The sequence below is a fragment of the Hippoglossus hippoglossus genome, chromosome 4 (genome assembly GCF_009819705.1).
Source record: "Hippoglossus hippoglossus isolate fHipHip1 chromosome 4, fHipHip1.pri, whole genome shotgun sequence".
NCBI classification, from domain to species: Eukaryota; Metazoa; Chordata; class Actinopteri; order Pleuronectiformes; family Pleuronectidae; genus Hippoglossus; species Hippoglossus hippoglossus.
This window is the reverse complement of record NC_047154.1, coordinates 22,848,968-22,973,107: the sequence shown is the minus strand read 5'-3', so window position 1 is coordinate 22,973,107 and position 124,140 is coordinate 22,848,968. Positions and strand designations below refer to the sequence as shown.

Genomic DNA, 124,140 nt, shown 5'->3' with positions numbered 1-124,140 from the left:
TACATGACTCACTTAATAAAATCATTAAAGTCATAAAAAAAAATAGCAACAAGGAAACTATATCATATTATTCTATATTTTTAAATAAAATACCTAGAAACCCTGTCTCCTGGAAACAAATTTTATTTAGTTATTTTTAGGGCTATTTAATTTATAGAGCAAATACGTAAAGAAACTTACTATGTTTTCTAAGAACAGGATTTTTGAGAAGTCGTGGATAAATCAACACAATGTTCACTTTCAACGTATTTTGTTAACAAAGAATAAAAAAAACTTAACACAACAACACATTGCATTTAAACTACAACCATAAGTTTATATCACGTCCCCAATATAGTGCAACCTAGCTGGTGAATCTAAAACCATGATAGCCAGTGGTGTCATGTAGCAGAGATAAAAATATTCTCATTAACATTCACTCGTTTTCCCAGAGGGCAAATACGAATGATTGTTTGTTGCCAGAGACCAAACCAATAAGTGTTCCTGACAAACACGTCGGCAGCATGGCACCGTAACACTGAGAGAAATTAATTAATTCCAAGTGTCAACCTGCGGTAAACAGACAGCTGCAGTCAGGCGTTAAAATAAATTGCTGTATCGACAAAGTGCTGGTTTAGATTAAATCTGGGTGTTGCCATAATCAGAATACTTTGGCTTGGCTTCGTGACCGTTTGGCTCGATGGGATTTTATTTTGAGTCTCGTTGTGTTTCAGTCGCTGAGCTTGGTTTTTGGATTGCAGATGCACCAACAGGCAGGAAAGCAGAGATATGCAGAAGAAGAGGCAGCTGGTGGCGTGTTGAGGATTTTATTTCCTTAGTACTTCTCTGTAGTGTTGCATTGATAGCTAGCATAGCACATTAGCACGGAAGCTGGCTAATGTGCGTGTCCTGAGCATGAATCTGTTTATTGATTGTTGTTGTTGTGACGATCGTGGCAGCACCATGTGTCGGGCCCGCCCACTGAAAAGGCCTGACAACCAAATACGTCTGGAGCATAATTCTTCACATACTTTGTACTATTCATGTACTACGTATGTTACTGGAGTATTCCACCAGAGGGCGCACCACAGATCTTAGACAGTATTTAGATAAATCTAAAATATGGCGTAGCGGTCTTCGACTTTTGCAGGTTTCCGTGTCCAGTGTCTTTCCCGCTGTTGTGACAAGTGTATCATTGCGAACAGAGCTCTCCTCCATGTTTATTGCTGATGCCTTCCTTACTGACACAAACTGCCCCTACACTGCCACCTGTCGGTCATGTGTGTATTGCATCAGGCATTAATATCTGACGACACACCAAGCAGTTGCAGGATACGCAAAGGCAGCCGTGAGGCGTACGTGTCGTCCGAAGCAAGTGTACCTCCGGCCTAACTCCACATTTTCCTCGCAGTGGCTTTGATTCAGCTCTTTGATGCCAGGCCCGACGGCTTCTCGTCAGCCCACGGTGCGGTGCAGGCTACCTGTTTGGCTGCTTGGCACGCGTGCTGAGGTTTTCCCACTTGTCAAGACGGGCTCAGGTATGCTGGGCCTGCCGCGAGGAATGCAGGGAGAGAAAAAAGAAGAAGAAGGATCCCATCTGATGAGAGGGAGGGAGGGTGCGACCGAGAGAAGAAAGTGCGAGCCAGATGCTTTTGATAGGAAAAAGGAAATTAATGGCCAAGCAGTGTCGTCTTGATGTGGTCTCCATGGCGACCAGTTTAAGCTGTTGCACATCTGCAGGCGAAAACCAAAAACAAGTTTCAAAGTAAGTGGATGCACTTATGATTAAGTGCAGGATGCCCCGCGGCAGAACGCGGCACTGCACTCTGCCTGATGTGGCACTGAGCTGCGGGGGGGGGGGCTGTGGGAACATGCGAAATATCCACCATTTAATTAATTTATCGATACTGAGGAATTCACTTCATCAGGATTCAGTCTAATGAAGAGAATAAACTCTGTCCGGGTTTTACCTCGGCCACATCCTCGACTGATTTACAGAAACCACACTGAGGTTGTTGGTTTGAATCCGTGAGGGTGTATTTGAGCTCTGAAGGTGGATGATGATGATTATTGTATATTGTGTAGCAGGATTTTAGTGGTAAAGAACCCAGGAGACTTTTCCTGCTCACGTTAACGACTGATTCTGTTCTTTATGTTGTTTTTTCCCCATCAACACTCATGTCAGCCAGGGTCCGATCTCCTGTAGGCCCCGATAAAAGGTTTCAAATCTTTACACCTTGGCTGCAGATGTTCAGTCACCACTGAGCTCTTTATATTCAGGAGGAGATATTTCATTTTCTGCATCTACAGGACGACTCACGATCCTCTGAGCTGCTCATCGCCGTGACAGGCTGAAGCAGCTCCAGTCTAAAGAGCCGTCAGGTTTTCACAAAGCTGTTTTCCTTTTCCCGCTCTTCACAACTGTAAATGAAAGTCACACTTGAAACAACACCTCAGACATCACGGACATTGTGGGGAAACACAGTCAGAGTCTGTTCTGTCGAGGTGTGAACATGTTTTGCTGCTGCATCAGTCAGGGAGACGTTCCAAACCTCAGCCGAGGTCGGAAGTTTCGCTGTCAGGTGTTAAAGTTAAGTAGGATGGACACGGAGCTGCCGGAGACGGGAAACTGAGCCAAATCGTGCAGGTCTTTGGCTTTAATGGAAAAGAAAATGTCGTGATATGTTGAAGGGAATTACATCAAATCAATGTCCTTTTGTTAAAAGTTCCCCTCATGGGTTCTGTGTCCTCTTCCATATTTTCATAGTTTGAATCCCATGCTTGGACTCTGAGAGCAGAAATATCACATATGTTTTATTTTTATTGGACAGCTTTCATTTATGATTCTGCTCTTTAAAGTTCTTGCTTTTATCTTTTTATACTCACAGCAAGTTTTAATTTGCTTTATCTTTCCCCTCACTTTCTACTTACTATGTTCATCGTTATGCACCGGAACACCAAAGCAAATTCCTTTTGTACGTGAAAACCCTCTTTTCAATTAACTCGATCCTGATTCTCATAAAAGTATTTTCCAAACTTTTACATTATAAACGATTTCCTCTGCGTTTGGGCGTCTCGTCCACATGCAAACAGCATTAAGTCATTGACAATATAATATCTGCAGTAATGTACAGGGTTTGCAATTTTCCAAAAACAACTATATGTCAGACAAGTAGATTTTTTAAATGATGAAACATGTTGACAAAACTTCACCTCCCGTCTTTCGTGGGAACAACCAAGTGCAGCATCGTGAACGACGTCCAGATGTCCACGTTTCAGTGATGCACCACATCTCTTCCTGTAGATGAAACCACTTCTTCACTGAGGGTTGTAATTAAGAGCAGCAATAAACACTTTTCCCTTTACACAGGGTTGGAAAACACTTTGTATAAACTAGTTCATCTCAAGATTAACCCTGATGGCTGATATATATGTATTTAAGTGTAAAGAAAATATTATAAACAATGAGAGATTTCCAGCTCCCTTTCTCTGGCAGTCCCGATTCCTCTCTGTCTCTCTCTCTTCCTCTCTGTCTCTCACTCTCCCTTTGAAATGCTCAGTATCTTGGTTTTTCTTGCATCAACGGGGCCTCAGGCGTTAAGGAAACAATCAATGAGGGTCCCTGCAAGTGTAGTTCAAACCTGTGTGTGTGTGTTTGCCCTGCAGGATGTGGACTTCTCTAAATATATGCTGAAGCTCGAGGGCAAAACCAGCGTGAGCAGCCAAAACAGGCTACAGAGACTGACCCACATCCTTTTCTCTCCTCTCCTTGAGCAAGGCACCTCCCTGACAAAAGCCCGTTCAATCTGCCTGCATGTTTGCAAGCTTGCTCTTTGCACATGTGTCAGTTAGTGCGTCGCCACTGTGCTTATTTCTGTTATTCCAAGCAAATTAAGGTTTTATAGCAGGATGCCAACTGCTCCCTTTACCCAGCAACCCAGGAATGCAGTAAAGCATATGTGTCTGTGGTAAACGCCCTGTGTCGTCCGGGTCGGTGAGCAAACCGACAACGAGATGCTAACATTAGCTGCAGCACATGTTCACCCCCCCGAAAGACGATGTCCTCTTGGTGCAGTTTTAAACGCCAGCAGAGGAATCGCTCCGACGTGGACGTGACTCTGAAGCTGACTGACAACGAACCGGAGCCTCGGACCAACCTGTCATTAAAGTTGTAGAGTTTCTTTCCAATATATGAATATAAAATCATAGTTTTTTTAGTCTTCCGTGGGGTAACTAAATATTTTGTGATTAAAAACACACATAATTTAGCTTCCTGTATATATACTTGTAAGTAATGGTCACCATTGGGTTCGTCTTGTCGTGCAGGGAAAGACTCTGTCCCCTCAGAGCCTCCACATTCGACTGCATTGCAAAATAAATGCATAGGAATGAAAATGAAACCTGTTCATGCCTCCAGCTTTCTGTTTTATTAGGCGGCTTGAGATTTGGGCGAACACCAAACCACAAATCCTATATTTAAAAATCATCTCAATCTCCTCCATTAAATGAGAAAAAAAAATGTTTGCTGATATAAACAGAGAGAAATGTTTTATTAGGCTTTTATCTCAGGGCGGTGACTCAGTCCTCCGTGTGGAGCAGTCCCGCCTCAGCAGCTCAGCGTGCTGTCACTGTCTTTATCGTCAACCTCTTCTCCGAGACGCAGCAGCAGCACCGGCCTCGTCAATCTCTGATGTAGTTTAATATGTTGTCAGGTGGATAAAACACCACAATTATCACCAACGACGCAAAAAACATTTTAGATTTGACCAATCAAATAAAAACTATAAGGGGTGGAAGGCGCCTCCTGTCTGGGGGCGCTAATCCAACCATATCAGCTCTGAGGATTGAAAAACTTGGTGGTAACACACACACACACACACACACACACACACACACACACACACACACACACACACACACACACACACACACACACACACACACACACACGTACCACCGGCAAGTGCAAGTGCCAATGAAAGATTCATAGAGCAGTGATGATGAAGGCGTCTACTCTTCTGCTCCACTTACCACAGTCGACAAATTCTGCCCCCAAATCCACACCCACACCCACACACACCCACACACCCACACACACACACACACACACACACACACACACACACACACACACACACACACACACACACACACACACACACACACACACCAACGCAGGGCCTGTTAAAGAGGGAAGAGATACAGCTGTGGGGTACTTACTCACCCTTAACCTTCCCAGATGTGGACACGCATACACACACATACACACACAATCCTGAGGCATCTAGCATCAAGAGACTAATGCCTCAGACTGTTTTCTCGTGTGTGAACACATATATTTGTGTGAAAGAACATCGTTACATGAACCTGCGTTTCCCCTAAAGGTCAGAATACATGTTGAAGTCGAGCGCTGTTCTCTCCTGTTCTGTACGTTTCTATATTCTTATGGTAACGATCAGTTCTTCCAGCACCAGGTCCCAGGTTGAGGTTTGTGTGAGTCACGCTGTCATGGTCATTGGCTGGAGTTGAACCTGTTCTGTTGTTCTCAGCATAAAATGAAAACTTCTAATTATTGCTGACTTTCTTCATAGTTGGATCTATTGATATTTTCCATATTGCATCTGCGGCAGAACTTTTAATACTACATCTGTCTGATTAAATCCAGAATTAGTTGGATTCATTCTCAGAGGAACAGAAATGTATTCAAAAGCATTTCCTTACACTTCATCTAATAATTGTTGATATAATTCCCTGACTGCCAGCGACATCCTTATGCGGTTCGGGAGGTAGAGAGGGTCGTCCACCAGCCAGAAGGTTGGTGGTTCGATCCCGGCACCTTCAGTCTGCATTGCAAAGTGCCCACATAGAAAAGGCAGCGTGGACAGGAGTGCTGTATAAATGTGATCGTGAGTGAATGGGTGAATGCAACTTGTACTGTAAAATGTTTTGATGGGTCGATTAGACTGGAAACTGATTCACTTCCATTTCAGGCTGGTGTTGAGACTGATTCGATTGGATGGTGAATGACATGCTCAGCCGATTCATTAATTAAATTACAATCAAATGAATAATTAATACTTTGTCTTTTCCCCGCTGTGCCAGGTGAACATCTGAGGATGTGTCCTCAGGGTCCGACCTGCTGCACCAGCACCATGGAGGAGAACCTGTCCGGTCTGACAGCCCGAGAGACCGAGGGGCTGATCAGAGACGCTGGCAGGTCGCTGCAGGCGGCTTTCAACGCCCTCCACAGGAGCTTCGACAGTAAGTAGAGTGTGTGTGTGTGTGTGTGTGTGTGTGTGTGTGTGTGTGTGTGTGTGTGTGTGTGTGTGCGCGTGTGAAACACTCATTACAGGCTGAGCTCAATAGCAAAGCTTGAACTCAGGGGAGTGCGACATTTGTATGTTGTGTATTTGTGAGTTTGTGTTTGGTACAAGCTCAGGCTGTGCTCACACACAGTTCTGCAGCTCCAGTAGTGTGTGTGTGTGTGTGTGTGTGTGTGTGTGTGTGTGTGTGTGTGTGTGTGTGTGTGTGAGTGCTGTGTGTGTCCTGTGCATCAAGGAGACCCCTGACTGGGTGTTATAATGAGAGCAGAGTCAGCCAGACACAATGAAATGTGATAAGCCGATCCCCTGATCTCTAAGGGGTACACACACACACTAGCGTACACACACACACTTGCGTACATTCACACACACACACACACACACATACTCACTCACTCTCTCTCTCACACACACACACACACACACACACACACACACACACACACACACACACACACACACACACACACACACACACACACAAACAGAGGGGTGTCCCCCTCGGGCAGTGGCTGGTTCAGCTAATGAGCAGTTGACCCACTGAGGAGCCGAGCCTGCAGATCACTGCACATCAGAGAAAGAGAGGGATGGAGGGAGGAAGAAAAGAAGTACAAAACCCAGAAGTGCCACTGATAACCACAGGGACACCGACAAATACAGCGAGTGAGAAATGTGTGATTAGAACTGAGAATAACCTGAGAATCCAGATGAATTAGGGAGGGAAAGAAAGAGGAGAAAGAGGAGAAAGAGGAGAAAGAGAGCAGCAGCAGCAGCAGCAGCAGCAGCAGCAGCAGCAGGAGGAGGAGGAGGTGTAGTCAGAGGAGGACAGTATTATTAGTCTGAAGGCAGCAGGCCACCTCAGTAGCAATAATGTGGCCGTCCATCTGCTTGTGGTTAGAACAGGCTGGCACTGGTCCACAGCCTTTGAAGAAAGAGGGAAAAGCCCGACTCCATCGCTGACTCCCTTATTCTCTGGGTTTGACCTCAGCATCACTTTGAATCCATCTGGCAGCCGAGGCCAGAAGCCTGAGAAAGACGTTCGACCAGATCCATGTTGGATTGTAAATAAAGTTAATTAGAGTCATGGCTGAAATAAATATATTGATCTTTCAAGAACAGTAACATTTTAAAAAAACTTACAATTCTTGGTCATTTTGTCAACAAATAAATTCAAACAACCTCACAGGGATTAGTTTGAATCATAGACTGAACTTAAAGATGGACGACATGACAGCTCCCCAAATTGGAGCCTCAGCGTCTTGATCGCCGCCCTGTGGCTGGCTGCAGTATAGGTCATAAATCCTGCCTCCTCCATGTTAGTGGATGGGACGTTGACAAAAATATACAAATAAAAAACTACCGTCAAACAATTATCTCTCTGTCTCTGCAGCGTCTTTTTTCATTGTGTTGGTTTTTCTCCTGTTTTGGTTCAGACTCAGATTATTATTAGTGACACTTACAGAGAAAAACTCGTCGGCCAACTGGACCTGACCAGCACAAAACTGCAAACAACGTTAGCATGTACCTGGGGAACATAGAGGAATATTGTGCAGCTAAAGAGCTTGATAATGGTCTAAGAAGTTAGTGGTGGGGACCAAAACAGAGCAGAAAGTAGAGTAATCATTGAACTGAAGTTTGTCACGTGGCCAGAAACCAGACCCCAAATGAAGCTAATGCTGCTTTAATGTTGTCTACTGGATGTTTGAATGGGCAACTGTCAATGTGCCAACACGATAGTTAAATGTGAGCGTGATCTTCACCTTCTCCTTCCATCTTTTTCTTTTGTCCTCTCTCCCGCTCTCTCCTCCAGCCTATTTCACTGAGCTGCACAGTCAGTCCGAGCGCTCCCTCCAGGAGGCGCTGTCTCCGCTCGGCCCTCTGTACTCCCAGAACACCCGCCTGTACGGAGATCTCTACAACGACCTGCGACAGTACTACCGGGGCTCTGCGCTCAACCTGGACGAGACGCTGTCGGAGTTCTGGTCCCGGCTTCTGGAGCGCACGTTCAAATCCTCCACCCCCACAGAGGTGAGCACACACACAGACAGAGAGGGGTTAGAAATGAAAATGTGATCGTGAAGCAGATCTCCATCCTTTATCAGGTGTTTCGTAAATGTCTTTCTCCTTCATTGTGTCTGCCGCTGTCACCTCTGTCTACAAGGTCAGCCTATCAGAGGACTACCTTGAATGTGTCGCTAAGCAACAGGAGACGCTGCGGCCATTTGGAGACGTCCCTCGGGACATGAAGGCGAAGGTGATCCGGGCTTTTGTCACAGCCCGGTCGTTTGTCCAGGGGCTGGCAGTCAGCGGAGAGGTGGTCAGGAAGGTGTCGCAGGTGAGTGACTGTGTGCGTGTGTGTGTGTGTGTGTGTGTGTGTGTGTGTGTGTGTGTGTGTGTGTGTGTGTGTGTGTGTGTGTGTGTGTGTGTGTCTGTGTGTGTTTGTGATACTGACAGATAGACTGAGGAAGAGGTAAAGTGAGAGAGACATGGTGTGTTGAGTGAGAGAAAGTGAAAGTTTGAAAGTTCAAGATGCAGTGTTTGTGTCGTAATGAGAAAGCATCGCGTGTGTGTCTGTGTGTGTGTGTGTGTGTGTGTGTGTGTGTGTGTGTGTGTGTGTGTGTGTGTGTGTGTGTGTGTGTGTGTGTGTGTGTGTGTGTGTGTGTGTGTGTGTTGTTTGGCTAAGTCCCAGTAGAGCAGATATGATGGATGCGTCGGCGTCACACCCTGTAACTGTCAGAAGGAAAAAAAACATCTCCACCCTAAAAATGAAAAGCAAAGATCATCAAATATTTATATATCAGAACAAAGCTCTCGTTCAGAGCGATGACACTGATGATGTCAAATTACGATGTTTTTTTACTCTTAATGCATTTTTTCCCAGAAACTCAGTGTGACTGTGTGTTTGTTTTTTTTACACCCTCATTACTTTATTAAAGCTTTATTCGAATCTTTGAAATAATGGGTTCATTCCAGTTCTACAATTTAAGGGATCATACTGGTATATTTAACTTATTTAATTAAACCCAATTTCCCCCGTTACAGAGCTCGTAATGTGTCAGACTTTTACAAGTTTGAATGTTTTCCTCTCATAGTTGCAGACGTCCGTGAGTCCCCAACCTGATTCATTTGTAAAACAAATAAATAAATAAAATCACATTCCTGCAACTTCCTTAATCAAGGAGATCTTTGTAATAACTAATCTAATAATAACTAATATATTTTTCACTTCCAGTCACTGACTCTCCCACTTTGAAAACCTCTGTTGTCGTCCATCACAGTGAAGTCTGCATTCATTTTTGTCAAAGCTGCATTATAGTTGTGATGCGTGCAGACTTTATGAATTGATCAGCACTTCACTGCACAATAATAATGTAACGCTGACACAAATCGACGCAGACTTGATGTTGACAGGAATGGATTTAACGACGCAAGGGAAGGGAAATGCATCCAAATGTCTCAAAGTCTAAAACTCTACAGCATTGATTTAAGTTTGAAACTTTCCATACATCCCATCAATTTCCTGAACTCCTGCTCTTACTTTGGAGTTTTTTCTTTGGTTTTGGGGGGGGGGGGGGGTGTAGGTGTAGAATGACTGTGCAACTGGACACCTTTCATGACTTGTGTGTAAATGACCAGGAGGTGTAACAGAACCCATGTACTGTTGAAAGACTGACAAGATGAGCTGTCATCATCGCCGTCTTCCTCAGGCTGCGTCTCCTCTAATGTCACAACAGCGCCCTCTACGGTTCTGTCCTCCCCCAGAGATATTTATATCATCAGGTAGATGATTGGTTTCTAACTGTCCTCTTCCCCTCCACCAGGTCTCTCTGAGTGTGGAGTGTACCAAGGCCCTGATGAGGCTGGTTTACTGCCCTCACTGCCGCGGCATGAGCTCCGTCAAGCCCTGCTCCAACTACTGCTCCAACGTCATGAAGGGCTGCCTGGCCAACCAGGCCGACCTGGACCCCGAGTGGCAGAACCTCATAGGTACGATTCAGAAAGGGGAAGTACCACATTTAAAGTCTGAGTGGATTCCTGGAGCCGACACTGGATCTATATAAAATATCTCATATCACAAACCCAGTGTAAAAGTGGAACAGGCGGTCATATTTCATTATACTGATGATGAATCTCACAAACAGATGTTCATCAGGCCGAAACAAGCAATTCACACTATATTCATCCACAGAGATTAAAATACAAGGACTAAAAGGTTTTGAGGGTAAATTTTAATCACACATAAAGCAGATAGGAACTCAACCACAGGGATAAAAGCAGTATTACTACACACATTAATAACCACACACATTGAATTTCAAAGCACATTAATGTTAATATATCTTTATAAAATCTCTGATTCTCAGTCAAGATTTGCTGAAGACGTTTCAAAGTGTGAGGAACTATTTAAATGACTGTTGTATTATTCATACAACTTGTTTTCTTTTTCAGTATCACTTATAACTAGAATGACACTCAGACCAACCCCCAAATTTCACTCACTCATGAATATCAGTCCACTAAATATACCTGATCCATTTATTATGTCCTAAAGAAACAAAGAAAATGTTGAAAAACGTTCTTAAGAAAGTGAAAGAAAATTCAAGATCAAGATCTGCAACAAGATTTACTTGGTTTTCTCTCCTCTCCTCTCCTCTCCTCTCCTCTCCTCTCCTCTCCTCTCCTCTCCTCTCCTCTGCTCTCCTCTCCTCTCCTCTTCCTCTTCCTCTTCCTCTCCTCTCCTCCAGACACCATGATCCAGGTGGTGGCCAGTTTCAGCACAGAGCCCAGCCTCGACGTGGTTCTCTCCTCCATCCCTGCTCGGATCTACGAGGCCGTTCACTACCAGCAGGAAAACATGGACACGTTCACAGCCAGAGTAAGACATCTCAAGTCAAGTCCTCATCTCAGTTGGTGTCATCGCTCAGTCTGACTGCAGACGAGCACCCGAGCACATTTCCCAGGGAGCGTTGTAACTCCAGTAAGATGCCAGCTCACGCTTATGTCTGCAGTCCTGCACGAGCTGCTCTTATTTGTCAAACCCGCCTCCATCAGGTTCATGGTTGGATTAGTTTTGCAGGTCAAAGACCATTTGGGAAAAATGCAAAAATCATCCAGAGACAAAATATTTATCCTTAAAAAAGTGCTTAGTGGTAGAGCTCAGTAATGGCCTCCAGTGGTGGTGGCCTTAACCTGTCAGTTTCTATCCTTCTAATGTCACGAGGAAACATTAATATGCTGCTAAGCTCCCATAATTTAGTAAATGTCCATACTGTAGCCTTTGTGTATGTCGCCGCTTATTATTGGACAAGCACATCCATAAACAACCTGAGACACATGTTCTAACAGTTTGTAAATCCAAGCAACCTTAGAGTTCGAATCGCTTGTCTGTGGTGACATCTAGTGGATCATTTAAGCACTCACATCTGGTGTTGTGCAGAGTATCAGACCAGAGGTGTGTGTGAGGTCACATACACAGCTTCCAGTGCATGTGTGTTGAACTGCAATGTGTGTGTTTGCGTGTGTGTAGGTTTACCAGTCATGTGGAACGCCAGGGGAACCAGACACAGGAAGTCCCGCCCCTCACGAGCAGAGGAGGAAGAGCGGCTCGCTGACGGCCTCCGAGTACAAACCCTCGCCGACTGCTGGGCTCAGGCTGGAGATGCAGGTGTGTACATGATCCACACTCAAAGTAAAAACTCTTCAAAAAAACATAAATTTAAAAGAAAGAACCTTTAAAAAGTGACGATATTATCAATAAACGTCATTGAAAATCTGAATCAGTGAATTTGAGATGCTGCCCTGATGTTGATGTGTGATGGACTAGAATTTAAATTCCAAATGTTTGCATGACTTAATGTTCATATGAGATCCCAGGTGATTTATTGTACTTTGCATCAACATCAGCACATGTGGTCACACAGGGAATTTAACGTCCTTGAAATTTTGATTGTGGTGAAAACACATTACGACTTTCTTTGGATTTTAAACTTGGGGATCTTGGCACCTGTGAATTTCAAGACCAAAACTTTTTCCTCACTCCCGGATGTTTTCTGTCCTCAGGTATCGGACCTCTCCAGTAAACTGAGGGAGATGAGGCAGTACTGGGTCCAGCTCCCGGTGGCACTGTGCAGCAAACTGGCAGCAGGAGGCACCGCTCAGGATAAATGCTGGAACGGCATCTCCAAAGCCAGGTGAGGAAGACAAAACAAGACACAGGCCGAGTGCCAGTGTTCTGCCTCAGGGACTCACAGACTTGCAATCCTGGTAAATCAGTGAGGGCTAAGGAATGTTTTCTCGCTTAGAAACTTTCTGATCCCTTTATGCTCACTGTCGGTAAGTCAGAATTACTACGTTTCCAAAGGGTATCACCCAAAGTTCATAGCGGTGTGACTTGGGTAAACAAACCAAGCGGCAACGTAACAATGAAGAAACAAGCGGGGAAGGAGCAACCAATCCCGATATTGAAATAACATGAAAAAAAGTTAGGGCGTGTTTTGACCCATTTAGGGAACTGATATCTATGAGTGTTTGCAATTTGGTGCAGCTCGATTGAATTCAAAGGGACTTGACTGAGGCTACTACTTTTTCATCTTGTAGGAAGTGAGATAGGTTTCCTGCAACAGAGTGAAGTTCACTCTGAACACTTTCCTGTTCTGAAATCTGTTCTGCACACGTTGCCTTTCATGCAGCACAGACAGAAATGTCTGTGACAAAAAGAAAGCACGTAACACCAAACAGCTAAAAGATGTTTCTGAGGGGAAGAGGGTGAAGGAGAAGCTCACGATGAAGCTGCTGTGATGCAGTTTCTGCCAGAGACAGGAAGCTGTTTCCTCTCAGACAAGCTGAAAATAATCGCGTACGGGAATTTATTCAGAGTTTAAATTTATTCCACATTCACATCCTGCAACACAAGCATTCATGGCCACACAAACACACACCCCTGATGTTTGTCTCAGCTTCCATTAATCCATGTATAAATGGATTATAAAACAATTTGATGCCATGTTGACAAGCAAACATGTTATCCCCCCCCCCCTCTGTGCACACACACACACACACACACACACACACACACACACACACACACACACACACACACACACACACACACGAAAGCGGTTGGATTAAAGCCAAGTGATGAGATTTATCCTGAGCAGAGCACACCAGAAATATGACGGTCATATACAGCATGAAATATAGCGTGTGTGTGTGTGTGTGTGTGTGTGTGTGTGTGTGTGTGTGCGTGTGTGCGTGTGTGTGTGTGTGTGTGTGTGTGTGTGTGTGTGTGTGACCATGGCAGGGAGTGAATCATTACTGTGATGAACTGTTTGAAAAGCTACAGCGACATCTAGTGGTTTTCAAGAGAGCTCAATAAATGTCACAGGCAAAATTTCAGCCCTAATAAATTCTAGTGGAGTGGAATATGTGATACAGTCCTGTAAACGTATATATGTTATTTTGCCATTAATTTAAATAATGGCGGCACAGTGGTGTGGTGGTTGGCACTCTCAAGCAAGAAGGTTCTCGGTTCAAATCCCAGCTTGGCCTGTGTGGGTTTTTCTCCGGCTTCGTCCCACAGTGCAAACACACGCAGACTGGAGTTTAGTGACCGTAGGTGTGAGTGTCATGTTTTTTTACACTCTACATAGAACCATACTAAAGTTTTGAACCTCACATCCCGTCCCCGTCCTTCCTCTCCTCCAATCAGATATCTTCCAGAGGCGATGGGCGACGGCCTGGCCAATCAGATCAACAACCCAGAAGTGGAGCTCGACATCACAAAGCCAGACATGACGATCCGGCAGCAGATCATGCAACTTAAAATCATGAGCAACAGGCTGAAAAACGCCATCGATGGTAACGACGTGGACTTCCAGGATGCAAGTACGTGTTTTTCAAATATTTGTTTACACTATTAATGTTTGTCCCTATTACAAACTTAGCTGTCTCCCACAAAACAATTCATTAATGGCCTGATTGTCTGTGTTAAACCAGTGTTAATAACAACTGGGAACTGATAGTCCCAGTTAAACTTTATTAAAACAATCAAAATGATTCCTTTTATTAAGGTTATTATTCCAAATTTAGTCATTTTTCAATTATTATTAATAAGTCTGAGCTTTTTATGGAAAATTAAAGGCGATGTCTCTTTAAAAACACAATTAAATCTCCTATTTTTCAAACAATCGAGACTTTCTCTTACAAAAGGTATTTGCTGTCCTCCCTCTCCGATCATCTCCCCAGGTGAAGACATCAGCGGCTCAGGAAGCGGGATGTGCGTGGGTGGACATTGTCCTCGGGGCAGGCCGGGGTTGTACGCCTACTCGCCAGAAAACAACCGAGTCCGAGGCGCGGCCACGTCTCAAACCGGCCTCCTACTCCTGCTCCCATTGGTCGCCCTGCTCTTCCAGCGATGATGGACCGCTGCCGCCTCCAATCAGACTCTGAGGTCTACAGCAGGGCTGAACTGTGGTATGGACTGGGAGAGGTTGGAAAGTTACCTTGCCAAAAAAAAAGTTCAAAAAGACATTTTGGACAAGATTTTCTTTGACTTCAGAGAGGAGCGAAAAAACTGACAGTGACAATGTTCTTTATTTTGTTCGGCTCGGTTTTCAAATGTTGATTGTGTGATTCGGTTTCTTGAGCTGGTTCCAGTGGATTCCTGGGATGAGGATTATGGGAGATGAAGACGACCGAGAAGAAACCTGACAACGATGAAGATGATGAGGATATAAACGACGACTTCTTGACTTTCTATCAGGTTCATTTAGCTCCAGTGTCCAGTCAGCAGGCGGCCTAGTTCAGTGAGGAAATGTCTAGTGGCCCAATGCGTGGTGCGTTCAAGAACACTTCTCATTTCATTTTTTTAGCTGGAAGTTGTGGACCTTAAGGAACATTGTGTAAGCTGTAAATGTTTGTGTGCATTAGCTCAGAGACTGGCGTCATACTCAGCCTTGAATGTACAGTATGATACTCACAGTATATTGGCAAAAGAATCCCCCATAATCTGTGATGTAGTTGTCCAGATGTTTCAGTGTGTGTTTGTGTGTCGGCATTAAACAGATGCAGTCGGTACGATTCATTTGAAAGGTTGCAGACGAACGATCCCGCTCCTGAAATGCAGTGACGATGTCGTGGTTGCAGGATTTTACCTCATTGTTACCGTAAAGCCAAACATTTCAAAGGAGAAAGGAGATGACAACTTTTTATTTTTATTTTTTACCACCTCATCACCTTTGTAAAGAAATGAGCAGCCTCATGAAAGCATCTGTAAACAAGCACAGTCGTGGAGTTTCCTTAAGTCAAGAACATTTGCGACACTGACGCCGGGATTTTTAGTGAATGATGTTATGATGAATAACAGGATTTTCAGTTTTGTACATACGGTTCAGGACATTTGCAAAAAATATTGACAACATGTACACGTTACCCTGGTGATTTGTTACTTGCCCGGCATGCCTGCTTCTCGGTCTGCACTACTCTACTGGTACATACCAAACATAGAATTCACACGAATAGCCGACCTCTTGCACACACATGCACACGCACACTGGGGTTGTGTATCAAGCTGATTTTTTTTTTGTTCATGAGTGTATTGAATCGCACATTTCATTCATTAAACTCTGTTTGATTGTCGCAGTGGATTCTGCCGTGGACAGTTGATTCAATTATTATTCATGAAGAAGCAGTTCAGAATTTTTTTAAAACATTAACGTTCCCCAGAATTGGTTGAAAAGCTCATTAACAGTTGGTGCTGTTTGCCTGGAACTACACCAAAGCCAGTTAGCTTAGCTTAATAGAAAGCCTGGAAACATGGGAAACAGCTAAATTAGCTAAAAGGTCAAATTAAATCTGACTGTGAACCAGGTAGCATATGGCTAAAAGTTAGCAAAACATCTGACAACCAAACAAATATCTTAGCTAACCTTATCAATCCCGGCCTGCCCCGAGGACAATGTCCACCCACGCACATCCCGCTTCCTGAGCCGCTGATGTCTTCACCTGGGGAGATGATCGGAGAGGGAGGACAGCAAATACCTTTTGTAAGAGAAAGTCTCGATTGTTTGAAAAAAAGGACATTTAATTGTGTTTTTAAAGAGACATCGCCTTTAGTTTTCCATAAAATGCTCAGACTTACTAATAATAATTGAAAAATGACTAAATTTGGAATAATAACCTTAATAAATGGAATCATTTTGATTGTTTTAATAAAGTTTAACTGGGAGTATCAGTTCCCAGTTGTTATTAACACTGGTTTAACACAGACAATCAGGCCATTAATGATTTTTTGGTGTGAGACAGCTAAGTTTGTAATGTGGATAAACATAAACAGTGTAAAAACACATTTGAAAAACACGTACTTGCATCCTGGAAGTCCACGTCGTTACCATCGATGGCGTTTTTCAGCCTGTTGCTCATGATTTTAAGTTGCATGATCTGCTGCCGGATCGTCATGTCTGGCTTTGTGATGTCGAGCTCCACTTCTGGAGTTGTTGATCTGATTGGCCAGGCCATCGCCCATCGCCTCTGGAAGATATCTGATTGGAGGAGAGGAAGGACGGGGACGGGATGTGAGGTTCAAAACTTTTGTATGGTTCTATGCAGTGGGGCGGCTCCTGCCAAATTTCTCAGGGGGGGCAACTGTTGCGATGATGGTTTAATGGGTCTGGTCACCTCACATAGCAATACCACCAGTAACCACAAGACAAGGATTGTTCCTTAGGCTACATACTATACACTCATTTTGTAGACAGGTCTTCATTAAAATTAATTTGGCTCTAAAATGACTGAAAAATCTGTACCTGAATATGAAGAGACACCTGTTTTGATAAAATAATTGAGTCATCAGAAGATTTCATTTAAGGTTCAGCAAATCAAGAACATTTATTTTGTAGCTAGTTGTGTTGTTATTAAACAAAGAAATTAATGTTGGCATCGCCTTCTATTTACTACAGCTAGCAGTGCAGATCAGAAAGTATCCACTAGATGGCAACATAAGACAAGGATTGTTACTTAGACTACATTCTGTACTTCAGTGCAGTTTTTAGGTACTACATCAGAGGAAATTTCAGCCTTCATTTGATAAGTTACTATACATACATTAGAGAAAATGGTCAAGACTTTAATGGACTCAAACACTTCCCCCACCCCCTCCATCAGCATAGTGGTGAGTAGATAATGAGTGATGTTTCATGTATATATATATATGATATTGGAATCACTTTGGCTCTAAAAAATCCATAAAAACATCCGAACTGTTCTCTTGACACTGTCTGTGAGTGATGATTCATCGCGACCAGATGTAATTATTACCCACTGGTCCTGGTTCCACTGCAGGGCCAGGCAGGACTAATCACCATGTGCCACACCTACTCAAAGACTTTTCAACATCAAATCAAGGAGGATTTTCTCCTGAGATATTCAACTTGTCAGCACTCGTCATGCAGCACTATAAATAAACCTATAGCTCTTTGTAACAGGCGTCTGGGCCTGCTGGGGGGGGAACCAGGCCACAGATTGTGTGGGTGGATGACAGTTCTGCACCAGTCAGGGGGTTTGGAGTTAATGAATGATTTATTTTCCTGATGCTGATGTTTAAAATCTGATACAACAGAGTGAAACGGAGCAGGAGGCACAGACACTCACAGACACACACAGACACACACAGACACACACAGACACACTCAAAGGCAAAAGAGTTCATGACAGGTTTCTATTTTCGAGTGACAGAAAGTCTTGAATTTTTCAGTGCACATTTCATATCTCAACGAATGACGGTGACCCGATTTAACAGGTAGGTTTAATTGGAGCCTTTTCCATGCGACGCCTTTTCCTGAAATGTGTCTTGTTCTGTAATTGTCGACAATGTGGAAATGAACTGAATGTTACTGACAGTCACAGTCCTGCCACACAGTTGATTTTCACTGGGCCGTGTACAGACACAAGGACGATTTATTGACGTTTAGCACAGTGTCTGAACTGTCTGTCCTCCATCAAACGCACCATATTAAATCCCTCGAGGTGAGCAGCTGCCGTCGAACAAAAGGCTCCACAAGTCTTGCAGCAAACGTTCAAGGGAACCGTCTGGAGACAGTTTAAAAATAATAGTTCAGCCCGTGTGACAACCAACGAGCCTGTAATCGATTTCTAAGTCTGCACCTGCGGTTTAAAAGACGTAAACTCACTGATAATGTGTTTTCTTGGAATCCTCAGATGCTTCCAGTTGCCGGCTTTAAAAGACGAAGCTTCTCCGTCTCTTTTTGTGTTTCACTGACACACAACTCTTCTACATCCTGGTCAATGTGTACCTGCACGCAGTAGCACCCGTATGAAGGTTGCTGTGAGGATGGAACCTTTTGACAGTTGCAATGTCAGATTGAGAAACAAATGCAGTTGGATTGTCTGGGCGTGAAAATGCAGTCATCTGTACTGCTGTGTGGCTGAGCAGCTTTGACGCAGACAGAGTAGAAGAACAGAAGCTGATGAAGATGAAGGAGATGAGGAACAACACAACAACATTTACCCAATATACAGCGAGGAAACTTTTAAAATATGAAGAATCCTGAACAGAGTTCGGTGGATTAGTTACAACTGCAGCTCTTCTGGTTCAGGAAGCCGGGCATCATGGGTAATATGCACCGGTCAGATGTGTTTCAGTTACAATATGACGTTTCCCAACTTCAACAATATGGCAACAACACAGTGTTGAAAATCCTCCAAGAGTCCAAATGCACATGAAGGACACACGATCTGAAATGGTCCATTAGTTTCAATTGTGTGTGTGTTGAAGGGTGAAAGTTGTTCATATAGTTCATGAGGTGACTGATGCAGGAGCTGCACTCGCACACACTGGTGTTTTCACTCTGGCTGAAGAGACCCCTGCTGTGTCCATCGCTCATTACCTGATCTGTCTCTGATGTCTCATTCAAATTCCTTGATGGATCTTTTTTTTTTTTTTACCTCCTGTGCAGCTCTGGCCTCCAGCAGGCTTTCACTGCAGGGGGTGATACATGCACTTAAAACTTCTTTTGACTGATGGAGAGTCTAAGGCCAGGTTTATTTGCTTCGCAGCTTTTTGCATTTTCTGTATCAGAAGCTTTTCATGAGCAAGGTCAGTGAGCTGCCTTTAATCAAGAGGCCAGTCTGAATGTTTGAGCCCATGGGAGCTAAAACTCTGATGTCTAAGGAAGACAGATCGGCCTCTATACCATTACAAGTAATAAAAGCTTAAGGTGAAGGATACTCTGTATTCAAAATCGCTTTTGAATACAGAGTTTTGAATCTGAATAGCTAAAAAGAATCAAGAGAACAGTTACTCAAAATTGAGAAAAGCAAATCTGGAAATGTTCTGCAGTGCAGTATCATAGTTATGGGAGAGATTGAAATAATGGAAGGAATTGTGGGACATGCAGCAGGTTATGTGGAGACTCTGATTTGCTCCTAGGTGTGAATGTGAGCATGGATCGGTCCTACGACAGAGTGGTGACGTGTCCAGGGTGTGTCAGCTGGCATTGGCTCCAGCCCCGATGGATGAATGGATGGATACGTGTGCTGTAGTGTGTCAGACTTTGTGTTCTGCCTCTTATGCTCTCCACACCTACTGTTTTCCTTTGGGAAACCAAAGCCTCTTCAAACATGATTGGTCAAACTAGAAACTGAAGGCAGAAAGCTTCCAGGCCCCAAAATCTTGTCCCTCGCCTACAGACGCTGCTTCTACAAACAGCAGAATCAGCTAGACAGATAAATGGATAAATGGGTTGAGTTTTACAGCAGAGGGCGATCACTGTCAGCTTAACCTATCGCATGCCCTCCTGACCTAGAGCAAGCCAGCTATGTTATGTAGTTTTGCCATGAAAATGGACGACACCAGCGAGCAAAGCCATCCTGAGTGGACAACCATGACACCAGAGCATGTGAGAGGTGGCGTAGTTTGGGTTCTGCACCATAGATGACAACGCAACGATGAAACATGAGGCTGTTTGTTGTGGAATATACTGAAACAAAAATGTGTGTCCTATCAAATTTGACGGCTTTATTGGACAAACAGAGACCTGGTGCTGCAGAGGTAGACCCAGGATGTGCCGCTCACCCAATGATCAGCTGTATAACTAATGGATGAAACACATGTGCTGCACATCATCCTTTTTACCAAGTCAGAGAAAGACAAGGAGCACGAACCTCTACCCTGGTGACCCCCTGCTCGTTCAGTGACAGGCTGGTTGCTGGACTGCTTTATGACCACTGGGTGTCACTGTCCCGTCGCGGAGCCAGCACCACGCCGGGGCTGGGGGGGCGGCGGGGAGGAGGAGGAGGAGGAGGAGGACCGGACCATTGGGCATTACGCGCGGGTCAGGTGGGAAAGAACGGGTGATTGGTTTAAGAGCCGCCTAAGCTCGCTCCTGATTGGATAGAAAGGTGCGAGGAAGCGGGGGACGAGGAAAGAGAGAGAGAGAGAGAGAGAAAGAGAGAGAGGAAAGAGAGATCCACCAGCGGTTCCATCCACTTCAGTCCCCGCAGAGTCTGCAGGTGCCGCACGCTCACGCACCCTCGCCACGCACGGACACGCAGAGGACTGAGATGTGACTGCAGGTGCGGAGGAGGAATACAGTGTGGATTGGTCTCTGACACCCGGATGATGGCAGCGCACAGGCGGGGAGTCGTGTTGGCCACGCCGGCCACCTGCTGGGCTGCGGCGCTGCTGCTGCTGCTGGTGGTGATCACGTCGGTGTGCGCCCTGGAAGGTAGGTGGATCTGGGGGGGGGGACGTTTCTCTGGCATCGGCTGGGGCAGGCTGGAGGAGGGAGGAGAGGGGGGCAAAGCTTTGGATGCGTTTACGCACGAGCCAAGGAGGAGCTGTCCTCGTGTGTAGAGTCTTCAAACCCCACAAACGGTCCTGTCAGTGGCTGCGGTTTAAGTTTGTGTGTGTGTGTGTGTGTGTGTTATCCCTCTGCGATTTATCACAGGAAGTTTCCCCCCCCCCTCGTCAGACTGAGCTGAGTGATGGTCGATCACCTTGCAACAGTTGAACTGGGACGTGAAGGCTCCTGTGCTGCACTGGAGGGTTTAGGTCATTGCTCAGACGTCCCTGTGCACATATGGAGAAGAAATGCATGGAACTATAGGAATAAACTGAGCTGCAGGCTTTGGGTGTGTGTGCTCCTCTATATGATGTTTGCTCCACTTTGTTATTGTCGTTGAAATACTCTCATTTCCACTAATACCTGGAGCAGCGTCTGGATCATCATCACAGCTCATAGGTAGTCGGTGACTCTGCGTATCTGTTGCCACCTCCCCTGCCTCTCCTCCCCAATGTCTCCCCCCTGAAGCATCATCACCCCCTGCTCCTTCCTTCCCCAACATCAGCCTCTTCCTCCTCTGCTGCACCTCTCCAAGCATGGCCTCCTCCCACTTTTCCCAAAGCATATACGCTTCTGCTGCTCCTCCCTGAACACCCCTCACTGCTGCTCCTTCTCCTTCAGCTCCTGTTGCTTCTCCTGCACCTCTCCGAGCATCTAATTATACTCCTGCTGCTCCACCTTGAGTTTCACCTCCCCCTTCTCCTCCTGCTCCATCCTCCCAAGCTCCACATTCTGCTCCACCTTCTCTCACTCCTCCCCAAGTACCACCTGCTGCTTCCACCTCCTTTCTCCTCATCCACCACCTGCTGCCCCTCCCCAACATCAGCTCCTCTGTTTCCCCCTGAAGCATCATCACCCCCTGCTCCTTCCTTCCCAAACATCAGTCTCTTCCTCCTGTGCTGCACCTCTTTTAAGCATGGCCTCCTCCCACTCCTCCCACAAAGCATCGCTTACTTGCGCTTCTGCTGCTCCTCACGTAGACTCAACCCCTGCTGCTCCTCCCTGAGCATCCCTCACTGCTGCTGCTACTCCGTCTCCTGTTCCTCCTGTTGCTTCTCCTGCAGCCACTGCACCTCTCCGAGCATCTAATTATTCTCCTGCTGCTCTTCCTTGAGCATCACCTCTTCCTCCTGCTCCATCTTCTCCTTCCTCCCCGATTACCACCTGCTGCTTCCATCTCCTTCCCCTTCTTCCTCCCCCTTGCTCCTTCTCATCCTCAAGTTCCCCTTCTCCTCTCATATTCCCCACTTTCATGCTGCATAAACAAGACTTCACACACCTCTGCCCGACGCTCCTCCTCTTGTAGCATCCTCTTTCATCCTCTACTTTCCTGTCCTCTGTCACTTCTCCTCCTGCTCCTGATGCTCCTGCTGCTGCTGCTGCCGTCCCTCGTGGAGGCGCTAGATTAGCCTACTGCTGTGTTTTAATGTTGCGTGTAATGCTGGGCTCCGTAGTGAACCCCCCCCCCCCCCAATATGGGACATGCAAATGTGTTGAAGGACAAGTCTATTTTGATTAAACAGAACTCTGTCTGTCTGTCTGTGTGTGTGTGTGTGTGTGTGTGTGTGTGTGTGTGTGTGTGTGTGTGTGTGTGTGTGTGTGTGTGTGAGGTTAAGATAAAGAGAGTAGAGACAAATAGGTGCAGTGTGGGTGGTGGGTTGGTTTGTGGTCGCGGTGGCCTTTTCACGGTGAGTAGGTGCCTAATGAACTGTTGTACAAGCTCATCTGAGCCTGTTGGTGTAAAATCCACTCGCTGCTGTTGTCTGCGCTCTGTGTTCACTTGTCCTCTGCAAACTTTCAGAGCCTCTTAATCAACCGATTCACCAGGACGTCTGCAAACTCTCTCAATCTTTGCATTTGAGGAGCCGGAAACCACAAGTCTCTCATCCATGATGATTAAATAACCATCAAACCTGCTGCTCATCCATTTTCTGTCCAACCAACTTATTGATTAATGGACTTATAGTGTCCGCTGTAATCCACAGGTACTATTTTGGGAAAAGCGGCCATTGCATATAAAGCAGGGAGGAAGTTTAAATTAATACGTAAAGATTAATTAGATGTGAAGGGCTGTTTAAGCTCTAATCCAAATTTCATTAGATGCTAATTAAACAGGCTTGTGCAAAACACAAAGCTTAATTTAATGTTTATTATGTTATATTATTATATATGTATATTATTACGTTCAGTCTTGACAAAAACATTAATTACCAAGTAATTTGACCTTTTTTTTGGATTAGCTGATTAATGTTTTCTTTATTAAATTTAAAGTTCTCTATTTCCCAGAGAATATTCCAGAGATTGTTTGGTCAAAGATAATATAATATAATATTTTCAGCTGTAGATTAGTTTAGTTCATCACTTCTCTTTTATTCAAGTTTGACTACATCTAAATATATTTCGGTCTAATTTTCTCTCGTTACCTTGATTTTGGGGGTTTGATGTATTTGTGATATCGATCATTCTATTTCTATATATTTCTATAATCAGTCAAATGAATGTGAACAAGAGGAATAGATGTTGGTATTTGGACTCTAGCTGGAAGTAGAACGTCCTATAGATAAGTTGTTTTCAATATGAAGGAGTCTGCACACTGCTGCTGGTGATGATGATGAGGAGTGAAGCACAAAGTCGGGGCGTCTGACGAAGAGCGTCTGATTGGACGGTTGAATGAAGATGGTACTCACAGATGAGTCGGTGCAGGGAGGTGGAGGCGGGTCCCTCAGTGATCATGGCACTGAAATGAAAGCTGAATGACATTTTACACTTTGACAGCTTGCAGGGGATTGGCCCGAGGCGAGCTTGTCAGGTTGTGATTGGATGGAAATTGAGAATGAGGTGGAAACCTAGAGTAGCAGGAAGAGGATAATGCAAGAAGACGTTCTTCCTCACTGAACTTTAACGTAGCTTCATTAGCTGGATGGAAAAGATTAACGTACAAATACTTCAGGAATTGAACAATTGGCATCTTCAATCCTCCATTGGTCAATCTCCAGTGTTTATCTGCAGTATCTGTCTCCGTCTGTTCTTCACTGCGTCTTGAAGTTTATTGTTTCCCCTCTAATGCTTCTGATTGTTGTGGAAATATCTTTGATCGATATTTACCCTGATAAGCAGCTTGGTTTGAACTGTGAAGTCAGGCAGCCTCTGCTCATCATGAGTAGGGGGGTGAAGGAAAACAGGCCAAAATAGTTTTTTTATAAAGTTTGCTATGAAAAACTTTACTGTGCTATACATTATTCAGGCTATAGCTTCATAACCTGCTGAGACTGTTCCATGACCTGAACTTTCCCTCAGGTTTTGCAGCTACACATAGAGCTCCCCTTAAACAAAATCTGCACAGTAACCCAGCATTCGACCCGGCTATTTTGAAAGTCAATTCAAACCCAGACCCAGTGGATATTGTTGGGTGTAAGTGCTCGCTGGTGTAGTCCCACAAAACAAGCCCTGGGTGGGAGGGGAGGGCAGAGTCCTCTGGGTCTGGAGGTATCGCCCAGTCAGCAGCAGGCTCTGTCACTGAAATTGCTGATTTGTGTCAGTGTTGAGTGTCAAGAGGTCGAGGAGTTAATTTCTTTTGACTTTTTCATTCAAGACCTGCTGGTTTTAGAAATCCTGGATCTGTGCTCTGCTGGTTTTACCACAAGCATGCATGTTACACACATTATTTTCTGATCAAACATGTAAACCATTTGCGGTCGATTTCTCCCGGAGCCTGAACACGTGCACGCTGTGGCCCGTCTGTCATCTCATGGTAGATCCCGTTTAAGATGCTGCTATTAACATGACACGCTGCAATTTGTGACTTTGTTCAGTCTGTGTGAGTGTGTGTCTGTGTGAGTGTGTGTTTGCAACAAATAATGAACAAATGATCTCCTCGGGGGGAAACCTCTCAAGCACTTATTGCAGAGGGATGTGCAGATGACACACAGGGTACAGCATACCACACACACACACACACACACACACACACACACACACACACACACACACACACGCTGTACCGTGCACCATGCTCTGCCAGCTCATGTTTTAAAGATGTGGTTTCTATATTCATCTGTTGACAGTTTATCGATGTGACTGACAGATAGTCTAACCGGGGGAAAGTAGGCGCGTGAAAGACGATCCTTCGCCTCGGTCCTGAGACTTCTACTCCAGTGTTTCCCAGCCTATTTTTCCTTCAGGGGCCTCCCCTTTTAGTTTTAAATATTTATTTCCACACAGCATTAAAAAATATTTCAGAATAAATCTGGTTTCCTTCTCCCGAAAGGCACCCGGAACCTGTGGGAATATTTACTTTTCGCCGAGAGACTCCTGGGTTTTGGTGATTTATCGCCCACAGAGAATTGTGCGTCAAGAGGCAATTTCAGATCAGTCAGTCTTCTATAAGACACCGTGCACCCCTCTACCCGCAGGCTGTCATAGTTCACTATGCCAGTTTTCAGTGGTCCAGGAGGTCATTTCTAACAAACACGCCCAGTGTTTACTGAGGTGTGATTAATAGAGCTGCACCATTAAAGTGGACGTTTGGAATCATGAGTCGGCGACTCCTCGGTCGACTGAGATTCTTTAACTCAAGCAGCTGTTTTGTTTTGGTCAGGCAGTGAGCAGTGCACCTCAGGGGACTTCTAGGTCTCCAGAAGCAGCTGAGAAAAAGAACGCTCCTCTTTTTTTTTTTATGCTGTTCTCTGGGTAAAATAATTTCTCTACCTCGAGTCGCCCCGTCTGCCTGGGGAAGACGTAATGTTAAGTTTCAAGTCTTCTTCAATACAGCTTGATGTTCATTTTGTCTTTCGAGTCAAATAAATGATAAAAACAAATATCTACTGGGGTGTGGATACGGAGTGATTGGCAGCTGCTACTGTCCAATGGACGCAGGTGTGGGTGTGTCCTCGAGCTGTCAGTTAGGCTCCACCCTCTGCACCTCCAAACTCAAGACTTCAAAACAGCAGCTCTCAAACCAACTGGTGTCTTCACAGTGGGATGTGACGTTGCTGTCACTCTGGACATTTCACTGAACCCCCTTTTAAAAAATCTGACAGCTCAATAAAGCATTGTGAATAGTCTTCATGACAAAAAGGAACAAATCATCAAAATATTCATATTGAACTGCCTAATTTGATTCGATGGTCAGGTGCAGCTCTAGTGATTTAATAAGTTATATAAAATAAACTGTAATCTTCACACCTTGGCTGTGAATTTTCACACAACTCAACAATCCTGACGAAGAACTTGTTGATCCACAGAATCAGTGATGAGTCATAGAAATGATAAATGTTTAATGTATATTTAACTGGCAGCATTTTGCACATTAAGTGTTTGTTTAAGTGTTCATCCCATGCTGATGATTACACATGTAGTCTGCATAACATATCCTGAAATGGTTTATAGTGTTTGAATACTGCCCAATAAACTGACACAGCATTTTGATAATTTCCTTTTGAAACTTTGTTAATATTTGAAATTGAAATTTCATTATTGACCTTGGAAATAGTTATTTTAAAAAGACCACACTATTATGAGCTAATTGAATCTGACGATGAGGATCCTGAGCTCTGGCCCCGAAAATAATCCTGAAAGAAAACTTAAGTTAAGAAGTTTTATTCAAACTGTGTGTTCAATTTGTGGTTCCTGTGAAATGTAAAGTTCAGTCTGTATTTCTCAGGTCTACAGACGAATCTGTGCTGTATAACAGGACTGCACCTAAATGAAGGTTATTGATTTTATATTTTTGAGGGATATATATGCCTTTTTTAAAAATTTTATTTTATAGAGAGAGAGAGGTGGAGACCACATTGAAACGAAGGAAAACAGTTGGACACAGACCAGGGACCTTGAGGGTTGATGCCATGTATTCCTGAGACAATTAGTCAGTTAATCAATGGATCGATTGATTCTCTTGTTCCAGCTTTTCCAGTGTGAGGTGGAACTGTGTTTTTTGTTAGATAAAAATCCAGAGGATGTGGCCCCTGATCTGAGACGCAGATATTCTGTCTGGGCTATTTTCGAAAACCTACTGACCGCAGCGTTAAGCTTGACATGGGAAAGTTACTGAATCTGTGCTGGTGTGACTGGGAGGTACTGCAAGCTGTTACACATGTAGAATGTTCAGTGAACGGTCCCTGCTGTATCCAACCTGCTCACTGACGACACTATTTATATCAACAGCCAACATCTAAACCACCATTACAGACATTAGGCTACAATCACTCTTTGTCTTCCACAGCTGCCATTGCTGCTTAAAAAAGCATAAATTGCTTTTAGCTGCAGAAGGAAGCAGACGGCTTGCACATTAGAAAGCACTTCACCACTCAAAACTCCTCAGGTTATTTGCATAACAAACCAGTCTAAATAGATGATATTTCCTGATATGAAAGTATAATTGATACTGTCGGAGAACAGATCACTCGTGGGCATAAAGGGAATGAAAGAATCTTTTGTTTTCGCCTAAAATTCTCCTTTTCCTTTGACTCAGGCCCATTATACAGTCACTTCAACTAATTTGCAGCTCAGAGACGCCCGTCGATACGCCTCAAAGTTGGACAGACGGCCGTGGCATGCTGCTCGAGGTGTTCTGTCTCCTGTATTGATTGAATTAACAATAGCACCAATTAGCCTTTGTTTAGGCAAAGGCAAAATGATTTCTCTACCCTCTTCACCAATAAATATATTATCTTGCCCTCAGGCCTCAGTGACTCTTCTACCTACTGACCAACGAGAAGAAAAACAGCAGATCTGAAACATGTGCTTCTAAATGCATTGCATGTGATTTCCCTGACATTATGGAGAGGGGTGGGGCCTTAGCCGAGGAAGAGCCCATTCAATTTATATTATTATAATATAATAAATTAACGGTTCATTTCACACATGGCTGTATTAACTATTTCGACTTCTAATCATAAGTCCTGCAGCTGATTCATCCTAGAATGTGGACCTGAGTTTCCTCATAAAGACTAATAAAATGTGGAGTTGAAGGCGCTACAAAGGCTAAGAAAGTTGCACATGTTTTCAGTCTGTCAAGAGGCTTCCATGTTGGATATTCATGCTGTTGTTAGGAGGAGGTTATGTTTTCACCCATGTCCCTTTGTAAGATAATCTACTGGATGGATTCCCATGTAAGGTGGTGGAAGGATGTTGCATGGCTCAGGGACGATCCTGCTAATTTTGGTGCAGATCTGGAAGCAGGGGCTGGATCATGTTTTGTTGATGTCTCTGAGAATAATTCATAGATCTTAATAAAAACAATATATATCTGACGTATTTAGGGGACTGATATTTATGTGTGTTTGTTGCAGATCCAAATAAAAATCCAGATGTAGTGAATTTAAATGTGGTTTAATAAGGGGACTGTTGGGACCTGCAGCTAATTTGCATCTGTTGTCGCTGCATGAGACACTGTGGATTGAAGTCATCTGATGAGATTACTTTGTAATCATTTCCATGTCTTTTTCTTTCAAGAAATAGACTCGAATCAGTTATGCCCTTGTAATTTGCCTTTTATTCTCTTCCATTCTATTCTTACACCACAGTGCATGCTGCATGCTGCTGCTCTGAGCTGTAGACCTTTTATAGCTCAGCATATGATTGAACATAATGGCCCATTATTTATTTGCTGGTTGAGAGTGGGCTCTTTGCCAGCCTCTTCAGGGTTCCTGCTGTGGACATATGGTCTCACAGATAGCCATGCTGGGTATTAAGGACTGTGTCACTGTTGTAGCAAAAGAAAACGGGTGGCGAGGATGTAGTGACTGAGGCACATCACTGGTCTTGCCTCACCTTGAAACGGTTGTGGAGGAAATATGCCTCACTGGGCATTTTAATCAGTTTAGATTTCAAAGTAATGTTACACTAATCTTAAAATACACAAAGAAGATGAGAAACTATTGCAACAACAAACAAACAAAAATCCCGATTGTGGTTTATTAATTATGTACTCTTTCAATCTATTGCTTTTATTAAAATAGGTCATAAATGTAATCCCAGTTTCCCAGAGCCTAAGATTATATCTTAAAGGTTCAGTGTGTAGAATTTAGTGACATCTAGTGGTGAAGTTGCATGTTGCAGCTGAACACCCCTCACCTCACCCTCCCCTTCCAAACATGGACGAGAACCTGTGGTAACTTCAGTTGTCATAGAAATTCAAAAGGTTTAGTTTGTCCAGTTTGGGCTACTGTAAAAAACATGGCTTACCCACGTAGAGAGAAACCGCTCCAGACAGAAATATAAAGTATTTAAATATACAGGGCCCATTCGAGGGGTAAAGAAAATAACAATTCTAACAATTTAGATGAAACACACTAGTGAAAACATCAGTAGAATGATTTTATATTCAATTTAATAGATCCATTTCACCTAAATCTTACACACTGGACCTTTTTATAAAGTAAGAAACCAGCCAACAAAGTCATTTACAGTTGCATTAAATAGAGAAAAGCAAATATAATAACATTCTGTCAGCTGTTCTTAACGTGTCTGACTAACACTGTAAATTATTGTGAGCATAGTGGTGTGCTAATGATGGCGCCTCAAAGAAAGGGTTTTCATATACAGTATATAGATGGAGATAGATAGATAGATCACACCTCCCGCTGCGTTGTGCACGTGTGAAAGACAAACTCTGGGTAAACTCCGAACCCAATTCTCTGGATTTTTTTACCCGGAGGTCATGTCTGAAAACAGAGTGAGCATCTATCGTGGCCCCACAGGCCAGACCTTTTTTTTTTTTGTGGTTATATTTATTCCTCTTGTTCTCCTCCACCAAAGTTCCAGCACAACAGGGGCAAAGCAGAAACCAGGAGAGAGCAGACGGGCAGGGGGCTGACAAGGGCAAGTTCATTTGACAGTTTTACCCTGCATGACAGCACATATCATAGAGAGACCTCCTGAGAGATGGAGGGAGCAAAAGAGGGATGGAGACAAGTAGAAAAAGAGTTAAAGCTTAAAAATATGTAAAGACAGAGACAATGAACTCAGTGGTTAGCTGTACTCATTGTTTCCTGTGCTACCAGGGCTTTAACAAATCCAAAACTTCCATAATGCTGGAGATACGACGGGTAGTTCTAATATTTCAAAATCACAAATTTTCTAAGTTCGGTTTATTGACGGGTTGCAACCAATGTCCAAAAAGGAATGTACGGCATGTGTTATTTTACTTCTCTCTCCCTTTTCATTACTTTTTTAAGAAAACAAAAAAAAGGGGCGGAGGCTAAGATCAAAGAGAACAAAAAAAGTTCCATTGATGTTACATTATTATAGGAAATTGATGACATGATCAAAGCATTTGCACTTCAAAGGTGGAATGATTTGTGTAAAAGGCAGTAGATAACTTTAAACCAATGGAAGAACAACAAGTTACAGCATTTTAAACAAGCGACAATTAGAGATACTGCTATTAATACTAATACGAAATAGCTCAGGATATACTGTATGAATTACTCACAGCTGTAAGTTGATACAAGTGTGTGTATATAGCATTTTGTATTGACAGAGAGGAGAAATAATAATGGTTGAGCCTAAGAGACTGCTCTGGGCTGCGAGAGAGGAACTCCAGACAGACAACCAGGACATCGAGACAGAAAACGTGACCCTCGAGGTAGGAGACCAAGTCTTCCAGAGAGAAAATCAGGATCTCCTGAGACAAATCCAGAAAGTCCAGAGAGAACACCTATCTGGCCAGATAGAAAAAGAGCACGTCCAGAGACAAAACCAAGTCCTCGGAAGACAAAATGTGGCCGTCCTGAAAGAATCACAGGACCTCCAGAGAGAAAATCAGGAACTCCAGACAAAATACCAGGACCTCCAAAGAGAAACGCAGGACGTACAGAGAGAAAAGGATGAAATCCAGACAAAGAACAAGGACCTCCAAAGAGAAAACCAGCAACTACAGGGAGAAAACCAAGACATCCAGAGAGAGAACCAGCAACTACAGGGAGAAAACCAAGACATCCAGAGAGTAAAGAAGTTACTCCAAAGAGAAAAGAGGCAACTCCAGAGAGAAATTCAGCATCTCCAGAGAGAAATTCAGCAACTACAGGGAGGAAACCACCAGGAACTACAGGGAGAAAACCCAGACATGCGTAGAGAAAACCAGCAACTCCAGAGAGAAAATAAGCAACTCCAGGGAGAAATCCAGCAACTACAGGTAGAAAACCAGTCCCTGAGAGTGACTCCAGAGGAGCTGGGATTACAACTCAGGCTTGTGGCGGACCAAGTCAATGGTATGGGCAAATACAACTGATACAGAATATTTGGAAAACTGCTCGGCCTACTACGACCTTTCCCCTACACAAATTAACTTTGAATTGAATGGTGGCACTGAGGGGCAGTGGTTAGCACTTTCCACTCACGGCAAGTTTATTTAGAATCCAGGTTCTTTCTGTGTGGAGTTTGCATGTTCTCCCCATGTCTGCGAGGTACTCCGATTTCCCTGGACCTTCAAAAGCCCAAAAAACTGCAAGGCACTGTTTGTTTTTATGTTTTTTTATAACATTACATGTATTGATACCTTAACAGCCAATGTCACAAACTGATTCATGGACAATTTTTAAACCAGCATGACTGACGAGTCCTAATAAATATACATAAATGTATATTCATGAATGTATAACAGCCGTTATCCTGTTCACCATCCTTTTACATTCATATACACTTCTCTAACTCTTGAATTTCAGTATACTGCACTGTTTTATAACTGTCCGTGGTCACTGCACTGTCATCGTTGTTTTCTTTCCTGTTTTTAATTGTGTTTTGACGTGTTCCATGTGCCTTTGAATTGCCCTGCGGGGACAAATAAAGTTGTTTTGAATTTGAATATTCTCTTATAAGTCAGTATACATCTTATTGCTACCTCCACCAAGGTATATGCTGTCCTTCTTCTTGTATTTCTTGTTCACTCAGTATATTCCTGTTAATAAATAGTTACTTTGCAGCACATAATATGTCACATATAGACTATTTTTAATGCAGAGTCTGAGAAAATGGTCAAGACCTACTGTTCAAATTGTTTTTGAAAAATGGCCATGGCCAACAAACTAATAATACAAAGTATGATGAACCAAGCAATCAATCTACATGCATAGTACTTGAAGAACTGGTGAGATCTTTAAAAAGTGAGAGTGAGTGGTGTACATCGTGTCATCGTGTCCAAGTTCCAGACAAGGTTTTAAAAAAAACCAGCATGAGAGGAGCAGAGGTCGAGATGAGAGGGAGAGAAGCAGAGATTCAGAGAGGAAAAGTGGAGTTTGATGCTACTGATGTGTTACAGTCCTCGGGGTAGATCCAGGAGACTGGGGTCAGACAGCAGGTCAGACTCTGAGTGTGTGTGTGAATACACTTAGGCGAAGCTATGCAGATGACTAGGTACCATCAGTAGTGTAGTGCAGGGTATACACAGGTATCAGGCATATGCCGTACACCCACTTCTAAATCGCCTGTTGTTCGCTTCATTCCTTCGTGTCCTGCAAGCCAATTTTCTCCGAGGGGCAGCAAAAGCATTTCCCGCCTTACTCTGCCTCTGATTGGTTAGTTAGGATATAAATATCAGAGTCTGCTGGTTGAACCAAGAGACAAAACTTCGTAGTTTCTGAAAGTTAGCAAGATAACGCAAAGATTGCTGGAACCTATTACGTTATTTAGGGGAATGATATCTCTGGCTGCTTTCAGACATGCGCAGAACTTTGAGTAGTCTCCCTAAAATGATCCGGAGGTGTTGTATGTGAGAACAACAATGTCGCCGTGAGTTGCTGTGGTCATTCTCCTAGTTTTTCCTGCCAGCCCTCCAGGTGAGAATACAGCAGGATATTGTCCAGAGGATTCACCACAAGTGACCTCAGAAATTCATTCATTTTGATGAGATACATGACCAGATGCTATAAGGTACAAGGGAGAAAGCCACTTTTTTAATGTTTATACATAAACCTCAGACTGGGAGGTAACAGAGTGAAACAGACCGCAACAACACAGAGCTCAGCAAAGTCTCCTTGGTCTCGGGGGTTACACCTACAGCCTTTGTGGTCGGCAGTGTGTCAATGTGTGGCTCCACACAGACGTGACCGAACTTCTCACTGTGCGAGCAGGTGTCTCTTAGCCTCATAGCGGGTTGGCACAAGGCGTCTCACCAAGCTACCGGATGTCTTCCAGGCTGGTTTGGGAAGAACACGTGTCACCGGACTGACTCGCTGGTAGATTGAGGCTGTCAGGGGAGATGCAGCAGGGCCATGGTGGCATGTGGTCAGCTGATATCTCCTCTCCCTGTTCTCCACTGTCTGTGTCTGGACGTCTCCTGGGAGACAAGCGGGGACACGTGCTGACATGTGATAAACAGATCTGTGACTAAGGGTCTGCCTTAAGAGAATAGAAATGAGATGATTAGACAGACTTAATTAACTTGCTTAAAACTCCTTAATGTATATCCTGGTATTAAATTAAACCAGGACATCAGTTTGGTGGCATGCTTTATGTGTTTCACAGGAAACTGGACTCATTACTCCTTTTCGGTTAAGAGTGGCTTTTTTGTGTGTGCATTTTTACAAATAATTATAAAATAATAAATCTATTGCCAACCAATCGCATAAAATGACCAAAAAGAACAATGTATTAATCTTGAGGAGTTTTAAGACTTGCACTTAAAACTCCTATGCAGCTCAAAACCCTAAACTTTTACTTTGAAGGCACAGTGTCTCTTTTTCAGTTTCTCAATTTCCATCGTTGATGTTTTTCGCTGAATTGCATTCCACAGCACAAACATTGACGGCGTCAAGACGGCATTTGCTAATGAACAATAAGATCAGCAACACTGATTTGCATATGTACACAAAAGAACCAAATTAGGAAAATAACCCCCTAAAGGGACTTTTTTCAATTTACAGTGTGAACAAATGCTAATTAAATATAATTCATGCATGGAACTATCTATGGAAAATCGTTTTTCGATGGTTTATAATACAATCTATTGTATAAGTATAAGATATAATAGAATTTTTTAAATACATAGCTTGTCCGTATTAAATGTATCTTTCAAATCATCATTCTAACTGGGCCACTTTCAGATCAATGGAAAAATATCGGTTTCTTCGTACAAATATGTGCAAATGAAGCATTGGTGGAAATGTTTTGGCTCGATCGAGTCTCAGAAACGTGGACATGAGGTGTTTTCAGTCCTAATCTCCACGTCACCGTCTTCGTGCACTGAAGCTGTCATGCTGCTGTGGGTGTATTCTTTGTGAATAGGATGAGCTTATCACCGTTTGAGATGCAGCATTAGATGCACTTAGACACACACACAGTTCTCACCGTGGCCCATTTCCTTTCACAGGAGTTCTATTCAGCTGCCGAGCCCTTTTCAATCAGGCTTTCTCTCCTCTTCACCCCACTCTGATTGACTTTGACTTCTGTGGCTTTCGAAATTAACGTCAGTTTACATGTGAAAAATGCGAAAAGAAATACAAAGTGGAAGTATATTTACTTAAGAAGTATTTGATGAAAATGTAGGGGGGGTGGGGGGCTTTGATGTTGGGGCTTGGAGATTACATTTCAGTATTTGGAGTTTTAATACTTCAGTGAGAAGCTCGCAGTTCTTATTTCGTGTCCCACTCGTCTTTCGTTCCTGACTGGCAGCTCGGAGACGCACACAGTAAAAACACTGGAAATCTCTTGATGCTCTTAAATCCTTGGTGGATTTCGACGTGTGGTTTTTGTGAGTCTGTGAGTTTCATGACAGCTGAACTAGTTGTCTCATATATGGAGAAGTCTACACGTCGTATTAAAGGTTGAGCAACTAATGCAAGTGAGTTCACTAGAAGTGCATTTCTGAATCAATATCACATCACAAGCTCATTTATGACACGAGATTAGAGATGCAACACACAATTATTTGTATTATTGATTCCTCTGCTAATTAACTTATTAATTAAAAAATGTAATATATACATTTACATTCTCAACACATTTACATTCTCTCTTTAAATATAAACTTTATTATAAATAACTATAAATTAAAAGAAAACACACATACAACCAAATACTGTAAATAACTCTGTATTATTGATTCTGTAAAATAGACTGCCACAGGAAGACTTTCTGTTTTTTACCTGGTACGTCAACGTCACAAACGCAACTGAATCCGACCAGTGGGAAAGGGGCTATTTCTTTATATTCCCATTGAACAGGACATTTCCTCATCCTATTCACAAACCTTTTAGACTGTGCCTACAGAAGCTATATCATCCTCACCCATGCCCACCAAACAACGTGTGATGTGGCGTCGCTCTCCTTTAAAACAGAGCATGTCAGTTAGGGGCATGTTCCTCTTGTGTTAATCACAATGGCACAAAGGATTCTGCCACAGTGACAGACTGGAGGCTTCACGCAGCGCTCGTGTCTCTGAGCGAGCGTGTGCATGTGCTTTTCATCCAGAGAGAGAGAGAGAGAGAGACAGGCTTCATCAGTTCTAAAAATAAGAACCCAATATGTTCTCCTTAATTTTTGTGCCGTTCCCCGTTTTTTAAAAGACAATAAGTTGGTTATTTATTTATTTTACAGTGACTAACACACCCTGTTGTCTAAAAACTCAATGTGCTGCAGTTATATTTATAGTGACAAGCCTCTGCTGTGACAAGCAATCATCTTCTGAAGTACCACAATATATCTTCTGTGTCTTAAAGCCACAAACCTGCGCTGCTTCTTTTAAAACCGCTGTAGCGCGTTGACAGGTCTGTCCTGATTTACTGTTGTATTGAATTATCTAACGTGTGATCTGTCCTAGTGACACCGTCATCAAACTATACTATTGTAAAGAAATCCAACGCCATAGAAGCGTGTACGAGCATTTCTCGTCCTTGACTTGTAAAAGCTGTAAACTGTCAAAAATGTGCAGGATTCAAAAGCCACATTTAACGGACATTTCTTTTTCATTTTCTGAAAAACTGAGGGTTTCTGTGGCGCAGCGATGATGTGAAATTCATTTTTTTTTTGTCCAACAGTGACGAACAAGGCCTCTTCCATCAAACAAAATCGTGACACCACACATTTTCTAGGTCAAGGCTGTTAACGATGAGCGGGGAATGACGGGAGAGGTGAAATCAGAGGGAGAGTGAGAGACGCACAGGAGGAAACAAAGAAACTGGGTGTGTGTGTGGTACTGGTGTTGCTCCTGTTATTCTTTTACAGGCACATTATGGGGACTAAAAGCATTTTTTAAGACTATGGTAAGGTTAAGTTTAAAGTGAAGGTTAGGTGAGGTTTTGGTTAAGTTAAGATGAAGGTAAGAGTTAGTGTCCAGGATGTACGTCAGTGTAATGTCCTCTGAAGTCATGGAGACGTGTGTGTGTGTCTGTGTGTGTTGCTTGTTCAATAAGAAATGGTGACACAGATAAGTGCTCATGTGTGACAGCTGGCTTGTTGTTTTTAACACGGCCGCCCCGCGCCTTTCCCAGCTTCCATTCACAACAACAACGACGTGTCAGCGACGAGGAGAAACAACCTGGTACCTCAGGGCATCAGTTACACTCGTGCACACGTCTGATCCTAAAGATCTGTCGCTGTGAGACCTCACCGCCCTGTGGGCACACTTGGCCCGAACACCTCTACCACTGGTTTCCCTCTGATGGACGGATGAAATCTGAAATACATTCAGCTCTGAAAGTGTCCGTCTGCCACCTGGTGTTGCGTCCTCTTCTGTTCTTGCTTCACTATAATGGCTTCCGGTGGTTGTCGGCCACTTGGGAGTTAGCTCGATGAACTGTAAATAACTTTTTATAGCACCTTTCAATGGACCCGAGGACGCTTTACATGTTTCAGGACATATTTAAGGTGACAGAGACAAAGACAAGGACAGATTGTATCAAATCAGGTCATTTACTTTTTTAAAAAAGGTTTTCATCGGTTTTTTGAATGTCCAGAGGGATGTGGCTTTGTGAAGTCTCCATTGGCAGAGCATTCCAGAATTCAGTTTCATTCAGTCCCATTGCCATTGTTTGGACTAGGCCCCTAAGAAAGGACATATTAATGCTTCAGCTCACCAAGACATTTTGGACAGTTCTATTCTCCCAACGTTGTGGGACCAGTTCGTGGAAGCATGACTCTGCCCCAGTGCACAGAGCAAGGTCCATAAAGGCTCGGTTGGGTCAGTTTGGTGGAGAAGAACTTAGACTGGCCCGCACAGAGTCCTAACCTCCACCCGGTCCAACACCTCTGGGATGAACTAGAACGGACGTTTCGACCCAAACCTTCTCGTCTGACCTCGTAAATGCTCTTCTGGATGAAAGGGCCGAAATTCCCACAGACACACACACAGAAAGCCTTCCCAGAGGAGTGGAAGCTGTTATGGCTGCGAATGGGAGAGCAACTCCATATTAATGTCTGTGGGTTGTCATGAAAGCTCCTGTAGGTGGAATTCGGCAGTGCCCTTAAATTCAGTCAAGCTTCACCAGATTGCACATAGATATCAGTTACCTAAGTAAATATAGTTGCTCTCAGACATGCTGTGAAGTCTGGATATTCTCGTGAAAGTATCCTGAGGGGCTTTATATGAAAACATATAACTGTATATGTAAATGTCTGTTTCTCCAGACATTTTCCAGAATGTTCCCGTCCTGCCCCCCCAGACTATGTCGGAGTGAGCCCTTTTAAGAATTCAGCCAGAAAATGACCGTCGAATTCAAGTGGGCGTGATGATCGTATATCCTACATGTGACGCTGGAAAATACAAAAAACGATTTTTACATCTTGACTTGTCCTGCAGTGTTCTTCATTTCATATGTGAAATGTTCGTATAATGTCCTGACCTCATTTATCTGGACACTATACGAATTTGCCTTGTTTTAAAAAAACTTTGATGGATTCTCTCTTGGTCCCATCCTTCCACCAAATTTTCGTGGATTTCCGTGAAGTCGTTTTTGCACAACCCTGCAGAACAACATAGCTCTCTTGCTGGAGGAGGTTATCTACGTTCACATCAGTCAGACACAGAGAAACATTCACATTTGGAGACTTGTTAGCGTCCATGTGACCAAAAAATAAGTGCGATAATGACTGAACTGTCTGCACTGGGAACAGTCAACTGTAAATCCAAAACACTGAGCTGACAGATAATTTAACTTTACAGCTGAACTGCAGAGTCGGACGATGACTCTTTGTGGCTCCAACAGTTTTCACGTCCCACATCATCATTTGATTCACGGTCAATATGAAAATATTGATTGAATCGTACAGTACATACAAATTAAATCAGCTCGGCTCCAACAACATCACTCATATTCATATTTCATACGACATATCAGAAATACGCAGCAACACACCGATGGCAGCACGGTGTAGTGGTGCATGTCGCTGTGAAATAGCAGCAGAGAGAGCGTGTGTGTGTGTGTGTGTGTGTGTGTGTGTGTGTGTGTGTGTGTGTGTGTGTGTGTGTGTGTGTGTGTGTGTGTGTGTGTGTGTGTGTGTGTGTGTGTGTGTGTGTGTGTGTGTGTGTGTGTGTGTGTGTGTGTGTGTGTGTGTGTGTGTGTGTGTCATTCAGGGTATTTACTGCTGAGGACAATTATGTTTTCAAAATCCTTTAATGTCACATTACTATGTATGATGCTATAAAAACGTCATGATTGACAGCTGAGACTGATTTGCGATTGGTTAAGCGCATGTTTTGTCGGGACATCGATACTTTAGCCCCGATCCCCCCGATCGCTTCTGTGTCGACTCTGGTCCCATGTGGCGTCTTCGGCGCAAGATGACGCGTCTTCAGTCTTCAGTCTATGCTTGGAACAAAAACTCGATATGTTAGTGAACGTGGCTTCTTTTATTTTCAATGTTTTTGTAATAGACCTGTCTCTCTTGTGAGTGTCTAAAGATTATAGAGGTGCAAGAAATACTTGTCGAGACACAAGCCCATCTGCATTTTGTAAGAAAGATACGTGTCAAACTTGGCTTGACACTGGATGTGTATCACATCAAGAATTGAACATTCATGATAATGTATCCTCAGCTGCCGTTCGAGTATCACTGTGGGTGGTGCATGGAGCAGGGATCTTGTGTAATGTGTGATATGTAAACTACAGCATGCACATAAATAAGTCAGTATCTGTATTCCTCTGGGTTCGAGGTGAACTTGCTCCTGATCCCACTGTGAATTGACGACAACACACCAGTCAGTGTATCTTCAAACTGCAGTATGCACGTGTTCCTTCCACTCCGGATAAGTGGATAAACAAATAAACTCTCTCTTTAATTAACGACACGACGGTGTCACGCCACAGTGAGGGGAATGGTAATTTTGCCTGCAACATGTGCATCTCCTCGTGTAAATCCACTGTTGTCGTATAGTTATCTGTGTCTTTTGCTGATACAATGTGTTTTTTAAACCGCTGAGCAGACTCTTTTAAGACAACGGGGCCGACCCATTAGCCGGTCCCTCAGATTGATGTTGAATGTGGAAGTTATTGGGGGAGAATCTGCAGCCTGTGAATTCACTGTGTTGCAGATCAGAGCAGGTCTGACACAGCAGAGTGTTAAACTAGTGAAGCTGCTGTGGGTCTAACGCAGGAATAAATATTCTCCAGGAGCTAAAACTAGTTATATCTATAAACTTTGGTGGAATATACGTCTGTGTACATTAACTGCATGGATATATACTTTACTTGCTTGAGTCTTCAGATGTTTTATTTTGCAAAATTCTAAAAAATATTCAGTTTACGAGGATCTAAATTATGAAATATTCGAATTAAAAGGTTCACCACACTGACGAGCTACATTATAATGCTGCTTACATGTTGTAATGTGCTTGTTATTCTAATAAAGTAATATTCTCTATATATAATTCACATTGTAAAAGAGGACATACTTTTATTTGTGATACTTACGTAGAGATTTGAAAGCAGGACTTTTCCTTTTATAGGCTACTTTTACTTCATAAAAAAGCTCTGCACCACTAACTTTCTTTATTCTTTTCTTCTTCTATCCCAAGATTCCTCGTGTTTAAGTTTAATCACATAGTTTCCTGTGGTAAAAGTACAAATGTCCAAGGTTTCTTGTTTCATGTGGAGTTTCTGCCTTATTTCTCCTCTAGGTTCTCTGAGCAGTTTGCGCTGCCTGATAATTGTCTCCATAATTGATTTGGGGGGGGGGGGGGGGGGCATGTGAGGTTGGATTAAAAGAAGAGCTGCTCTGCCGAGTGTGTGTGTGTGTGTGTGTGTGTGTTTTTGAGAGACCACACATCTGTGTATTCGATCTGTGCAGGTGCACATCTGTGTCTGGATGCGTGCGCTCTCCACTGAGTTGTCCTTTCGTGATGCGTCCTGCAAAGTGTCATTCCACTCCAGCGGCTGATTGGTCCACGGCGGTCCCTGCGGGCCGTGTGACGTCTTTCACTGCGGGAGGCCTTTTAGTGTACGTTTGGCTTGTGTGAGGGCGCGTGTTATTTCCGTTGTGCTTCCTTAACCATGAGTGTGATGCTCCCAGGCGTGCTTTCTTTCTCTGAGAGGCACGTACAGTACAGAACACACACACACATTCACACACAAAGGGATAAAACAACATTAGTAACTTGCCGTCTCGGAGCAGGAGACTAATCTGGTTAGAACCCACCGGCTAATTAGGACGAGAAGAACCAGGCTCACTTGGTGTTTGACCACTTTCATACATCACACTTATGAAAACAGGTAAAGAGAGAAGCAGGCGTTGAAACGGTGAAATTACTTCTAAATCAGTGTGATGAAAATACTTTTATTTCCCTCTCGTGGGCCACAACAATGCTTTAACAGCCTGTTTGACTGCTATGAAACAGTGCAGATTTACCTGCTGTTTCCTCCGCCATAAAACTGCTTCTTTTTTTTTTCATTTCGTCGTGTTGCATTGGTTGAGGAGGTGCAGCGCTTGTGGGGGCGGCGGCCCCACATCGCAGCGATCACAGCCTCCGATATGTCAAAAGTAATTAGGCTGATCGGAGAGTATACCGTATTATGCACGGAGAGGTGTGTGTGCGCTCCGTGCTGTTAATTAGACTGATGAGTCGACGCTAATAAGCCCAACGCAGACCCTCAGCCACGAGACTGCTTTTCTTCTCATTAGACTTCTTATACCTTTTTACATCGAGGGATGTATGTTTGCTGCTTTGCTCGTCTCACTGTGGACCTGCAATGTGCACAAATCGATGAAGAGGACTGTTTAATAAAAGCTCATTAATGGATTAGGCGATTTGAAAAAAAATATCTGCAAATATTTCAATCGACCATTTCTTCTTTCACTCATTTTTCAGCTAAAAATGCAAAATATTCGATGGTGCCAGCTTCTAAAAGTATTTTTTAATTTGTCGTGTGTCAGTTTTACAAAATAAGAGGTTTGAGTGTGTTAAACAATTATAATAACTTACATTTTTATAGGGACCCAAGGACGTTTTACATATTTGAAGGAGAAGGACATATTTTTGGAGACAGAGACAAGGACAGATTGTATCAGATCAGGTCATATGCATTTTTAAAGTAGTTATTTGAATGTCCCAGGATGTGGCATTGAGAATCTCTATTGGCGGGGGAATTCCAGAGGGTGGGGGCAGAGCCACACTAAAACACGAATAAGAAATTCCACTGTTTTCTGACTAAAACATTTATTGATAATTGAGAAAATACTTGTTCACGTTCATATTCGAATTCCGTCAGTGCAAATTTAGAAGTTGGTCACATTTAAAAAATAAAAAAATAAAGATATTTGGCTTCATGGTTTAATATTCACACCCACGTTACTCTCCCTGCGCTTCATCATAATGCTCAAGCTGTGCTGGAGATTTAATAACATGAAATGATGAATCACCGCAGTCTCCCAAGAGTTCCTGCGTGCGATGGTGCAATCAATTTCCAATAAACAAAAAAATTACCAGCCAAGTTTGTCCATTGTGAGACGAAGTGTGAGCCCGGAACGCGGCGTACAGATGGAGAAAGATGGTGGCAGGGTGGAGTATGACAGCCATTGTTCTATTTTTCTAACAAAAGCCCTAAATCGAGTCGTCTCTTTCAAGCCTTTGCTGGAAGGTGAAACGTGTGAGACTCCACGAGCTGCTCCACCATCTCCTCTACCAACACTGGGGATTCATCACCACGCTTCTCCTTTCTTCCCCCTTGGCTGTAATTAGGCGAGCAAAAAAAGAAGCACTCAAGGTGGAGGAGGAGGAGGAGGAGGAGGATAAAAGACGGGGAGGTAGAGGGAAGGAGAGGATGAAGGTGGGGAGGGTGTGAGGAGGAGGAGGGCTGATAATGAGAGGCAGGGTGACAGAATGAAAGAGTGCAAGAGCATGTCAAGAGTCGGGGGAGGTGTGTGTGGGGGGGGGGGCGGCTGTTAGCCTGCGGCTGCCTCATGGTGTGATGTCGTGGAACCTTCTCCCCGTGTTTTATTACAAGGGGCTCTGTGTTGAGGTCTGTGTTAAGGTCTGTGTTAAGGTCTGTGTTGAGGTCTGTGTTGAGGTCTGTTGTCGTCAGCGTGTCGTGTGACGCACGTCGGCGGACGCTCGTCCACTGATGTATTGTGTCGCTGTTAATTTTGCACCGTTCACCCGAAGCAGAACACGGCTCGAGCAAAGTGGTGTCGTCGAAAAGTTCATTAAAGGAAGCAGCACAGGTGACGTCTTTTCATACTGCAGAACTGTGCAGGAATCCCTGATGGATCCACGAAAATGAAACTGGAATGGTAGAGAGAGCGGCGAGGCCCGAGATGGTAATGGTCTGTATTTATATAGAGCTTTTCTAGTCTTGATGACCACTGACAAGTGTTTACAGTCTCAAATACTTAAATTCATTCTAGCTGCTGCATATTTCACACACCTTGCCTTGTCAAAATACTACAGTTAGATTACTATAGAATTTTGTTGGGAGGCGTAATTCTCTATGCAGGAAAAACCCTGTTTTCCCTTTTTTGTTTTACTTTTATCAACAACAATCTGTCAACTACCAGAGAAGAACCCTGTGGTCCGAGTGAAACTGGGCGAGTCCTGTGAATGTGGTGCAGTGATGCTACATTTGAATTAGAGTTAACTGTGCTAACCAGACGTGGATAAACTGGTATTTAGCCGCATGCAGAAAGTAAACTGGGATGTCATTGTTTAAGTTTTAAAAAATCTGCATTTTCCAAGGTGTTTGTTAAAATCTCAGTTTCAGTGACTTAAAGCCCTGTTTGGATTAGAGACCCGAACACAGAGGAAAAACTTAATCTGGCAAAATATCTCCGTTACATAGTAGTTCCCTAAATGTGTGTGAATTTGTTCATCAAGATCCCTGAATTCCTTCCTGGGAAAATGGTAAAAAATGCCTCTCACTGTTAAAGAAAGAGAACTGGACCTGCACCAGAATGTAAATGGTTCTTTTTGGATTCTTAACACGTCCTTCCACCAGGTTTTGTGGAAATCCATTCAGGTGTTTTTGTGTAATCTTGCTTACTAACAAAGGACCACAGCTCTTGGCGGAAGGTAATTATATTTCTCAGGTCTTTCTATGGCTACGCTCGCGTTTTGACTTGTCTTCTCTAATTGTGACTGTTGAGAGCAACGCGGAGCAGTTTCTGTTGCTTGAATAACTTAATTATAATAATAATAATAATTTCTTCATGAGGTGGGTTCTTTTGTCTCAGTGGAATTAGCATTTGTGCTCATTTTTCTGACTTTTATCAGATTGTTTGCTCCCCTGTCTGCACTATGGCAGTAATTAAAAATAAGGGTTTTCCATTATTTGACTTCACAATCCCAAATCTTTCTGTTTTCCTCCGGCTCGCTGCATTACCATGTATGTTCATGCATTTCATTCATCTCTTACATGTGTCTCATTTTTCCAATTTACCGGCCCGTCAGGCTTTGTACACGCCAGACAGAGAGATGCTGGAAATAGTTCTCAGGGCCGCAGACATATAAATATATCCCCCATTAAAGCAGCAGGATGTATAATACGAAGAGACGTGTTTCACAATGAAAGTTGTCATGTGGGATTTTGCTGTCAAGCTGCTTTGTTGTAGAGTTGTCACATCGGCCTGCTTCTCATCTTCCACTTAGCTTTGTTCCCATCGGAGCAGGTATGATTATCCTTGTGATGTTCGGCGCTGTGACAGCGCGTCATCCAGCTGTGATCAAATCAATGTATATCGGGTAAGTATGTGAGATTAGAGCGGCGGGCTGAGCTGTAGGTTCAAGCGGGGACATGAAGTCAGTAGTGGCGCCGACAGCAGCCGGGTAATACCTGCACACACTCGCATAACAGAGCCGTCAATTAAAGGCTATTTGCTGCTGCTGACTGATTTCACCTGCGTGTAATTACTCTTTAATTTACGCTCACTGACAATGCAATGCACTAACTCGTTAAATTACCTGCAATGTGATCCGCCTGCTTATTTCAGATAAGAGTCATTATAATGAGTCTCAGCATACTGGAATTCAGGACGTGCATTTAGGAGCGAGGGATATATAAGAGTATGTTTTGTGTTATTGTACAATATCAATTATAATTGGGTTCACAACAACATTTCTGGAAAATGAATCGGAACGCTTATGGAGAACCGAAAAGAATATCTCACAAATCAAAGCACTTGTCCAAAGAAAAGTCAATATTTTAAGATTGTGGCCAGAAAACCGCCTCATTAATTTGGCTGCTGGATGGTTTATGAAGTTATATTGTCTCTTTGTTCACTTTGTCCCAGTGAAGCTCTTTCACCTCAAGGTTTTATTTCTTCGGCATAACTATTCACTAAACAGGTAAAATAAGACCCTGTAGTGGAATATTCCCTACACTGCATTTTTGACTGCTTATGATGCTTGCTAATGCTAAGTAGCATCAAACTTGCCCCTCATCCGTCATGGTCGTCCCAAGTCACAGGGGTTCTTCCTGTGTTTTGTTGTTGCGTGAACGCAGTGTTTCCTCCTGTAACTGCTGGGAAACAGTCTTAACTTTTACACACACTTAACTTCACGTCTGTGGTAAAACTTCAGTGAAATTCTAACGTTTACTTGTATCCGAATTATCACATTTACACTTGCAGTTTAGATTGTAACAGGCGATGTCTTCTATTCCTTTTCTATATTTGGAAGTTAGACCGTCATCAACATGATTTAAAGATGCGTTGTGTATGAATAAAACAATTATCTCTTTGCAATTATGACGTTTTATTTTACCTTGTGCCCTAAATTGTAGCCGGTGCTTTTCACCAGTTTGAATACGTTTAAAGTGGCGATGAATTAACCGGCATAAAACCCGTTTTCAGATGAATGGCAGCTGATTCCTGGCAGACGCAGATCGTTGTTTGGTACAACACCTGCAGCTCCAACCTTTGCTTTAAGTATTAGTAGAGTAAACCTTTTCCTGATAGATAGGTTATAGACCTTGCATTTCAAAATAAACCATTTCACTGTATCCTGTTGTATAGATGAGGTAAAATGTTCACAGATGACAGTTCGAAAACAAAACCGTCACACCAAAGTAAATAAAAGGTAAAATGATTTATTCTACCTGGATTAGCTTTGTTGTCATTGGGTCGCATCTTTTTGTTTATACTGTATTAGCATAACCACAGGGCTGCTTTTTATTCGTGGCCCACTCATCTCTTTTCATCGTAGTGTGTGTATGTGGGAAGAAGAAGGAAAGGAGACGCTTCGCAGAAAAAAGGTGTGAAGGGGGATTTTAGGAATTCGAATGACATGCATCACTGTGCAGCTTCCTGTTGGAGCTGACTCTTAATGAGACGTACCTGTCCTCTCCCTGCAGCTCCCTGTGTTCACCCCTCTCTCTCTGCCTGTCTCTCCTTTTGTCTGACAGAGACAGTGATGGACACGAGGACGGCGACAGCTGAGCTCGGCTGGATATCGTTCCCTGCCAATGGAGTAAGAACCATGTGCCGTGTGTGTGTGTGTGTGTGTGTGTGTGTGTGTGTGTGTGTGTGTGTGTGTGTGTGTGTGTGTGTGTGTGTGTGTGTGTGTGTGTGTGTGTGTGTGTGTGTGTGTGTGTGTGTGTGTGTGTGTGTGTGTGTGTGTACCCTGGGGGGAGGCAGTTAGAGTACACTTTACAGTGCGTCATTAACTGTCTGTCAAAATCTTAATTACACATGCAAGGTGACACCATTGAACCACCACTGATGTAGAAGAGAACGGATTCCGATAGATCCGAGATGTGTGGCGCGCACAACAACTCGCAATAGACACACAAATAGATCAGAATAAATTGAATACACTATAATTGAATAAAACCAAATAGGTTATTCCAGCCACGGAAACTCCGCAGAGTTTTTAAATGCTGGCTTGGCAAGTAGCGTTTACAGTGGTCGGCTCTCTGTGTGTGATTGTGTGTGTGTGTGTGTGTGGGGGGGGGGGGGGGGTGTCTGTGTGTGTGTGTGTGTGTGCGCTCTAATTGTGATGAATGGTTGTCCCTGTGCAGAACAGAACAAGGTAGAGGAGAGGGGAAAAGGAAATGAGGGAGGCGAGCAGGATAGAGAGACAAAACAGGAGCAAGGGAGAAAGAAAGTTTAATTTGTGTCAGTTCTCTGTAAACCCATTAATCATTTTAGCCTCTCCTCTCCCCTCTCGTCCACACCCCCTGCCCTTCCCTCACCCACGCACATTCCCCAGTGGGAGGAGGTGAGCGGCTATGATGAGAACCTCAACACCATCCGGACGTACCAGGTGTGCAACGTGTTCGAGCCCAGCCAGAACAACTGGCTCCTCACCACCTACGTCGACCGGCGGGCGGCACAGCGCATCTACGTGGAAATCCGGTTCACCGTGCGCGACTGCGCCTCCATCCCCAGCGTCCTGGGCTCCTGCAAAGAGACGTTCAACCTCTACTACCTGGAGACGGACAGGACCGTGTCCGAGGGCATCAAAGGGGTGGAGTACTGGGCCAACGCGCCTTTTCTCAAGGTACCAGAAACAACGGCCTCTGAATAGAGGAGCGAAGCGGGAAAAGCCGAGTTCTGTCAGCAGTCTCGCTGTGAATTAACATTTCAAAGTACATTTTAATGACGATCTCAGTGTTACTCTGCACACAGATACTGTTGAGCCGTGTTATGCCAAGGGTTCAGCACGGAGTCAGACATTTTCTCTGACTTTGGTATGCTAAACAGTGTTAAGAGCCGCAGCACCCAGACTCTAATCAGTCGCTACTCTGGAGGAAACGCAGGCCAGAGGCTGGTGTTCTCTGCTCATTCATTACGACATGTCACTCTCCTCTGAACACTGGTGTCTCCAAACTTGGGCTGAAGAAGTTGTCGACTCAATAAACCCATTGGACTGTCTGAAATTGTATTTGTTGTAAAGTTGATAACGGGGGTTCGTATTTCTTAGCTCATTAAAAGTTGTCGGAGATGCAGGATTTTTATGTGACGGAAGCGAAATGCAATCGAGAGGCAACACTCAAAACTTTTGTCAGTGCAGCTGAGTCACTCCTCCGACTGTTTAAATCAGCCTCCTTCCATCAGTGGGGTTTTCAGCGATTTATGACTAGTTAAATAAAACGGTTTGTGGTCTCTAAGGCATGTTTTCAGTATTTTACAGCAGCTTCCCCAAAACATTTTCCTCTGTGTTGAAGCTTCCTCGTCCACATGCAAACTGTCTATTGCGTCATTAAACAGAGATTTTTACGCTCAGATAAAAAAATCCTCCAGCTTCAGTATGTCAAATGGAGTTTAAGAAACAACAATAGAGGCTATATACCTGTATCTCTATTTTGCAGCTGAATTTAGTGTCATTGCACCACATCGCTGGCATTCACAGTCGCCTGCCTCGCCCTGTATTACTTGGACCACAGCGTTCTTCTCCGGTAATTGATTGTCGCTGAGGTATTTTGTAAAACGTAGGTCAAGTGTACAGAGACTTTTTAATTAACGGAAAGGAAAATATCCATTCAAAAAAATATCCCCAGTAGTGTAGACTGTAGGTCTAAAATACACCAAATATTCACCTTTCTAGAAAGAACACACACAAGCTTGTCTGTTTATTACTTTTCTCTCATCCCCCTTCCTTTCCTTCGCCTCCTCCGTCCCTCTCTCTCTCTCTCTCTCTCTTTCTCTCTCTCTCTCTCTCTCTCTATTTGCGTCGCTGCCAGGTGGACACCATCGCAGCAGATGAGAGTTTCTCCCAGGTTGATTTCGGAGGGAGGCTAATGAAGGTGAACACAGAAGTGCGGAGCTTTGGGCCGCTGTCCAAAGGCAGAGGCTTCCACTTGGCCTTCCAGGATCTGGGGGCCTGCATGTCCCTGCTGGCTGTCAGAGTGTTCTACAAGAAGTGTCCCAGCGTGGTGCAGAACTTTGCTTTTTTCCCAGAGGTACGTAGAAAGCACGTCTCACCACAAGCTGTGTTGCTGCTTTCGTCCGACTTTGGCAGAGCTGTTATCAAAAACATGTTTATAATCCCTTTTGTGTAGACGCTGACTGGAGCAGAGTCCACCTCATTAGTCATTGCCAGAGGAAGCTGCATTCCCAACGCGGAGGAGGTGGACGTGCCAATAAAGCTTTACTGTAACGGAGATGGAGAGTGGATGGTTCCCATCGGCAGCTGCAGCTGCAAGTCGGGTTACGAACCGGACAATGGCAACGTGTGTAGAGGTAAATCTATATGTTAACTAGAATGGCAGTCAGTAGAGCACATACACCTGCCAAGGCCTAGCAGTCCCTTTTAAATTCAATCAAGCTGCACCACAGTGCACACACACACTCATAGTGAAAGTCCCTTGTATGTGTCTGGTTGTTTTCATCAATATCCTTAAATTATTCACTGGGAAATATATGAAAATGTCAAAACTCTTTCTCACAGTGTAAAAGAAAGTAACAAACAAGATCCTTGGTCCATGTTCCATTTTGTAGAAAAATCTCTTCAGTAGGTTTTGCATAATCTTGCTGACAAACAAACAAACTAGGAAAGAAGGAGCACAAACCCATCAATCAGTTTAATATATATTCCTGTTTTTCATCAAGATCCATGAATAATTTCCTGGACAATCACTGAAAATGTCCTATCTCAAGATTTTAAGAAAGTAAAAGAAAATATCTGGATCCATACCAACATTTTACTGAGCCGTGCTGCTTCCTTCCACTAAGTTTTGCGGAAAGTAGTTTTTGCATAATCTTGCTTTGATAAACAAACCAACAAACAAAACGACGGGGGTGAAAACATAACCTCCGTGGCGACCGAGGTGACGAGGCTGTTCTAGTTCAAACTGCACTCAATGAAAGCAAGAAAAATCAATGAAAAGTGAAAACAGTCGCGTGGAGACTGAATTAATGGCGTTTTAATGACCTTGCACACAAACACGTGACATTGTCTTGAAGCACGAACCCACAGAACCTGAATGACAGAAGATCAATGTCCAGCCAAGGTGCTTCTCAGCAACATCTCAATGAGCAAACAACAAACACACAAGAGCCAACATCACAAATACACCACAGCAACAATGGAAATACTGAACCGCATCACTAAGCTGTAATGACATGTATGTTTTTAGTTCAGATGTAAATGGTTGAAATACACACTGAGATTATCTTTTTAATATCTCGTTTGTTGTTTGCTGTAAGAGATCTGACACGGTTGAATCCTGACTTGCTCTGCGAGACACTGCTGAGTCAAATTATGTAGAAAATGCAAATGTTTGTTGTATCCAGGGGAGCAAAGCATGTCATCTGTGGCAGTCCTCGTTAAATACGCACACGCGTGTCTACATTTAGATGTATTTATGCCCAAGGGTGCAGCCCACGATGTTCAGTATGTTAATGTTAGTAGAGGCAGACTTGGCTGAGCGAGGCACAGAAATAGCTTCTTCAGTATCTCTACCTCTTTTTCTTCTTCTTTTTTTATATCTGGCCTCCTTCCCCATTTCCTCTCCAAAGTAAAACCCATCATTTCTTATTTTCCCTGGAGAGTCTCATCAATTTGTGTGTGTGTGTGTGTGTGTGTGTGTGTGTGTGTGTGTGTGTGTGTGTGTGTGTGTGTGTGTGTGTGTGTGTGTGTGTGTGTGTGTGTGTGTGTGTGTGTGTGTGTGTGTGTGTGTGTGTGTGTGTGTGTGTGTGTGTGTGTGTGTGATGTATGTACATATGGTGAAATGATAAGTGAGGGCGCTCCATCCCATGTTAATTAGTTTAGCGTGTTCCAGCCAGATTAGTCTTCTGTAAATTAGTCCTGGCCTGTCAGAGAGTGTCAGGGAGACGGAGGAGTATCACATCAGGAAGGAAGGAAGGAAGGAAGGAATCATGGAGGGGGAAAAACAATGGGGGGAAGCGAGGAACAAGGATGGGAGAAATCAAGGAGGGAAGGAAAGAAAGGAAAAAATGAGGGAGCTGAGGAAGAAGGCAAGGAAGGAATGATGGAGGGAAGGAAGTAGAGAAGAAAATAGCCAAGGAAGAAACGAGAATGGTAAGGAAGAAAGGAGGGGAGTAAGAAGGAAGGATGGAAGAAAGAAAGAGGTAGTGAAGGGAGGAATGAAGGAAGAAACAATGCAGGAAGGAAGGCGGGAAGAGAAAATGATGAACGAAGAAAGGAAGGAATGATGGAGAGAACGAAGTAAGGAGGAAGAGAGAAAGAGACGTCTGAAGGAAAGGATGGGCAAGAAAGTAAAAGAAGGACAAACCAATGAGAGAGAGGTAGAAAACACAGCTGAGATGAAGCAGAGCGAACAGAGACGACTGATAATAATATATAATAATAATAATAATAATATTCTACCTTCTATGTTAAATGCTCCGAATGAAACGGAAGCTTAGACTTTTGAATCTCTGGCTCTTTGCTCATAAAAAAACGTGCCTGACTTGATTCATGGGAAACGGTGATTAAGTCTGACAATGTTACAGTGATGTTGATTGTCATTGCAAAAAGAAATTAAGGTGGAATTTAAAAAATCATTAAGTCGTCCAAAGTCCTTTGCTACGGACGCCTGAAAACTATTTAGCTCGTCGTCGTTGCCCTTGAAAACGAACCCGAGGAAGTAGAGCTGGGAAAGAGGAAATTATTACATTTTCATATCAATAGACGAGAGCAGTGGACGGTCTAAACATGATTTGTCTGGAATTGGCTGTTTGGCCTGTGGTGGTTGCAGCTTATTACTGAAACTGCAAAAAGTGATCTTCAGTAATTGAGCCGCAGTAAAAAAAAAACTCGCTGCCGGACTCGTGTTGTCTCGATCGACAGCGTCATGAACAAAGACGAGTCCCAGGAGAAGCTGCTACACAGTTTATTGATAGTGAACGTATTGTTTGACCAAATCGCTCCATATTCCATACTGTGGTTCCTTAGGTCCTTAACAACACACATGCCTAGTCTGAAGTCGATAAGATGAACGGTTCTTGAGATATGACGGACACATACAGACAGACACACGTTTATCGTGATCGCATATCCAACCTGAAGCTTGATGCATGAACAACAGGAGAAACACATTTCAGAGGCGTCCGACCTTATCGCCAAAAACGGTTAAATCTCGTTGTCAATCCAAGTCGACATCTTCGTCTGTTTCCTCTACGTGTGTGAAACCTCTTCCTCATCCAGAGATATTTATATATTTTCTATTTTCTTTTACAGTTTTGCGTCTGTCACGTAGAAGCATCATCAACACGCCCACTCGCTTACTGTGAATTTTTCTGGACAGTCACTGAGTCGATCATACGTCACGCAACGTGAGCTCATTATTTCCGTGTTGGGGGTTGAGTTAATCGGATGATGTCATAAATTGCAACCTGCTGATATTTTACTAGATTTTCTCATTTTCTTTTAGAGGACGACGATGCGACCGGTGTTTACATTGTTTTTAAATCCCTTCCAAAGTCAGAGCGGATTCCATACAATTTTAAAATGAGGATTTGAGTCAAAGCCTCATTCAAAGGCAGAACGCGCCGGGGTATTCTCGGATGGGGACGTGTCGGCTGGAGTGTGCAGACTGCAAACACGCTCCGTCGACATGACGTGACAGTTTCTGTGGAGCCGAGTCCACACACACCTGCGACGTGCTGTATTCAAAGCTCCTGTGCTTAGACTGTGATCCGGTGTGTCGTGGGACGGAGCGTGTCCCGTCTTGTCGGCGCCCAGCCGCCATCTTTTTGGTGAGCTCGTCTGCCAATCAGCTGATAACCACTTGGCAGGAGACTGGACTCACCAGTAGAACAGACTTGTGTGTGTGTGTGTGTGTGTGTGTGAGTGTGAGTGAGTGAGAGTCAGGCCTCAGAGATGGTTTTAATTCTGTACCAAACCAGCGTATTGTGCAAACCATTCGGCAAAGCTGGCTCAACCTCAAAGTACCGTGTGTGTGTGCGCAAAGTCGACAAATATTCAAAAGACTTACTTCAAATGCTCCTCTCTACAAATGTGAGCACTATCATCAAATACACACAAACACACAAACCACCCCTGCTGTGAACCCCGACAATGCAGAGATTTTTTTAAACCTGCAGGCGTTGAACACACACATGCACGTTTGTCTTTCTGCAATTATGAGGACGCTCGTTGACATATTCTATTCCCTATCCCCCCCAACCTTAACCATCATAACTACGTGCTTTACCCTAATCCTAACCTGAACCTAATCCTAAACCTAACTCTAAAACCAAGTGTGAACCCTCCAACAGGCTTTTGAAGTTGTGCGGACCGACCTAAATACCCCCGCACTGATCGTTTCAACAATTCTGTCCTCACAAACCACAGAAAGGCACGCAAACACACTTTCGTGTTCGTTTTTAATAATTGACCAGCGAGCCCGTATATGCCAACTTCAGACGGTTGTTATCCACATGACTCCACAGCCGGCTGAAGGCACCGAGGGAAACTGATCTATTTCTCTCTCTTTGTCCCTTTTCTTTAAAACACTATCTTTCTCTCTGTAAACCTCTGAGTCAAATGTCTGAGATGGATTTTTGTTCTTCCAGGCTTTTAAATAAAATTTGACTATTGTCAATATTTCTGTCTGTTCTGGATTAAAATTATTACTGATGGTCCAAGTATGGGTACAATCCCACAGACACACACGCACACGCACACGCACATCATCCTCGTGCATTTGCAATGTTAGCAGATCCTTTGACAGCCGGACACAAAAAGACAGAAAGAGAGAGATAACTATACAGAGAGGTATCAGGAGACGACTGAAAGAGAGCGGGAGCAAGACCTGTTGCCATGGTGACACGCCCCATGTGTATGAGGACGGTTGTTGAATAAGTGACCTTGACAAGCCAGATGTCTATCTGCGTATTCAAGACACAAACACACACACACAGACACACACACACACACACACACACACACAAAAGAGGCACAAGGCATTGACATGCAACTTCAAAAGGTCTGAATACAAAGAAACTAGCAGCGACGGACAGAAAAAAGAAAAAAGGTGTCTCGCAGAAAAAGTGAGGAAAACCTGGACAAAGCTGTAGCTGAAGGTAAATATATGAGAAAACATAATGGATATATTTCTTTCAAGTATTATCTACGCTTCAGAACCAGCGACTCTAAGCAAAGCGGCATTGGTCGACTTAATGCTTATTTAGTTATTTTTAAACCACTTTGATCCGGTTGCATGCAAAGACCCACCAGAGCTTTTTTAATACGTGCATTTCACAGCGCTCTGTGTTTTGGGGGTATTTTTTTGTTATGTTGGGAATACAACGAGGGAGATAGAGCTGCAACAAAGGGCCTCTGGCTGGAGTCAAGCCGGGGACGCCGTGCTACATGGTCGGCATCTTAATCCCGGAGTTTTACAGGTTTGCACTGTGGAAGTGACGGGACGCTTCCACCGCAACAGGAAACAACCGCCCCGCACCTTCCTGGATTGGGGGGGGGGGGGCAGTTGGATTCTACTCTCTGAAACTGAGATGATTAACCTGGTGTGTCTGACGTGTGTCCTCCTCCCAGCCCCTGGTCCAGTCATACTGGTGTGAACATTATTGTTTTTTTTTAGGTCTGGTGGATTTAATTAGATTGAACCAGCTATTTAAAAGGCCAGCACATTCAGAAATACCTCGTTTGACACCACGAGGAAGTGAGGAAGTAAAGTGTATTTATATATCGTCACAGACCTGGAGTCACAAAGTGCTTCACAGGGCCGTGGAAAGGTAAAAATAGAGCTCGTACAAAATGCAAAACAGAAAACAAAAGAGACCTGGTCCAGACTTGATCATCACCTAAAATAACCTCATATTTAATGACAGTAATTACGAAAAACTTCACAAAGGAAATACAGAAACCTCCTTGTCCCCCCTTCCACATCTTGTCAAAGGCTCCGTTAGAAGAGGCCACATGCGTCCCAGACCACGTCCCAATGTGGTGATCGGATCTCTAATGTGTCCCCAATTATTCTCGGCTGTGTTCACGCCTGTACTTGTGATCGGATGTCTCTTCCTGGAGGTGTCAACCAAAGCGCTGCTCTTTCCTGCACCGGCCAATCACATCACATTAATGCGAAAGAAGAGGTTGAGGCAGCTGGTGAACAAGTGTGTGTTTTCAGTGCAGATTTTAATTTTCCGTGCACTTCTCTTTAACATTGTACTGATATCTAGAATAGCGTGTTAGCATGAAAGCCAGCTTTGTTGTTGGTCCGGAGCATTAAAGTTTCATGTGGTGTTGTTATGGCGATCACGCCAGCATCGGATGTTGATACCAGGTTTGTGTCGACTCCTACTATAAGTTACATTTTATTAAACGTTTGCATTTTGGTCTTTTATCATCTAAAACGTTCCAGGAGGCGACGTGAGCATTAATCACAACACAAGAAAAATGTTAAAGATAAATCAGAACTGCAAAACAGTAAAATCATTTGGATTTTCCTCAGTCTTTCGGCAGAGCTTTTGTTTTTGTCCGTCTTACATTTAAATTAAATTCCCTCTTCACTGTTTGTCTTGATTTAGAATGATAATTCAGAATGATTCCTCACAACAGGCACTAATGTAATATTTGAATCTAAAACCTCGTATATAACATCCTCTGACTGTACTTGTGATCTGTTTAACTTTGCATGTTTGTCTTCATGTTACGTTTGAGTTTGAAGTCAATCTGCTGTGACCTTTTTTCACTTTGGCTTCAGACTTGATGTCAGACCTTTTTATAGTTCACCTGTCACATGCTCCCACACTCGCTGTCAGTCTCACAGCCAGTCGGCGTCCTGCTGAAGTCGGGGCAGTGACTCTTTCTGCAAATATTGGGGCTTAGAAGGACTCGGCTGCTGACCGGGGGGGAAATGTTTAACGGCTTACCTCAGCTCCCTTATACAGTATTTATACAACTAACAAATAATTTAGAAGTACTTTTGCCTGACACGTAAACTCTCACCTGCCTTTAGTTTGGTTTAGCTTCGGATTTTCAATAAAGAAAATAATTCCAACTTCTCCTTTTCCGAATTCGACCTGATTCTGACCTTGTATTTTCCAACTGTTCTGTCATTTTGGCTAAAATCCTGATCTCAAGATTCCATTCACTCTGTGAAAACATCTCAGAAGTCACAGAGACTTGCTGCCACAAATCAAAACCACTGCTGCTCAGATGATGTGCATATTTTGTTCAAAGTCCAGTATAATAGATACAGATTTCACCCAGTAACACCAGCAAGGTGATTCTGGCCTCTGACATCATGTCCAGGCAAAGGTCAGGCCATTGTGCTATTTAAAAATTCATGTCAAAATTAAAAATGCAACAGTACCTGTGCTTCACCATCCGGAGTAAAGGGAGTGATTCTTCCATGTGTGGCGTCAGAAACCTGCTGTTTGTGGTTTAGAATGAAGTTTCACCTGCTTATTATTTTAATGTGTTTTTTATCTGTCAGTCAAATTACAAAACAGGTCAAATATGAGACACAAAGCTCAATGTGTTTAAAATGCTTTCTGTGTGTGGGTTCATTCAAACTGACGTGTTTTATTTAAGTTTGACCGAAAAACTCGCCTCAAATTCAGTTTATTAGTTTGTTTATGTTAAAGCTGTGTAATTCACATGGATGGAAATATTACACGCAATTAATAACACATAAATATGAATATTTTTTTAGTCTAGGGAAGCCAAGTAATATGATAACTTACAAGTTTTATTTACTTAACCGTGTTTCGTGGAATTAAACTTAAAATCCATGACGCTCCCTCATTTTCTAATATGTCATTGTTTCACACGTTCTAATTACAAAAGCTCAAGCATGTTTAAATAAGACGGTGGGATGGATTACCGTGAAACTTGGGGATACGCTTTGGGTCGGGAAAGAACACAATAAATTCTGGTGAGGATTCAGGATTTCTTTTCACTTTCTTTAACATTTTTCAGAGAATAATTCAAGGATCTTGGTTTAAAAAGACATCAGGCGTTCAAGGGGACTGATATTTATGAGCGTGTGAATGTGGATCAAGTAGGTGTTGGGTCTTGAGATGCGCTCCGAGGCTGCATATACTGGTCCTGCCATCTCCAGATGACTAGCTGGCCTTCAGTGAAATGGAAGGGATGACCTTCATACACAAACTGTCGGCTGGATGCATCATCTTCTTTTTCTTTATCCTGTAACTGCAACAGAGGCATCGCGTCCACACGGAGTCTGATTTCCATTTCTACTGTAGTCTCGTCGCAGGTGTACTGCAGAGCAAATAATGAAGCTGCGTGCAGGCAAGCTGAATAACAAGAACGTTCTTCAAGCTCAGCATGAGCCGTCCCTGCGTGAATAGAAGTTGGGAGGGAGAGAAAGGGGGACATCGTCTTTAAGAATTAATTTATGTGTTTGGTGTCATGAAGGATAATTCAGTACAAATTTACAGACGGAAACGACTCTGACCCAGATAAGGTAGCTGGAGAAATGAAACCCCCGTTCCACACCGCAGATAATCAGTGCGACACACATTTTGTGGACCCATACAGAATGTTTGTTTGTGTGTCTTGTCAGAACAAGATCATGGGCCGCTATCCCAGAAAATTCCCCCCCCCCCCCTCTGTGCTTTGTCAACTTCTGAGCACCAATAATAGCTCCGCTGCTCCGATGTCCTTAGAAAACAAAGTTCAGGGAACGTTTCGAGACAAATAGATAAATAACTGACACACAAAACGTGACGAGAGCAGGGAAAACATTTACTCATTCATTACATTTTATTTATGTTCTTGATGCAGAGTTGTGTATTGTTTTATTAATGCACACCCCCTCTCTCTCTTTACAGCCTGTCCTCAGGGCACCTTTAAGTCCTTCCAGGGGGGAGGATTGTGTCAGCAGTGTCCGCTCAACAGTCGCTCCACCATCGAGGCGGCCACCCTCTGCGGCTGCTGGAACGGCTTTTACCGCGGCGACATGGACAAACCTGAGGACGTGTGCACCAGTGAGTCCGTCTGTCTCTCTGTCAAACAAAGGCAACACACACACAAACAAACACAATAAACCTGTCAATAGTGCAGTCAGGTGTGATTCTGCCTCAGGACGACCGATACAGGTTCATGAACACATGATCTTTGGTCTCAAGCTACCGATAGCTGTCGTATTAGAGCTTATCAATGCTCGACATTACTGGCCCTGCCACGGCTCAATATTAAACAACTCAAACAAAAAATCAATATCTGCTTCTCATTTCTAATTCCGACTCTAATTCCGTGCGCCTCACTCGGAGTCAGTGTGCCGCAGCGTTCCCCCGCCCTCGTTTGGGGAATTTGGGAGCAGTAAGTAATAACGCTGCCACGTTCCTCTGGCGTTTCCATTGAGGTGAATATGTGTTTAGTGTGTTGAAGAGGCGACATTGCTATTCAAGACGAGGCACGGAGTCAGACAAATGCAGGCTCCTCGTTCCACAGAGAGACGCTGTAAGTAGGTTAAAACATGAATCACTTTGGACTGTCGAGCGACTGTGCAGCTCGTCTCAAACCGTGGGCCACGCTGCGTATGTGCACAGGTGCATGTGTGTGTGTGTATGTGCACAGGTAGGTGTGTGTGTGTTACGTCCTGGTGACCTGGATAGACGATTCTTTTTTGGGCAGTGTTGAAAAACTCTCATTCACAAGATGGACTTTATTTTACAGTTACATTCATTAACTTTGAGTTGGGAATCATCTCCTCATGTTGACTAAATAATGCATTACTGATTATTCCCTTTATGTATGAAAAGAGATGTGTCTGTTTCAAACAATGTGACGTCAATGACCACGTACTTGCACGCGTCCTTTACATTGGCATGGTTGTTAAGCACTACATCCACTAGAGGGCAGCACAGAGCGGAGAGTTTCTGACAACAACAAACGTGGCGATGGTGGACAAGGTTTTGATGATGTGCTTCTTAGGAAAGACGTTAAACAGCGCGTTGGAAATCGTCCAACTTATCAATGGGCTGAGGCTCTTCGCAAAAGGTTTCCACCGTTGGTGAAGTTGTTGGCTACGCTGCCCCTCATGATTTCAGGTGGTATTGCTTTGTTCACATGTTCCGGGGTTCCAACCAATTGCCAGGCAAGTTCCTCTTTGTGTGGAGTTGTGCGTTTTCTCTCCACGCCTGTTTCCTCCCACAGAGAACACGTTTGTCTATCGCTATATGTCAGCTCTGTCCAGGGGGCCACCAACAGTGTCAGCTGGGATCAGCTCCAGACCTCTGTGACTCTGTGAGATCAACAAATTCTTCAAAAGAATTAGTGGTATAGATAATAAGTCTAATCTGGGAAACATACATAAAGCTAAAGGTACATTTCACAATTAGTTACAACACTATTCTGCAGCTCGCTTTGCTTTCACACCACAAACAAACCACAGCACGCTTGGAAGTAAGGAGACAACTTTTCACACTTACATTTATATCGTCCTCACCAGCCTGTTTGAACCAAAAGCAAATGGTCGTGAGTGTTAAATTTACCAAACGCGTGGAACCAAATGCAGACAAAGACAAACTCTGGGTTCTGAGTAAAAATGAGGAAGTGGTTTATTTTTATCGAAACACAGAGATTGTTGAGGGGGTTTGGGGAGTCCAGGGGTTTCCGTGGTGAGGCTGAGAATCCAGGTAATGTATCAGGTGAGTGATTGGAATCTGTGTGGCTGGTGTAATGCAGACAGGTGAGTTTTTGGCAGAAGGGGAACAGGCTCTGAAGACGAATGGAGAACGGGCACGGATTAGAACAGAGGCAAAAGCAACAAGCAAGATCACAAAATGTTCAAGCGCAACTGAGCCAGCCAGCAGAGAGAGAGAGATCCACCTAAAGATTTAATCCACTTACAGGGTTTACAGCTCATTTTGAATGTCTTACACTGAAAACGTGAAAATTAGGGCTACATGTTTGAAGTTGTTTTTATTCAGTTACAATATACTAAACCTCAAAGTGGCAATTTTAGAAGTGTTTTTTTTTTTTTGAGTAATGAAACAATTTATAAGGTTAACTTATTCCGACAACAAAGCAAACCCATGAAAAGCTTCACCTCAAACAACAGCAGCACCTTTGAATTGATGCTGACAGAAGAAAACATCGTTCTCAGGGGAAAGGAGGGAAACACCGAGGGACCTTTAATTCAAAGGCAAAAACAAATTGAGGTTAACATTTTTTTTCATGGATGAAAAGTATAAAAAGACAGAAAAGTACATGTGCTCTATGTAGTTTTTTATTGTTAGAATGTATGAAGGAGCTTCACTTTCTGTTTGGTACGAACTCAATCAGATCAGTGAAATGAAGAGTGTGGATGTAGTTGCCTGAAAACCTGCCTCACACTGAACCTCGTGGGCTGCAGGTGTGTGTTTGAACTGTATATGTGAACGTGCTGTTGCCAGGATGTGTCCTGTTCTTATTAACATGATATTTAAAACGCCTTGAGGGAGTTCCTTCAAATCTGGTGCAAATATTCAGTTTAATCACTAGATGAGCTGATTAAATTTTGGTGGTCGAAGGCCAGCCTTGTGAAAGCCATATCTCAGGAACACCCCCAGACAATCTTTTCAAATTTGGTACAAACATTCACTTTGACTCACAGATGAACTGATTTGAATTTGGTGAGCGCAGTTTTGGTCTAGTGAAGAAAACAATCTGAGGAAATGTCTTCGAATTTAGTGCAAACTTTCACTGGTCAAGAAGAACAACTATCTTATAGTTTTTGGATGCAATTGGAATGGATACAGTCGGCTTTCACTCCTGGGTCAACGACTCTTCACGGGTAAAGAGAAAGAGAAAGACCAGCTCCTACACAGGCAATGGGAAAGGAGTCGATCGCCTTTTTAGGGGGTTTAAACGTAATTAAAGCCACTTATTTTGGGGTAAAAGATGTTTTGGACTGAAGGATGACCTGGTTAGACTTTGGCTGTCAAAGGTCAAAGATCACTGTGATCATACAAAACCCTTTTTTTTCATCGTGGACACATAACCATAAGATCGCATCGAGATAATCCTCAAATTTACTTAAACTCAAAGATCAACAGATGAGATTTCAGTGGTCAAAGGTCACGGTGACCTCATCATCGTGAATGCAGTGTGTCAGGAACACCTGGAGTGACTGACATGACTCTGGTTGACTGATGCATACGACTGCAGAGCACGCGTTCTGGTTTAAGTGTATATTTGTGTTTAGGGCCGATTGATACGATGGAAGCAATTTAGAAAACAGGGGGAAAAGTGCAGTTTGTGTCTCAAACTCCCTGAAGTGTGTGAAATGGTGTTTTATTGTCGCAGCAGTAAAAATGTGTTTGTAATCTCTTTTCCTGAATTAGAATGCGTGTGTGTGCTGCGAGATATTAAGTGTCTGACTGCGTTGAAGAATTTGTTTTTGTTCTGTTCAGATGAAAACAAGATTGAGTGAGTATCTGTGTCAGCACACCGCATGCGCCCGTGTGCATATAATTATGAATGCACAGCTTTTGACGGGTCCTGTCTCTCTCAGCGGGAACGTTCAGAAGATCATGCTGCTTAGATTTTCACCCCCCTACTGATTGTTAGTACTGACTGCGCCAAGGTTGAATACCCATTTTATCTCGGCAGTTTTTCGTCTCGACGTGTCACGCTGTCTGTCTGTGTGTCGGAGTGTCTGCGATGCATGTGAGCAGTCAAGGAAAAGTGAAGCCGCTCGGTGTAACCTTGTGAAAACTCAGGGTTTTGTGTTGTAGTGCCGTAAAAACCAGAGTTTCTGCTCACATCAAAGATTTGAGCTGAAAGAAAAGACAAAGAGACGAAAGGACTCTGATTCTCTGACTGGTAGTGGAGACGTACTATAGCTCACAGCCCTGTTTAAACCTGTCTGTGTTGAATGGGCTGTTCACTTGGCCTGTGGTGATGCTGGTTGCAGCTTTATTTATGAAACATGAAGAAAGTGGACCTGCAGTAATAGAGCTGAGACCGGCTGCAGGACCCTGAAACCACGCCACCGCTGCCTTGGGAAAATCTACTTGATTGTTCACGTTGACTTTTTGTCTGGTCTGTGTCCCATCTACTAACATGGAGGAGGCAGGGTTTATGACCTGCACTGCAGCCAGCCACCAGGGGGCGATCCAGATGTCAGATACACATGTGTTAATGGGGAACATGTGCTGTACTACTCCTGCTTACAATAAATAAATACATAAATTAATAAATAAATCAAATATGGCATATACTCACATTTACACTTATCGTAAGTGAAAGTTGTATTAACCGGAAACATTTCCAAAACACAACACCTAAACAAAATGGCAGCCTGCTGGTGCAACAGTTTACTCCACTGACATCTTGTGATAATAAACATATCCATATGGAAGCAGTTACTACGAAGCACTTCATTAAAAGAACAAATGATTTACTGAGTCGCACCATAATGAAGTTTGATTGCATCCAGGTGTGTTGCATTGAGCCGATTCACCGGATTAATATCTGCATCACTGTGGCACACACACACACACACACACACACACACACACACACACACACACACACACACACACACTCACACTCACACACTCACACTCTGTTCTTATCCTCCCATCATCTCTCTCCAGGTGTCCCCTCAGCTCCTCGCAATCTGGTCTCAGTCGTCAACCAGACGTCGGTGCTGCTGGAGTGGCACACGCCGCGGGACACGGGCCACCGCGGCGACCTGTCTTACAACGTGGTGTGCCGCCGGTGCCACAGCAACGAGCGCCGGGCGTGTCAGCCGTGTGACGACAGCGTGGTGTTCGTCCCAGGCAAGCGGCGGTTGAGGGACACGATGGCGGAGATCAGCAAGCTGCGGGCGCACACGTCGTACACCTTCGACGTACAGGTCGGTCCCTGAGGAGGAGGGGGGGGGGCTTGTTTAGGTTCACATGTTTTTTAGCTGCTGCTTTGTGGAGGATCACAGGTGGATTCATCCTGGATTCACAGTGGACTCAAATTACCCAGAATCCCATGCAACACATACCTCTCCACTGTTGATCTGTATGTTCATAGCTTCTCTACAACTGCAGCTACATACACAACCAGCTATTGGCTCCTTGATGCGTTCAACTCTTTGCTTCAAATGCAAATAGCCGCAGATATTTGCCATGATGCTCGAGCACACTGAGGCTACATCGATATTTTTTCTGACACGCAGGCCTTTTGTGCACAATCTGCAGTTTTATCATGTCGTCTGAAAACACACAGAAGTCTATGAAGCTTGTGCAGCGTCGAACGCTCACTGCATCAAAGCCGAATGTCTCAGTGAAGATAACCTGCTGCGTCGTCGTTCAGGGACGAGAGTTTGTAACTTAAACTTCTCCATGTAGCCAGAGGAGGTTGAAGTCAGAGTTCAGTGGGTCGATTACAGAGAATTACATTTTTGTTTTTGTTTTGAATCCACTCAAATTTAAAGTATAAAATCTTTAACACAGAGAGACGCTGATGAATAATGCGGCCTGGACCTGTCACGGGTTCATCTTCCTTTTAATCTGTTTTGGGATGCACCGATCAATACAGATGTATGAATGCATCAGTAGAATAACATTATTGATTATGAAAGTTTTGAGAGTATTTTTTTTTACTGAAGAAAGAGATGAATTATTACACTTTTGACACCTACTCCAACAAGCCAAAGTCATCTTAAGAACTTAACTTGCGGAATTAGTTTTATGTAGCGTGTGAATATCACCTCCAAGGCTAACTCCTTATCTCGCCAGGTTTAAGAAAGTCAAAAATAATTCTGATATCTTTCCATTTATTCGGATTCGAACACAAATGTTCTGGGTTGTTTCTTCATTAATGTCTCAAGCCTCCACAAATTCTCATAGAGATTGGTTCAGTGTTTTTTTGAGTAATCAATGAAAACAGAGCCTCGTGGACTGAAGTAATAAAGAATGGAGTTGATAAAAGCTGTGAAACCAAAGCTTCACTCATCTCCTGCCTTTTGTTTCATGATTTGCACATTTACCCAACAGCTCTGTACATTTTAGTGACATATTCCACACATTTTTGTATCTTCAGTTTTTATTTGTAAAGCTTTCACTTGTGATTCTGCTCTTGTACTTTACGTTCTTAACTTTATTGTTCTCTTGATTCCAGAATTTCTATAAACAATAAACAAAGAACTAAATAACAAATAAACTGACACTTCAATATGTTCATGATGCAGTTGATTGTCTACGTGTGGTTTAAAGTCAGTTTACCTCAGTTGCTACAGTGTGTGTAGCAACAGAAACAAACGGGGTAAAGGACTTTAAGTGTTCTGTTACAATAAGTATTAATGTTAATGCCTCTGAGGTGGAATCACTGACTACACTTTATATTCTGCAGGCAATCAATGGAGTCTCCAACAAGAGCCCTTACCCCGCCCAGCATCTGTCAATCAACATAACAACCAATCAGGCTGGTGAGTGGGGGGGAGGGCAGTGGCTGTGTGATGCTGTGTGTAACTTTAATCGTGTGTGTGTGTGTGTGTGTGTGTGTGTGTGTGTGTGTGTGTGTGTGTGTGTGTGTGTGTGTGTGTGTGTGTGTGTGTGTGTGTGTGTGTGTGTGTGTGTGTGTGTGTGAGAGCATACCCTGGGGCATGGTGGATTAAGCGAGGGAGGGATGACTCGGGGATAAATGAAATTGAGCTACAGTCCTTTAATTCATAAAACATGTCATCTGTCATCCTCTGTCTCCTTTTCTCTCCTGCACATCAACAGCTTTTATCCTCTTTCCCTCTTTCCATCCGTCTCCCTCTCTCTCTCTCTCTCTCTCTCACTTCCCCCCCCCCCCCCCCCCCCCACTCAATCTCTTGACATTACGATTCTTCGAGACCATAAAGTGAGCTGAGTTACTGCTACATCAGTTCTTTATAGAGACGGACTCAAGTGATATTTCCACCGCCGCCCAGATTTAGATTTGAAAGCTGCTTTCCTCGTCACATCATTTACCTCATCTACGGCAGCCCGGGCTTGTTCCTTATCAAAACATAATCCCTTCTCACCTTGCTGCTGCTGCTGCTTACTGAGCACATATGCCTCCGCAGTCGGGTACAGGACTCTCTTATTCCTGAAATCTTTTAGGACTCAACAAGAAGTCATTTATTTTCAGGTTGATTTCACTTTGTGGGGATTAAAATTTTTGGTGAAACGTTTTTGAGCTTGTTTCGTTGAGCCCGAGGAAGTGAAACCTACCGTTAAGAGGCGGCCTATTGTGGTATTGTGAAACTCCATCAGGTGACAGCTCAGCTCATCCTGTTGTATTATGGCTGCACTAGAAGTGGCTCTTGATGTGTGACAGCGTTTACTGAGGATTATGGGAGTCACATGATGCTGTGTCACATTCAAACTATCTCCCAGCATTTTTGGAGAGGACTAAAGAATTTTTCATGATATATCCACGTCCTGTCGTCATCACTTGCGTTGTCTGGGCGTGCGTTTAACTTTGGTTCTGTTGTCAATTGGGCTGTTGTATTCAATAACTTTAGGAATCAACACGAAACACGGAAACTAGAAGCCATCCTGTGAGCTCTTGTTATTTTCCCATTGTTTGATGCTGTCTCAATTGGTAGTAAAAGTTCAAACTATCAAAATACATGTTTTCAGACAGCAAACAAACTGAACCATGAGGGGGGGGGCAAAACTTCGGTCAGTTCGTCTGGATCTTGGGTCGATTGTTTTAGTTCGGACAAAACTGAAAAGTCCGAAGTTTCGGCCCAAACAAGGTGTGAAAGTTCCCCAAGTTTCCTTTTAAGATGCTCACTGTTAATGGAGTTTGGATCAATTTGACGCTTCTCACACTTGTGTAGTGTCGGTCTCTCCGTCTCAGATGAAAACCATCACATAAAAAACAGCTAACAGCTTCCAGTTCCGAAAAAACTATGAGTGAAAACACATTGCAGACATAACTCTTGCTTCTCCATCAGTGACAAGTGCTGTGATTTGATTTCATGAGCCGGGATAAGGAAGTGGTTTTTCTCCTCTGGGTGTAAATAATCCTCGACAATACATCATTACATTACACTCTATATCTATACTTCTGGATTTGTGGCGTTTAAGCTTGTCGGCAAATCTTTTAACTGTCTAACTGATTGTGTACTTGTGTGTGTGTGTGTGTGTGTGTTTTATTTTTTACAGCTCCCTCAGTAGTTCCCATAATGCACCAAGTCAGCTCAACAAGCCGCAGTTTCTCGTTGTCATGGCCACCGCCTGAACAGCCCAACGGAATTATCCTCGACTACGAGATACGATACTATGACAAGGTAGAGTGGGATGACTAACGCCCGTGTGTCTTTGTTTGTGTGTGTTTTTGTGTTGTTGTTATGGTCACAGCCAGGAATCCATTAGAGTCGATAAAACAGGTGAATCAGTATCAACTGCGTCAAAGTCATTTATTATCCAGACTCGTCCTGGGGAGCAGATTTTTACAAGAAAACACAACAGTTCATTAGTTTTTACACAGATGCAGGATAAATGAACCAGTCAGAGAAACACAAGGATTTAGTTCAGGGATGCACGAAAACACAAAACCATCGGGGTGATTCGATTAAGATGCTGTATTTTTTTACTAAGTCAGATGAAAAGATTTACAAGCCACCAAACTCAATGTGTCTATTAAAGAGGAAGCAACAGCCAGGAGACGCTAGCTTAGCTTAGCGCGCACACGCTGGGTTTCGCAGAGGTAATAAAATCCACGACCATGTCTGAAGTCGTCTAATAACACGTTGTGTGTCATTCTTTAATCGATGCAAAAACCCAAGTCCTGTCATTGCCGTAAGGTTGCCAGGCAACAAGCTGAGATTTCTGAAAGTCAAAGAAATATTGCCCCATAATACCGAAAATTGTCGCTGTCAGTTTTATATGATTAAACGTTTTAATAAGCATATTTAGAGTTGGTGGTACTCAGATTTTTTTTACCTCTGGGCAGAGTCATTCTATTGATTGAGCTAATCTAAGCTAACCATCTCCTTGTGTTTATAACTCATCCAATGCTAATGTTCTTACAATTATATAAAACAACAACAACATCTATGTAACTCTAACAATTCAAAAGCTATTAAGAAATGCTGCAGGTCAATGAGGAGAAAGAACCTTTTAATAAATGCAGTATTTTCTTCCATGAGAAAATCACCCCAATTTGAAAAAAAGTTGTTTTTTAAATAAATATTTGATGGCAGGATGTTGCGATAAATCTTTCCAGTTATTTTACCAAAGACTAAATAAATCAATGTCCACTGCACACACACAAAACAATGAGAGATGTATGTCGACAACAACCTCACTTAAAATAATAATGATCACACAGTAACGTATCGTTTTATGGATTTAAGCAACATTCAGTTGGCCTCACTTCTTCTAGATCAATAAGTTACAAAGCCTGATGTACTTCTTAATGCAGCTGCTAGCAGTAGCCATGTTGATAATGGTATTGGTATTAACATCAGCGGGAAACACTGGGGGTCAAAGTCGTTACTTTCTCGTCACAACAAGAAAACCACTGGTTGATTAAAGAAATCATCATTACTGTGAGTTCAGCAGCTGGAAAGTGTTCGGTGCCTCTCGAGACGCGACACGATGATTAATAAATGACGGCTGAAGGCAGAACCCTGTCAACACATTGCTTCTGTTTTAGATTAATAACTCCTGTAATTGATTTATTTCCTCTCTCGTTTGTGCCAGATGTCTAATTTAAGAGTTGAGTTCATGTATCATCTTTTTTTTTTTTTTACCGTATTATTTCCTCATAAGTCAGGATTAGTCTTGGAGCTATTATGCATATTTCATGTTGCCTGCAGTCACACTGACAAGGTTGTACAATGACGGGAAGCCGTTTCTTATTATTTTTTTATTCCAGCACAGATAAACTCCTGATAATAGTCACGCAGAAAAAATAATCTTTGGTTCATTAGCATCTGGTTTCCAGTGAGCTCTTGTCAAACTGAACTTTGGAAGAAAAGTGCAGCTTTGGGCCAAAGGATGTGCAATTAAATTATCTTTAAAAAAAGTAACAAAAGAAACAGTGAGGACTCGTGCACATCTCATGGGTCTTCTGCCGGCTCCCCTTCACTTCAATCGCTAGAAGAAACATTAGCTCATAAAAGTTTAAAAACACAATTATGGACAGTCATTTTCTTTTAACCCCCACAAACCTACAAAGAAAGTTTTATATTTTTGCCTTTGCTGGGTTTATTCTCTCAGTCAGATGTTTTATTGCTGTTGCCGTCCTAGTTGAGTCATTAAATATTTTATAATTTTTTTTTAACAAGCGGCAGAAGGTGAAACTACATATTTAATAGCTGTTTTATAGGAATGTAATACATCAGCCGTCCCAGTCATTTTCCCTGTGATGCCATGACATGTTCTTCCTGCTCTCGTGCAGTTTTTCATTATGGTTTCTGGCTGTGTGGTGATGGCTGCGTATATTCTGCACAAGTCTGTGGGGAGAAATGTTAAAGTCTCTGTTTGGACCTCAGTATCTGCTGAAACCAGTACAAGCCACTGGTTCTACCTAGAACAGGTGTTAATGCCGAGCTCCCCCTGCAGTGGATGGTAAAAACTGTATGTTTTATGAGTGTAAAGCAATTTTGGATCATTGTGAAACTGTGGTGGGACTAATTGGGATGTGGCAAGTTGGATATGTCTAGAAAATCTCCAGAGAGGCAGGAAACATCCTTATAAAGTTTCTGCACCTCGACTGCTCTTTTCAGTACAAACAAGCAGTTGTTCTACTCGGCGCTCCCTCCAGATGTTTGACCTCCTTACTCTCTTTCTAAGGACGAGCACAGCAGCCTCCTTATGGACAAAACTCCTCTTGACACTTTTATCCATGATCTCATTCTTTCAGTCACTGCTCGAAGGTCGTGATCGTAGATCAGGGTTAGAACATGGAGACACTGGTCAAATTAAGAGCTTCACTTTCACCGTAGCAGCCACATTTCAATCAAGAGAGACTTCTAGAGACGCAAATGAAAAAGAGAGAATTGGAAGGAAATGGATAAATCAGACCCCAGCGGGAAGTAGGATGCAGTGGAAGAAGTCCTATCTATGAATTAGGTGCTTTGGATATGAAGGACACTGGTGGTGGTGATTAGGAGCGGAGCACGAAGATGGGACATCTGATGAGAGCTTCTGATTGGATGGTTTGAAAAGGAGATGACCACGTATTCTGAGTTGAGGTGGTGCAGATGGGTCATCTATCGTGGTACTCAACTGAACATTTTATACTTTGACAGCTTACAGGTGATTGGCTCAAGGCGTGTCAGGCTGTGATTGGCCCCTTCTGAGACTTTGTCATTGTCGAGGACTTTGTGCGTCCTTTGTGAATTCACCGAACCTGAATTAAAAACACCAGATCCCTGCTCCAGCACGGCAGGGAGACCAGTGCCGCCCCCTGGAGCCGGACCAGGGAGGAGAAATCAACAGCCAGAATCTGGAGGCTGCCAGGACGAATGCCCACCACTTCCACAAATAGACACTGATGAACTGCGGCTCACCGTAACTCATGTTGATTCCTCACTGCTCAGGCTCCTGTTCAGATTTGAAGGAAGATGGAAGACAGGTCCTGTAGCAGCAACAGTAACTATCAACCCCTCCGTGTTTTGCAAAGGAGAATAAAACATGAATGCGATGATGAAAAGTGTCACCCCCCCTCTTCCAGACATCTTGAGAGCACTATCTCCGTATCTGAATCTCTTAACGACAAAAAGACTAAAGCAGCGATTTACAATCTCTGCTGTAGTGGAGGCTGTTGAAATCCCAGCTCCTAAACTCCTGTGCTCCGTGAGGCTGTCTGACTGAAGCAATCAGGCCTCCAGCTGTTCTGTTGTGGACAAGGTCTTAAACCTGTAAGAACCAGGAGACGGCGGCGCAGAACGCTGTCAGAGTGCAGTGATCAAAGACCTTCAAACCTGGGGCACCAATGACGGCTTCTGATTCAGGGGGCGAATCGTTGAAGACCTGATTGCTTTCCCATCAAAGACATGCTGCTCGGAGAAAGAAGGGAGAAAAAAAACTAAAAGAAACGGCAATTTGTGGCTGCACATCTTGTCTCTCTTTGTTATTCAGTCAATGGAAAGCGATGCCTGTTTGAAGAAGAAGAATTAAAAGCGTATCTATATCACCTAAAGCTAGGCACCCAGAATATCCTCATCTTTTTCTGAAGCCGAGCCAACTGCTTGCAAAGACGGATCGACTTTCACCGCAGTCGGATAAAAAGACAACGAGCCAAGCACCTACGAGGGATTGTGTAGGATGCACAGAAAGGTACAAGATGCCTCCTCGTCCACTGCCCACATTTTGAATCCCTGCCATCTTAGTTTTTTTTTTCCTTTTTTACAGAAAATAGTTTTTGGCATTCTTTGGGGGAAACCACATCATTTCTCTGCACTAATTTCTTTCCTTTTCTTAATACTTACTGACATTCCTTAACTCGCTGAAAGTCTCCAAACAGAAAGTGCAAACTTTAAATGCTGGAGACTCTCGTCAGTTCTCTTTCTTATCTATTCTCTTTGATGAAAACACTCGGGCACGCTGAGTAAAGTCCATGACTCCAGAGGGCTCGCTCACAGATTTCAATTTTCCTGCACAACGGAGTATGCGGCTGTGATTTCACCGCGCTGCACAGGAGGAAGAGAGAAAATGTGTTTGTGTGTCGTTTTTTTTATTGTTGGGGATATTATCGCTGCTTTGAGAGATCGTGGCGTTGATCAGTATCCTCATGTAAAATCCTACGTGACTGTTTAAATACAGCAGTAACACAACCATTCATCACTTAGTAATTAAACAACAACTCTGAGGTACGCCTCCCAACATGTATGTTGATGCTTTGGATAATTGCTTTCAACTACTTAACCAAAGCAAATTAACCAATAATCTTTGTTTGCAATCATCATTCATAACCTTGGCCTCCTACAGGTATGTATTTTAATGAGATTAAAGTCTTAACCATGTTATATTCCAACCAGGCTTTTCTCCATCTGACTCTTATGTTAGGAAATGCTACTTAAGATGATCAACACATGCAGATCCAGTGTCTAATGTGCGATGCAATGGAAGCTAGGTCATAACTAGGAAATGTTACACAAAGAGATCTTCCAGAGCTCATTGAGTGGGATTCATCTACAATTAGTGAAGTGGATTTATGCCTTTTATCATCATTCCAAGAGGGAAACGTTTGCAGATCCTTCTGTGCAGAGCTCACTGTAATTCAAACTCACTGCTGATTGTCCTTGTCAGAAAAAACTATTCAGCAAGTCGTAGAATGAGCTGTTTACATTTTTCTGAAGAGTCACTTGTTGTTGTCATGAAAATACTGAGTCTCCTCTCAAGAGTAAAAGCTGAAGTAGTTTGCCTGCTGCGAAACGTCTTAGGGAAGAGTTCTGGTTGTTGAAAATGATAAAAAAAAAATGTATTTGAGTATGTAGCCTACTTTAGTCCGAATAAGTCCCAACTCATGACAATACACTTTTTACATATTTTAAATATGTTGAAAACTGCAGTTAAACAAGGCTTTTTTATTTGTGCTGGAGTGTCTGTTTAAATCTCCTCAAACCTTCTTGCCACAACAATTCAGAACAGATAAAACACTTAGAAACCAGGTTGTACTGCTCCTCACAATAATGAAAACAGGTAAAAGATCTCACGCGGTGATATTGGTGTAAACAAGAGGAGAAGAATCTTCTACAATACGAGTGTTCCTCACGAGGTGGGGGGGTGCTGCTTAGCTCCCATATATTCCAAAGTTCTGGTAACGGAGAAAGTTCCAGGAGCAGCAGACAAAGAAAGCGAAAAAAGTTTGGGACTCTGCCTCTCGGAGTGCAATTAGACTGAGTCGAGGACAGAGTGGAGCAGTGCACTCTGGGAGATGAACTGTAGCTGCAGTCTGACAGTCACAGATAAAAACCAGCACTTAGTAAAAAAAAATCAGGGCAGCGACTTTATTGTAAGTCGGCCGTATTTTCTGCAGCCTTTTGCTTTCAGGTTATTTAACATGGAAGCCAATTAAGATTCCGACTCAGAGACTTAAAGTTTGTCTTCTCATTGTCTCCTCTTGTCATTCTTCTATCCTTGATATTCATCTGAAGAAGAGAGAAATGCTGTATTTTACGCTGTAGACAAGCCGAAGGCATAAAGTGACTAATTTTAGCTCCTGGCTCCAAGTGAAGACGTCCTCAGGGAGCAGTTTGATAAGCCAGACAACTGCAGCGCACCTCCTTTTTCTGCTACTTTGTCATTTCTCCACCTTCCTTTTCTCCATTTTCTCCTCCTCCTCTTCCTCCACCAGCCCCACCCCCACTCCCTCACCTCCTCCTACCCTCTTAGCCACTCTGTAGATAATGAGGTTTTAATGTAGTAAATTTGATATGGTGCAGGGAGGCAGGATTTTCCCCCCACTACTTATCTCTGGCTACCAGACATTCCCAGATGGGCTGTCCCCTAACCTCTTCGCTGTGGCAAGCATAGAGCCCACCCCCATCACTCAAACACACACACACACACACACACACACACACACCTCCAAACCCCAACCCTGACACAACACTCCCCATTTCTGTGGTCACTCCTAAATATAACTCTCTATATCTTATTCCCCCTCAGCAACTCTACAGTTGTCTCGTCCTTATTATCACAGGAGGATTAGTCGAGTCTGGTTGTCGTACAATTTTCCGTATATAGAGAAAGGGTTTGTTCTCGTTTGGGTTTTTTTTCCCCGATACTGGTGCTAAACCGAACTCTGCATTGGGATTTGATCCGGTAGGTTTCGGTACCCAACCCTATACATAGATCTATATGGTAAAAGGACCTAATTCATGTCTTCTGTGTTCTATCCACAGAGCTTTTTTATCAAGCCGTACTCCTACTCTAATGGAACAGCCTTCAGGGACCATTTAGGGTTCAGTGTGTTGCCCACTTTGACATGGGAGGAGGCAGGGATCAAACCACCGACCCTCTGGTTACCTATTTCTCTCAGATAAAAAACTGCAGCGCCTGTGGCTCTACCTCCTAATCCACAGTCATCCTCCATAGATCAAGCTCCTGTGTGTATGCAGCAATGACATTGACATCTCATATGATAATAACCACAGTATTAAGATGATTGTTAATAAGAATAATAATGTTAACGCTAATAAATCTCAATCGTCTCGAACCCAGTTTTCATTTGATAACCCTCCTTCTCTCTAACCTCCACCAACCATCGCTCTCTTCCCACTTTTCCCCCCCGATGAACTCTCCTCATCACCTTCATCATCTCTCCTCCTCTCCTCCGAGCTCTGCTGTCGACCCTTCCGCCTCCTTCATCCTCGCAGCCTGATTCGCTCCCACTCCTTTCATGCCATCATCACACCATATCTGTCTCTCTCTGGACCGCTTCCGACTCTGCCGCAGTAAAAACCTTTTTATCTGTGAGACATGGGTGACGGGAAGCACAGAAGGAGGGCAGACGGAGATGGAGGTAAAACGTTGTAGCCGAGGCTTTATGAGATGGACCTGATACGTCTGATGGCTAATCCACCTCGGGAGGAGGGCGGCGGTGGGGGAGAGGGGGGACAGACGCTCAGGTAGACCCATCGCTCTGGGCAACAGCTAATTAACCACAGAGCGCCGGAGGGATGACGTGTTTGCAGGAAAAAAGGGGAAAGAATGAAAAGAGGATAGGAGGGAGATGGGAAGCAGCATGAAGGAGGAGAAAGAAGAAAGGATTTAAGAGGATTAGGCAAGAGAAATATGAAGAAGGGAGTGGAGGGGCAAAATGAATGATGACAGGAGGGTAGATGAAGTGATGACGAAGGAAAGAGGTTGTGAAATGGTCAGTAAGCTGCATTTAAGAGCATCAGTTTGTGTTTTTCAACCCAAAAGGTTTTAGCTCCTGCCTTGTTTGGTCTGAACCTTCTGACTTTTCAGTTTAGTCTGAACCGAAATTACAGGTGTTGAAACTTGCCTCTGACCAGGGAGGTGGTCTCTGTTTGGATCAGAGTGAACTTCACTGGTTCATGTTGAGCCACAAACGGTTCTGTTTTGAAATGTGTCACAATAAAGACTCTGCTTAGCTGCATCTTTTATTAATAGTTGCTACAACTTGGTTTCTCGGGATAAACTTTAATTTTTTTAAATCTACAATCTACCACAGGGTAAAAATGCAAAACGTTATTTTATTGTAATGTTTTTAAATGTATGAACATATAAATTGGGACAGACAGAGACCCTTTAAGCTTTTAGAAACCAAAAGTAGTTGAAGTTATTTCAACTGTCCTTTTTTTTAACTGTTGGAAAGAATTGGGGAAATTAAAAAGAACGTGATAGAGACCGGCTTGGTGTGATAAAGATCTAAGATTGAATTAAAACTCCAGATGTTGCAGCTGCTCGGTCCTGCCAGGACGTCTGTAGAGTTTGAAGTCCGAACTAATTAATCTCGTGTCAGCTGAAAGCCAAAATCTTCAGTCTCCTTTTAGTATTATACTGCGTCTTGGCCGACCGTGAAACATGACCACCTGTCTCTGCACCGTCCTGCAGTCCCAGTCATCGCACCTGAACAGCTCAGTGGTCCAGAGCGAGGCGCCCAACATGGTTCTGGAGGGACTGAGGCCTGGAACCGGCTACGTGGTCCAGGTGAGGGCCCGCACTGTGGCTGGCTACGGAGCCTACAGCAGAGAGATGCTCTTCCAAACACTCACCGACGGTAAGTGGGTTAGTGTTTGGTTAAAGTGTGTGTGTGTGTGTGTGTGTGTGTGTGTGTGTGTGTGTGTGTGTGTGTGTGTGTGTGTGTGTGTGTGTGTGTGTGTGTGTGTGTGTGTGTGTGTGTGTGTGTGTGTGTGTGTGTGGGCGAGCAGCGTTTTTATGGTGTGGAGGAAAGAGTGCAGGACTAAGAGAGAGAGATTTGTGTGAGGTTGAGCAAGAGTGAAAATCTGTCTGTGGCCTGTAATGATATTTTATGTGTGTATTATAGGGAGAAACTGCCAGGTGTATATTTTGCCTTCCAGATATTCTCGGTTGTGTGTATGTGAGAGCGTCTTAAAAATATAAAAATAATACCCCTCTATCCAATTTGTCTTCTCGTGTTTGTGTGTGTCTGTGTTTGTGTAGATGAGTATAAGTCAGAGCTGGGACAGCAGCTCTCCATGATTGCCGGCTCTTTAGTGGCTGGAGTGTGTATCGTCTCATTGGTTGCTATCGCCATCATCTGTTCCAGGTAACACACACACACACACACACATGCATCTTTTACATATGCAACCGAACATTCTGCATACATGTGTATAAATGTATAATCCCCAGAATTAGAGGCACAAGTTTGGAGATCTAATGAAATTGCTGTGGTGCACTTCTATTTTTCCATTTGATTGCATAACAGTTTTAAAGTGGAGACACTCTGTGAAACACTTGAAGTCTGTGAAGCCCCGTGAAGAGCAACACGCTGCCTCCTCTGTTTATAGCATGATGCAATGCATTTCTTTGGTTCCATTCCAAAATAAAAGCAGCACACACGGAACAGTACAGTCACCAAATATTAATGAATACTAAAAAACTTTTTTAGACTCTTTATTTTATCTCGACCCAGTTGAAGAAAGAATGAAACTACATTTCAGACTAAATTTCTGTTTTCTTGCCACTTTTGTCCATAAAATCTCTCCGTGCACGTTGTTGTCTGCAGGAGACGGCAGCTGAAGGAGAGTTTGTACGGTGACAAGCTGCCGCAGTACAACACAGGAGGTACGTGTTCACTTATTAAATAACATCTACTCCCACACATCAACCTTTATATTTGAACTTTCTCATCTTCTCTTCAGAGGCGACTCTGAGGCCTGACATGTTCAGCGGCCCCACCCCCACCGTGACCTTTCCCACCCTGTCTGAGGGTCACAGTTCACCGGGGGTCAAGATCTACATCGACCCCTTCACCTACGAGGACCCCAACGAGGCGGTGCGGGAGTTTGCCAAGGAAATCGACCCGTCCTGTGTGAAAATAGAGGAAGTAGTCGGATCAGGTAGAGATATTCATAGACAAAATATCCCTAAACCTCTGGCTTACCCTCTGACTCCTCTGTCTCGTGGTGTTTCAATCGTCTGTTTGAAGAAAAACTCAACAATCGCCTGATTATTTTTCATCAAAAACATCGTGCATTCGTTCTATTTGTGCGAGAGCGTTGAAGAGTTGAAGAGTGAGAAGAAAGTCGCAGGCCACAGCGACTTTAAACTGCATCAAAGGGGTTGAGTTAGAAGAGTAAACCTCGGCTTCCTTAATGAGACCAACTGTCACATGAAGCGGCAGATACTCAGTAAATTAATCAATTTCTTCGACTGCCAAACTTTTTGTGTCGATGAGAAAAGATCTGGAAACGCACAATCCCGATTTATTATTTTTTTTGCTTTATTTTTTTTCTCTTTGAAGTCAGGAGAGATGTTTTATTCATGCGGAAAACTTTCACAGGAATAAATTAAAACTGTCTTCATGCATTCTCTTTGGCTATCCGCGCTCGCACTGTAAAAATGCTGTGTGATGTTCGGCAAATGTTGGATGTGAAGTCCCAGAGCTTCCCCTGGAATATTTTTGGTGCAGTTGCAGTTTTGCATTTCATCTGCTGGATGGGAAAAGGGGGGGGAAAAGAGATGGAAGCATGAAAGGAAAAATTAGGGAAAATGTGCAGTTCCGAGCAACAAGTGCTTCGTTTTACCTCTGATCCCCGAATAATGAACTTTAAACATAATAACATACAAAACAAACATCAAATATAAATTTGGAAAACATTCTTAAAATCACAAGGTCAGAGATGAGTTCACTGTGGGCACGGTGTGAACGTCCAGTGACAGCACAACATGAATTTAGGAATAAATCCAGTTATCATTAATTAAGCAGGATATCATCTTTTGGGCTACATGTAGAAAAATTAAATTACAAAGGTGCTCTCAAATAATCTCAACTTTAAATATTTAAAGCCTTATATAATCTTTGTATTTGTCACTAGTTTACTGCTGTAAATACTGAAGAAGTTTTAGTTTGGAAACTTAAACAACTCGCTCACTTACTCAAACTCAATTCAGAAATCCTCACTCTTACTTTTCACCACTGTTGTTTCTCATTAGTTTAACTCAAAGTTTTCAACCAGCTGCTGTAGGAGACACACACCCGCCTGTCCAGTGGACAGTGGTCACGTGATGTGCTTGTCTGGACAGAGATGGTTTTAGTTTTATAACACATAACACTAGTACGGATGTAGTCTTGGAGAACAACACATAAAATACATTTGTGTATATGAGGCCATCTTAACAGTTTAATTGCTGCATTCTGTTCTTAAATACTGAAACTTAAAGAGAAGACATGTCAATGTGTTTTCACCACAGCTGTTAAAAATTACTGTCCAGGTTGAGACTTAATTTGTTTTCTTTTAAGATGTTTTTTAGGCATTTTATACCGTTATTGATGGGAAATGAAATGAGGGGAGGGACAGAGAGAGCGAGAGAGAGAGTGAACACATACAGCAAAAGAACAGGTGACCTGGGTCGGAATCGAACCTGTGGCTGAGTCGAAACCGCAGCTGCTCCAGGAGGGTTAAACCTTCTGTATATTCCCGCTGGCTGCAGGCAGACATGACTGCAAACAGTGCATCTGCCAATGATTCTTTCATTCCAGTATATTCTTCACTTTTTCCACAACAGCTTGTGTCTGCAAATATACTTTAATCTGAAAAAACAACTGCGTGCTTTTGCTATATCAAAGTAATTACTGAACTTTTGCACGTTTTTCTATTCAAGGCGAGTTCTTTTTGGCCTCAGCCCATCTTAGATGGAGGAATGTTTTTACTTCACATGTTATACCCCTGATATCTCAAAATTTTATTTTCAGTAAACCGAAGCCAATCAAACCCAAATGGCCGCGGAGCTCTGGGTGAAAAAGGTCACGAACCAGATTGAGACCCTCAGCGCTGCGGGTGTGTGCTCTGGGCTTTGGACTGTTGAGCCACTGTGAGAGGATTTCTGTAATCCCTCCGTTTCTCGCTTTATTTCTCTCAGGGGAAGGTTTCTCACCTCAGCTAGAGGTGACAGAGGAGCTATGAAAACGACGGGGGGGGGGGGGATAGAGGGGAAAATATGAGGCCGGGGTGATATGAGATGTGGCCGGACTGTGAGCCCTTAAAAGCCTGAAATCTCTCCCATTCTGCCGTGATAGAAAGTGAACCCGCCCTTTCTTTCTCTTCCCTTCCCCATCACGACGGTTTCTCTCCGTCTTTCTTTGATTATTTCCTGTTATCTTCATCCCTCTCTATGATTCAGCGTCTCTGGAGTTTCAGAGCTTGTTTGCTGGGAGAGAAATGCTAAAACAAAGAAGCAGGGTTTTGTGGGGAGGGCATAGAACAACAGATTGAGGAGGGAAGATAAAAAGGAGACAGCACCCTGAGGAGATAATAAAAATATCTCACCTTACTCTCGCTTCCTCTGTGAAAACGCCCCGCTCCTTTCTTCCTTCCTTGTTACTATCACTCCCACTGTAAGAAGTGTAGAAATAAGCAATTATATCTCACCTGACAGCTCCGCAAATTTACTTTGAGTACAGTACATTTAGAAATACTGTAGATTTAAGATGAGATTTATTATACTCAGTATTTTCTCCAGTGCTCCACCCTCTCCTTGACCGCCTCTCATCTCACTCCTTCCCTCCTGCGTCCTCTCTTTTATTTTTCCCTCTGTCATTCCCTCCGTCTCCTGGTTTACAGCACTGACAGTAGATATATTTTAATGAGCAGTGAGATGCGGAGCAGAGATCACACAGAGACAGGACGACACAGCCTGTCATCCAATTCCCATCACTCATCCATTATTCACGCAGCGATTTTTTATCTCGGCGATGAGGACTTTTATTTTGAAGTGATATTCAATTTTCATATCCCAGAGCAGCATATGGCTGCGTTTATTGTGACAAAATACATCAAGAGTCTGCACAGAAAGGACATTTTCTGTACATCGAGCAAGTTCATTGAGGTTTAAACGCATTGCATAAAGAAACACGACACATGAGCAAGTCTCTGTAACCATCAATCCATCCATTATCTGTGCAGCTCGTGCTTTAAGGGTTGTGGGGGGGCTGGGAACAAATCCCTGCTGATATTGGACGAGCGGCGGGGGTCACCTTGGACACAGCCTACGGTCAATTTAATGCCGATTCATGGTTTTGCGTCAAAGTTACGCTGCAGGTACGCATGTAGCCGATAGGTGCGTGTGCGTCCCCCTGCAATTACACCACCAAAACACTAGTGGGCGTAGAGTTTCTATGCTGCTGTGTTGAGTTTCTTCCAACAAGACGTGTATTTACAAATTCTCTGGCGAATCTGTTTACTTCAGAACAAGTGTGAAATGGGCTTAAGAGTCTCAGATCAACCTAATACCAACCTGCTTGTCTCTGGAGTGTGGGAGGAGGCAGCAGTTCTTGCTGTGAGGTGACAGTACTAACCAAGGTCTTCATAAGTAAATAACTAACACTGGGGAGTCTCACAGTCTTGGCCTCTCCTGCATGTATGTTTATGACCTAAGAGTTATTTCTGGTCAGGAATCGAATGCCTAGATTTTTACCTATTTAGAAAATACAGTGGCCACAGAGATCTCAGCTCAATATATTATTGGTACAAGTCATAAAAGTGTTTTAGCTACAAGACAAACTGCAGGCAGGGGTTGAACTCGTGAACTTTATGTTTCAGTACAGTCTGTTTCTGCTTCTCCACGAGGGCACCTGGCTGCCTTTGCTTAAAACAAGACGTGACTGATGGTTGTGACCAAGAACCGTAGACATAATAATGACACTGTTGACTCTGTCTCTTTTATTTCATTTGCCACGCAGCACTTCTCTTATCCCTGAAAGTAGTTCTTGAGGGGATTTCATTTTTGTTGTTCTTTCAGTCTCCAAAAACATCCCATTAATGTGCCTCTGAGCGAAAAACTTCAGTTTGCATCAACAGAGCTGCTCAGTGTGAGACTGAGGATGTAGCTTCTCCTTCTCGTCTCAGCCGTCTCGTCTAAAAACTAAAACTATCTCCATCAGGACAAGTTCCTTAGCTCTGTATCAGAAACTCCTCGTCCACACTAACCAAGTGACAACCCCCCATGACGCCGCCCATTGGATTGTGAGCTGCTGCTTTGACATTGGCATTGCGTCTAGCGCCATTTTGGTTTTTGAATCCAGAAGTCACCTTTTTTCCCCTGGGGGACCAGGGGGTGGAGCCTAACTAAGGAGCTTGAGGACACTATAGCCCTCCTACACCTGTGACTTGCACCCATTGGACAGTACTAGCTGTCAATCACAGTATCGACGCCCCAAATGCAGACTGTAAATCGTCTTTTTGACTCTAAATGGGATAAATATTTACTGACGTTATAAATCAAATGAGAAGAAGAGTCATTTTCTCATAGACTTCTATATAAAATTGCTTCTTTTTTTTTGCAACCTGTGTAGTCGCCCTCTGCTGGTCATTCAAGAGAAGACAGTTTTCAAACCTTGATTCATACAGCCAATGATATTTACGCACATATCACATGACTATTCACCGACACTGGTTATGTGCATGCCACTGTAAACAGGAAGCAGACTGTCCAAACTAAAACATGGTTTTGTGGCTGTTGCCTCATCAGTGGTTCGTGTGATTAACATGACTTGTAGACCCGTCATTACAGTTAGATGAATCGTTTCATTTAGAATATAAGTAAAAGGTGCCCAAATAATGTGAACTTCAGTCCATCTCTTTAGTTTTTCCTGTTTTATTTGTTAGATTATTTATAGTTTTATTTCCTGTCTTTAGTTGTCTGGTTTGTTGATGAGTTCATTACATCTCCTTGTCTTTCTCCCTCTCAGATGCGTTCACGTTTTCTATTCAACTTTCTTTCCTTGGTTCCTGTGTGTATTTTTTGTATTTTGACCTTCTCGCCTGCTTTTTGTGGATTTTTGGATTCTTGCCTCTGCCTCCTGGATTTGTTTCCTAGTCTTGGAGCTTCCTTTACTGCTTCACCTTCCCCGAGGCCTTGTCTTCACTTTGAAATAAATCACTAAACTGCATTTTGCTTTTTCTCAGCCAGTATATGTGGGTCCTGTTCTCAGAGATGTTGTCTACCTTGCTTGCACCAGTTGTTACAATCTGATTTCACAACTGACCCGTTCTACATCATAATGTTTGACTTTTAAATGTAACAGGGTCACTGTTCTCTGAAAAGTACCTTGTCATTTTTGTCTTAGGTGAGTTCGGCGAGGTGTACAAAGGCCGCCTGAAGCCCGTTGGGAAAAAGGAAATTTCCGTGGCCATCAAGACCCTGAAGGTGGGCTACTCCGAGAGGCAGAGGAGGGACTTCTTGTCCGAGGCGTCAATCATGGGCCAGTTTGACCAACCGAACATCATCAGACTGGAGGGCGTGGTCACCAAGAGCCGGCCCACGATGATCATCACGGAGATGATGGAGAACGGAGCTCTGGACTCGTTTCTCCGGGTAAATAACAAATCCACACAAGCACACGCAGTGAACTCCGGCACTTTATATCATATTTAAGGCTGTGATTGGTCCAACCTGTCTTCAGGTGCCAGGTCAGACTTTCTGCAAGAGTGGACAGACGCAAGCTCACAGTGTTCAGGCCAAACAGTTGAACTTATTCTGGAGATTTCTATCCAATCACCTGGTCCTCATCAGATTGAATTTGCGCAGTTGCCATGGAAATGTAGATGTTAAGATACTTTTCATGATTCCGAAGCACCTCAGGGACTAAAGAAATGAGTTCATTCGTTAATCTAAAAATAGTATTTGACAAAACAGTCTCAACTTAAAGCCCCTTGAAAATTCCACCATACCATTAAATATTCATGAATAAATAAGCAACAATCAAATGTAAAAACAAACCCTTCAAATGTTCGACTTCAAACCAGCAAGAAGAGACAGAGTCTCAGAAGTGAAGCAACAAAAAAAAAGTGTCAGTGTGATCACGAAGGACCCATCAGTCATCGTAAGAAGCCGACTGAGGAAATGTGTCTTCATTAGTTAAGGTCCACGTTCTCGCTTTCAATCATATCACAAGGTCCTCGGTGGCAGAAATGTCTCCTTAAAAAAAGTCTGCACCTCCAAAAATAACACAAAAACACTGACGTGATGAAGAATAACATGCACGTCCTGCTATATATATGTATAGGAGACGATATCTTACAGGAGTCAGAAGTCAAGTCTGTGAGATAGATAACAGATTCCAGCAAAGAGAAAAAACAAACAGGATTGAAATAGAAAACTGTGAGAACTTAAAATGAATTGAGGTTAACGTGGACATTTTCCCTTATGAAATAACCACAAACATGTAAACCAAGCATTGAAGCTTATTTGCTCATACATACACTGATAAGTTATAAACCATTGGTGGTTTAACTTTAATGCTATTTTATTTTTCACTGAGTTGAGATTTTTTTGTCCTCTTTTCATTATTTTTGAAACAGGAGTTTACAATTCAATTTAATTCAATTGTTTACAGCACGTAGCACATTTTATCACTAGTTAAAGCAACAGTATGTCATTTTTATTGAGCAACAGCGCCCCCTGTAGCCACACGTGGGGATTCATTCAGCTGGGCTCCATGTGATTAGGTTGCTTTCATGTAGAGAAAAAACAAAGTCTATCAATGTATTGAGTGGAGCTCTGGCTGTGTGGACCCGCTCACTGAACTGAAACAACCAGACAAGCTGTCGCTGTAACAAATCCACCAGACTTCTTCATAATTAAAAGTTTTCCTGCTGAATATTAGAGATAAACTCTGGTTTTTAATAACTTCTGAGTCTTTTTAACTGATCTACGGTTCAGTTTTACTCTTCATCTTCCTGGAGCTGACGGTTGAACCTGTGACTCTCAGTCAGTTCCACACTTCTCACAGGAGATCGAACCCACTCACGTTCAGGGTGAGGAGTGGGAATGAACGAGGAAACATTCTCCATATTCTAAGTCATTGAACCCCAAAAGCTGCTGTTTAAAGCTAAAACGTACTTTAACATTTAAGAGGCCGATATCATAAGTTTGAGGTGGTTGTCAAGCTGCAGAATGAAACGATCAGATGATGAGAAACTAAACTTCTAAAGTGACCAGAACTTTAACAACGAAGTTTCCAGAGAAACAAAGACAGAAACAACCTCCTGCTCTTCGCTCTCCTCTTTTTCCTTCCTGCTCCTTCCTTCCTCCTCATCCTGTCTGTCTGTCCGCACCTTTGATCCTGCCCTCCTTTCGAGGCGCCTCTAAAAACAGAAAGAGACGCTCTTTGATGTTCTGTTCGCACAGCGTGACCCCTTTTGACTCCGAAATCGTCCGCTGACTCATACACGCGTGTACACACACACACACACACACAAACAAACACAATGATCGATCTCGCTGGTGTTGCTGTCCTAGCGTGACCATCTTGCAGGCACCAGACCCTGAGGATCAATGCGGCTGTGTGTTTGTGTGCACCTTCAAGGTTCTGCCTGCAGAGGATTAGGCCAGAGGAGCATCAAAGACACGGTTTGATGCACAAAGTGAATTAATAGACACACACACACACACATCTTCGACTGCAACTATGTCAGGGGATGTTAGTGATGTTTATAAGAAACAGTCCAGCCCCAAGGTGAAAAACGCAAAAAAAGCAAATGTTTTTGGCTCAACAACAGAGACGCAGCTCTCGTCAACTTCGCTCGTACACACTGAGGAAATGCTTGAGATGAGATTTAAGCTTTGGCCTAATAAAATTAATGATTTTAATTAGTCTCACACTCTCATATTAAACTGGTACACATACCGAAAGGCAGTATTGCAATTGTAGCATCAGAGAGATATATCTTAAGGACATGAAAACCAATCGGCCAACATCATCCGAGGCTCCTACATGGAATCTTTACTTGATTAATTTACTACACCTTAAAAGATCTTTGGTTAAATGTGCTGTTCTTCAAAAGGAAAAACAACCAAAGTAACTCCAGCTTTCTTAACTCTGCAGGTCTGTTTTAAAGTTTCCGTTCGGCACCGGTCCTCCTGCGTAATGTTATTTAAAATTATATGATATCAACTGATTAAATAATATCTTCTACTCATAAACTATATGAACGGTGCAGGATGCAACGGCCTCTGAGCTAAAACTGCATTTTTCTCCCTTTTGTCTTCCGCAAATTAAAACAAACTCTGGAGGTAACAGTGAAACAAAAAATAATCCTAATAAATATGACCTTATATCAACAAAATTAAATGAATGTAATAAGATAAAACAAATAAACATGAAAACATTGGGCTTGGAAAACAAATCAATTATATTTCAAGTGCAAAGCAAACCACATATTTGCATTAATTAGTTTTTTCTTTTACCAGCACTCTCATTAACTAATAGAAAAATAACAGACCTCAGACACAACAGGTTGAGTTATGTTTAACAGACTGAAGTAAATACTGTTTTGGCCTCACATTGAACATTTGACCCCTTCACTGTGAAGATAGGAAAAAATAGGATATGACATCAACACACCTTTTCAAGAACATGCTTTTATTTTGAAAGTACAGAAACACAATAATTGTCCATAGTGCTAAAACATGCCTGAAGTTACAAGAGAAGTGGAGAGTCTGGACTTGGGCTTGTTTTTTGAATTCTTAAATGACATTTATTAAATTTCTTGGTGTATTCTGCATAGTTGAATGTCATATTCTGATTGATTGGTTGGTTTGAGCTATCACAACATTCACTCAGAGAGAACTTGATCCCACATTTCTGCTCCGAGCTGTGTTCGGTTGCTACGGGCTTCAAATCGGCCGTTCGTGCACGTGTCTGCGATCTCGTGCGACCATTTTTTCCATATTTCTCTCATGATCGTCAACTTTTGTCTTCGGCGGCTCAAAAACACACATTGTAAAAGGCCATAACACTAACTCAAGATCAATGGCCTGAAAAATAGAGAATTGAATCGTAAAAAAGTTGGGAGTTAAAAACCATTAAAAATGACATTTCCACAGATGGGAATGATCAGAGTGGGTTTTATCATTCTTTCATCCGTGTTTTCCGTCTCTGTAAGAAAGTCCACACTCACTCCTCCGCCGGCTGAGTGGGGAAAGGAACTTCTTGTTTGTTATAGATCCAGTTGTGACATTTTCTGTGAACAATCTTTTTTTATGCGCTCGACTCTTTTAAATAAGAAGCGTGAAAAGGTTTGATAACGGAAAAATAAAAATCCTCCTGGTGGTTTGTGGTTTTTTTTGCAGCAGAATGATGGCCAGTTCTCAGTGATCCAGCTGGTTGGTATGCTGAGGGGCATCGCGTCTGGAATGAGGTACACACACACACACACACACACACATATTAGATCCTATCTGTGTTTTATTCAGGTATCTGGCTGTGAAAACACACAAACATGTTCATATTCACAAACATTTAATCCGATTCCTCTTTTATTGATGGCATCTGGCAGTACACACACACACACACACACACACACACACACACACACACACACACACACACACACACACACACACAGACTAAATCCCATTTTCTTTTTATAGTAGCCCAGGTAGCTGGGAGCAGATAACACACACATTCACACAATAAATACTGTTGATGTGAACAGGTACCTGGCGGAGATGAGCTATGTTCACCGGGACCTGGCAGCTCGAAACATCTTGGTGAACAGTAACCTGGTGTGTAAGGTGTCCGACTTTGGCCTCTCACGCTATCTGGAGGAAGACACGTCTGACCCCACCTACACCAGCTCACTGGTAAGGACACACACACACACACACACACACACACACACACACACACACACACACACACACACAGACACACACATGGGACAGGCGTGCACACATAAACACACCCTCAAGAGGATACAGATGCTGCCATCTTACCGTGGCCAAAAGATGGCAAACTGCCTTCCTGTCTCCATGGAGATTTTCATGACCAGGAGGCTGGACCCTAGTGAAACTATGATGCCTGGTACTCGTGAGATAATGAAATTGATGGAGGAGGCCAAGTGTACGACCTATACTGCAGAGAGCCACTAGGGGGCGATTAAGATGATTAGGCTTCACTTTTGGGGAGCTGTCATGTCGTCCATCTTTATTTACTGTCTAGCTAGTTGGACAGTAAACACAATGTCCTGAAGGTGGTGCCAGAGAGGGAAGAAGGTGACTCCGATGTCCCACTCAGTTCTTCAGCCTCAGCTGTGCTATTTAACAGATGCTAATGTTAGCATATTAACATGTGAACAGTTGAGAGGCATGAAACTTTATACCCTGAATACTTGTCTTTGGTATCTCTAGTCTTTGAGGCTTTTGTTTCTCTTTCTTTTCACACCACTGTTTAATCCTACATCACCTGCATGTATGTGTGTTCTCAGACATGCAGGTTAGCTCAGGCTAATTGGCAACATCTAAATTGCGACTCTCGGTGTGATTGTGAGTGTGACTGGTTGTCACTGTATCTCAGCCCAGTGATGGACTGGGGATCCGTCCGCTGTGTTCACCGACTGTCGCACGATATCACCTGGGATCGTCCTCCACCTCGTGACCTCAGAAGGATAAACAGTACAGTTAATAGATGGATGGATGATTCCCCTCGTGCCCCGTGGACAGTTAATCGTCGTCCTTCACTCAGTCATTAGTTTTATTGATATGTTGCCATGACTCTAAGTGTTGGGATCGTGTAAAAAGTCAGAGGTCATTAAGGGACCGGTTCACTTTATCACACCTGCTTGTTGGATGGTTGAAGAGCTTCTGTGACCTCCTGCTGAAACAGGTTTCTGATGTCAGGTTGGAAGGAGATTGTTCTAAAACTAACAATCCAACATTCAGACTCACTTCTCATCATCACTAAGACAAGGATTCATCCTCCGAGGACCAGGAATGCCTGAGCCAAATTTAACGGGAATCCATCACTATGTTTTAGACAGACTGAAGGATCGGTCATTACCTTAAGAGGCACCATCTGTTAGGAGGCCGCTCGTAATATTTAATTTAAATTTAAAAAAGTGTAAAAGATTACGGTTTACAAAGATAATATATTCAAGCCAAAGCAGCATGAAAATATATTTATGTGTATAATCTTAAAGCCTCAAAATACTGTGCAGTAACTATCATATTTATCATTGCAGTTGAATTTACTGAGCAATATTCATATTATACTTATTATACTTTACTGCTGCTATATGCTCTTTGCACCCGTGTTACCTTGTGTTTACTTAAATTGTATAGAATAACTTTATTTCATACTTGTTTTGCTCATATTTAGATTTTACTGTATGGTTGCTTATTTTTTACGTTTGAATATCCTCCTGTGTAAATCTTTACAACAGGCACAAATTGATTTGAGGATGAATTTTAGTAATTCTTGCACCATGACAGCAGACTTCTTGAATGAAGTAGTATTTCCCATTCTCCTAGACTTTAAAATCAGCAGCCGTGAGGACAAGGCTTTTGTTCAGTCACTGCTTTGTCTTCATTATAAAAGACAAGAAATATAAAAGAGCTGTAAGTGGAGCAGGTGTGTTTATCCATCTCACTGAGATATCACCATCTGCTGCTTCCTCTTTGTGGGAATAAAGATCCTGTAGAAAAATCGATCATATCCACCATTATCTTTTAAACCTTAAAAACTGTATGTGATGCTACAGTGCAGCAGGCGACTCGTGGATAATGCGCATGACATCAAGCGTGGACTCATTTCTCATCACTGTGTCCGCTGTAGATTGTGATGACTGTTACATTAATAGTCAGTCCTCACCTTGGTATTTATGACGGAGCATGGCAGATATATGAGCTGCCTGTGGCCTCTCTTTAAAAACATGTACTGCATGTGTATGCATGTGAGGAGTGAAACCATAAAAACACCAAATATATTATTTTCTCTTTCCCTTCCCTCTCTTTCCTCCCCTCCTTTCTCTCTCTCTCTCTTTCCCTCAGGGCGGTAAAATCCCCGTGCGGTGGACGGCTCCGGAGGCGATCGCCTACAGGAAGTTCACGTCCGCCTCAGATGTGTGGAGTTATGGGATCGTCACCTGGGAGGTGATGGCATACGGAGAGAGACCTTACTGGGACATGAGCAACCAAGATGTAAGTCATCGTGTGTGTGTGTGTGTGTGTGTGTGTGTGTGTGTGTGTGTGTGTGTGTGTGTGTGTGTGTGTGTGTGTGTGTGTGTGTGTGTGTGTGTGTGTGTGTGTGTGTGTGTGTGTGTTTGAGAGAGCGATAAAGAAAGCGAGCGACCCTGTCATGTAGCTGTGTGATTGTGTATAGTTACCTTTTTTCTTTAGGTGTGTGTGTGTGTGTGAGATAAAGAAAGCGAGAGGGGCTGACATTGATGTTTTGTTTTCACTGTAGTTGTGTAGGATTGTGTACATTTACCTTTTTTTCATTAGTTGTCATTCTAAAGTATGCTTGTGTGTGTGTCTGTGTGTGCGTGGGGGGGGGGGGGGGTGTAGGTGTGATTTGTTTGTTTCCTCTGCCGTCTCTCACAGCAGGGAGTCGGCATGTCGAGAAAAACACACGGAAAATGAGGACATCAATTTTAAGTGTCACAGAAGTGTTTGTTCCCGGGAACATCAGACCAAAAGGCATCATTTCATTTCCCTGACAACTTTATTCCAATTACCTGCACAGTGTGATCAATTTGCTGTCGCCTCTGTAACTTTGTATTTGATGCTGGCATAGGGGGTTGGGTGTGGTTAGGATCTATCTACTTCAAGAAATCGTTTTTTTTCTCGTATACACTGTATATAAATTAACATTCTTGAGTAGCACATTAAACAAATCACTGTCATGGACTTTTACTTTGCAGTAGTTTGCCTGCAGCCCCCAAATCATGAAAATCCACCCAGTGTCAAACTAAACTAAAAGTATTAGTTTAGTTAAGTAAGTGATGATCACCAATAACAATCAGCTGGTTTAACCCATGTTTTAACCCAAGTCTTTTAACTCCAGGCTGCAAGGATGTAAACTACAAGCTAGGGAATCGTGAAGTTTGCATTTCCCCACTTGTGATGGAGTTTGCTCAAGGTTTCGATAGAATCCTTGTGTTTTCACCTTTGCATGACTTTGTAATCATGGTTAATGGATATAGGTGTTTTCAAGCGCCGGGGATCGAACCACTGACCCTCTGGTTAGTGGACAACCCGCTCCATTAGATAGTCAGTAGATGGCACTTACTTACAGCACTCTGTAGTTTGGCTTTCTTGATGAAATTGTACTTTCTTGATTCTTGTTGTTCAGAACAACAAGAATCACTTATTGTAAGTCGCTTTGGATAAAAGCGTCGGCTTAATGAAATGTAATGTAATGTTTGTAACCAGAGAGTGAGACAGAGAAAAGAATCAAAGTCACTTATAAGGTGATTTAAACAAAACCTTTTTCACATTTGTTGACATATAAGAATAATTAAACAACCCGTCCTCGTGGCTCTGAACAAAACAGTTTGTAGTTTGAGATCATGCTCATTATGTGTAATTACTCTTATGAACATTTAGTTTGTGCTGCCATTGTGCGCAGTGTGGGTGCACGTGTGTGTGTGTGTTGCACAGCGCTGCAGCACGTGGCGGGCGTTTCCCCCGACCATCACTCAGGCGTAGATAGAGATCTGTCTTTTGGATAAGGAGCAGAACCAGTAATTTAACCGTGGGATGGGTCTTTGTAGGCATCTCATTGTTTATGTGTAGTGAGATTACATTTATCCTTTTTTTTTTTTAGACTAGGAATAATCACCATTTTTTTAAAACAACACATGCACAATTCTCTGCTGCTGTTGTGTTAACATGACGTTAAAACCACTCTCTCATCCGTCCTGTGGGCTGAGTATTTCATTTTAAACCTAAAGGGGATCACGTACATGAAAGAGGAGGTTCCAGCACCGCTGACATTTTTATTTTGAGGTTTTGTGTTTCTAAGAAGTAATGCGATACACAGATTATCGTTAGTTTTGGCACTAACACCCCCACTTCAAAGCGCCGAGGCTCTAAATCCCAATTCTTGCTTTTCTAAAACTAAATGTCTAATGTCTGTGACACGGGGAGAGGAGCCTGGGACTTTAACTTTCAGCTTAAAAATATATTTTTCTTTTTGTTGCCGCAGAAAAAATGTGCCAAAGCACCAGCGAGTGACTTCACTTCTATTTACCACCTCGAGAACTTGCTGGAGTAAAAGTCTGAGAGGAATAATTTAGATGTTGTCTGCTCCACTTCAGAAATGTTTAACCTCCTCAGACCTCATTAACTTACACGTGGAGTTTTCTCAGTCTGGTTACTTATCGCACTGATGAGGAGTTAATCAGTTGCGAGATCCTCTTTCCAACACGTCTGAAGGGAAAGAAACTGTTTTTCTCTGCTAAGAAGCATTTCCCTGTTTTACATTCAGACCTTCTTCCACCTCTTCCCCCTTATTTCACACTTTCCTCGTCTCTCACCTCCCCCCTGCTGTCGCTCCTTAGCTCCACCCGGCTCACCCCCCCCCCACCGACGCTCCAGAGGAGTAGAAGCAGCCTATGCAGCAGTAATGGCAAAGAGTCGTTATAATGACAGAGACAGTTTTATAATGGCACAATGTATAATGATGGAGAGAGAGAGAGAGTGTGTGTATGTGTATATGTGTGTGCGTTGCTACTATAGCTAACGAGGATCTGTTGGGGCATTAACTATGCATGAACCTGACACCCTAAACTCACACATGCTACACACACGCACACACATGCAAGTAGACGTGTAAGGGCACACACACACACACACACACACACACACACACACACACACACACACACGCTCGCTCGCTCGCTCACTCGCTCGCTCACACACAATTTCAAAGAACATGGAACGGGGGAAATTGTCAGCGGAGCCGCCACAGGTGCTCTGTTCGACATGAATTAATCATGAAAGAGACCTGTGATGTTTCACTACACTCGCTGCTATTGTGATTGACAGCAGTGCTTAGCGAGAATTTATGTGGCACAAAGCCTGAGAAGTGTGTCGGGGTCAGGTAGAGTTCACTCTTTGCGAGCTGACAAAATCCCCGGCACTGCGGGTACAGTAGAAGAAGCACAGCAATCCCCCCCCCCCCAGCTAACCGTCAAATAGGCTTACACTTGCACTTACGCGGTCGCACAAGTTTTAAATTTTACGAGAAGTGGCGAGCGCTGAGGTTGTCGACATTTCACCAAAAAATGTGACCCAGTACCAAAAACTCAAAATACACAGTACAGTGAGTTTGGATTCTTGAATCTCAAAGCAAAAGGGGGAAGTTGAGACGAGTTTTAGGTCAACGATCAAAGCGAGGACGGGCAGAGAAAGTCCAGGGGGGGGGCGGGTGAAAAGGGATGGTGGGAAAACAAGGTCATAAACTGAAGCAGGCAGGATATGGAGACAAAAGGCTGGAATGCTTTGGCAGAAAGAAATCTGGCAGGGTTGCAGCCACAGCGCATGCCGGTGAACCAGGAAGGATAATGAGGAGCAGGTGTGCAGGGGGACGTGGAGGTCAGGTGATGAAGGGATGACCGAGGCTTACGCTGTTTAGAAAGATGAAAGTAGATGCTGGGTCAGGAAAATGAAGCCAATGGTGCAGGGCCTGAAACCTGTTGTGTCTCAAATGACCAGCAGAAGGTGAAATAAGTTATTTCTCTGTAGAATTCTGTGAGAAAATGACTTCTCACTTGATTTACAACGTCAGAAATCATTTTCATAAAGACATTATTATCTCAATCTGTATTTTCACGTCCTCTTCAATACAGCATGATGTTAATTTTCTAAATCCTTTAGAGTCAAATAGACGTTAAGGCACTGCGTGGATATCGTTTGATTGACAGTTGCTACCATCCAATGGTATGGGTGTCCGCGGCGTGGCCTTGAGCTCTCAGTTAGGCTCCACCCCCACTACTCCAAATATGGTTACATCTATTTTCAATAAACCAAGATGGCCAATGGTGACCTAACGCTGTTTCCAACAATGTTCAAACCCAAAGAAACCCCCAATTCTATTCAAGGTAACCGGACGTTTTTATTTTGGTTGCCTTTTATTTGCATAATAATAAATACATTAGCTCATCTGTGAACATGGTTTTTAGTTTTTTCATCGGTAAGACAACAACTCCCACGATCCCACGCTGCAGTGACCCCTAGTGGCTGTAGTGACATATCGTACGTCTCAACCTACAATAATTACAAAAACAATGTTGTCCTCCAATCAGGACTTCGGCCACACCACAGCACTGAGACTCATAATGCTTCTATTATCCATTATGCGCTCTGCACAGCACAATGCAAGCCACTGAAGTCGGATGTATTGTCTTCTCATGCTGTGAAGCACATCTTTGCATGAATGTCACTTCCATTACGATTCCTTGAAACTTCCACAGAAAGCTTTAAGTGTCATTTTGCCACATATTGTATAGCACATCTGGAATATCTGCTCTTTTTATGCAAAAGTGTGGTGTTGGCTTTGGGGGCGATTTAAGTGGAGGGTGAAAAGACGGATGTGGGATGTGTGGAGATACAGTCTGAAAGCTTTTTCACACACACACAGACCATGTTAAGTTCTGCTATTGGAGCCAATCACACCCACAGCACAATGTGAACTTTAACTATTGCAACCATCACAATTAGAGTTGCAGACGTGTAAAAAAGTGTTTTCATATTCCCGGCACCGAGGGCAGAATAATTGGAGACAATAATCCTTGAACTTAATATTTCCTCTCTTTGATTATTTTTGCTGGTACGTGACGAGGAAGCTACTTATTCTTTCACTGGAAGGAGTTTTTGAATTCTGTGATGTTCAGGATAATTACACCCAAAGGTACGCTGCCATATTTAGCACCACCTCTCTGAAATACAGAGTTCTTGTTTTAAAAGTTTTCACAGGACGGAAATAAATGGAAAGATCAGCGCCTGCACTGGCACGATGAAATCAGAAGCTCCTCTGTGCAGCTACCTGCCTTCACATCAGAGTCGGCTGCAGGCGTCACTGCTGCTTAGCAATGAATATCTGGATCCACTGATTGACGGCACGCTGCGTCAGGAGGAAGCTCTCGGATGCAAATTCTGTAAAGAAATAAACACCGGTCTTATCAGCCACAATCTCAAAGGGACCGTACCCTGAGCAGTGAGCTGTATGTTCTGCTGCACTCAGGGATACAGGAGTTAACCTCAATTTGAGGCGACCAGCGAACCCCCTCAGTGACATAAAACACACTTTGTACTCTGTCATGGAAACTGCTGTAGCCGGGAAATATCCCAGGTTGGAAGTATTTGTTTCGCTATCATGCTGCAAATGCATTACATTACAATACGGCCACGGATGATTCCAATGCATTCATGTCTCCCTGCGCTCTGCTTCCTGATTCAACACCATCGGTGATGGAGGTGTGGATGGAGGCAGACATCCCTTTATGTGTGAACAGAGGGTTGTATTCAGCTGTGGTTCTCCAGGATGTAGCCTGCTACACCCGCACTAAATATTTCAGTTGTGAAACCCATCACGTCTGCTACGTTTACGCCCGGTGTCTTCACTACTCCAGAATGTCAGTGTTCCTGAGACAGAGAACCTTCGAATCCTCCCCACTTTCTCTTAAAACAACTCAAATGTGTCCAATCAAAGAAAAAGTAAAAAAAAACAAAAAACATGACATTTAGAAATAATGATGCCGTGTCCAGCATTCGCTCCCTGGTTGGGTCTTATCAGACAGTCAGTGTTGTACGGTGGCTGTAGCTCGATGCTTTGTGAAGTTACTGAAGTCTGCTACTCATCAAAGCGTTGTTAACACAGTCAGTAAAAGCTTACTTCCTGTTTACACAGGTACACACGTGCTCAGTGTAGTTGATAATCATGAAATATAAATTTGATTGATATTTTAAAATCTAAAACATATTAGTGTGGAGGCAGCCTCACTCACTCACTCACTATGTAATGGCCACTTTAACACAACACTGCATCATTCGATCAAATCCCTCTATAAATTAAACCCCACTTTCACATCTCAAATCAATGAATACTTCTGTCACATAATGGAAGCTAAAGATTTAATTTGTGGGCATCGGAGCAAGTTGTAAGAACGAAACATAAATAGATCGATCAATCCTCTTGTCTCCTCTGTTTTCATCCCTTGTTCTCCCTCTGTGTCCCAGGTGATAAACGCCATCGAGCAGGACTTCAGGCTGCCGGCGCCGATGGACTGCCCAGTGGTGATGCACCAGCTGATGCTGGACTGTTGGCAGAAGGACAGGAACGCTCGGCCAAAGTTCCCCGATATTGTCAGCATGTTGGACAAGATGATACGCAACCCTGCCTCTCTCAAAGCCGGCACCAACAACATGGCCCCTGGGTGAGCAGAGATACAACAAGGCCATTTACATACGCAAACACTCAGAGATACGCTGGTGTTTGAGCTCTTTATCTCCGCTCTCTCCAGTCCGTCCCATCATCCCCTGTTAGACCGCGGCGCTCCGGACCTGAGCAGGCTGAGCTCGGTGGAGGACTGGCTGGCCGCTCTGAAGATGACCCAGTATCGTGACTCCTTCCTGGGCTCCGGTTTCACGTCTTTGCCGCTCGTCACACAAATCACAGCTGAGTAAGTCGACTCATTACAGTGTCTCTCTCTCTCTGCCCGCGTCTCTCGCCCACCTGCCAAGTCGGCGTCTTGTTAGTTGGATGAGTGGCAGGGCAGCTGGTTGGCTGACGGATCGGTCCATGTGTAGCGTCTGTCTGTATCTCATCCTTTCTTCCTCTTTATGCCTTCACGCCAGCGACAGCCACGGCAGGAGGAGTCTGTCAATTCTTGTGGATGCTATATCCCAGTGACGCCCGATGGGAATCACTTAAAATTCCGTTCAAACGGTCAATTGGACTCAAGGATTAAAGCTGAGTCTCAATTCAGGGGCGGCCTCCTTCAGCGGCTGCACACAAAGACGTCAGGTTGCCAGGTTTTCCCATTTTGAAGGCTCCTTCAAATGCGGCTGACAAATGCCTCCTTCCTTTTTTTTACGAATGATCACAAAGGGTGAATCCTTCTCGGGCCAACCTATCCCACGATTTATTGCGTGCAACTGACGAAGCAAATGCTATGCGGGAAGCTGAGTAGCTGAGGATGCAACACTAAGAGCGAGACGCGAACTGGAAATCCTGCGTAGACCAGACCGTCTCCTTTCAGTTTGCTCTCTGCAGTCTACAGCTTCAATGTATTGGATTTTTGATGACTCAAAACTCAAAAAGCACATTTCTTAAGAGTCTATGAGCTGAATTCGACAAAATCTCACACAAATGTTCGATAAAGATAAAATGATAAGGTAATGACATTTCATATCCCATAAGTCAATTGAACTGGGATAAACACTTCACTCCAGACAGTAATTCTGGTTAAATCACGCTGTAATCGTGATGCTGTGATCACGATTATTAAAGATCAATATTTCACTGTGAAATAACCAGCGACAAATAGTCTGATCTGTACACAAATGAAACCACCGTCATCTGAGTGGTATCAGCAGCTCTTTCTGAAATCAAGGACCATCTTTCCCACAGTCTCCAGCTTCCAGGTACATCTTCTCAGAACCTCGCACGTCTGTGTTTCTGCCTGATGTGTCTCGTCTTTCAAATAATCCGTTTTTCGTGTTATTGAAGTCCCAACACCATCTGTCACGGTGGGAAATTCTGCGAGTTTAAGCCTCGTTTACTCAGCAATTAATGTGCTTTTGTCGAAAGCTATTTCAGTAAATGGTTTGATCGCTATTTTTCTTGGCTGAACAAACCTTCACAGGAGGAAAGTACTGCAGCAGCGTGTGGTTTGACTCTGCGGATACAAAATGAGCCGTTAGCCCCGACCTCCAAACTCCTGGGTCAATAAATTGTCCACCAGAGGCTCCTGTCATCACCTCTGACTAAAGGCACCCGCGACAGACTCGGAGTCGGTCCCACTGCTCGGCCCTGTGACTGCCCACTGCTCCCCACTAGTTAGAACGGGTCAAACACAGAGGATTAATTCCTCCACTGGGATTAATAAAGTCGACTTTAACATAGTGCCCATGTGGAGACGGCAGATAAGCGCGGGTGTGAGGTGGGGAAATTGATGTCAGACCCTTTTCATGCAGAATGCACCACTACTTGGGGGGAAATTTTGGTATGAGGACAATTACCACTTTGGGTTTTTAAATAGTTTTCTTTGCAAACACAAATTCAATGTGGGTGGTTTTTTTGTGTTAGAAATATAAGCCCACATCAGATCCTGTGAAAAGTTATGTGCCCACACAGACCACATTTGACTTTATGAGGAATGTATGAACGTTCTATATCGTCGCTGTGCTTGGAAGCAAATTTCCCCAGATGCCAAATCAGATCAGTAAAATAAAATGAATGATGTGAAGCATATAGTTGTTCCTCCAGTTAGAGGAATATACCTTTTAGATTAACAGTTTAAAACCATATATATAATAATGTGAGATGTATATTTTATTAGAATGACGACACAAAGGGCTACAATAAACAGCCTATCTCACAATACTCAATACAACACAATATCTCGAGAGGCCTTTGAGAGAATCCTTTCAAATTTGTCACAAATGTTCACGTAGACTCACGGATGAACTGGTTCGATTTGGGTGATCGAATGTTAAAGTTCAAGGTAACCACGCTAAATACACATGTTTTTGGCTTCTTTAACATGATATCTCAAGTTCGCCTTTAGGGGCATTTCTTCAAATTTTGACCAGTTGGACTCAAAGATTAACTGATTCAATTTCAGGGGTCAAAGGTCACAGTGACCTTGAATCTGGAATCTTTATTTTGCTTGAAACTGCAGCAGTTGGTAGAGGCATACAACGGAAGGGCAGTAATTTTAGTTTATTCCATTTCAAGCACTGTTTACTCTTATTGTAACATTGACTTTGTGGTCCTTAAATCCTGCACATGACACCTTTGATAATGTGATGATGCAGATGCAGCCGCCTCATGTCTGTTTTTGTCTTCCTTCAGAGATCTCCAGAGAATCGGAGTGTCTCTCGCCGGACACCAGAAGAAGATCCTGACCAGTGTTCAGTCGATGAGGCATCACGACGACGACGACGACGACGACCAGTCTCCCACTGAATCAGTGTAACCACACAGGAGTGATGCACTAAGAGAATATTGTGACCGGTGCACAGTCTGGAACAACCAGACTCTACACTTTGTCTTTACACTTGTGTTTCCCCTGCACACTGCTCAGTGCTGCTCCTGGAGATTTGACATGTTTCTAAACGGCAGATCTCTTTTAATCATCGGACCGACCTCTTCCGGGCCATGTGGCTTCCTAACTTAAAAAAAAGAGGAGTAAAGAGGATTTGGATTTCTTCAGTGACTACAGTTACATCCACTCCCATGAAGACTCTGTACATTTTAATGATGGAAATGAAACCATTTTTTACCGACATGTTTGATTCAAGGATGAACTGGCCTGTTTTTTTTATTTACGGATAACCCACACAAAGACTGTGAAGAGACTGTGGTCAGGTGTTTATATGTTGCCGAGCAAACTGGACCGAAAAGCCTGACCCGCGTTCCACAAAGCTTCTTGACACGAGACCTTCCACAGGCCCTGATATCTTCTTGTCTGTTCTGTTTAGTTTGTTGGTGAAATTCGCCGCCGTTTGACAAGAGTCGACGGTTTTAACGGCACGTTTCTGAATCTCTCTTCATATTGAAGAGTCTGTACATCTTGTAATTTGGGGATATTTATTTCCTATACGCTCGTTTGCTTTCACGTCTGCCAACAGCATCGGACAATTAATTGTCACTGGAGTGTTTGTGAGTTCCCTGTGATTATCTCCCTCTGCCTGACTCATCACTGGAACCGGCTTTGAAGTGCTGTGGACCGCGCACACACAAAAAATTTGGAAAACAGGTTTCATAGTGGGGTTTTTTTTGTACTTTCCATGCAGCCATGAAAGGATAAACTCTTCCATGCAGAGAGCCAGAGATGCCTGTCCTACTTAAATACCCAGAGTCCTCAGAGCAAACTCCTGATGGATGATGTTTTACAATCAGCACTAATGCCCTTTGAGTAAAGCCAATTATGGATCAGAAAACAGCATCAAAATCCGAGGGAAATGTTGCACCACGGCGGCGTGACAACTTACTTCCCTGGCGAGGAAGGAAGGCGACCGCGTACTTAGAAGAAGAGAAGAAGAGAAGGAGGACTGTGGGTATGGAGGCGTTACCAGCTGCTGAGAGGCACCTGTTGCGGACGCAGAAAGCAAAATGTGTCGTCATCCAATAATAAATAAATTGTGATTTGGCTGCGGATTCCGACGCCGGCTGCCAGTTGAGCGTTGAGCACACGAACAAACCAGCGCTCGTGTTCTGTTCACGCGTTGGAATCAAGTGCATGGCTGCTGTCCAGATGCTAATCATCGCTCTGCAGCAGAGACACACACATACACACACACACACACACACACACACACACACACACACACACACACACACACACACACACACACACAGGCAGGCAGGGTCCCCGGTGTTAATTCATCTGTATTTCTTTGTTATGCATCGGCTGCCGGACATGTCACCGTCGTCCGACTCTGTTTTGACAGTCACATTTCCCAACTGACAGCGCTGATTAAATTCCGTTGTGTCAGTTCGCAGATGAAACGACACGACGCGACCTATGCGTGTTTCTCATCTGCGCGCGACAACCTTTTCAACGCAAACCCCACAATGATTGATTCCTCAGACGCGTCGGGAGAAAAAGATGTTACAGCGCAAATACAAAATGCTGGAGGTCAAGAAGGAAACCAGCGGGGGTTATTTATCATGCGTTAATACTTCAAACGTGACGTCCGGCTCGTGAGGCTTCACGGAATATGATATAATGAAGGCCTGAGCTCACTGCAGGGCGCTCGGGGTGGAGCAGCAATGGGAGATCTCTTTTTATCTCAGCGTTGAGCAGATTACCAGCTGTGGAACAACAGCCGGCCCGTTCTGCCGCCGAAACCTCTGGTCATGCGTGTGCACCCACATCCTGAGGATTACCCGCCTGCAGCACTGATTGGATGTCACGATTCTGTTTGTCATCCGCAGTGAGCCGTGCTCACAATGAGAGAAGTGGCAGCGTCGGGGTTGTTTGCTCTCATCGCGGCGTGTCCGACACAACGACGTGTTTGTGTGTTTGTGTCTCGCGCCGCTGATCTCGACTGCTGGGACGCCCCCAACGACTTTTATTTATGAAAGTTGTGACATTGAGAGGTCCGCAGATATTTTAAACCCTCCAAGCATTTCAGTTTTCTGCTTTTTTCGGCCCGAAAACGCCGGCATTGGCCGCAATTGCATTTGTTGCCCTGGCAACGATAGCTTATTGAGAATTTTATCAGAAAGTATTGAGATCAACTGGGAGCGAGTCAGTGGCTCAGAGGCTTAATTCGTTGTAAATAGATGCTTCTGGAAGAAGAGTTTCAGCTCTGGCTCGGGGGTTTAATAAAGAGTGAGATGAGTCGTGTGCCTAAAAGCTCATATTAAACACCACCTTAACAGATATGTCATGCACAGGAAACAGGCGATCAACACAGAGATGAATCTTAATCCATTATGTAACATCTGTGGCTGAGTGTCTATTCCTCATTTCATACCGTGTTATTGTCTTCTGGTATTTTTAACGACGTTCGATGTGACTCTTCAGACATTTCACGTTGTCAGTGTTTGTGAAAAGACGACACGACGCACAGCACATCTTGTATTTACGCGACGAACGAGCACAAATATTTACCACAGAGACAATATCTCAGGTATATACTGTCCACGCTGCTGCACTGGTTAAATCCTGCACTATAGAGATGAAGTGCTTTAAGAGTTGATGGAGGAAAAAGTGTTTTTGAAGTTGAGTTTTCTTAATTACGTCCACGTTAAATCCAGCCTCAGCCCCTTAAGACACAGATACAGGTTTAGGTGATGAATCGTAGTCGGTGTTAATGAACGGTCAGATTATATCACTGCCGTACATTTCTGGTTAAAGGATGAATTAAATTTAAAGAGACAGGAGCTAAAACCTCAAAGTGTTTCAGACAGAGGCTGAAAAGAGGAGCTGCAGCGACGGACAGTTTGAGGAAAGTGTTTTCTGAGCATTAGACCATGAAAAGCTTTTCAATAACACAAATTAAGATTATGAACCTGAATATGTTGAGTTGAATTCCCCAATTAAAGGAAAGTTCAAGTGTTTCAAGACTGCTGGGGTCATACTGTCGGAGGTAAAAGCGGCAGCAGCCGACAAAAGAGCTCAGTGTTTGATTCTGAGGGCCTGACACCAAAGCCTGACGTTTACTGCAGATGTTTCAGATAAAGAAACTACATCCAGACTCCACTGTATCTGTGCTGGACATACATCAACATGATGTGGCATAATGTTTGGCCAATTAAGCGCGGCAATGGGACAAATGGACCACTTTGATGCAAAACAGGCCCCCGAAATGCAAGGTGCATCAGCGGCAGCTCCTCTGAGTGCTTTTGGGTGGATTGATCGTTTAATTGCAGTTATTTTCTGGAAGCTGGACCAACCCGGCTCTTCTCTCCTGTTGCTCTGCTGTAATAGATACCGTGGGGGAGGCTGGAGATGAGAGGAGATGAGTTATGAAGAGAAGAGAAAAGTGAAAGGGAATAGGTAATGGAGACGGGAAGGAAGCACAATAACAGAAAAGGGAGATGGGGGGGGCGTGAGAGGCAAAGCCTGACTCTGGTGTTTGAATAAAAATGAGGCTGGGGCGTGGAGAGGCTCTTTCTCTTTTTGTCTCCTTCTCCTTCTCCCTGCTCGACCCAGCCGTCCTCTTTCTTCTGATGCCCCGAACCTCTCTGAGCGACTCGCTCTGCTTCCAGGCTGCGTTTCCACCGGCGCCTTCGACAGTTGCTTTTAAAGTCGAGCAATCTTTCTATTTCAGATGCACTGTTTCCACAAACCTGTTCAACGTGCATCTGAAGAATATCTGGAAAGTTTCAGTTTCAAGACGATACTTTTTCTCTTCCTTACATGTTCTTATTTTACATTCACACTGCTCATCAAACTCCAACTTGACTTCTTGTCGTCCCTCTTGAAACTGACATTTTTCAGGATGGATTGTGATGTAATTGTGTTCATAGATTCAAGATCCCAAAACGTTAAAGCTTTCATCAGCGCCACCATGAGGCTAACTTGTTACGTTGTGAGTGAAATGTCTCGATGCCTGTTGGATGACATGTTCGTGACACTTAGATTGTAAATAAAGATGGACGACGTGTCTCCACTTCCTGCCGCTGTAACGAAAATGAAATCAAAATATTCTGGATAAGGGCGCCGCCATCTTGCGCTGGTGACGTAGTTTTGGAGCAGCAGGGAGGTGTGGCCTCAAGTCAGTCTCAGCTGTCAGTCATGATGACTCATTAAAACCAAACTTATCAGAAACAGGAACACTTGAGACACATTAGCATGAGATGAACTACCTAAATAAACCTTTGAGAAATATATATTTGATTTATAGTGTGGGACTTTTTAACTTTGTTCACATCTCATCTGCTCACATGGAAGGGGTGGGGTTTACAACCAATACCGCAGCCAGCCACCAGGGGGTCACTTTCGGGGAGCCTTCACGTCGTCCATCTTTATATTCAGTCCACGTGCGACGTTTTAATCTTTCCTGTGATGTCACGATCAAATTAACATCTCATTTTGTCCAACACATACATGGTTTAACCAGATACCACCAAAGCAAAGACGTTTACTTGTTAAACATCATTAAGAAAGCATTGGCAATTTTGATATTGACATTAGCATTTAGCTCAAACACAGCAGTGCTGAAGTATTATCTCTTGTTGGTCTCTACAAAACATTACCGCAGTATTTTGTTGTTTTTGAGTTTTCTGAGGAGTTAAATCCTAAAACTGTGAACACGAAGGTTTAAGAGCTCAGTCTTGTTTCTGTTTTATTTTCAATGTTAATTTATTGGCTTTTCTATGACGATACTTTTGTACGTAATGTTTGTTTCTCTTGAGAAAAGAAAAACAGCTCATTAATCTGCTGTCGTCTGCCTTTCTGTTTATATGTGTTTCTAGTGCTCGTTCAGTCAGAGCATCCCACTGTAATGTATCATAACACTGTAATATAATGTAAGTATGCGCACGCCTGCGTGTGTGTGTGTGTGCGTGCTGTTCAGTGTACAGTAACTTGTTTGTACATTGTGCGTGTGTGAGTTTGTAGCCGTGAACTTTCTGAATATTACATTTACAATGCACTGTTTGTCAATAAAGAAGACAAATCAATCAAACTGATCAGCTTTGGTAAACATGTCATTTTCAGTCGGGACACGGTTGAGCCACATCACTAATAACAACAACAACAACAATAAACAGAAGTCGTCTTTATTCTTTGTGTGATGTTTTATGATATTCTCTTCGATAAAGGAGCTCAGAAGACGATCTGCACTGAGAAAAGTAATTAAAAAAGGTTATTAAACTCCATAATGAGTTCTCTTATGCCAGCACACGGAAGTAATCACTCAGCGGAGCGAGAGTCTTTTTAGCGTGAGTGTGATTGTGACTCCTCATTGATGAACGGTGAAGTTTACAACCTGTGAGAAGGACTTTGAATTATACCGAGTGTCTCCTCACAGCGTTGGATTCATTTAATACAACTAAAGAAATTACAAAAGATGCATAAAAAAACACGAGGGTGAATTAAATCACATTAAAATCTAGATTCACTAATAAAAGGAAGTTCCTCGTAAACACGTCAGGAGAATGATCGACAAAATCCTGCCACTATGTGATGGTGAAATATATTTTATGACAATGAAGTGAAGCCTGTAAGATATATTAAAATATGCAAGTCAAACTGCAGCTCTTGTGTGATATGAAGCTGCCGAAGATGACAAATCAAAAATCTGCTTTTCTGATCAAGTGCTGCAGCTATAATGGGATCATCTCTTCTTCCAGGTTTTCTATAAATAACTGGAACATTTAAAACAGTGATAGTAGTATTCTACACTGGAGCCAAACATTTGTTTATCCTGAGTAAATATATTTCTGTGTATCTCTACAGCCGGTTTTCTTCCGTATACAGTCAAATTATTTATTCCATTACTGTGAACATCAAGCTTATCTGCTGAGGGTTGCACGGGGAGCTGGAGCCAACGCCAGCTGACATATGGCGAGCGGTGGGACACACACAGGTCACCACATGTCGCAGGGCCAACGCACACAGAGGAACAACCAGTTCTGAGAGAGTATCTGGACACAATGCGACAGAACGACCCTGGCTGAACAGGGATTCGCACCAGGAAGATGGTTCCTGCGAGGCGCTAACAGTGCTAACCGCTGCACCACCATGCCGCCCTGACTCACATCCAACCTCAAGAGAAACAAAGGAGCTTGGAGCTGTTTGCCACATCCTGTCTTTTGGGGGTGAATGGTCTGGATTTAGTCTTCACGGCACAGTTTTTGAAATTCACTCATACGCAGTGCGTGTATGTGCAGCACATTCTCTATCTCTGCCCCACACATCACTTGCACTCTGCTTGCACATTTTGGGATTCAGTATTTTGCCCCCCGGGGGGGAGACTGGGATCCAACTGTCAACCTTCTGGTTAGTGGATGACCCGCTCTATCCCCCGAGCCACGGCTACCCGTGACTTTCTCAAGTTGAATTTACTCAAAGAAAACAATAGAAACTGTCGGTAGGAGAAACTGTTGAGTCTAAACCCCTTTGTTTGGAGATCACAGGGACTATTGCACATTTTGATTTGGACTTTAAACGTATTGTTTCATATTATTTTATCATTTTTTTACTTCCCGTCTTTGACCTGTTCCCTCCTCTGCTTATCCCTGATGTGTTCCACCTGTGTCCAGTCATCTCTGTCTCCCCTGGTGTCTCAGTCTCTGTGTCCTCAGTCCTTCTTGTCACTTTTAACTCGACAGTATCGGTCCTGTCAGTGTTCCTGAGTTCTGCCGCCTGCATTGAGAGTTTGGGTTTCTTCCTTCCTGCAAACATACAGACAGTAAGTTTACTTTTTCCTTTAGCACTCTCTACCTGGTCAGATGTCTTACAGTATTCATTTTATTTTATTTTATTTCATCCTCATGGTCTTTACATTTTCTTCCAGGCATGTGATTGTTTAGCGAGCCACTGTAGTATCACAATAGTTGCAGATTATTATAAGCCAGGGTCTTTCTATGTGGGGTTTGAGTGGAGTGGGCACTCTGGTGTTCGTCTCTGTCAGCCCTGTGATAAACTGGTGACCGGTCCAGAGTGAACCTCTCGCCCGAAGCCAGCTTGGGTTGTCTTGGTATAAATCCTCCTCACGTCCCGATAGCTATCAGTAAATAAAGATGGAAAATCATCTGAAATAACAAAGACTGTCTGTGGCCCAGGCAGGACTGGAATAAACATGAAAATAATCCACTGGCTGCAAGACCGGAGTCGATCCGCCAGAGAGACGAACACCGCTGAAGCAGAGATGGTCAGAAGTTAGCGAGCGAGTCACAGGGGGCGTGGCTTTGAAGGGGGAGGGGTTGCATTTTTTTCTAAGTGTGACCTGCTCTTGTGATCTTTTCCAGGATTACCAACCCTAGCTTTAAAGGATGAGCGGTATAGATAATGGATGGATGACTAACTGACTAGTCGTTGCAGCTCTAGAGCAAAGTGGAAAACCTCTGACATCACACTGAGGCACTGAAATTGAACCACATTAGTCTAGTTTTAGTTTCACCTTATAACCACTCATCTTTACTTTACTTTAAGATGCTGTCTGTGTCTCGATTACACAGTCTCTGTAGAGTTGATGGAAACAGGCCAGAGATGGTAAATGGATTTCATGTGTTATGAGTGGTGTCGTGTGGGTCGCCCCCCCCCCCCCCCCCCCCCCCCCCCCGTGCTTCAAGGGTTAATGGTTTTCAGTGGTAACAGACCGAAGCCTGGCCAGGCGTGTCGGTGGGGGGAGCACAACACCGGGGCGCGGTGGCATGACTTCATCATGAGCCCAAAGAGAGAGTGACAGAAGGAGGTTGATGGAAGAAGTCGGAGGAAGGAGGAGGCGAATGAAAGCCAACAGATCCTACGTGTGTGTGTGTGTCTGTGTGTGTGTGTTTATTTGTGTGTGTGAGACACAGTGAGTCATCTTCACACGACCTCACCAGCACAAATCTGTCTTTCCTCTCCTCCCCCAACAAACTCCAGCTGGATAAATAATTGACGATCTTCTCTGACACTGGTCCACTGGTGTGAGGCATTTTGCTCTGAGGTCTTCGTTCCTGAATTCTTCATTTTTCTTTCTCCCTTTCTGTCTCCGGCAGAACTCTCTGCAGGAAACAATGAGCAGTGAGTGTTTTTTTTTTTTAAAAGGAATGAGCGTCTATGTATTATTGAGCAGCAGCAGTCAGCAGCAGCTATCTCTCTGCTCGGCTGCTGAAATAAATATGACACAGCACTGGAGAGATTTGCACATTTGAACTGAGCTCTCTGAGCGCCGAGCGTTCAGAGTTACACGTTTACCAGCGAAGACAAAACCGGGCCAAGACCGTCGTTCAAAGCAACTAGTAAATAATTTTTTTTGTTCTTCTTGTTGTTGTTGTGCAGTATCACTTCACACGTGGAGGAAAAAAAACTCGAGTGACTGAAAGGAAAGAAACTTCTGTGTTGACAGCACCATCTTTGTTTCCATGTTTTGGTTTCTCTTTGTTCAGACCCCAGCATGAAGTGTGCGTACTACACTCCCAGCTCACACTCGTGCTGCAGCTCACACTTTTCTGAATGTTACATGTTTTCTAACATTTGCAGAAATGATTGAGGCCAAAGGAAGTTTATTTTTTCTTGGATGGTAAATGTATATTTCATAGTCGTGTGTAGTTTTTCTTTCCAACTCAAAACACATGAGGAAAATGTTGATATTCCCTCATCTCTGTCATTGAACCTTCTGCATTTACTGCATTAGATTTCCCAGACGCCAGTTTATCATCAGACGCTCTCTTGAGAGACGTGGCTCTTTTTGGAAGCTCAGATGACTCCAGCTTCCCCGACCAGGGGCTCACTACACAGTCCCCTACATAGAAGTCACTATATAGTAAAGTAGGGGTTAGTGAACGAGTGGGTGATTTCAGACATGCCCCAGGTTTTTATTCAACTGATTGGGGATTATAGTTGTGTACGTTAGCTGGAGGAAAAACGGGAACTATGAATCCAAACCCAGGTAAATGTGGACAAACAGAGAAGAGGGAGGGGAAGGAGGGAAGGAAACAGCCGTGAGGTGAAGAGGAGTCAGATTCAGGAATTGATGGACTTGTAAATAACAAGTCTGGACTGTGGACAATCTGGGGATCAGGAGTTTAATCAGTTGTGGAGTTCCTGGATGTGGGAAAAAATCATTAGTGAAAAATTATTAGTCCAAAACCTTGTTTATGTGGCTGAAATAAAAAGGGAAACATTCTTTACAAATGTGTGTGAGATCTGGATGAGCAGTTTCCACTACATGTTGCCTGGTGGCAGATTTAATGAGGGGGGGGGGGGGGCTGCTCAGCTGAATGCGCTGGCAGAACAAACACTCCAGCAGTCGTTCATTAAATCCATACAGAAGTTACGCTCCCGTGAAAACACACGACAACCCACGAGCCGTGACTAATAATTATCCCCCTGCATGTTCTGATCGATCATGTTGTTGACAACAGATGAAGGCAGGTGCACCGACGAGGGCGGGGCTGCACACACACGTTTCAAATGGCAGATGCCAGAAAATTCCAACTCTGTGGGGGTCAATGATGTGATGGACAAACCTCACGTCACTGTTTTAGAGCGTCACATTCACATTCCAGTGTGAACCTCTGGAGACGTGTTGAGGAAGTTCCACAAACAACAACAACAACAACACTGTAAGTTCATGGTCACTGGACCCCAGCAGGAAGTGAACACCACGTTTAGAAAAAAGCTGAAGTTTACGGCGCTCCTGCCTTTTTCAGCTGTGAACTTCCGCAGCGACGTCAGAGCTTAAATCACTCTTGACCTCATCATGTCTCGGTGAGACGGTAAAAAGTTCAGTCCAGTGATTTACAGCAGGGTCGTGACTGAAGTGAAGGTACAAACGGAAGAAGAAGTAAAGTGGAGGTGCTGATATTTTGACCTGTTATTTAATATCTTAAACTTTAACCTCTTTCATGCTCAGTTATGCAGATTTTTCCCCCAGAACCACAGTGGATTCAGTAAAGGTACAAAAAAAAAAGCTCAGAAATGACTTTTGGTAAATAATGAGGCACAAAATGTTCCACTGAAAGCAAATCAAAAACCTCGGTGCTACTTCTGGGCTGCTGCTTGTGCTGGAGTTGTGTCGCTGTGTTTGTGTGTAAACATCTCTGCTCTCCCAGCAGTGTTAGTACCAATGGTGGAGTACATTGTGTCATTTGCAGTGTTACTCCTTAAATAAATTTTTAGGCTCCTGACATCAGTTCAGCTTGGTATGATAACGGCAAAGTGTTGCTGCCATTCTCAAACGAGTTATCGCTGCAGAGAGGTGGTTCTTCGGCCGATGAAACACAAAGAAATGGTTTAACTTGCACTGAAGTCCGGACATTTTCCTGAAATTTCCCAGAGGGGCTTTATATGAGAACGCAAATGTCACAGAGTCAGTTGTTTGGTACATTTCCCAAGTCCAATGTCTGAGTGAACCTACGTGAGAATACAGAAGGAAAATGTCTGCAGAATTCACCACAAGCATACGTGACATTTGTGACAGTTTCAAACGGAAAAAGACAAATATCTCAGGATTAAAAAGAGGTTTCATACACGTAAAAGACAAATGTGTCAAAACACAACTGAATATTAGGACTTTTTCCTACAAAATCCTACACATCTTGTTGTTATAGTAGCAATAAAACAGAAAAAGCAAGTAAATCTAATAAACCAAATGCTTTATTTGTCAAAGGCCTCATCCCTACGCCAAGTTCGGTGGAAATCATTTTGGTATAATCCAAACACACACAGGTTACTTGTACAATTTTTCTCTGCAGGAAACTTTTAAACACGAGCACCTTAATGAATTCAGGAAGTGTTTTCCTGCAGTTTGAGCAGCGTCAACGTGCCACGAGAACCAAATGGAACGAATGCATATTTTTAGGGTTTAGCTTGAAGCATCTTGAATTGAAAAATGTAGGTCAAACTTCACTTTGATGCTCGACTCTTTTAACTTCATGTGAATTTATTATCCCCTTAAAGCATCCCTGAAGTCGATGAGGAGGTAAGATAAACAACTTCAGCCCTGATGGGACGACGCTGTGAAAATAAACCTGTTATTTCAGGTGCAGCACTTTTTTTTATTCAAAAATTTAAATATTGTTTAATATTTAAACTTTAGACGTGTTTTATATGTGATATTAGAGATTAAAATACTGAGCATTTGTCTCGACAGTATGTTTCCATTCCAAGAAAAAGTTTGGATCAGTGTCAAGGATCAAAACGCTTCCTCGTCACTGCTCTGTCTGCATCTTCACACTTTTCTCTTCCTCCTTCCTCCTCAGTCCGGTTTCTTTTCTTCCTCCCACCTTACACCCACCCCCCCACCATCCCTCTGTTTCCTGCATCCATTGTTCTTTTCTGCCCCGACGCCTCTGAAGTCTAAATTTAGACGTGATTCTTCTGGAGGGATCAGTGGTTGTGTTGCTTTCCGAGGTCGCCCTCAGTGTTGGGAGGAAGTAGTTTGGTATAATCGTATTTTATACGGACCGAGACTCTTCGCTGAATTATATTTTCTGAAGAAGAAACCTGTCACTGCTGTAAGCCGAACACCAACACAGTCCCCAGCACAGGGAAGCTTCTAACCCACTGAGGGTTTACATATCAACAGATCAGTGTTCCAGCTGCACGGTGTAACAATGTCGACTGACAGGGTGAATGTTACAGGATAATACACAGATATCATGTATAGTGTGTTTGTTTTTGTGGTGAAGTCGGTCATGAAATCTAATGCTAATTGATTGTCGAGTTGTGAACGTCCCTCTTTGCTAAACTCTCACACAAACACACCAACAGCAGAACAGGGACAAATCACAACGGACCAATAAATAATCCAGTTTATTAAGTTTTTACCATCCTCTGCAGGCGGCAGGGTTGTGTTGTTTGATGTAAAGCATGTCACGAGTGTTCCTGCACGACATGTCAGAGTGCAACTCCAGGAGCAATTATACGTTTGTTAAACTACATTGTGTTACTGTAAATATTAAATTAATTAATAAATCAAATATATATGAAGTGTATGCATGAATCCACAAAGTGCAAGATATATAGAAAACTTGTAGGTGGACAAAATGATTGTGCTTATGCTGAGGAGTTAATTTAAAATGGTAAAATTAGATTAGAAAATTAACAACACAATGATCCTTTCTGGGTTGTTCGGCCTTTGTATTAAGTTCTTTTCCCACTTTTTATTTGGTTTTGACTATAATCACATCAAAAAAAGAGAAATCATGGTTTGTAATTTTCTAAAACATCACAGTTAAACCTTTCCAAAGCAATTTCAGCATATTGATTGAAAATCAATATGCTGAAACCCTTCATTGTTGTTTACCTCGAAAACAACCACTGTGTTTTCCTGCTGTTATTGTCAGTATCTGAACGCATGACCAGCCAGTGCATTCAAAGATGAAGGGGCCCCACTGAGGCTGCAGATGCAGGGGGCCCCGGATTCCTCTGCTGCACCACTGCAGAGGAATAAACCTTCGTTAGGCTGAGTGGGTGGAGGGAGCCCCTGACATCAGATCACACTGACTCATCCAGGCGGCATCATTGTCGCCGCATAAAATCAACAACAACAGCAAGTGAGAAGCAGCGAGATAACAGGACACACACACACACACACACACACACACACACACACACACACACACCCTGCACACACACACACCCTGCCTCTGTGTTCAGCACTACACTTACTTGTTGATTTGATGATTTGACCAAAACAAGCAGCCGGAGAGAGAGAGAGAGAGAAACAAGGGGACAAAGAGAGGGAGAGACTCAATTAGGTATCGCCATAGCAACATGGGATGGTGGAGAAATCTGGTCGTCTGTTTAAATCTCTTTTTAAATCATCTTTGACAAGCTGGGACGGCTCAGTGACAATATCTGTGTGAGTGTGAGACACAGAGAGAACGACTGAGTATGAGAATGAGTCTCTACAATTACTGTGGCCTCTCTCTCTCTCTCTCTCTCTCTCTCTCTCTCTCTCTCCCCCCACACACACACACCCTTCACTTTCTCTTTTGTCAGCGTATAGATTTTCTCTCCGCACTGGCCTTGTCTTCCTCTCTCTGCACAACGCCACCTTTCAGAATAGCAATCAGTCTGCCTCATTTGGCCCCCCCGTCTCCGTGTGTGCCACAGAATACTTCTCGCTCTCAAGTCAACGTCTGCTCCCTGAAGACGTCTGGGTTTCCTTCGCAGGCTCAATTCGATATTTAAGTCCGTGGATTCTTTTGTTGAATCTTGGCTGGAAGAAAAGTCCAGATTAAAAGCAGGAGCAGGAAAAAACAACAATCACTGGCACACGGTAAACTTTAAATATGACAGATTGAAATCCAATCTACATAGTTTGTCTTCTTCTCCTCTCCTCTCTCCCTTATCTCCATCTTCGTCTCTCTCTTTCTCCACAACACAAATGTCCAGTAACCTTGTTATGAATTCAGGTTTTTGCTTTGCAGCAGTTGAGAAAGCCAACATTTTTCGCTGATACGAGCATCATGCTAAGTTCTCGAGGGGGCAGCCTTTATGCTACATCAGGAGTGAGTCTGCCTCCGGTTCACTGAAGAGAAATAAAAACGAATACCAGCAAGATATGATTTAGAAGAATGATTAATGCTTTAATCAGGGTATTCTGCATATATTTAACTGTGTGTGTTCCAGTTGCAGGACCGTTGCGTCATGTTGGAGTTGACTTAACGGCTGAGCTCACACTGACTCATGCTGGGGACTCGGAAGAATTCTTTTAATCAGTTTCAAAGATACAATGGGTAAAAATTCTTTATTAAAACGTCTAAAAATGTTTGTATATTTTGTTGACTTGTGCACTTACATGATCCAAAATGTTTCCAACAAAGTTTAAACTCAGAAATCCCAAATTTAATTCACGATAAAGAGGCGTTTCGTCCTGTTCGATATGAATTGGGTCGTATCTGCTTTAGCCGTAGCTTTGCCCGTCTCTGTAACTTCCAGGGTAAACAGCGTATGACGAAGGAAAAACACACTGATAAACCGAACAAAGAAAAGGAACAACAAATAAAATAGTTAGAAATTAAGGGCTAGCATAAGGGAAAGCAGAAATGGCATTAGGTAAAATGGGTCATGATTATTCATTGATGTTCGCTGCATAACATGAATAAAACTTTAATACGTCACCTCATCCATGAAGCAATGGTGGTTTAGACAACAACTCCCATGATCCCACGCTGCTTCACAATGGCATCGAACTATGTTTTTTGTCAATGTTTTGATAGAGAGACCCCTAGTGGCTGAAGTTACATATTGTACGTTTAAATCTCTGACCACCTGCTGAACACTTCAGTCAGTGAAGGACTCTCTGAGACGACGGTTCAGGTCTGTGGGTGACTCATAAAACTATTATTTAAAGTTTTCCCATCTCTGAATTATGTCATTTTTGTTTTAACACACTGACGTCAGATGCTTTCTTCTCTTCCCTTTCTCTTGTCCTTTATCTTCTGTCTCTTTTCTGTGCCGTCTCTTTATCTTGACTCTGTGCAGAGGCCAGGGCTGTGCAGCCTCTCCAGTCCCAGGCCTTGTTAATATTTCACATGCTTAGAAGCCAGAGCAGACGGCTGGTTTTCTCCCGAAAGGAAACTCTTCTCCTCATTTAACCTCCGGGACCCAATTTCCATACTAACCAGCTCATCCGAGGGCTCGAGTAGAGACACACTGATTGTTCCAATGTGGCTCCATGACTGTGACCATGACGAGACAGGGTCAGCCAGCACGGCTTTAAAAAAAAAAGTGATTTAAAATAGGAATTACAGATTCAGACAAAACAGACTTTATTTTGTTGATGACGCAAGTAGTTTTAATCATATTGTGAATGAGACGGCCTGAAGTCCTGTCTGTTAAATAGTGGTGACATCATAGTTTGTTTGTTAATCACCGAATTTTTAAATGACAGAATATTTAGTTTTTTGTTTGGCCCATGTCCCATCTGCTAACATTTAGGACCTATACTCCAGCCAGCCACCAGGGGGCAATCAAGATGATTTGGCTTCCCTTTTTGGGAGCCGTCATGTTCTTAACTTTCTATGATGTTTTTCCAGATGTGGCGTCATAACGACAACAATCACAGTTTCATTCTGGGGACACACAACATGCTAAAGGTCGAGGCTAACTGTCTATACAATGCTAAAAAGAAGTAAATGGGAAATAAAATACACAACTACATGAACACACACCACGTTCTCTTCCTTCTTGAATAACTCCAGTGCTCAAGTGTTTGTCCACCCCCCCCCCCCCCCAATACAAACTGAATGAGCAGTGCTTGGTTTGAAGCCTCATGTGTGAGTCCTGCGTTAGTGCAGTTAACTGGATCTGATTCTCATGACAACCCCCAAACCAAATCTCACAGATATACAGAGCTGGTTCACACTCGGCCTCCTGGTGCCGAAACAGCCGAGTGGGCCGACGTCCAGCTGCAGCTTCCTGGGACGTAAATGAGTGAGAAGACTGACGGCCTGCAACGGATGCTGCGCTCCACACCGTGAGGCTCTGAGGTCAAATCTGACAGGATACTGTCTCTATTACTTCAGAAAGTTTTCATTTCTTCCCGGGCAGATGGTAGAAGAAGAGAAAAACAGACCGAAAACCACTTCCTAGCTGTTTATCCTCCTCGGTAGAGAAGAGCAGAAAATGCAGAGGAAACATCTTCTTTATGAGAAGAACTTTATCTTCCTGTTTGAAAAGATTTAGACTTTATTGGTTTGTGGGAAATGTGTTTTTTGTTTTTTTAGAGAGAAACATTAGCAGAGACAGAAACACGAGTGGTGCACTGGTCTGATAACCAATCATCCTTTTTATGGGAATTAAACGAGGTTGTCTCAGATTATTTTGAAACGATTGAATGATTTTTTTTAAAGAATTTAAACCTTCTCATGAAACCACTTCATCATTTTTAGCTCTGGATTTGTACAATAAGCTCCAGACGCTGTCATGAAGGTTTTGCTGAGTGGAAGACAAAGGACGAAATCCAGCAAAGCACTGGAACCAGATCACACATTATACGGAGTTATTCTTAATTCTGCTCTTTCAGATTATAATGAGGTCTCCTGGGATTGTGTTGCTTCAGGGGTAAAATACGGGTCAAAGGTCAAAGAAGAAAGGCAGCTCATCATGATAATAATCTCACTTTGTTATTTATGATTTCCAGGATGGATTTCTGAAGCTCAGACAAATGTCTCTATTTCTAATGTCTTTTATGGATAAGAGGGATGTTCATTCATTCATTACGTTTCAGACTGAATATGAAGATGGACCAAATGACAAAAGTGAAGCCAAATTATCTTGATCGCCCCCTGGTGGATGGCTGCAGTGCGTTAGAGAAGGGGAAATAGTCCAAAATCAAAAGTCAAAGACTTAAATTATTTTCCCCAAAGATTGATAATGTCATTTTAGGTATAGTTATTATCACACTGATGTTTGTTCAAGTGTTAATTTAAGATGGCAGCATCAGTATCCGACATATTCTGGCTTCATTTCATGCAGTGAGAGGAAATGGAGATTTGTTGTGCGTCTTTATTTCCAGTCTAGTTGTAAATGTGTGACAATATACACTTTAATAGGTTTAGCCAAAAGGAAGTCTACTTTTTGCTGGAACTTTCCTGTAGTTCTACCATTTCAAATGATAAATTAAACACATTTTGATGGAATGTTTAAGTTTTTCCAGCTCAGGAAATCTTTCTTTCGAATTATTGTGTGTTGTAAACGACCTGTTGTACTTTATTATATCAGCTGAACTCACACACACTCACACACACACACACACACACACACACACACACACACACGAAGCAATAATAAACCCTTTCGATTTGATTTCATTACTTAGATTAATACTAGTTTTGAACACACACTTTAAACGCTGCAGAAATAATCAGCTGTTGCCAGAAATAGGGCAGAAATGTGTGTGGATTTGTGGAGGATTTATGGCGGTCATTTAGCGGGAGGTTTACAGTCGCTGGAGCTGGGGAGGAAAACGCTCGGCTGATGAAAAATAGTCTGTCAATCCGTCTGCCCTGGGTAGAATCTCAAACCCCCCGAAATCTGATGGTAAGAATGAAATATTATGTGAAGTGTGAAATATTCCAGTGGTGAAAAGTATTCTGCTCCGTCTGTCCTCATTATCCATCTCACTGTGTCTCTCCTTCCCTTTTGTCTCACTCTCCTCCTTTCTCTCCGCTGACTCTGCTCTCTTCATCTCTCTTTCTGTCCGTCTCTTTCTGTCGCCCCCGGTGATGCCGGGAGTTACTCGGCATGAAGCCGGTCGCAGGTTTAACAAAGACGGAGGGGCGGACAGAGACGGAGAGAGATGGAGTAGAGGGTGAGGAGGGTTTGAAAAGCATTCCCTCACTTTTTAGTTTCCCGCGGTGACTTTATTCCTTCTTTATATCCTGAAGATTCAGAGCAAAGTAAAATAACTTCTAAGCCTTGATTTGAATGGGAGAAGGGCCGTCAAAGTCATTACAGCTCAAACTCCACCGGAAAAAGAATGGAAGCTGATGTGAAATGCTAAATGGGATGTTTAAAAACTCATCTTCTCGTCTTTGTGTTTTTCACGGAGAGACCTCGGCGCGTTGGTTCCATCGACAAACATTAACCGGGTGGTGAATAGCCGGGAACGTCATTTATTTGATTTGACTCGAGCTGAAATGAAAGAAGAGACATTGAGTTTAATTTCATTTGAATGGGAACGACTCGTAGCACAAACTATGAAGTTATTAGGGCAGAGATACAAAAGAGACTCAAATAAAAGTGGAGAGAAAGGACAGAGGAATGCAAATTGGGTCGCTGAGAGAGTAGATTCACAAAAAATGTTATTTGCCGTCCTTGACAAGTTAATTCTTTTTTATACGGAGCGTCTGCAGGTCCTCAAAACGCCTAAAAACCACTGAGTCCACTGTCCTTAATGAAAACCCTGGTAGGCTTCTTTAAAAGGCCAAAAGAGTTGCAGAGGCTAAACAGTCGCCTGAAATCCAATCAAGCTGCACGAAATATTTCACACACTCAAAGATATGGGTCCCATAAAAGATCCATTAATGAGAATTTTGTGAAAATGTAGAAAACGCCCTCGAGATGGTTGTTAAAAAAAAAGTTCTGCAATATCCCCCATATTGCGGAACTACAACCAAATTTAACTGGCTCTTTTCACCCAAGTTTCAAGGAAATCTGATCAGAAATTTTAACAAAACGTCATTGGTGGAGGTAAATGTGTTCAAAAATACAAAATCTCCTCACAATTCATGGAGGACTTCTCCCAAAGTCCATCCTCCTGAGACTCTACGAGCAAAGAGAAGAAGGAGGACGAGGATTGGTGAGAGTCAGAGCCACGATCCAGCATCAAACCAGGATCAAACCAGGATCCTCCATGGAGACATCAGAAGGAGAAGAGAGCCAAGATCCTGTGGGACGTCAAGATTCAGATTGACAAACAGCTGCTGGTGAACCATCCACACATCGTCGACAGGAGCAGAAGAGAGTGGAGCAGTGATGGATGTGGAGATCTCCGCTGACAGTAACATCAGGCAGAAGAAGGAGGAGATGATGGAGACGTACCAGGGGCTGAAAGAACAACAGGAACAGATGTGAAGCTGAGGTTGGAAGTGGTCCCCGTGGTAACAGGAGTACTGGAGGCTGTGACCTGCAAACTGGGAGAGTGGCTCCAGGTACAACATCTGAAGTTTCTCTGCAGAGCCTTCACATTCACAGAAATTTGCCAGAGACAGATTATATTGAAACAGTCAACGCATTGACCCTAAGTGAAGTGTCTCGCCGTAGGATAAACGAGGCTGAACACCTCGCAGCTGGACTCTCTCAGGTTCTGAGTGACTGGGCCGATCGCCACACTCCTTCTGTTCAGGTGAAATATCAGCTGACAGGAGCCTGAGTCGCTGCCACAGGGAAGATTTAAACGCTCTGAGTTGCTGCAGCAGCATTCGCACTCGATGTGGAGATTAGTTTGGCTGTGAAGACCCTTGGATTCATTCATTAATCTTCCCCCTTTAATGAATCTATTTGGACGGCTCGGTCAAAAACTGAGATGAACGTCAGGGATCAGAGCCGAGGTCACGGTGCAGCGAGCAGGGTGCTGTCCGTGGAGCTGACTCGGAGACGCTCGGCTGCCTTCATCCAGGTGCGGCTCTTCTTTAACGCCTTCTGAAACCTTTCCGCTAACGCAACTGATCGTGTCGTCTCTTTCCTCTCGGGGGGGGCGGGGGCGAATCCCATCCCACTCTCCAAAACACGAGACTTTTGTCCTGCCAGCCTGACAGACAGTCACGCCACATGCGGAGTTAATTCAAAAGCTCGCTCCCGAACGAGATGAAAGATTGTGTTTCGTGGAGGTGGCTTGAACCGATTCCCCTTGACGCTGTGACACTTGATGCACCGTGGCCTCTTCGCTGCAGAAGAAGATTCGGTCGGAAATTTGATTTTCCGCACTCGTCAGCCAACCACAAAGCACCAGAAAGTGCCTGGAACTTTTTTTTTTTTTTTTGAGAGACACAAATATTGTGAAGCACGCGCCTACACACAACTGCACACAGATAAATGCATGTCCCCCATCATTCCCAGTACCACAAGCACAGAATAACACAGACAGAATAATAAAAAATACCTCTGCACTCCCGCTGAGATGAGAGCGTGCAAGTGCAAAATAATGACATCTATTGGGAGTCAAGCTCCCCCCCTTCTGTTACACACACAGATATACACACAGGGCTGCACACACAAGTTGATAAATACACAACTCCCCTGCTCACACGACGCACGTTGGATTGAAACATCTCCACCAGTCTTGGTTTACGTTTCACCTGTGGAACCCGATGAGCTGCCAGAGGAGTTTCTCAGCTCAGGGATCCAGTCGCTGCTTGTGTCGCTGCTGAGTCAAGTGCTGTGTCTACAGGAGAAATAAATCTGACCTCCATAAAAAATTACATTTGCCGAATGTTCTCGCAGTCGACCTGGAGAAAAATCTGATGATACAGCGTCCTAATGGGTGTCCAGTCTATTTTTTTTAATTTTATGGGCTTTGCTTTCATTGCATTACCGATGCCTCTCCCCTCCCGGTGCCTCCAAAACCCTGTGCAAAAATAAAATATTCCCAACTGCAACGTAAAGATAAGGATTCACTGTACGCCGGGGGATAATCTCCTGATACTGTGTTGTCGAGCAGCAGGGCTGCACGGGGCAGGAAGCGTCTGGTAATCATTTAAAAGTCCCATTTCCTGGCAATAAGACGGACTCACTGCTGTGGGATTTTTCAAATTACTGCACCTGAGAGAAGCAGGGGTCACCAACAAGAGTGCAGCGAGTAAAGCTCTCCCCCCGACTGAGTCGCTGTGAGACGTGGAAGCAGGAGAGGTTCAGAGTACTGAGCTGGATGGATTATGTTTACCTCCGCCAAGGAGGTTGCATCTTTACCTGCATGTGTCTGTTGGTTGGTCTGTTTTTCAGAGGGATTACGCAAAAGCTATTAAACCGATTATCGCCGAACTTGGTGGAGGGATGAGGTGGAGGCCTGGGAAGAACCCGGGAAATGTTGCTGTGGGATAAATGGCAGATCTAGGATTTGTTTTCTTTCGCATTTTTCCACATTTTTGTCAGGGAGCAGTGCACAAAAATAATTCAGGTTATCAGGCCCTTTTCTTTTTCTTTTATATTTCTACTATAAGGACTAGACGATCATTGCACATCTTTAGCAGAGGGATCGCTCTCCTGACTCATCAATGCCAGGTTTTCATCCCCTGCTCGACCAAAGGGGAGAAATTGACTGCAGATCTTTGGTTTAATCTTTTGTAGACTTCTGGTCGTCTCTCTTTTCTTAGTCATATAAATAAACCAGTGTCTGAGAATCAGAGTTCATTCTTGACCTTGGGAACAACCTCTAAGTAAAAGTAAGTTTTACAAAGACTTTCATTCACTGGCTGCTCTGAAGCTTTTGATCATATTAAAACCACGATAGAACAATGTCCGACACCAAAGCTGATGTCGGGGTCCTGATTTCCAGCCCCTACTCCGGGTCAAGATCCGGAAATGCTTAATCCCACCGTTTCCCATAATGCAACCAAAAGCATCCTTTATATTAGACACTCCCAGTGCAAATCTCCCAGTGCAAATCTCCCAGTGCAAATCTCCCAGTGCGTGCCCAAATCTTTCAAAGGCCTCACCTCCAGTGTTAAATCCGATCAATCTGTTGTCTCCAAAATCAGAGGCGGGGACTGGGAAGGCCTTGATGAAACCACACCGGGGGTGAGGCTGCGTTTGGACTGATTCCCTGTGTTAAAGCCCTCATGCTTCAGAATGAGGGAGAGATGTGGACGCAGAGGAGTTGAGCAAAGGGTCATGCAGCAAAAAAATGTAACTGTAACATTGTAGGAATCATTACAGAGGACTTGTGTTGCCTTTGTACATGATAACAATGCACAACAGTGTGTATTTTGAAATATTAATGATGAAAACAGGAAGATATTTCATACAAAATAAAGTAGGAAATGAGCAAAATCTCTAATCACAGTTGAGATTTCCATTAAAATGATGTCAGTGATCGTTGCCGTCGTTCTGCGAGTGTCAGAATCTTCTTGTAGACTTTGCAGGTCACAGCGGTGGGAAGCTGGGAAGCTTTGACTGGTTGTAATCAGCTTCCTGTCAGTTCTGTCCGTCGGCTGTCGACACTCTGATCGCTGATTGACAGGAATTCAGTCGTGACCAACTTTTATTTTCAGCTCCTGACGAGTTTATTTGTTTACTGCGCAGCGGCCGAGCTTGGTTACTCAGCTCCACAGGAAACTGATACTGTTCCAGTGACTTGTTGATCATGTTGATGGCAGCGTGAACGAAGGGTTAGAGGAGTGTGTGTGTGTGTGTGTGTGTGTGTGTGTGTGTGTGTGTGTGTGTGTGTGTGTGTGTGTGTGTGTGTGTGTGTGTGTGTGTGCGCACATGTACGAATACTAAAAAGGGAAAGCCACAAACAAGTGAATTAACTAAACGAATGAACCAAAAACAAAAACTAACCAAGCAAAAGAAACTTTGTCACTCTTCATATTTATGACTAATAACCGTTTCATTAAGTGTTTTCAGACCTTGTTAAAGACCCGTTGTAGTGTGTGTGTGTGTGTGTGTGTGTGTGTGTGTGTGTGTGTGTGTGTGTGTGTGTGTGTGTGTGTGTGTGTGTGTGTGTGCCTTTGGAGTAGCAGGGTACAGACTGTGCTCTGACTCAGCAGACGGGAGTGGAACTGAATGTTAAAATGACTAAATGCTAAATGCCAGCTCAGTAATGAGAAACTGTCTGAAGCTGTCAGTGGCCGCCCGGACCAACTGCTCCACGTTGATTAAGACGCCCGTCTCCTGCGTCCCACAAAACAAACTGCAACTCTCATAAAAGGTCAAGTTCTCAACAAGTGAGAAATGTTTGTTCGTTTGCCCACTGACACCTTCGCTTCACACAGTATTTTAATGTGTTTTCGAAAGTTTGAATGTGTTAGTTAGCGTGTGAATATTTGTTCCCAAGACATCGATTGCCTCGTTCTGCAGAAGATAATCAGAGTGTGTTTTCTAATGTAAACTGTGGTTCTGAGATCAGTCACGATAAGATCTCACTTCTGGATTTTTAACAAACGATTTTTACGTCCCCAAATTCGTGACCTCGTGAATTAGAAATACGGTCGTGTGTGTGTGTGTGTCCTCAAGCAAAGAGGTGGGAACTAGTGATAATTTAAAATCTTTAATTCCATTGACTGTGGTGAGATGAGATGGCGTCAATTTCATAAGGCACAAACTGTGATTACATCAGCGTAACAATAAAATAAATAAACATTTGACCAAAAGTTACATCCTATTATGATTTCTTAGTAACAATGACGTATTCTAAATGTCCTCTGAGCGGCCGCGCTGCATTTTTTCATCCTTTAAGCTCAAATCATCTCTCTAATGATTCTCTACAACATCAGTTCAGCCCTGAACACACTGACAACGGACTGGAACTGTGCACCTTTACACCACAGCCATAGGAGACTGGATAACACAGTGAGGTGACAAAGAACATGAGGGAAATAAAGGTTTGAGTAAACTCTGTCAATTCAAGCTGCAAACAAACCAGTGAATAATGATAAATGCTTAAAGTTGAATTCAGCAGCAGTTTCCTAAATTTACCAAAATAGCTCTGGTCAGTTGGAACTTCAGGGCAAATAAAAAATATTTTTAAAACCTGTGAACAACTGAACATCACCACCACCACCGAGTTGATATATAGTGAAACACAACCATCAATACCTGAGAAACAAAAGGTGAAAGTTGAAGAGCCAGGAGCCGTATGTGAGGGTTTGCTTATATCGAACTTTTCTTGTTTAGTAAAGTGGTTACTGTGTGTGGGCTCGTCTGGGATTTGAACCAAGGACCCTTTCGAACCTCAAAGCGAGAATCATATCCCCCCCCCCCAAGCTGTCAAATGCTCCCTTGGGTTCAGTTGCCTGAAGTTTGATGATAAACCGATGAAACCGAGGGGAAGCAGCTGATAATATCTCTGTAGGTCCATTGATACAAACAACCTTTTTCACTTTGTCATTAAACTATAACAACTTTCAGTATTTATCTACATTATGTTTAACATGTGACAGACGATACCAGCTTCTCTCTGCTCAGGAGTTCTCCAGAGTTTCTCTCCTGCCTCAGTTTAAAGCTCATTAACATGGAAACCTGCAGCTGGATGCAGGTGAAGGTCTGAGTCCTGGTCGATGCATCGCTACAGGAGTCTGTGCACGGCCCAACAATGAGTGTGTGAGTCATGCTTAGCGTCACGCTGTGTGTGTGTGTGTGTGTGTGTGTGTGTGTGTGTGTGTGTGTGTGTGTGTGTGTGTGTGTGTGTGTGTGTGTGTGTGTGTGTGTGTGTGTGGCCTGATGCTGTGTTTCGAACTCTGTCCTTGTTGATGTGAACTGTGGAACTGGTCAAAGTCACAAATCTCCCTCCAGCACATCATCGTCCTGTTGTGTCAATTTACTGCTTTATCTAATAATAATAATAATGATAATAACTTGAATTTATAAAGTGCATTTCAAGAGACCCAAGGACGCTTCTGTGTGTCTGTGCACTTTCACACTCATGCACTCAGGAAATCACTCTGTTTGAGCATTTCTGTTTAAAATCCTCTGAGGAGAACTTGAATCACCGAGTACTCACGTGTTTCCAGTGAAAATACAATCTGTGCATGAAATATTAGTTTTTTCAAATTAGTGTAAAGACACACTAAGGAAGCAGCAACATTTTCTCTCTCTCTCTCAACCTTCATCTCTTCTCTAGACGAGTCCTCACGACCTTTACTGTCATCGCAGCACAGGAAATCGATTTCTCAAATCCTGTCCACCAGGTTCGGTGGTGGTTTCTAACACGCAGAGTGGAAAACTATCTCCTGTCCTGTGAAACAATCTGAAATCATTCACAACAAAATGATCGTCTAATACTCAAATAGAGTCTAAGAGGTTTCCATGCATTATGAGTCTAATATTTTTGGTACAAACTGTGGTCAAATAAAATTAATGCTGCAGAAACTCAGTTCTTCATGTTCGACTTCACCCACTTTATTTCCTACATGAGTTTCAGAACAGCTGCCCTCTATTTAACATGGATTCTGGTTTTAAGTGGCCAATAATAATAATCTTCAGTTGGGTAAATTTGGCTTATTGAGCCAAAAAGCTTAATTCCTTTTTTCAGTCTTTCTCTCCATTTTTTGGCTTCTGGTTTCCTTCCATTGTGTCTATGTAATATTTCTTGTCTTCTATATGAAATAGGTGGAGACACACTTTATTTGTCCTAATGAATATATGTACATGCTGGGATATTTATTCAGGATAGATGGTAAGGAAATTAATTTCACAGAATGTTTTACGTTGCTATCCTTACTTTTTGTTAGAGTTTGTTATCGATTCAAAACTAAGTTGCTGTCAGAGTCGAATTCCTAAAATGTTTCCTGCAGTTAAATTGAACCATTCATTTCTGTCCAATTAATATTTTTAATCATAGACTTTGATTATCTGAGCTTTTTACGTTAACATACATTTTCCTTATCAGTCTACAGCCTTAACCAAGTCTTGATTGTTGTCACAAGCACAATGAAGCTCCACTAACTGTCCAAGTCGTCCTGGTTTTAAAATTCACATGTGACACCATGTCCTCTTTTCCAGATTGGAACACTTTTCTACTTGTCTTTCTAGAGAGCATGAACATCTTTAAACATCACCGACTCCTCCACACTCCCTCTGTGCTTCCTCCTGCTCCTCTGCTGTCGTTGGACTCTGCATTGCATCATCTTCTTCCTGTGATTGATTATTGATTGGCTGCGTTGTAGGTGTTCTCTGTTTTTTATCTCCGCATTAAGTCCCTGGAGATGGACGTTTGTGTTGAATTGGCTTTATAAATAACTGGTAACTGAACTTGAACTCACCAGGTCCTGTTCAGTTCCGGCACTTTGTCATATTTCATTCGGTTTGAAAGGGCTGCGCAGAACATTTCCATTCTTATTCTATTCTCTTTGATTTGAACATCGCTTCACTAATCATCTCGTGGCTTCGACCGGACCTTTCTCTCGATGACCACACAGAAACCTTTTCCACGTGTTGGAATCTACAGATTTCTTTTCGTGGCTCTTCTTTCGGTGTATTGGTGCACGATCGAGCGGTTTCCATGTGGGTAAACCCAGCGGGCAAACTCCCCACCCCCCGGTCGGCATCAGGCTCTTTTTTTTTTATCAAAGCCGAGGAAGATGCTTTGATTTAGCAGACAACACGGCGTGTGTAATGATGTTCTCAGTGGAGCGGCCCCTCTGGAGGGACTGCGGGCCAGATTTGTTGGTGTTGTTCAGATGCATCAATCTCACCGCTTGAACGCACTGGACACCCGCCGCCACTGTTCAGCATTCAAATGATCTTCCAGTCAATTAGTCATGAAGTTGAGAAGAAAGATTTGACGGAGGATGTTTCTTTTTTTTCTTTTTCTCTCTCGGAATGACCCAAATCAGTTTTTTTTCAAAGAAGTGACACAGAGGCTGCGACCGAAGAAACGCAGAGAGTCACCACAGCGGGCGGAGATGAAAGTTTCCTGCTGGTTCGCAAAGGATTGGAGTTTACTGTTCGTTTCAGACGGGGTTGTTTCTTTAAAGAAAGTATGAACTCACACACACACACAGACACACACACACACACACACACACACACACACACACACACACACACACACACACACACACACACACACACACACATTCCCTCACTCTGTGACGAGGAGGAAAAACCTCATTAAGATCAAAGACTTGTTTCTCTTAATTACTCTGTTGCTGCAGCCCCATCCTGCCCCCCCCCACACACACACAAACATTAAGCAAAGCAGAAAACTAATTAGACTGGTTATTTTTAAACCATGGTTACTGTCTCAGAGTGTTTTCTCTGTCTGTGTGTGTGTGTGTGTGTGTGTGTGTGTGTGTGTGTGTGTGTGTGTGTGTGTGTGTGTGTGTGTTTGTGTTTTCCCTATAACCTTTAATCAGAGGCAGAACATATGGTTATCGCTCGGCTGTTCAGTAAAATAAAAAAAAGTTACTGATCTCCCGTCTCTAACGGTGGACGACAGGTTCAGAAGTAGTTTACAGCAGTTTTGAAACCACCATCTTGTTTTTCTTTGTTGTGTATTGTTTCTAACAAGGCAGGTGAGGAGTCACAGTATGCAAATAGCAATGTACCGGGGGGGTGGGCAACAGGGTCGGCAAAGCAGGGAATTGACCCGGGGCCCCACACTTAGAGGGGGCCCCTGAGTCATTAGTAACACGCACACACACATACACTGGTTTGGTTTGATACAGGGCCCCCAGTTTCCTTTTGCCCAAAGTAAGAAATTAAGATTATCTACAATAATGAATATTATTCTTGAAAACTGATTGAAGTCCCAATAATTGGTTTATATGATCATTTTACACCTTGTTCATTTTACAGGTTCATTTCTGAAGATTTTATTCAATAAAAATAAGATTTTAGGTTTAATTCTAATAAACAAAGTTAATAACTTTCAATATCTAAAGATTTAAAACTTTCCGGTATTTCACAAAAAAAATATAAAAGCAAATATAATTGAAAACAGATCTGTTTTGCAGAACTCAGTGTTCCTTATCTCACCTCTTACTTTGAACTGTGTGTGCTTTAGTTAAGAACTGCGACACCTCGACCAGCTACAAAATCTAAAACAATCTCATAATCCATCCATGTGTATAATAATATATGCAGAATGAGCACTTTTTATATACTTTGAGTACATTTAGTTGATTATTGCTCTGTACTTTGTTTAAGTACAGCTTGAGTGCTGGATTATCACTTGTAATATGACAATTAAAAAGATTTTATAGATGTTTTTCAGAGACCCTAGTTTTATTATTTTAGCCTTTATGTCCCTGCAATGCAAAATAAACCGAAGATAAAAAAAACAACACATACATTTGGGAAAAAATCTTCACATTAGATTTTCAGGGCTTCAACATTTATGCATCTCCAGAGGAGGAG

General features: G+C 43.2%; 2 protein-coding genes and 1 long non-coding RNA gene across 3 annotated transcripts in view; 2 read left to right on the top strand and 1 right to left on the bottom strand.

Annotated features, from left to right (window-relative positions):
* The window catches only part of LOC117759859 (glypican-1-like), a 35,439-nt gene extending 20,573 nt beyond the window's left edge, over window positions 1–14,866 (top strand). The window contains exons 2-10 of the mRNA XM_034582320.1: window positions 6,082–6,240; window positions 8,113–8,330; window positions 8,464–8,637; window positions 10,124–10,289; window positions 11,048–11,178; window positions 11,830–11,967; window positions 12,363–12,493; window positions 14,011–14,186; window positions 14,547–14,866. Coding sequence (XP_034438211.1) covers window positions 6,082–6,240; window positions 8,113–8,330; window positions 8,464–8,637; window positions 10,124–10,289; window positions 11,048–11,178; window positions 11,830–11,967; window positions 12,363–12,493; window positions 14,011–14,186; window positions 14,547–14,719 — 1,466 coding nt within the window. The 3' untranslated portion in view covers window positions 14,720–14,866. The remainder of the gene's footprint in view (window positions 1–6,081; window positions 6,241–8,112; window positions 8,331–8,463; window positions 8,638–10,123; window positions 10,290–11,047; window positions 11,179–11,829; window positions 11,968–12,362; window positions 12,494–14,010; window positions 14,187–14,546) is intronic.
* A 5,811-nt stretch (window positions 14,867–20,677) lies between these two features.
* LOC117759856 (ephrin type-B receptor 1-like) lies at window positions 20,678–97,240 on the top strand. Its single transcript, XM_034582318.1, has 20 exons — window positions 20,678–21,043; window positions 45,925–45,989; window positions 46,731–47,021; window positions 48,205–48,423; window positions 48,523–48,703; window positions 57,248–57,403; window positions 62,003–62,265; window positions 63,753–63,828; window positions 65,543–65,667; window positions 73,916–74,081; window positions 74,486–74,591; window positions 75,054–75,112; window positions 75,190–75,387; window positions 80,616–80,863; window positions 84,623–84,690; window positions 84,988–85,135; window positions 87,320–87,469; window positions 93,512–93,708; window positions 93,796–93,954; window positions 96,351–97,240. The coding sequence occupies exons 1-20, from the start codon at window positions 20,935–20,937 to the stop codon at window positions 96,472–96,474; spliced, it is 3,108 nt and encodes a 1,035-aa protein (XP_034438209.1). The 5' UTR covers window positions 20,678–20,934; the 3' UTR covers window positions 96,475–97,240.
* On the bottom strand, window positions 83,351–101,009 carry LOC117759860. Its single transcript, XR_004613580.1, has 3 exons — window positions 100,444–101,009; window positions 96,604–96,609; window positions 83,351–83,362 (listed from the first exon to the last, which is right to left on the bottom strand). It is a non-coding gene; the product is annotated as an uncharacterized LOC117759860 (long non-coding RNA).
* Window positions 101,010–124,140: the final 23,131 nt, after the last annotated feature.

What these genes read in the sequence shown, in the direction of transcription:
- LOC117759856 (XM_034582318.1), top strand. Translation starts at nt 20,935, where the DNA reads ATGATGGCAGCGCACAGGCGGGGAGTCGTGTTGGCCACGCCGGCCACC. An exon ending in AGAGGAAGTAGTCGGATCAG is followed by an intron (nt 75,388 to 80,615) that starts GTAGAGATATTC and finishes TTTTTGTCTTAG; the next exon opens with GTGAGTTCGGCGAGGTGTAC. An exon ending in GTCACACAAATCACAGCTGA is followed by an intron (nt 93,955 to 96,350) that starts GTAAGTCGACTC and finishes GTCTTCCTTCAG; the next exon opens with AGATCTCCAGAGAATCGGAG.